The 119921-nt window shown below is 46.2% G+C and overlaps 1 protein-coding gene across 4 annotated transcripts; it reads right to left on the bottom strand.

The window, feature by feature from the left end:
- Positions 1–28311: 28311 nt before the first annotated feature.
- On the bottom strand, positions 28312–119207 carry LOC121275438 (glutathione hydrolase-like YwrD proenzyme). 4 transcript variants are annotated; one of them, XR_005942424.1, is made up of 13 exons: positions 119115–119207; positions 112373–112526; positions 111802–111955; positions 107812–108018; positions 67747–67899; positions 63107–63194; positions 61651–61822; positions 55475–55637; positions 51240–51410; positions 48459–48543; positions 30522–30617; positions 29289–29378; positions 28312–29199 (listed from the first exon to the last, which is right to left on the bottom strand). XR_005942424.1 is itself a non-coding variant. In XM_041183035.1 (10 exons), exons 1-10 carry the CDS (start codon positions 119203–119205, stop codon positions 44663–44665), a joined length of 1512 nt encoding a protein of 503 aa, XP_041038969.1. In that variant the 5' UTR covers positions 119206–119207; the 3' UTR covers positions 43397–44662. The 4 variants fall into 4 exon arrangements, 2 of the variants coding, with proteins under 2 accessions (XP_041038969.1, XP_041038968.1); XR_005942423.1 differs by having other exon boundaries at positions 28312–29378; XM_041183035.1 differs by lacking the exons at positions 28312–29199; positions 29289–29378; positions 30522–30617; positions 51240–51410 and adding an exon at positions 43397–44907.
- Positions 119208–119921: the final 714 nt, after the last annotated feature.

Below are 119921 nucleotides of genomic sequence, written 5' to 3'. Positions count from 1 at the left end.
CGATGCCACCTCCAAGATATCATTTCTCCTTACTGCAGTAACTGACTCCTTAACTAATAATGCAATGCCTCCTCCTCTTTTACCCGCTCCCCTGTCTCGCCTGAAGATTCTATATCCCGGAATGTTGAACTGGCAATCTTGCCCCTCCCTCAACCACGTCTCAGTGATGGCTACTATATCACAATACCACGTGTCAATCCTCACCCTTAACTCATCCGTTTTACCTGTAATACTCCTGGCATTAAAGTAGAGGCCATCCAGCCTTGCCTTACTCCCTTGAAAGCTGTACTCCCTCTGACTTGTTTGTTTTACTGTATTATCATGTGTTCCTATTCTGCTCACATTCTGTGTCCCCTCCCCCTGCCGAATTAGTTTAAACTCCTCCCAACAGCACTAGCAAACCTGCCTGCAAGGATGTTAGTCTTGCTCTGGTTCTGATGTAGAACGTCCCGCTTATATAGGTCCCATCTTCCCCAGAAATGGTCCCAGTGATCCAGGAATCTAAAACCCTCCCTCCTGCACCAACTCTTAAGCTACATGTTCATCTGTGCTACTCTCCTATTTCTGAGCTCGCTAGCACATGTCACTGGGAGTAATCCAGAGATTACAACCTGAGAGGTCTTGCTTTTTAGTCCACTGCCTAACTTCCTGAATTTTTAACACAAGACCTCATCCCTCTTTCTACCTATATCATTGGTACCAACATATACCATGACGTCTGCCTTATCACCCTCCCTCTTCAGGATGCCCTGCAGCTGTTCAGTGATATCCTGGACTCTGGCACCAGGGAGGCAACACACCATCCTGGAGTAACGTTGACCGCCACAGTAGTGCCTATCTGTTCCCCTGACTATAGAATCCCCTACTACTATTGCTATATTGCTATTCCTCCCCTCCTGTACAGACAGGCTGCTTGTGGTGCCAGAATCTTGGCTCTGTCTGCACTCTCTGGAGGAACCAGCACCCTCATCAGCCTCCAAAATGGAATACCGATTTGCGAGCGGGACCCCAGGGGGCTGCTGAACTACCTGCCTCTTTCTCTTGGACTGCCTGGTGGTCACCCATTCCCTTCCTTCCTCAAGTCCCTTCAGCTGCAGTGTGACCACCTCTCTAAACGTGCTATCCACAATTCTCTGACTCACGGATGCTCTACAATGTCCCCAAATGCCATTCCAGCTCTGAAACCTGAGCTTCCAGGAGCTACAGCTGGACACGCTTCTTGCACACATGCTGGTCCCGGGCACTGGAAATGTTCCAGGCCTCCCACATGGAGCACGAGGAGCACACCACGGCTTTGAGCTCTCTTGCCATGACTTATCCCTTTAAATTAAACCTTTTAAATCAATTCTCTAGGGCCCTTCTTTCCTGATCCTTGTTACGACAGAATATATAAACTATAAACCACAAAAAAACCTCAAACTATAAGCGATAAAAGTAGTAAATACTTATCCGACCTTACCCACTACTTGCCAGTCATTCCTTTCCCTTGTAGCCTCTTCTGCTGCAGCAGGGCAAGACCACTCTCTGAAGATTTAAGAAGTTGGATAGCAAAGAAAAAAGGCAAAGAGCACCTCTTCCCCTCTGCACCGAATTCCCACAGTGCACCAAATTGCCAATCCCCACACTCACTCTGGCTGTGTCTCACTCACGATGAGGTCTCTCCGCTGTTCATGTGGAATCCACACCTGAACTTCTTGCCTTTGCTCCATATCCCCTCATACCTAAGAAAAATCTGTCTATCTGGCTCCTGAATGCTTGTATTGGCACAGCATTTACAGCCTCTTGGGAGAGAGCAGTTTCAAATTTCTACTACTCATTGCATGAAAAAGTACTGTTTGACTCCCCTCCTGAACAACTGAGCTCTAATTTTACTATTATGCCCCCTTGTTCTTTATTCCTCCAGCAGAGAATATAGTTTTTTTGTACCTGCCCTAACAAATCCTTTTAACAACTGGAATTATAATATTTTACAATGAAGTAAAAGAAATAAGTAGAGAAGGATGTTGATATAAATGTCTTTATAGAAGTGGGATTTCATACTTGGTCCTCCTTTATACATTTTGCACCTCACAAGCTACTCCGTGAGCAATAAGCCAGTGCAATTGAATCCTTTGCTCCAGGATCATCTTGGAATGCAAAGCTAATTCCTTTGCTTCTTTTTACCTCTACCAATCATCTCCTTAAACCCTCTCCCCTTGCCCCTAAGTGCAAGGAGCTCATGGGCTTCTTTGTTATTATGATTCAGACTATTTGTTCAGCTGCTTCTCCCCTTCTTCTTGCCAGCCAGGCTAAGCCAACATTCAGCTCCTGCCCACACTAAACCTGAACCCACGTCTTTCACCAATTTCACAACCATCTCACGTCATGCTGTCTGTGAACTCACCCTATCTGTTAACTCAACTGTTCCCATGAACCAATCCCATTAAACTGCAAACCAGTCAAATTCACTTTCCTGCCCTTATATGTTACCTGGCTTTGTAAATGGTTGCTCTTCCTCACCTACTGCTCCACTATCTAACCCCCACCCCATTTTAAAACAGCAGTCTTATACCCCCATCACAAAACAAGTACCTTCAACCCCTTTCTCCTTTCAAACTACCACCCTATCTCTGACCTCCAATTTTTCTCTAAAGTACTTTAATATATTGTCACCTCCAAGTCCATGTCCATGTCCATTTTGTGCTCATTCCTAATCAGTTTTCTGTCTGTACCACTGCACTAAATTAGCCCCAATCGAGTCATGAAACGGCAGCTGTGATTGACACTGTGGTGGATTAGCCATCTTCCTCATGTAGCCTTCTACCGCCTTTTCTTGTAGGGTGTTGGATACTATTCAGTAGGTCTCAATGAAGTCTTCGTAGTCTTAAGTAGGTTAACTGTATGTATTTATTAACTACAACAACTACGTACAAATATACAGTAAAGAGTTCAGGCTAGGAGCTGTCACCATGCTCGCTTGTGCAGATGGCTCTGCCCAACATTAGAAGGAACCTAGGGTCATGTGTTCATTGTGTGGTTGGCACTGTACTCAGTCCCGTGTTAACCCTATATGTGCCAGACTATTGTACTATACCTTCCCCAAGTCTTTATCCAATATATTTCAAGTTATTCTAGTTTCTCCCATGTACTTACATGGTTATTACTACCCTATCTCCGTCCTTCAAGTTTCTGAGCTCATAGGTTCAGGCAGTCTGGAGGCCTTATAGCTCTCCCATATCTTGTTTATATTACCGTCCGAAGAGTGGTACATTCTGTCGTTACAGGTAATCTCTGTTGATTTAGAGGTTTGTGCTATCACTCAAGTGCGTATTCTGTAATTGTGCTTCTGCCAACTGTGTTTGAGACTCATCGTGCTCTTTTGTGAGAACTTCTAATTTCTCTTGCTACTCTTGATTTTCATCTGTTCATATGTCTCCTTGGAAATGTAATGTTTTTCCAAGTTTTATTCCAAATCTAACCATTTTCCTCAGCTCTTTAGTCTCTTTCTTGTACTTCTGTGACACGTCAAAAGTCTTTTTGTTCAGATTTTGAACAGTTTGGTACATTGACAACTTTAGTGTCTCATGCTTTTCCAAGGGTATATACTCAGCTTGAATCTTGAGTTTCAAATCTTCCAATTCAGTTCTGATACAAACATTTTCCAACTTTATTTAATTTTCCTTTTGCAGGGTTTGTTTATTTCATAAGATAGCTTTCCTTCCCAGTAGCTCACTTTACACTGTCACCTACTATTGCAGATCAGGTAATGTATCGGGATTTCCAAAAAGATATATTTTTGGAAGTTCCCTGCCTCTCTGGCACCATTCTGTGGTTTAATCAAGTATTGCCTTTTTGTCTTTTAGTACATAACTGTGGGGTTTCTTTGTCTCTTTTTAAGCTCTGTGCACTCCACAACTTGAAGATTAAAATATTTGTCAAAGGCTTTTAATATTTCATCGAAGCTGGTTGAGAATTCGTCAATGTGCTACATTACTTCATCAGCAAGCTCTCTAAACCAATATAAAAAGGTATTAATCTGGACTTTTCTTGACTTTTCACTTAGTAATTTAAAAATTTTCTTCTTCTGGAAGCCCAATTTTCCATTAATTTTGGACATTGGATGAGTCCAAACCATTTTGGTAAGTTGGATTTTTGATCCAAGATTAAAAAATTGGAAGTGTAGGTTCAGCTTTAAGAAGCTGCTGAAATCCAAGTTGGTGCCACTGTTGGTTTGAAGGCAAAGGGTTTTCCCTCGCCTGCCAGTGTATGCGGGCTACCACTGCAATGGCACTTGCATTCTGCTTTGAAGAAAATTTAAACAATGGCTGCTTGGATCAACTAGCTGCAGACTTCTTAATTTAAGTGCTATGCTTTAGGGTCACAAAAGTATCAAATGTTGGCCTTTACTTGTCTTTAAAGCTGATCCATTAGTTGCGATTCCTCCAAATTAATTAATTAAAAAATTTTCCCCCTTTTCGGAGCAAGCATGGACGCCAGGTGCCAACTTGGGACTCTCACTTCTCAGTGGTTTTTAAATGACAATTTCGAACTACTGAACTAGTTCCAAGTTTCTTGAGACCTGCCTTATCCTGGAATTTAAAATCTTTCGCTCACACCTCTAGGTCTGCTGACTCTGCACTCTGCGAATTGAAGCTGGGCTTCCAAGTGATCCTGTGGAGTCTTCTGCTACAGTGAGGAATTTTAAATTTCTGCCTTCAACTTCCAAGACTTTCCTTAGAGCCTTTCCATAGCAATTTTCCTCTGTACATCTGCTTCTTGAGCTTTTCTTCAGATCACAACTCTTTTTCGAATTTTTCTTTAGTCTTGCAGGATTTAAGATTTTCTCTGCATTTTTGCAAGGTTTTATGTTTTTCCAGTGCTGCCACCATGTTGTAGGGTGTCAGATGCTGTTTAGTCGATCTTAATGAAGTCCTCATCGTCTTAAGTAGGTTAACTTTATGTATTTATTAACTACAAGAACTATGTACAAATATAGAGTAAAGAGTTCATGCTAGGAGCTGTCTCCATGAGTGCTGGTGCACACAGCTCTGTCCAACACCAGACTGAACCCTAGGTGTGTGTCATGTGCTCTCTTACATCACTGTGTAAGCGGTACTGTACTCAGTCCCACATTAACTCTGTATGTGCCAGACCCTTATACTATACCTTTGACATGCTTGACTATGTCATCCTCCTCAAATGCACCTTCTCCATTTCCCAATTCAGCAGGATTGACCTCCTATCTGATTGTAGACAGAGCATCTTCATCAATGGCTTCTCATCCCACCTACATGCTGTGATGTCTGAAGTTCCCCATGGGTCTATACATGGACTTCACCACCCCCCCTCCCCACCCCAATCACTGTTGTCCTTTAACAGGTTGATTGGTGGCATTGTCCACAGACATGGGCTTAGCTTCCACATGTATGCTGGCAAACTCAACTTTGCCTCGCCAACATCATTCTTGACCTCTTTACTATTTCTATATTGTCAGATAATGGCAAAAATCCCAAACCAGGGTTGTTTTTCAACATTCAAGGGGGTAATATAAGTGCAAGTTATTTGTGTTGTTTATTATATTAAACAAATTGGGAACATTTCTTTTGGTTACTACATCCAGGAAAATCAGAAAGCCAAGCCTGGAAGTTCTGGGATTTAGGGGATGGACAGTGGAAGTGGAGGGATGGAAATTCAGAATAGAATCCATTTCTCCCTTTTCCACCTTTTTGTGACAATGATTATGTAGAAATTATGGTTTTATTTGGGGTATAAGAATAATACTTGTTAGGGGCGACCACATGATCTGTAGAACCAATAGAAAGTAGCATGGGCTACCACAACAGTGTAGAGATAGGGCTGGAGTTGAAAGCACACATGTAGTTGCTGCTGACTACATTGTAAATAACTTTAATGTTTCCACCCAAGAAGTGTCTGCAGATCCACCCTATCACTAATAGTACAACTCAGCCACCCTACAACAAACTGGTAATGAGGATAAAACAGGATTAAACAGAAGAAATCAAGATAGGAAGAAATTGGCACCGTACCTCACCCAGTGATTGTAAATAGCAAGCTCTGTTAGAATTGAAGAAGTTATTCCCTCTCAAAATGCCACAATTTGGGAGAATTGAACCTTTTGAACCAACCACAGATCATTGGTCTCAATACACAGAACATCTCATGTTCTTTTCTCAAGCAAACGAGATTACAGGGCAAGGGAAGAGGTGAGTATTTGCGGGAGCAAAACCTATGGTTTGATTTGAAGTTTAATGGCACCCAGTGCCCCACTTTCAAAAAATTTCAATGAATTAGTGGACCTCATGAAGGGTCACTTTCAACGCAAGCCCTCAGACATGATGCAGAGATTCGGGTTTAATTCATGAAATAGAGACAATTGCATGCTATACGGCAAATCTGAAGCAGCTAATGGAACATTGTGAGTTCGGTACAACACTGAATGGTATGCTCAGAGATCGTTTAAGGTGTAGTGTAAAAGAGGACACTATTCAAAAAAAAAATTGTCCAAAGTGAATCTGGATTTCAGGAAGACGCTAGAGATAGCGATGGCCATGGGAAGTGCTATAAGAGGTTTACAAGCAATATTCTGGTGCCATCCTCCACATCGGGAGTGAAACTTCTGCTGAAAGTGGCGCGAGAAATTGAGACTTTGCCGAGAAGTGGGAAGTAGCCCCCATTAGCCGAAGAATAAAGAAAAATAACGAAGCAATGAAATTGAAGAATAATTTTAATAGAGGTGGAAACAATCAGTCTATTAGCGATTGGCAGTTTAAAAAAAATGGAATGCTACAGAAATCGACATATGATGAGGCAGTGCAAGGGAAGATTCAAGCAGGCTTGTAAACAAAAGAAGAAGCCCAGTGAAATCTACAATGTAGAGGGGCCTGAAACAACAAATTCTGACATTTACTCATTGTTTAATCTGAAAGTTGGAAAGACAGAGCCAATATTTGTCACAGTGAAAGTAAATGGCAAACTCATTAAAATGGAAATAGACATGGGAGCTTCCACTACAATAAGTGAGGAACATACTTTTAGATATTTGAATAATGGTGAATATCAATTAAGTTTGGAACGAATAGCCAAGTTAAAAACTTACACTGGTGAAGCCATTCACGTAAAAGGCATAAGCAGAGTAACTGTCCATAATGGAAGCCAATTGACACAGCTACCTTGGTAGCAGGTGAATGGCCAAGTCTCCCGGGGCAAGATTGATTAAAGGAATTAAGTTAGAATGGTCCGAAATCTTTCATTTGAGAGCTATTGGGCCACCAGAACTACTTAAAAAGTACACCACCATCTTGCAGGGTGAGCTGGGAAAAATCCAGTGCCTGCAGGCCAAGATTTATGTGGATCCAGAAGCAACCCTCACTTCATGAAGGTGAGACTGGTGCCATATGCCCTGAGAGAAAAAGTCAACACTGAGCTGAACAGGCTAGAGAAACTGGGCATTATACAAGCTGTTCAGTTCTCAGAATGGGCAACACCCATAGTCCCCATCCTTAAACCCGACCAAAGCGTCCAAATTTTTGAACACTGCAAACTGACAGTTAACAAAGTAGCAAAGCTGGACAGGTACCCCATTCCAAACTGGCAGGAGGGACAACGTACTCAAAGCTTGACAGGAATCATGCTTATCAACAACTAGAGCTGGATAATGTCTCCCAGGAATTTGTCATCATTAATACCCACAAAGGGTTGTACCAATATACAAGAATGCCTTTCAGTGTCTCCCCATCTTTCAGAGAACAATGGAACATTTACTGCAGGGACTGCCCCAAGTTGTAGCCTATTTAGATAATGTATTGATGGAAGGATTCACGGAAAAAGAGCATTTGGCAAACTTAGAAGAAGTCTTAAAACATATCTTGCAAGCTGGAGTGCATCTAAAAAAAAGAAAAGTATGCATTCCAAGCGAGGGGGGTAATCTATTTGGGTCACCGGGTAGATTCACAGGGTCTCAACCTGGTTAAGGAGAAAGTGAGAGCCATAAGAGAGGCACCTGAGCCAAAGAACGCCTCAGAGCTCAAATCATTCCTAGGAATGGTCAACTATTACGGGTGGTTCTTACCCAATTTATCTATAGTGCTGGTCCCCCTGCATTCTCTACTCAAAAAGACGTTGGTCTTGGGAAGCACCCCAGAAAGAAGCTTTCATAAAGGTGAAGCAATTGTTGCGCTTTATTGGTGCATTATGACCAGACGAAAGAATTGGTGCTGACATGTGATGCAGTTCCCTACGGAGTGGGAGCAGTGTTCTCTCATTGGATGGACAATGACACGGAACAGCCAGTAGGTATCAAGGACGCTCACCAAAGCGGAAAAGGGATACTCACAGATAGAAAAAGAAAGCCTGTCCATCATCTTTGGTGTCAGGAAATTTCACCAGTACATACACAGCTGCTATTTCACAATTGTTTCAGACCACAGACCACTATTAGGATTGTTTAGTGAGGACAAGGCTATACCACCCATAGCCTCAGCAAGAATACAATGATGGGCCTTAATTTTGGCAGTATACGAATACGCTTTTGTACATGGGCCAGGCAATCAAATCGCAAATACCAATGCCCTTTGTTGTTTGCCTTTACAAGAAAATGATAAGCCCATCCCATTTCCATTGTTTTACTGCTAGATTTATTAGATTCCTCACTGGTATGTGCTCGATAAATCAGAGACTGAACAAGTTAGGACCCAGTCCTATCTCAAGTACGAGAACAATTGCTATGTGGTTGGTTTCAGGAGCCCATATCTGATGAAATGAAACTGTACTTCAACAGAAGACATGAAATAACCAGCCAGGATGGCATCTTATTGTGGGGAGCACGAGTGATAGCTCCTCCAAATGTAAAGGAGTCACTTTTAATTGAACTACACAGTGCACATCCAGGAATTTCCCGAATGAAAACCATAGCATGCAGCTATCTATGGTGGTCTGGGATGGATGGCAAAATGGAGAGTGTGGTAAAGCATTGTGTGCAATGTCAGCAGCTGCAAAAGTTGCCATTAATGGGAGTGGCCAGGTAGACCCTGGGTGTGGGTTACACATTGACTGCATTAGACCTTTCCTGGGAACAATGTTTTTGCTCATTGTCGCTGTCCATTCAAAGTGGTTGGACGTATACGAGGTGAAGTCACCAACGTCGGCCACTACTACAATTGAGAAACTGCGTCAGAGTTTTGCCATTCACGAATTACCAAAAGTAGTCATTTCCGATAATGGCACTGCATTTATGAGCTTTGCGTTTTAATGGTTTATCAGCCTCAACAATATCACTCATGTGAAAACTGCACCATACCACCCTTCCTCAAATGGATTGGCCGAAAGGGTGGTTCTAACATTCAAGACAGGCATGAAAAAGCTAACTGGGGATTCCTTGGTAACTAAGCTAGCACGCTTTCTTTTTAATTACAGGACTGCCTCTCACACAACAACAGGTGTCACACCTGCAGAGTTATTGTTGAAACACTATCTCAGGACGAGATTGAGCTTAATAATGCCGAATTTAGAGGGGAAGGTAGAAAGGAGTGAGGGAAGCCAGAAAACAAGACACAACTGGTATAGTCGCGAGAGGAAATTTACCCTGGGAGAACTGGTATATGTGAAGAACTTCGGGGAAGGGCTAAAGTGGTTACCGGGTGAAATAAGTGCGGTGACTGGACCTCTTACCACGTGTAGGGGGAAGGCTGGATTATCCGTAAACATGTGGACCTTTTAAGGAAGTGAGACACAATTCATCATATATGGTTCCACCATTGACCATGCCCAGGTCAGCGTTTCCTGTTGAGGATACTCAACCCAAGACTGAAATGTCTGATGTTCCTGTAAGAGTTGAGGATACAGAACTGCAAGTGCCCACCAAAGCACCTGATGTTCAAGCAACTCCGGAAAAGGAGGTACCTGACAAAGAATCTGAAGTTGGGGAGCTGTGACATTCCACACGTACCAGGAAACCACCTGAAAGACTGAACTTGTAAATCCTTACCCAGTATAAATATTATGTTGTCTTGAAAAATATGTACTGATAAATATAATATGTATAGCCAAGTTAAAGGGGAAGAATGTAGTAATTATGGTTTTATTTAGTGAGTAATGTATCTTTAAGAATAATGCATGTTAGGGAAGATCACATGATCTAGTAACCAATAGGGAGTACCAGGGGCTACCTCAGTAGTCAGAGTAGAGATAGAGTTGGAGTTGAAAGAACATGTGTTGTTGCAGCTGAGTACGTTGTAAATAAACTTAATGTTTCCACCCAAGAAGTGTCTGCAGGTCAACTCTATCACTATTAGTACAACTCAGCCACCCTACAACAGAGTACATATTCTCATCATTTCTTCTCTATCATGTTGTCATTTTTGTGATGGTGGGTTGAGACTCCTATTCCACAAGTGGCATAAAGCTAGCATACCTGCCTAAGGGCTACACATGGGGGGGAAATGCTGTATTCTAATCGCCATCAATTTGAGGGAAATTCACTGCTGTTCATACTGGGCATTGTAGGAAGACAATGAGGGAGGTGGTACACTAACGTGGTCCAGTTGGGTCAAATGGCCGGTTACTCTGCTGTGCATTCTAGGTAATGCTACGTCTTGTTCTCTCCCAATTCACTCTGCACCCTGTGCCTATATCTGAGCTGTAACAGGGAGCATTTCAGTTTTGTGGCTGCTTTTATGCAGCTGTTTAAACATGTCAATAAATCTTCAACTAGTTCAGGCCACTGGAATCTGCTTCTGGGCAATGTTTGCATTGTTAGCTATGACAAAACATGTACCTCCGAAGCCAATCTTTATTGTGCAACATGAGGGATTACCCCACACCATCAAGGTACACAATCTATTTCAGCAAGTTGCTTTGGTTGCTGTTAAAGTATAACTTTAAATTACCAGCGACACTTGCAGCTCCCACAGAAGAATGGTCATTTTAGTCATTTTAGCGGCATTGGTAAATGCAACTTCAGTGCCACAAGTCGCCGTCAAATTATCTATGAAAGGAATCTTGTCCAGTGGATCAGTATTAAACAGCATGGGGAAGAGAATAAAGTGCTGACATTTGAATTGTTCATAAGACGCAGGGGAAGAAGTAGGCCATTCGGCCCATCGCGTCTGCCCCGCCATCCAGTGAGATCATGGCTGATCTGATAATCCTCAACTCCACTTTCCTGCCTTTTCCCCATAACCCTTGATTCCTTTACTGATTAAAAATCTGTCTATCTCAGCCTTGAATATACCTAATGACCCAGCCTCTGTAGTAAAGAATTCCACAGATTGACTACCCTCTGAGAGAAGAAATTCCTCCTCATCTCTGTTTTAAATGAGCACCCCCCTTACTCTGAGATTATGCCCTCTGGTCCTAGACTCTTCCACAAAGGGAAACAACTTCTCAGCATCTACCCTGTCAAGCCCCCTGAGAATCTTAAATGTTTCAATAGGGTCGCCTCTCATTCTTCTAAACTCCAGTGAGTACAGGTCCGACCGACTCAACCTCTCCTCATAAGAAAATCCCTCCATACCCGTAATCAACCTAGTGAACCTTCTCTGGACTGCTTCCAATGCCAGTACATATTTCCTTAGATAAGGGGACCAAAACTGTTCATAATATTCTAGGAGTGGTCTAACTAGTGCCTTGTATAGTTTTAGCAAAACTTCCCTATTTTTATACTCCATTCCCTTTGAAATAAAGGCCAACATTCCATTTGCCTTCCCTATTATCTGTTGAACTTGGATGCTAGCTTTTTGGGATCCATGCATGAGGACCCCCAAATCCCTCTGTGTTGCAGCTTTCTTCAATCTTTCTCCATTTAAGTAACATTCCTCTAATCTTCCTGCCAAAGTGCATAACCTCACACTTTCCCACATTATATTCCATCTGCCACATTTTTGCCCACTCACTTAACCTGTCTATATCGCTTTATTTGGCCCTCTGTACATTATTTCAGGCATTTCAAGTACATGGGATGGTCAGAGTAATTACATCTCTATCCATGAGTAATCGCGTCCTCTGGATGGATCCTCACTTACAGTTGATACTCATCTATGGACCCCTGTCTGTGTATTGATGACAATCACACTTTGACCAGCTGCCAGGTGAATTGGGTGGTTGTTGATGGTTCCAACATCAATGACTATAAGAGGGACACCTGACCAAAATCTATATGGTGGACCTGACAAAGTAATTGTCATCTTGCAAATTCAATGGTGACGAATGCATACAACCCATCCAGATTTCTGTGCTCTTCCAATTCTGGCCAATCCTTGATTTTAACCGCTCTAGCACTGGTGGCCATGTTTTTAGCTGCCAGGGCCCTTAGGTCTGGAATTGTCTCCCTTAACCTCTTAACTCCCCTGCTTCTCTCTTTTCCTTTAAGGTGCCCCTCAAAACTTGCCTCTTTGGTCACCTGGTCTAACGACTTCTTAAGTGGCTCTATGTCAAATTTGGTTTGTAACACTTCTGCGAAGCACCTTGGGATATTTTACTATATTAAGGGAGCTATATAAATGCAAGTTGCTGTTGTTATTGTATGGTGCCGTGGGGCACCTAAGACATGGGCAGAAAATGCCAATATTGATTACTGCAAATAGCCATGTCTCCAGTGATCCTGACTCTATCTTGCGACGGAATCTGACACATGCAGTGATAATAATGAAGTAGATTGCTGCGTCCATCCTCTTCATCAAAGAATAATCAGGACAAGTTCTGCAGTGATGGTGCAGGTGCAGATAACACCGATGGAAGCAATTGCATGCCTATGCATAAGTGGTGGAAAGAGTTTGGTCTTTCTCCTGTTAGATTGGATTGATTCCAATTGGATGGAAATCCACAGAATTTTACTAACGTGAAAATTACTCCCATTCCCTCCGCCTTTCTCACTGCAGTACACAGAACTTACAGGACAGAAACAGGCCATTCAGCCAAATTGGGCCATGTTTGCCTATATGCATCACAGGAATTCCTCCCACCGTGCTACATCTAACTCTATCAGCACAGCTTTGTATTCTTTTCTCCCTAACGTACTTATCTAGCTTCCCTTTAAATGCATCTATGATATTGGTGTCAATTACTCCATTTGGTAGCAAGTTCCAAATTTTAACTGCTCCCTGAGTAAAGAGGTTTCACCTGAATACTTTACTGGATTTATTATGTTTATGACCCCTTTTTGAATGGTCCACAAGTGGAAACGTCTACCCAGTATCTACACTATCATAGCCCTTCGGACTGTTAAAGACCTTAATTGGAGAGGGGAAAATTGAGCGAAGTGTGTGTGGGCACAAATGGGAGCAACCAGCAAAGAGGGAATGGAAAACTTAGGCAAGGAGAATATTAGGATCAAGGCCAGAACTCTTTTTAAAATAACATAAATTTTAAAAAAACATTGGAAATGACACCAATTCACCACAAATTCAGTGAATAAGCTGTTCATTAAATTGGTCATTTTTAATCAGATATTTGTTAAACTAAGATTACCCAACTGAAAAAAGTTGATCATCAACTTTCACACTGACGCCAGGACATGGACTGACTGCAAACTCAAAGATCCGTTACACGCTAGTGATACTTCAGACATTCCAGTCATCAGCAAGTCACTAGAAATAAAATGAAACTCAGGCTAGTAGTAAGCCTGTGGATTATTCAATTACCACTATTCAAACACTCTCTTCCTGAATGGCAGGCAAATGAAGTGCTTCAGAATAAGTGCTGGCAACTGGTTGCAGTCACCCTGCCGGTAGTCTACGCTGAGAAAAAAAAAATTACCATATGTTTCTCCTCCCAGAACAGATTTTCGTGTGTCGTGAAACAAGATCACCGGACCCGAAAGATTTTGTGTACACCAAAGAACTTGCATTTATAAAACACCTTTGATAATCTCAGAAATACCAAAGAGCTTTAACAAAGAAATTAAGTACTTCAATCGTGTAATCACTGATGTAATTCAGGAAACTGTGGTAGGCAATTTGCGCACAGCAAGATCTCACGAAGAGCAACAAAATAAATGGCCAGATCATCTACTTTTGATAAAAGCAAAATACTGTGGATGCTGGAAATCTGAAATAAGAACAGAAAATGCTGCAAACACTCACAGGTCTGGCAGAATCTGTGGAGAGAGAAACTGGGTTAATATTTCGAGTTCGTATGACTCTTCTATTTTTGATGGTGTTGCGTGAGGGATAAATATTGGCCTGGACACTGCTGCTCTTGTTCCAGTAACGCCCTGAGACTGGAGAACATTGGAATAGCCGAAACAAAAACAGAATTACCTGGAAAAACTCAGCAGGTCTGGCAGCATCGGCGGAGAAGAAAAGAGTTGACGTTTCGAGTCCTCATGACCCTTCGACAGAACTTGAGTTTGAGTCCAAGAAAGAGCTGAAATATAAGCTGGTTTAAGGTGTGTGTGTGGGGGGGCGGAGAGATAGAGAGACAGAGAGGTGGAGGGGGGGGGGTGTGTGGTTGTAGGGACAAACAAGCAGTGATAGAAGCAGATCATCAAAAGATGTCAACGACAATAGTCTCTCTATCTCTCTGCCCCCCACACACACACCTTAAACCAGCTTATATTTCAGCTCTTTCTTGGACTCAAACTCAAGTTCTGTCGAAGGGTCATGAGGACTCGAAACGTCAACTCTTTTCTTCTCCGCCGATGCTGCCAGACCTGCTGAGTTTTTCCAGGTAATTCTGTTTTTGTTTTGGATTTCCAGCATCCGCAGTTTTTTTGTTTTTATTATTGGAATAGCCGAGTCTGGAGGTAACGAGAGCATTGGATAAGGGTTTCAGCAGCTGATGAGCTGAGGAAAAAGTAGAGATGCACACAGGTAGCCTTGGTGATTGGTCAAAATGAAATAGGATGCCAAGATTGCTAAGCCTCAGGCAGTGGCCAGGGTTGGGGATAGAATGGGGAACAGAGTAAATGGCAACAGTCTTATTGGTATTTAATCGGAAGTTTTTTTGCCCATCCAGTACTGGATGTCAGTCAAGCAGCATTACAAATCAGAGGCAATGGAGCGGGTTAGGTAGAGCTGGGTGCCATTGGTGTACATGTGGAATCTGACATTGGGCGGAATCGTCCCAGATTTGCACTATGTGCAGTAGCGGGAGGGAAAAAGGACGTTTTACCTGCTGGCCACGATAGTGGTTTTTCCTGCTGTGTCATCCCAATCCTGCATTCCTGGGAAACACGCCGTTTCAATGGTGGGCGGGCTCCTTAATGCTCACCATGCCATCACCTCGCCACTTCATCATGACAGGCCGCGTATTTAAAGTGCAAATAAGATAAAAGCAAAAGCAAGCTCTGAAGAAGAGTTAGAAGGACTCGAAACGTTAACTCGGTTCTTTTTCTCCACAGATGCTGTTGGACCTGCTGAGTTTTTCCAGCATTTTCTGTTTTTGTTTCATATTTAAAGTTCAACCGTGCGCACACCTCTCAGTGCTCCCAGCCCAGGACATGGGCCTGAAAGGAGTCTGCATCCCCCCAAGCCTTTTGGACACAGTGGAGGCTCATCGTGACGTCCTCTGCCCCTACTCTGGTCACAGGATAGGCAGCAACATGGGAAGCGGTGGCAGTGGTGGTCAGCACCAGTCCCCTGTAAAAGAGGACAGCCACCCAGTGTCGCAACAGGCTGAATGGTCTCCTCTGTTCCACCAGAGTAAGTCACTCTTCTCATCACTCACAACTCACACACTCACAAACCCATCACACATCCACAGGGATCTCACACCTCAAGGGACAACACCACTAACTCTCACACACACCCTCACATCTCCATCAGGCTCTTATCCTCTGGAGCTCGCGTCCTCATCCTGTCCATGGCTTCAGTCACCACACAAACAATCCACGCAGAACCATGTGTGCTGCCCACACTCTCTCCACCGGTTTTCAAGCAGGAGAAGCTGGCTCACAACAGCAGGGAGAGGTCCCAGACCAGGGCTGGAGTGGCCCACACCAGGCCCCTCACTCACATTGAGGAACTTGCATCACGCTGAATGGTGAGGATGTGGACCATGCCCGTGGTGATGATGGGGTTGGTGACAAATACCCTCGTGAGGATCCTGCACGACATCATTCCTCCCTTGACGCATGTATGAGTGCTCTCTCTCCTGCTTTTGACCCTGCTGCCCTGCACTAATTATCTCTACTTTGGTTCACAAGCAGCTCTGCCATTGCGACCGACACCTTCAGCCAGCCAGTCCCTTAGTTCCACTCACGTCCTCACCTCCAGCCAAGAGGGCACCTCCTCCATTGAAGAGCTGGTAATAAACAGCCTGGAAGACCTGTCAAAGTGCTTACCCACACCCTCCACCAGTGCAGAGACGCTTACCTCGGTGGGGCCTAGATCTTGAGCAGGCTCAGGTTCACAATTTGGTGGTGACCACATGGACGTGTGTCCGCAGCAGGAGGAGGCAGGTTCAGCCGAGGTCCCTGGCACTCAGAGGACTGCTGGGGAAGAGGCATCTGTGAGGTATGAGCTACATGACGAGCCCCTGGATTTGGCCTTCCAACTCATTCTGGAGAGTCAGTAGAAGGCGGGGAAACATTCTGCGGAGCTGTTGGAAGCCCTCAACAGAATGGCACACAAGTCGGAGGAGTGCGTGTGCCTGCTCTCTGGCGAAGAGGTGCCCACATGTGCACATATGGAGGTCTCCATGGTGAGATGGCGGACACCATGGACACCTGGTTTAGTAGAACGCAGAGATGCTCGCAAGCCTGCTCTCCATCGAGGGTGCCATAGGTGAGTTCCTGCAGTGGCAATGCGAGAGGGGAATGGGGCACCTCAACATACCCCCAAGTGCTCTCTCCCTCAAGGAGTCAGGCCCTCAGGCACCCGAAGGGTGGAGGAGCAGCAGCTGGACAACTCCGGGTCATCCACTCAAGAATCTCAGAGGCTGTCTTCTCCCTCTGAGTCCCCTTTACCTGCAACCCTCTCAACCTTGTCGGCTTTGACCGCAGAGGGAGCAGCTGGCCCAAGAGTGATTCTGGAGGGAGAACTTTGTGTGTGGCAGGGCCTTTCAGAGCCATGTGCAAGCACTCTCCCACGCACACAGATCCCTCCTGCATCACACTCATCTCGATGTCCTGTGCATTTTGAATGCTGCTTGCTGGGGTTCGCTTTCAGTTGTCCATCTGAGCTGACCTGCATCTCCGCCCACCCACTGATCACACTCCCATGCAGCACCTGATCTCACCCACCACGACTGTCGTTTCACTTTCGATTTACTAAGCATGGTAGCGCTATAGATTTTTTTGCGCTCCCCCATCTTTTCCCCTCTCCCACGATCGCCCATTTCCTTTCCCCCATCACTGTCGACCCCCTGGCATCGCCTTCAACCTCCCAACTGTGACCTACTAGCCATTTTCTTTCAGGGACGTTCAGGTGAACATTCACGGTCCCCTCCCTCCCGAAAATCCCACCCCACCCCCCATCCACATTTACCTCCCCAACATTCTCCTTCCCAAGCCCAGAGTCCGTGTCTGCCTCTGAGTCCCCACCAACCACTCTCGCCCTCCCTTCTACCAATACCATTGTACCCTAACCCTCCCACCAGACCACCTCATTCTCACATTCCCTCTTACTACGCCCACCTTCAGTTTGCTGTCAGGAGGCAGTAAAGGACTCAACAAAGCCCCCCCTTGCACGTTCACCTGGACATCATCCTCTCTGCACTTGCCCCCTTGGAACTCCTTCTCCCACCCCCGTGACTACCCCCCCCCCCACCCCCTTACTCTTTCCCTCTTCCCAATTCATTCCTCCACCCTTACTTCCTCCTCCACCCTTACTCCTTCCCCTATCCGGACTCCTTCCTCTCACCAGACTCCTTCCCCCCTCCAAATTCCTTCTCTTACACCTTCTTCCCCCATTACACCTACCTCCCCAATTTCCATCTTCTCCCCTGATACCCCCCACCTCCCCCCATACTCCGCCCCCCCCCCCCCACCCCCCAACACCATCATAGCCCCCGCCCAAGCTCGACCCTCCGGACACCTTCATTTTCCCCCCCTCCCAACCTCACCCCCGATAAGCCTTCCTCTCCCAGTCGAACCTAGACCTTCCTCTTCCACAACCCCCCCGATACATCTTCCTGTCCCAAACATAGCTGGACCTTCCTCTCAACCCCCTCGACAATCATCCATTGTGAGCAGACCCTCAACGGTGACTTTCCACCTTCCATGAGCTGCTCCCATGGCAGAGCCATGTCCATGAGAATCCACCCAGCACGCGATGGGCGTTCCTCTGTGCGTCGTTGCTGTCAGGCTCAAGCACCTTCTGCTCCTCGGACGTCCGCGTTGTGAGCTGGGCCCTGACGGTAAGTCCCGGCTTCTGCACGTCACACTCGTCAAGACGTGTTCTGCACCGGTGTGTTTTCCCACCAATGTGGGCGGGTGATCCAGCGTCGGGGGCAAGATTCCAGCAGGATGGGTTTGTAGTGATAAGCAGGTGCATTACAATGAGGTTCTCGACATCCAACAGCAGAAAACGCGGCCCAAGACTAACACGCAGAGCAGACACTTGCAAACTGGTTTCACAATGTCGTGAAACCGAGCTTTGGCCTTCTTGCCACAGTGTTTGCTCATGTTGCCCAACATGCCCAACACCAGCAGGCATGGAAAATTCCATCCGCTGTGTTTAGTGTTGCCAAGGGGAAATAGGAGGGGTGTCAAGGATAGATCCTTGGGTAATTCCAGGGGTAATGGTATGGGAGCAGGAAGAGGAGCCATTGTGGGTGATTCTCTGCCTATTGCTGGATATAACAAGAATGGAACCAGATCAAGCCAATCTACCGAGCTAGAGAATGAAGGAAAGATGTTGGAGGAGGATGGTGTGGTCAATCAAACAAGTCAAAGGCTGTAGAAAAGCCGAGAAGGATGAAGATGTAGAGTGCACCATTGTCACAGTTATAAAGGATGTCATGGAAATGAAATCACCCCAATTCTTCACACCTCAACGATATTTGTATCGAGTTACTTGCAACAGTGACCAGGAGATTAATCTTAAAATACTGAAGACTCAAGGATGATCTTGGAGGGTTGACAATCCAAGATGTAACAGGGTTGCCAACTCTCCAGACTGGAGTCTCCAGGAATTACGATCAATCTCCAGGACACTGCTGTGTGCAAACCTAAAGAAAAATAATAATAACATTAAAAAAGATTTTTTTTATTGTGTTATGGCACAGCAGTTGATAAAGGCTGAGTTGTTTAAATCTGAGAAGCAAAATTGAACAACTGTCATAACCTATATTTCCAACTGGAATATTTGAGATGTGGCTCTGAATTCAGGAATAAGACCACTAAGCCACAAGAGGTTTTTTTATATAAAACTAAATTAAAAATCTATTAATCTAATAATAAAATAAACACACTCACATGTTTACAAATTACTACCATAATAACTTTTTCACAAATCCTCAAATTAATCACACCGAGGTAAATCTTCACCAAGACAACAATAACCCATAGACTTGAAACAGACATGCTGGGCTGAGTTTTTCCAATGTCGGGCTGCTTGGCAGGAGCGGGTGGTCGCATTCGTCTCCGCACCACCATTTTACGCAGACCGGCCAATTAAGGCCTGTCCAGCATAATACGAGTGGTAGTACTGAGTGTTACCTGTGCAGGCGGGGGTGGGGGGTGGGGGGGGATGGAGAGTCGGATCCAGCCCTTTTTCGCGAAAGAGTGCTTAAATCTCCCTGAGGCACAGAGCTGCCTCAGGGAGATTGAAGCACTTCTGAAAAAAATAAATGAATGTAATAAAAATTTAATGAAACGTGTCCCCTCATGTGACTGTGTCACATGAGATGGGACATGTTTTTGTATTTCAGGAAAACTTTTTATTTAATTCATAAAAGCTTTAGGAAACCTCATCCTGCTCATGGATGAGGTTTCCTAAAAAACCTTTTCGCCTGCCCGACATCATCACCTGTCACTTTACATGCCAATGTGTTGGGCCTGCTCCCACATGCCAACTGTAAAATCCTGGCCCAGGCAAAACACATTTGACCTTACGAATTCAAAATGAGTTTCCTTGCAATTTGGTTCCTTTGCAGACACAGTTGGAGGCTTACAGGCTGGTTAGATCTTAAATGCCTCTGACTTGCACACACAAACTCCTTCTGTTTATACATAGCTTCCCCTTTGAATGTTAATTTGCCATTGTATCATTCAGCTTCTAACATCACATCTTCTAACAATAACATTTTCATCCCATTACTAATTTTATTAGTAATATAAACACATCGCTTGGCGATCCCCAGCTAGGTGCAAGATTTTATCCTCATTCTTGAATGCTTTATTCAACAAATGCAAGTTTACACTTTACCTTCTATCCTTCTTACTGTATATCTAATTAACATCTCAAAACTACTATACATCAAAGCACCCAGTCGAGCTGGCTTTAAAACAATTAAGACACACACAGTCAAACACATAGACACAGTCCCTACTACAATTCCATTTTAAAAATAATTTCCAATAACATTATAGACATTAATATCTCTTCATGACAATTGTCTTTGAACATTTCTTGTTACCAGATATAAAAATATTGTAAATGGGGGGGGAAAAAATGCTGTTTGGCTGACAGTCAAGCATCATCCAAGTGCGCAATGAGTCCTTTTGCTTTCCAATTGGAAAGTGTTGTGTCAAAAGGATGGATGTGTTGGCCAACTAATGGCTGGAACATGGGAGAAAGACATGTGATGAAACCTCCAGTAATAAATTTAATTGCACTTGTCAACCCCAGATGTAGCCCTGTATCCTGAGGTGTTTCATTGATTATAGTAACATAATAGCTTCATCGTTATTTCTAACCCAGAATCCATGCTATTAGTACTTACCATTATATGTGTAAATTGGACACCAACATAGCACGACCAAACATTTAAATATGCAAATCAGGAAGTTACTATCCAGGTTGCCATTTTCCTCCAGAAGCGCAGAGAGATTCAACTTTTAAACATCTGGAATAGCATGCATTTGCTATACTTGCTAAACTCACCAGAGAAAACAGCTTGTCCATTTCAATGTGAGTAATTTTTAATGTCTTAATTAGTGCCAACCTGTCTCAGACAGAAAATTAATTTTATAAGTGTGGAGCCTCATTCCTCTAGTTTTTAATTACTGTTTAAGATTAAAAAATAATTATTTTCTTTCTGTGTCTTTTATCTCTATCTCACAATCCCATTGTTCTTTCCCTTCCTTTATTTACTTTTTGTATCTGCTTGGATGGTGAATTTACTCTTCTTGCTGACATTTCCTGGTTCAGACTGTGCGTGCCTCATTAAGAACACTTCAATTGGGTTGGTTAAAGAGATACACAGTTACTTCCCCTGTTCACACAGGTCCAGATCCCCTGTGGAAGGTTTGGAGCCAAAATGGATTAAAACCACAGCAAGTTCCAGTGCAAAAGCCTAAAGAAGTTTTGTAGGCAAGTGTAAGTGTAATAAATATTTGGTGCTATTTGTTTGTTACTGTAGGATTGGAATCCCCTCGAACTGGACGTTATTAAATATAAAAACCCCAAAGACCTCGCTTCATAGACATAAACGCTGCAAAGCCAAACAGGCCAAACCTCAGCACAGAGGCAGGCTGTACCACAAGGGGTTAATCTTCAAATATGTCAATACTGAAACCAAATCAATACTGTGTAAAGATACTGGGACATTATCATCTCAAAGACACAAAGCAGGTGCAATCAGACAACCCAGTTAAAGAAACAAGGAGACAATCTCAGCAAATGGCCCTAGACAACAGGCATCACACAAACAAACATCGGCAGCAGCTAAGGAGAAAGGGATCTTATCACATGCACATTAACAAGAGATCCAGAGACATCACACTGGGATGGGGCCCATTGTTCCGGTCGTGGAAACAACATCGCAATGAATGGTGAAGAGTCATTTGGACTCGAAACGTTAACTATGTCCCTCTCCGCATATGCTGTCAGTCCTGCTAAATTTTTCCAGGTATTTTTGTTTTTGTTCTAGATTTCCAGCATCCGCAGTTTTTTGCTTTTATAGCAATGAATGGATTGTCTTAAACAAGGTAGGAACCGGACCAAAGAGATTAAGGGGTGCTAAGCACCGACCATCCAAACAGAATACGCTCCAGGAAATGTACTTTGATGCTATAAACAATGTTCGTAATAAAAAGACCAAGGCCGTGGGATCTGACACTGCAGTCACCAATGAGGATCAGGAACAGTCAACCTGATTCACGGACCTATAGCTCACCTACAGAACGACCAATCCTGTGGGGCGTTGTAAGTATCAGCCAGATCCATGGATTTTGAGGCTGAGCATTAAGGATATCTTTAAGGGTAGTAACTAAATCCTGAAAGGGGGTTTGAGTTGGGCTGAGTAAATTTTGGGACATAAACATTGAGGTTTTGTTTGTGGTTCTACTTTTCAGTGGAGTTTTATAAATGAGTTTGTGGTTTAGAGTGTTGTGCGGTGTCATTATACTAGTTTAGAGCTCTTGTATTAGGGGCAGTGGAGGTGTCCTGTCAATAAATAAGTTTGTGATTGAGCCTAAACCCCTGTGTCCCTCTGAGTTTGTCCTTTATAAAATCTTATAGTCAAGAACCAACAGTAAGGGTAAACGAGCACTGATCAAACCCCTTACACCACTAACTACAAAACATAGGCCAAGGATGAGCTTGGTAATGTTGCAGGGGATGCATGGTATTAGGATACAGGGAGAGATATTGCACTGGATAATCAATGCATCCAAATAATCTGCACCAGGGATAGTACCTCACATTGATACTTGGAGGGGGAAGGGGAGAGAGAGAGCATAGGGAAAGAAAGATACATTTATATTGCATTTTATCATGTTTCAAAAAATGAATTGCTTTGAAGCAATGTCACTATAGTCAAATATAACTGAAGTAAAAATTAATAGAAACTAAAATGGATAAGTTACAAGCATGTGGCCAACTGCAAGTTTTATTATACAATTACCGTCAACACAGCATCTTGAACCAAATAATCGATGCACCATTGATATCAACTTAATAATCTGGGTGGTTCACGTGACTATCGTCCCCTGGAGCTCCCTGTCCTGGGGAATCAACATAGATGACACAGTAGGGCTTTGAAGGATGACTTTTGGTATCCAACCTTCCTGGCCTCACAATAATACCCTGGGCATCCTCTGCCATGGAAATCGCTTCTCCTGGGCATCTCCTCCACCCAGGCCTCCACTATCCCTGGCCATCCCCTCCCCCTGCGCACTCCCTCCCATTGTCAGCCTCTCCACCTGGGAAGTCCCCCAGGGCAGCCTCTCCCACATAATCCCCTCCTCCTGGACAGCCGCCCCCTGGGAAGCCCTTCACGCAGGCACACCCGCCTCGGGTATCCCCACTGTCACCCCTGATTACAGACTTGCTGACTCCCCAACCCCCAAATCCTTTCTGACCTTGCCAGGGGTGGTGGCCCATCTCCCGGTCCCTCTCAACTATCCCAACTTCATCTCCAGTTACTCCTAGTGTCACCCCACCCCTCCACACCCCATCTCTCACCGCCCTATCCCCCAACCGCAATTCATCTCTTTACGCAGAAAGCCTCCCCTGTCAACCTCAATGCTTACCTTTGACCCTTTTAACCTGGTATGCATTGACTTCGATCTCACTGCTTCCCCTGGACTTGTTAAAAGAAAGTAAGAGTTAGGGCTGAGTTTGTCTGTAACGGAGCAGGGAGATGTACGGAAGAATGAGGAGAGTCTAGGAAGGCATGACTTACAGAAAGAGAGAGGGGAAAAAAGTTGGAGACAAACAGGACAGAAGCAAATATGCAGGAAGAATTAGAAAGTGGAGAGGAAACAGAAACAATTGGAGGAGGAAAGGACAAGCTATTTTTTGTCCGTGAAGAAATTCACAGGAAAACAAGATGGGGGATTCGATGGACCTGGTTTCCTTGCAGCCACTGCTGCCAATTGCTTTGGGCATGGAAATGTCAAGCAGAAGTCTGACAGCCCCTCATAGGGATAGTGAATCTGAAAGGATAAGTCATCACTGTACACGTTCTACCAGCCACATGATGAAGGGAGGCATCAAGGGGCAGAGTTTCGCTTTGGGCACAATCACTGTGCCCAAGATTGCGCCCATTTTGAGAAGTGTATTTTCCCAGCAAGTTTCCCCTCAAACTCTTTTGCATATCGCTGAACGCGAAATCTACCATGAGCGAACGCAATCATAGAGTCACAGGGGAGAATTTTCCCCCCGTGGGGAGGCGGGGGGGGGTGGGGGAGATGAGATGTGTGGGGGCGAGCGTGGGCTAGCACACAGCCAATCGGCTCGCCGCCACCATTTTACATGGGCAGGTCAATTAAGGCCCACCCAGCGTGATGCGTGCCCGGAAGTGCTGTGTACGCTCCCTGTGTGGGCGGGGTGGGGGGGGGTGGTTGCCTGAGTCGGGGCCTGCGCTTTTTCGGGCATGCGTGCGAAAGAGTGCAGAAATCTCCTTGAGGAATAGAGGTGCCTCAGGGTCATTACTTTCACTTATAAACATTGAATAAAGGTTAAAAACAAGAATTTTAAGGACATGTCCCCTCATGTGAAACTGTCACATGACCTGCGACGTGTCCATAAATTTAATTTAAAATTTTTCGAACGCTTTCAAAACGTTCATGAAACCTCGTCCCGCCCGTGGATGAGGCTCCATGAAAAATACGAAGGCCGCCTGGGCTCTTGGCCTGCCCCCCCCACCCCACCCCCCCCACCCCCACCGCCAACCTTAAGGTTGTACGGGTGGCTCAGCTACTTGCTTTATTGGCTTTTTAAATGGCCTTAATAGGCCTTCGACAGTTCGGCTGCGCGTCTGCCGAACTGAAAATCTGAACAACGTGCGGTGGCGTTGGGACACACGCCTGATGTCACCGCCACATCATTTTACGCCTCGGCAAGCAGGCCCCGCCCCCGCTCGCCGAGCCGAAGATTCTACCCATACAGCCATGCAGCACAGAAACGGGCCCTTCAGCCCATCGTGTCCATGCTGGCCATCAAGCACCTGTCCATTCTGATCCCATTTTCCAGCACGTGGCCCATAGCCCTGTAGGCTGCGGTGTTTCAAGTGCTCAACTAAATACTTTTTAAGTGTTGTGAGGGTTCCTGCCTCTACCACCCCCTCAGCCAGTGTGATCCAGGTTCCTACCGCCCCCTCAGCCAGTGTGTTCCAGGTTCCTACCGCCCCCTCAGCCAGTGTGTTCCAGGTTCCTACCTCCCCCTCAGCCAGTGTGTTCCAGGTTCCTATCACCCTCTGGGTGAAAAAATGTTTCCTCAAATCCCCTCCAATCAGTCAGCATTTTAGAATGTAATTGTTTTCTTAAAAAGATTCTTTCACTATATTTCAGAGCGGTAACATGGGAAAGTTTGATTGCTACTGCTGAAAACAGGTTTATCAAAAAAAAAATAAGCACTTTTAAACATGGTGTGGCAACCCTGCGAGTAACCTGATTTGAAGTTACTTTTAAAAAATATACAGAACCACTTGCTAATTAGATTGGGATAGAGTAGCCAGATCCTCGGTAGATGTTAAAACAAATTAAATTCAACAGCTTTTAAAACAATATCTATTGGTCTCCTTATGCCCCAAAGCAGTTTAGATTTGAGAGCCTCCTTGAGAACCTGCAAACAAATGCAATTAGCTGGATTTCCCAACTGTGATTAATTAAGCCTGGGAGCCCCGTGGCCAGTTTTGTGGTTGGAGCCTCCTCTCAGCATGACTTTTTTTTAAATTAGTGCAGAAGATCATGGAAACTCGATTTGCACTTAAACCCCATGGGCCCAGGTATCCCAGTCTCCAGATCATGGCAGACCAGACCTACCTCCCCTCCAAGAAGCTGCTTTGGGACCCTGCAGAAGTCCTGACACAATGACTCGGGGGAACTACCCAGGAAGTTTGAACTTCTCTTGGGTAATGTGCCTGCTCCCTAGGACCCTCCAAAAAAGTTAGTTCCGACTTACCGGGATTGTCACCCAGGAAATGTTAGACAGAAAAATCCTAGTCTAACTCCTGGGTAACTATACAACTGAACACCCTGACTCCCCACCCCCACCTCCCCCCCAACAACCCCGGCTCCCACTATGACCCCCCAACCCGACTTGACTAGCTCCACCAGCCCACTCCCCACCTGACCACCCCCCCCGACAATTCCCCTGACTCCCTGCTCCCCCAACCTGACCTGACAATCCTTCACAACCCAACTGCCCCCCCAAACCCCCGACTCCCCCTGACCTGACCTGACTAGCCCTCGACCCACCTACCCGCTCACCCACTCTACCCGCCCTACCCACCTACCACCTTACTCAGGTGCCAACCTATCCACTAACCTCACCCACCCTATCCGGTTACACACCTATACATTCACCCATTCACCCAATCACTAACACACTGAAAAGCTATTTCGATGTCCCAAAGCTTTTCAGTGTTGGTGAACACTTACCAGCTCCAGTGCCACGAGGAAGCAGTTCGATGGAGGGTGGCTGGGCATTTCTGTAGAAACCGGGATCAGAAGCCCCGGCCAGAAATGTGGCGCAGATCATGATGTAGCGGCAGAGTGGCAGCCGATGGTGACGGCCACTCCTCGAACGATTCGGGCCACGATCTTTTGCAATGGTTACACTCAGTGCAGGTGAACTGTACAGCAACCAGCGCTATTCTGCCCCCAAGATATGGGGCAGAATTTTACGTTTGGCGCGTGGGTGCGCGCCCGACATACCTGAGCGTAATATGACGCGCGATGACATCAGGCGTGAGTCCCAACATCCGTCGCACACTCGTGCGATATTTCATTCGTGGGGGTGTGCGCCGGAGTCGGCTGCGCGCCCGCTGGTAATTAAAGGGCCAACTAAGGCCATTAACAAGCTAATTAAAATCAAATTAATGCTACCCAGGCAAAAAGGCAATGCGGCCTTTACATTTTTTAGGAAACCTCATCCACGAGCGGGATGAGGTTTCCTAAAGCAAATAAACATCAACTAAAAACTTTACTTTTGAATTAAAAACACGTCCCTGCTCATGTGACAGAGCCACATGAAGGGGACACGTTTTTAAAAAATTTTTAGTGCCTTCGTTAATTTTTTTTAGAAAGCGCTTCAATCTCTCCTGACGCCGCTCCGTGCCTCAGGGCGACTGAAGCGCTTTTTCACGGGCATGTGTGAACCACACGCCAGGCCCGTTCTCCCTCCTCCCCCTACCTGCGCAGGTAGCGCTCGGCGCTGCCGCTCACGATCCATGCAGGGCGGGCCTTAATTGGCCTGCGTGCGTTAAATCGCGGAGCGGAGCTGATCGCGGGCGGCGGTTGGCTTCCTGACCGCCCCCCACCCGCTCCTGCCAAGCCCGTCCGACGAGGGAAATGTTCTGACCATGAAAAAAAGATCTAAAACGTGTGATCACCTCTTGGTTGCAGCAATAGTTCCTCCAGATAACCCATTTATTAACTGAATGAAACAAGGTTATTCCCGTTAAGTACCAGGAGAAAGGAAAATAGTGTGACGTTCCATGCCACAATGCGGCTTCGTTCACTGCACTAACTCCAGGTAGTGTAGTTAGTGAGATGCCTAGGAAAGGAAACATGTCAAAGGGACAATTACTAGAGCACAATCATGTCCTGTAAGCATCTCACTGAGCCCAACACTAAGGTGAATATTCAAATACATTTTTTTTTTATGTGATGAGGGTTTCTGCCTCTAGTACCTTCTCAGGTGGTGAGTTCCAGATCCCCATTACCCTCTGGGTGAAAAAAAATTTTCCTCACTTCCTTCTAATCCAGCTACATGAAGAGGCTTAGGGAGGGAGTTGCAGTATTGTGTCGTACAAATAGAGGATGTGCAATCCTTGTTAGCGTTCAAACTGCAAGCTGTGCTGTGCTATGACCACAGTTGATGTTATTTGTTGACCAAGTAAGATTCTAGAAGGAAACCTGTCTTACTGATTATAACTTTTTTTTGTATTTTAAAAATAAGGAGGAAAAGCTACTGACTCCAAAAGTATAGAACTCTAGAACACCTTTAGGATTTTAAACATTACAAGGTTTAGTAAAAAGAAAAAAACTTAAGCACATAAGATTAAAGTTACACAGTTGAAACAGCCTTACAAAACATCCCCCCCAAAAATCTCACTCGGTCAGAACATACAAGTAAACTACTTGGTAATAACTCCCTTATAGATTTTTAACCATAAAAGTCCAGTAATATTACCCCTAGGCAAAACTGCTGTTACTTTAGTAAAGATATACCGCACGGCTCCTCAAACACTTCCACTCTGCTGTGGAAATCCAAGAAAGTTCAAAAAACAAGCTGCTTTCTGAAATAAAGGCTTTTCTGGTTTAAAACTGGGTGACTTTATTCAATTCAAATCCTTCACAACTTTTCAGGACTCCAGCACACAGAAGCTGTAAAAAAAACACATCCAGAATCATAGCTCTGTGCCAAGTACATAGGTCACATCGATATCTGACAAAAAATTCTAATGGATTTCTTCTGCACCCTCTCCAAGGCCCTGATACCCTTCTTAGAACTGAACATAATACTCCATCTGAAGCCTAACTAGTGATTTATAAAGGGTCAATATAACTTCCTTGATTTTGTGCCTTGCCTCTATTTACAGAACCTAGGGTCAAAGGCTGCCAATCCTTCAGGATTATCTTACAGTCTTAAGAAACTGAATCAAGAATCATGCAATTGAATCATGAGGAGGTTGCTCACTTTCCAATTGATCTGGGAAGAAAGTATGTCAATAGGATGGACATATTGGACGATTGATGACAGGAGCATAGGGGTGGGGCTGTGGGACATCATGCCATAAAACCTCTAGGAATACTTGCAATGAAAGTTGGATCTGATATCTAACAAGGATCTTGAACTTTTTTTTTAAAACAGTCTTATCAATTTGTCCTGCCACCTTCAAAGATTTGTGTATTTAACCCCCAGGTCTCTTCACTCCTGCTTTTCCTAAAAGATCCACATTTTACAAAATTATACAATATAGTTTATACTGCCTCTCCCCTTTCTTCCTCCGAAAATATTGTCACTTCACAATTCCACTTGAATGGTGGAAATACTAAATTTGATTGTTTATCTGACCCTCTGTAGGTGTTGTTGAAGGGATAGCGCCATCCCAGGTCTGTGATGCGATAAACCCAGAGCCAAAACACTGAAACAGTATCCGCCACCAGCCATCCCGATCAGAGCCACAATAACCAAGGCCTACACCTGGCTGAAAGAGAAGAGGCAACAATTCAGCAATCCTCTCAACCAAACCAATCTGACTTGGTCACCAGGGGAGTAAACCAAGAGAATTCTTACTGCACAGCTCTTGCCACAAGTCCTGTTCCCACAGCAACCCCAGCAATCACCGTCATCGAGGCCAATGAACATCACTATTGGCAAAAGCATCTGCAAATTAAAAAGAAAACAATCCATTAAGTGGTTGTGTTTTAATTGAAATATACCATGATTGTTTCAGCCAATCAATAACAGCAACCTCTGTTGGACCAAAATGGCATTTCCATTCCCTCAGATCAGTCAATCTACCCTCCCTCTGAATGAGATTGCCATTTCCTGCTACATCATGGAGTTATTGTTCTGTGGATCACCAACTCTGGCTACATTGCATTCCTGGAGGTTTCAGCACAATACCTCGCGCTAACCAAACACCCCAGCATTCTTCAAAGCTAGCTACTTCCTCCCACACTCCTTTTACCTGACTGCACACCAACACTTCTAACCCAGCTACCACTGCCCCCTCCGCCACTCCTCCAACCCAGCTATCCCTTCCAATTCTTCTAACCCAGTTACCCCCCATACCACCAACCCAGCTACCCCTTCCAATTCCTCTAACCCAGTTACCCCTGACACCACCAACCCAGCTATGCCTTCCAATTCTTCTAACCCAGTTACCCCCCCATACCACCAACCCAGCTACCCCTTCCAATTCCTCTAACCCAGTTACCCCCATACCACCAACCCAGCTACTTCTTCCAATTCTTCTAACCCAGTTACCCCCCATACCACCAACCCAGCTACCCCTTCCAATTCCTCTAACCCAGTTACCCCCATACCACCAACCCAGCTACTCCTTCCAATTCTTCTAACCCAGTTACCCTCCCACACCACCAACCCAGCTACACCTTCCAATTCTTCTAACCCAGTTACCCCCCCATACCACCAACCCAGCTACCCCTTACAATTCCTCTAACCCAGTTACCCCTGACACCACCAACCCAGCTACGCCTTCCAATTCTTCTAACCCAGTTACCCCCCATACCACCAACCCAGCTACCCCTTCCAATTCCTCTAACCCAGTTACCCCCGACTCTTCCAACCCTTTAAATAAATTCTTCCAAGGGTGGGAAGAAAGGGGGGTGTTCTACCTTTGGGGTCTATCCTTTGCTGATCAGAAGGGGACGGCCGTCCTAAGATAGAACTCGCTCCTTCCTTCCTACCCACCGGAAACTCTGAAACCAACCCCCTCCCAGCACACCCGCCTCCCCCTCCCTAACCTGCCCAATCTCTCCCTGCCCAAGACCCTGGACTTACCTGGCTCTGGAATCCACGGGCCTTCTTCCCCCTCCTCTTGAAGTCTTGATCATGCCAACTAACATGCGCTTGGCGCTCCCTGGACTGATGGAGATGCTACAACAACAACAACTTTCATTTTAATAATATCTTTAAAGTAGTTAAATAGCCCAAGGTGCTACACAAGAGCATAATTGGACAATGTCTGAAACCAAGCTATTAGAGGAAATATTGCACTAGATGACCAAAAGCTTGGTCAAAGAGATAGGTTTTAAAGAGTGTCTCAAAGAAGGGGGGCAGAGAGAGAGACAGAGAAACAGAGAGAGAGGTAGAGATGCAGAGAAATTCAGGAGGGAATTCCAGGGCTCAGCCTCTAGGCAGCTGAACACATGGCTGTCAATGGCGGAGCGATGGAAATATCATGAACGCACAAGTTGGAATTAGCGGAGCACAGAGGTACTGAGGCAATAGAGAGAGTAGTGTGGATTCACTAGAATTCTGTCTGGTTTAAGGAAATACACATATGGAAAGTGAGCTGGAGTTTTTTCATTAGACAAAGGGACATTCAAGGATGTTTTGGTAGAGGTGTTTAAAATTATGTAGGGATGGGACAAAGTAAAGAAACCAACTGTTTTCAGTGATTGAGAGATATAGAATGTGGTGGCATCGATATAAAAGACAGAAAAATGGAGAAACTGCTTTTAATAATATGGGATTCAGATGCTGCTAATGTGAAAAATAATTACCAACATGGTCTGTTTAGACTGAAGAGCCTGTTGCAATTATTGTAATTTCTATACAATGCTATGTTAACCAAGCTAACAATGCCATGAAACGATAGAACTGTAGAAATCGAGACATGACTGTTATGTTACTGTCCATTCTGTGATCTTTGAAAAGCCAAGTTAAATAATTAAATGAACTGCAGTCAGATTGTTCGCAGAATATGTTTTTCCTTTTAATTTGCTTTGTCGAGATTGGTTTAATGTAGGACGATTTGAATGGCACATTCATCACTGCTGTGTACTTGAGTAACTTCTCACTGAGAACGTTTTCCTTGTGCGCAATGTGATAGCCCCATAACAGTGACGATTAGGTCAGAGGGATCTGTAATTCCAAATGAGCAACTCCACCAAGCTAACTCAGGAGCTTATAATTAGACTCATATTGTCTGTCACACGATATAATCAAATTAACTTATTTCCCAAACCATTCATACAGCACTCTGAAGCTTATTTATAGTTATTGAAAGACTGCAGTGTGTAGGATATTTACTGGCTGCTGATAGCTTGTGTGTTGCTAAGTCCCATGGGCCCTTTGCAAAAGCATTAATGTCCCAAGCCAGAGTGAAAGCTGAAGACTATCAATTTGATTGCTCACACCCTTTGTATATTCTTGTTAATCGTCAGTTTTTTTTGTTGGGATCACCTCCCTATGTGAGCTCAGTCGGTAAGCAGCCGTCAAACAACTTGCAACTATTCTTACTACATTGATGTTGCGGGGGGGGGGGGTAATTTAAGATTTATACCTTTTATTCCATGATGGAACTATGGTACTAAAGAATGATTACATTTTGTGTCTGCATCATTTTAACTAATTGAAAGCCTGAGAACAAGCAGAAAACAATAAAACGGTCCATTCCAGTTAATGGAATGCAAAATAGTTGCTTCGGTAGAAATTGTTTTCTATGTGTCAAAGTGCCTGAGTGTACAGAATAAACTTCTTAATAGAATACTACAGGCAATAAGCCCAGCTACTTCTGCTTCATGGGGGAATGAGATGTTAGGAACACTCTGGGTGGATGAATTAAAATGGGCTGCATGGCATTCCACATATGTAACTATCTTGTGAGCATTGTTACAATCCCCATAGAGGCCAATAGCTTTTAAGAGATTTGTATTCCCCAGTGACCGACAGAAAAAAATCACGTGACAAGTTTTCACGCTTTAAGACTTTTACTGTAACAATCTAAAATCAACATAGACTAAACATTACTTAATAGTCCCACCTTCAGGTTGATCCTCCACCACAAGTTACCTCAGGGATTATACCCCATTGTTGGCAATTCCTAACTAGAAGAGCAGCACATTGACCATGGTTGTTAATTGTATATTAATTGTGCTTTTTGTATGCAAGCAGTGTGCATGAACTAGGCATTCATTTGAGCCCCCTATAACTAGACACAGACTGAAACTGTGGCTGCTGGGTTAGGAGGCATATGCTTGTAATGTGTAACTCTGCAAATAAATATAAAAGTGTGTAAAGACTTGTTCCAGTTCTATCCTTCACCAACCGGTTTCTGGTAATGAATAATGGTAATGGAGAATGGTTGCCCAAAGGTGAAGGTTGGAAGCTAAGAAAAAGATTTTCGAACAGAGAACTATAATGCTGCTTCTGAAGAGCCATAAGTTTACAATTACAACACAGAAACCATGAAAATAAAATTTAGCAGAATTGATTTGGCTGAGTTGCAAATTCATGTAAATATTTTAAAAATACTAAAAATGTAGAACTGTCACTCCAAATGATGTGACTACATTACCAGTGTGAGGATTATCTATTACCACCCGTGGGTAGTCTGATGTTACACACAGATCTTACATACCAACTTCCACAAGCACAGGTTCCAGTACAGATAGATAGGAACGTAAAAGCACACTGGATTAAATAAACCACAAAGATGGTGAAAAAAAAATCCAAAATTTGTAGTCCTTCTTTAAAAAAAAACAGCCATCACTGTGGTATTGTTCGTTTAGATGGGTGACTGGCAAATTCAGTACTTCAGACCATCTGACACAGAGGGATTTCGATGTAATGTGTTTAAAGTAGTGCTATTGACCCAGTTGCTGCTGTCAAGGGATTTAATTCATTGGAAAGCAGACAGGCAGGTGTAGATTAGAATTTTAACCAGGTGTCTGGATCAGTGCCCTCAAGACCTTGTGGGGGAAGATGGTCTAGTGATTATTCATAAGTGTTGCTCCTGCCTCAACTCTCTGATTTGAATTGAGCAGTCGTTGCCAAGTTAGGTGGGTTGATTCTGTTCGGGGAGAAGGGCATGGAGGTAGTACGATTTCATTGAAAGCTGACCTCAGAGGTAATGAGGTAGTAAAGTGCTGTAAGAAGCACTGTGGGAACAGATGTTTCTTCAGTGGTCTTTGTGTTAATTGTATTTAATAGTATACAGGTGATGGGCATTAACTGTGGATTCATTTGTGCCCCGGCCAAAGAATGGAAAAGACTGAAACTGTGAGATTTGGTGAGAGTGTACGTTTGTAATTTGTTTCTCTGCAAACAAATGCTCAGAAAAGTGTGTAAAGATTGGCTCCAGTTCTATCCTTGACCATCTGGTTTTCTGGAATAGAGCATTGTTGCCTAAAGGTGAAGGTTGGAAACTAAAAGGCAGAATTTTACCCTCCCAGTGGATGGGTTTGCAGGCTGGTGGGGGAGGCCCATAAAATGCCATGGATGCCTATCTGTTTGCCCCTGCCCCCAATACAATTTTACAAGCAGTGGGGCAGCTCTTTTGCCAATTGAGGGACTTAAGTAGCCCGCACCACTATTTCATGGGTGGCAGGCTGAGGTTGGCAACAGGTAGGAAACAAGTAACACTGCTTGAGCACCAGGCGGCAAAGGCAGGGAGTTTCCTCCTTTATGGGCCAGTTTGGATCGGAGGGCCAACCACACTCAAACTCCAGAAAGCCCCCCCCCGTTCCCCCTCCCACACTTGCCCCTGATTCCCCTCACCCAGCCTGGCAGCCTGGCCCTGGCGTTAACCCCCTCCACCCCACTCCAGCATCCAGCTCCAGTGACATATGTGCAGTCCCAGTATTGGCCAGCGCTCCTGATTGGTTGTCAACACTTGGAGGCAGGCCTTCTTCCCAGGAAGTCTCATCTCAAGGCAATTAATGTCCCAACGGATGTTAAGCCTCAGAATTGGGTTGAGTGGAAGATATGCCTGTTTCTGCATCCTCCCACAACATTCCAGACAGAAAACTAAAATCCTACTGGCCATTGTGGAAAATGACAAAAAGCAAGTGTAAACTGTCAGGGTACGATTAACAACTGATGTTCTTGGAGTTTGAACCATATCACCAGTGGAAGAATGAAGCAGATATTTGGACACAAGTTATGTTCTCATCAATGAGTAAACAAGGTATGCCCATGGCATACTTCCTGCAAGAAGTAACATCAGCAGTATCTTGAGTGCTAGATGTCCAGCTGTTGGATAATTATGGAGGTTTGGACCTTGGCATTCTTGGATGAAGTTTACAAAAAAAAGATGATCAGTTAAATGCAGAGAAGCATGGTCAGACTTTGATAGGTTTTAAGAAACAAATGGTCATTCCATGGAGAAATAGATTATGGACTTCAACAGATTGTGAAGAAGGTTGATGAAGTTCATTTGAGAATCCCTGATTCAGTATAGCATTTAAACTGCTGGATTGTGCTGGACAGGGACAGGATCCTGGTTCTAATTGGTGTTCGGTTCCCAGAGGAGAAACCCCCATTGGATCAGATGTCTGCTGCTTTGAAATAATTCCTGGACAAATAGTCATTTGCTTCAGCCTTTGTGGAACAAATGAGACATTCCACGATGACACAAAGAATAGAGGACTCATGATTTCCAGGTTTCAAAATTGTCCAGATGCTCAATGCGGATGAAGTCCATATAATGGAAAGAGTTAAAGAGAGACAGGATGAAAGCACCTTTAACAGATCTGGTAGTTACAGCAGAAGACAGAATTGTTTTAGTCTTGTGATGAATGTGTTAGTTACCGATTCACTCAAGTGTGCAATACCAAATAGTACTTGCACTTCGACAGTACGTGGGACAGGTTGGTTGAAAAGTTACCTTGATTCACTTAGTCATGAAGCTAGATGCATGATTACAGAATATTAAAGTACTATTTGCTTTAAGTTTGGTGGTGGTAAAATATTGAGGTCACTAAAAAAATGTGTAATTTCATGTAAAATAGCTGAAGTAAGCTATTTTATAAATATTGATGTTGTTTCTTGTGAGATAACTATGCAACTGAATAAACCTATGAAAAATGCACAAATGAAGCACGAGAAGGCATTTATTTGTGGTTAACCTAACGTTATTGTAACCTCTTAACATATCTGATGTTTCTCATCAGTGTTGGACAAGTATTAATGAAATCAGGTGATAAGAATTGGAGGCAAAAAGTGAATTTTCTCATCAGTTAGATAGACAATTTGCTCTTCCCACATGTGAAAGGTTAAAAATCCTGCTTCAAAGATCTATGTGTGGTTGGTGAAGAGTACACAGGCTTATAGAAAAGATTAGTGAGAGATATGAAATCTGTAAAGGTATCTGAGCACTCAGCCATTGTAAGCCTTTCATTGGTACGTGACTTTAACAAGGTATTGGCCAGGTATCCACAGGTATGGGACAAAGACAGAAATATTTTCATTCTACATTTTGTAGACCTGGTGACCAGATTTAGTCTTTCTATAACAATACTTTGTAAGGGCAGATGGGCTCTTATGGACAAAATCATGGAAAAATGGATAGGGACTAGATTTGGGACACCAGCAAAGTTCCTGATGGAGGGTAATTTACCTATGATGAGTTCAGAGGCATGTGTGAAAACATGAACATCATGCCCATGAATACCACAGCTGACAATCCTTTCAGCAACATACTCTGTGAAAGGGACCATGTGGTGATCAACTACATGCTAAAATATAACAAACTGCAAGTTGACAACCATCCCAGCATGGGTCGTTCAAGCAAAGTATTCACTCTGGATGATTGGAGGGTATAATCCCTATCAATTAATCTATGAACGCAATCACAAACTGTCTCCTGTGCTGTATGATAGTCTTCTAACTCTAGAAGTTGCTACAGTTTCTTATTTTCTGCACATTTGAAAGTTTGACTTGCAGTGAGATGGGCCTTCATCAAAGCGGAGGTCATGCAACCAGGTCTTCGAGAACAGAAAACTCCATAAAATGACAAAGGCTTTAGTCTGCAACATTGTTGTTGTCACCACCCTTCTTATATGGCATTGAGACTTGGGTCATCTACCAAAGGCACCTTCGGGCACTGGTGAATTTCCACCAGTGATGTCTCCACAGGATGCTGAAACTGGGAAGACAGGTGCCCAAACTCCGCAACCTCACTGAAGCCAGCAGTCCTCCAGCATCACAACAATGATCACGTGAGAAATGGATTAACACAGTGGTTGCTGGGTTAGTAGGGGTAAGCTTGTAATGTGTAACTCTGTAGATAAATATAAAAATGTGTAAAAATTGGTTCCAGTTCTATCCTTCACCCCCAACTGGGTGTCTTTGTCACATACCTGTGGATGCCTGGCCAATACCTTGTTAAAGTCACGTACCAATGATAACATTTAAATTGGCCGTGTAGAATGAAATTGTAAAACTTAAAAGGAACTGAAAAATGGTTTTTGCATTGCAATCTTGTAACTGAAAATAGATTTGAGTTTTAAACCATGAATTCAAACCAGTCATTTATAGGGAATAAATTGTGAAACAACAGTTTGTTTTGGATACCCTTTCCATACCTGTTTACTTGCCAATAATCCCTAAAAATGTTTGTAAAGACAACAGCAAAGAAAGAAATGTTCATCAAATTACTTAATGAATAAATTCAAGAGTGAATGGCTCTTTGCCAGACACTGAAATCTGCTCCTCCAAAGAGGGAAAAAGACTTAAATTTTGCTGGAAATTTTAAAAGTGTGCCTAAGAAAATGTTGTAATATTGCACTGGATTAGATACAGTCAAAAGATATGAATGCAGGCCAGCAAAATAAACATTGTCCAGGACTTTACGGTCAGTGATGTAGGAAAAGCACTCGCTGTTCATTACACCTACAGTTCTTCAGACTTTTGAATGGCAACTGGCTGTCATTGGGCATCTGACCCAGAGCAGAGCCCTGTATTGTGGAATATGTGAAAACGGCAAGCACCAGCATGGCACTTCAATCAATCAGTTTGAAGTATCCTCGCTGATACATACAGAGGATAATTGAGGTAGCAGGCAGGTACAATGGAGTCCTACCTACCGACGAAAATGACGGGTTTTCACACGATAGCGTCCCGAACCCGATCATTATTTATTCACTTGCGTGAAACACACCATTTCCATGGCGAGTGGGCTCTCAGTTGCCCACCTGCCATCGCCCCGCTGTTGCATCGCCCCGTGGCCGCTATCTTTAAAAGGCAGCCGCCAGCAAAGCACTCATCGCCGCCAGCTCACCACCGCTGCCTGGCCAGCAAAGGCAAAAAGACTGCAGCCCCCCGCGTCAATGATGGGTCCCTCAAGCGACTGCTGGAAGCCACGGAGGCCCACTGGTATGTGCTCTACACCCCACTCTGGCCGCAAGATGGGCAGCAATGTCACCGACCTGTCTTGAAGCAATGGCAGTGGTGGTCAGTGCAAACACCCTGCAGAGGAGGACAGCCACCCAGTGCCGCAAAAGGGTGAATGATCTCCATTCCGCCAGGGTAAGTCACTCTTCTCATCACTCCTAACTCACACACTCACAATCCCATCACACATCCACAGGGCCCTCACTCACTGCCAGTACAAGGGACATCACCATTCACCCTTTCACACACACTGTCATTGTCCTCATCCTGTCCATGGGACCACTCACCACCCACTCAGGCCAGGCATGCTTTTCATCTGGCCCGGCAGGAGTCCTGATACACTCTCCCCACCTTTATCCATGCAGGACAAACTGGCTCACAGTAGGAGGGAAAGGTCGCAGACAGATGGAGGGATGCCAGAGATCAAAGTTCTGACAGAATTCAAAAACAGAGCCATCCAGCTGGCCGGCGATGACTGGGACCAGTCCTGTGTTGACGGTGAGGTTGGCAGAGCTCTACCAAGTGAGGATCCAGCAGTGCGACATCCATCAGACAACCATGCCGTGAATGATGTGTCCTGTTTCACAGGCCACTGCCATGCACTAATTATCTCCCCTTGCTTTCGCAGGCACATCTGGGAAACAGCCGACAGAATCCATGACCCAGGGCCTCCAATCAAGCCCCAAAGAAACCTCTGAGGAGGAATCTGAAGGCACCTTCCGTGAAGTCCCATCACAGTGCACACCCACACCCTCCACCAGCGCAGAGAGACACACATCTCGGTGGGACCTAACTTTAGAGTAGCCTCGGGATCACAGTCTGGTGAGCACATCGCACTTTCTGATCTACAGCATGGGCAGGCAGGGACTTCCCAGGTGCCTAGCACTCGGAGGACTGCTGGAGGCCAGAACGTTGCTGAGTCCGAGTCAGATGAGGAACCTCTGGACTCAGTCATGTCACGGTTGCAGGAGCTGCAAAGACAAGCTCAGGAACATCAGGAAGGGTGTCCGCTGCACTCCTCAGATTCCAATGGAGGAGCCTATCTGTCTTCAGGCTGAGGCGATAGCACCAGCTTTACAACGCACCGAGGTCAACACTGGCAGGATGGCAGCCACCATGGAGACCTTGGTCCAGGACGTCACTCCTGCACTGCTACACGGGCTCAACTCCATCACTGATGCCATAGTTGGCCTCCAACAGTGTGTATGCGAGAGGGGTGCTGGGCAGCTCGATCTCACTCCAGCTACCCCTTCCGCTCTTGGAGTCAGCCAAGGGCCCTCGGGCACCAATAGGGAGGAGGATCAGCAGGTGCAAGCTCCAGGGCCATCCACCCAGGTCACTCCAGGAGTGACCAGCCCATCTGACTCCCCTCTTCCTGTGACCTCCACAGCTCCAGCTTCACAGGCCGAGGAGGGTGCCACTGCCGCACAGCAGGACCCTGAAAGCAAGCTGGGTCCCACCAGGTCTCAGCCCTCCAGAGGACACTCACCAAAGTCATCACATACAGGGCGTCACAGTCAGCAGGCAGCCTCCACCTCTGCTGTGGATGTCCGGGGAGCACTGAGACGTAGCAGCAGGGTTAGGAAAGTTAGGTAAAAGTAGTTGCACAGCCTGGCCACGGGTGTTGATCACTTGTACATACTGTTCACTATTGTCAGTAAACTCCTAAGAATGTCTCCCTGCCTATGGCTTCTTGCTCTGATGAGCAATGTTCCTGTCACTCAGATGTGAAATCTTTCTGCACAAGTTAAAGGCAAGTGTCTTAGTCCAGGGCCTCTTCCCTGTGCGGCCTTCAGACCACAGTGATGGCCCAGCCTCACACTCCCTGGAAACATTACTGATGCCTGCACCTTGGCGGTGCTGGTCATTGCTGCCAGAATGTAGTGGGCAGGTGCCACAGAGTTCTCTCATTCTCTCTGTGTGCTCTCAGCACCTTTAAGGTGGGGCTGGCCCCCATCGCACCAGCATCTGCGATCAGTGAAGCTGTGCATCAGTGCTATAGCACAGCAGTTGGTAAAGGTGGTTATTTAAAATCCCAGTGGGAAACATTAAACAAATGTCATAACATATATTTTCAATTGGTATGTTTCAGATGCAACTCTGAATTCAGAAATGAAACCACCAAGTATCCAGAGGTTTTAATATATAAATTAAATATTTATTAATTTTAATAAGAAATTGAACACATACACATCTACAAATTACTACCATAATAACTAGTAAACAAATGCCCAAATTAATCACTCCCAGGGTAATCTTCCCCAAGGCAACAATAGCCCATAGCCTTAAACAGACACCAGGCAAAGCACATTTTATCTTACAAATTCAAAAAGAGGTTCCTTTTAATTTGTTTCCTTTGCAGACAATTGTAAGCCTACAAGCACTTAGATGTCACATGCTTCTAACTTCCACACACAAAACTCTCCTGTATATACCTAGCCTTCCCTTTGATTGTAAATTCTCATTATATCACCAGGCCCTTTGAACTCGTTATAAAATAAAACCCCTGTCATTGTACCAATTTTATTAGTAATATAAACACATTGCTTGATGTCTCCTAGCTAGGTGCAAGAATTCACCCCGAGTCTTTGAATGGTTTATTCAACAAAATGTAAATATACTTCCTACCTTACTGTTTACATCTCAAAACTACTACACATCAAAGCACCCAAGCTAGCTGGCCTTAATCCAATTAAGACACACAGGCACACCCGCAGACACAGACCCCATTACAAGTCCAATTTAAAACAATTTCCAGTAACATTATATACATTAATAGCTTCATGACAACCAGCTCCTGAAGGGCTGAGGTGCTGAAGCCAGACACAACGTCAGATGCATCTGAAATTCCATGGCTGTGTCTCTGTGATGGCCCTGATCATGGAGCGAAAGTGAGCTGCCCTCGGCCAGACAGGAGTCAGACATTCTCAGATGCTGTGTAAAAATCTACGGAGTGTCCTCACTGCATGTTGTCATCATCCTCCTGCAATTGAGTGATGATTAGGGCCTCCACTGCGTCTCCATGACAGGAGCATTATCACAGAGTGTATTGGCACTGTCATAAGCCAGACTGGAGTCAAACTTTCACAACTGTGACGTGAGGATCTATGGGGACACCTGACTGCATGTCATCATTATCCTCCACAAATCTGACAGGTATGAGGGCCCCCAAGCTTACCTCCCTCATATAGTCTGTGTGAGAGCCTCATCCCATCAAAGTCATCACCAAGAACCCCCTCACCCTCACCCCCATCAGCATCCTTCTCATCGAGTACACCTCCAGCTCCTCCAATGCTCCTCAGCTAGCTCTTCTTCCCATTGCAGTGCCAGATTGTAAAGGGTGCAGCAGACGACGACAATGTGTGACACCCTCTGCAGACTGTATTGCAGGGCTCCTTCAGACCGGTCCAGGCACTGGAACCACATCTTCATGGTCTGCCGCCCCAAGTTGTGAGCTGCTACATGAGCCTCATTATAGCGTCGCTCTGCTGCAGTCTGAGGCTGCACACAGATGTCATCAGCCATGGCCTCTGCAGGTAGCCCTTGTCCCCAAGGAGCCAACCCTAAGCCTCTGTGGACCCTGGAAGATGTCAGGGATCTGCGAGCAACTCAGCATGTGGGCATCATGCACACTCCCTGGAAACCGTGCACATACCTGCAGGATGCATTTCTAGTGGTTGTGTATCAGCTGCACGTTCAGTGAGTGGAAGCCCTTGCGGTTGATGAAATCCACTGAGTGTAGCAAATGACCTGAGCACCACCTGGTGTGTGGTCAATCGCTCCATGCACCTGTGGGAATCCTGAGATCAGGGTGAATCCAAAGGCCCTTGTATCCGGGCTGTCCCGGTCCCTGGCGAAATGCATGGAGAAGATGGCACCCGTGACCTCATGGGTGCATTTGTGGTTGGCAAATTGTGAAATTCCAAAGGGGTCACCTGTGGAGCCCAGAAAAGAGCATCTGGCATAGAAATTAAGTGCCGCGGTCACTTTCACAGCCATTGGCAGAAGATGACCTCCATGTCCCATTGGCGCCAAGTCCTGCAGTAAGTGGCGGATGTGAGCCATCAGGTCCCTGGACATGTGCAGTCGTTGGTGACGCTGGTTCTCAGTCATCTGCAGGAATGGCTGACAATATCTCTAGATCCTGGATGTAGCTAGGTGCTGACCAGCCATGGTTCACTGTCGCTCCTGGGCAGCGTGTGTGGGAGTCCCTGTTGCCCCTCCTTCATGAGGTTGTTGCTCCTGCCTTTGCACAGCCAGGAGACTCAGTCACCCTCTCCTCCGACTTCTATGGTCTCTGTAGGCCATCAGGCATACAGCTAGGATCCATGATCTTGACATGGTCTTCTTGCAGCACGAAAGAGATAGAGACTTGGTTATCATGGCTGTACTTAGCGCCTTTCCTGGCCCTCTTTGTGACCGCCTCTTAACACTTCCCGGAGAGTGCTGTTCACCCTTTGGATGGCGAGAGGTGAGTGCTCTGCATGGCTGCCCTGTCAACCTGCGACATGGGGGGGGTCACTGGTCCAAACCGGGATGCTGGGGTTGCAAGGGGCTGTGAGCACCTCCAGCAGTGACTGCTACATGACCAGCGTTGGCGAGGAGATTGTACAACGTGTGCAGGCCAACTGCTCTGCGGTCCAATAAAGTGATGGCGGACCGTGCTGGGTTGGGGGGGGGGGGCGGTGGTTGTATTTGGGAGGTTGGTAAGGTATGGAACGCTTGGTGGCCCTTTGGTGCCTCCACATTGCTTGCATGGATGGGCAGGCTAGGTATCCGATCCCAATCATATCACTGTGGCTGCGCCTGATCTGTCTCAGTTGCAGAGGCATGGTCGCTTTATACAGGTGCCTCTAATGCGTGGGCCACTCCCCTTGATTACCCCACCCCCTACCTCGATTGCCTGTGCACGGGATGCAGCGCCAGGGCAGCAGTTGACCCCCCCACACCCACCGACAACAGTCGCCTCCGAGGCTGGCCAGCACTTGCCCCCAGACACCCCCCCCCCCCCCCCCCCCCCCCACCCCCCCTCAGCAGTTGCCTCCGGGGCCAGCCATCAGTTTCCACCAACCCCGCCCCACCCCCCAACCCGGTGCCCCTGAGGCCTGTAAACAATGGGTGAGCTGTGGAGAATGCCGCTGCTCACACCTCAGTTCCCCCAAAGTGAAGGCCGCCAAGTGCACGTGGCCTGGGTGGTGCTTTCCCACCGATGGAGACGGACGATACGGCGGGGTTCCAAGAGCCTGGCGGGACTGCCTTTTACAATTAGCTCCCCACCGACTGATGGCAGGAAAGACGGCCCACCCTCGGTGAGCTGAGCGGATGGTCGCGACCTGCCTTCACGCCATTGTGAAGCAAGTTGCGCCATGTCTTCCGCACACGCCACCTATCACACCCACCACCAGCGGGCTCGGGAAATTCCACCAACAGTCTAAACCAGGAAGTATCAATTAGACTTAATTCACTGTAAAATTATCTACGGGAAGCAAAATAAAGAACGGGAACGGTAGGATAGAGAAAGTTAAGAAACAGAAATAAAAAGTATTAAAAAATGTTTAATTTTTATTTTCATAAAATCTCTAACAGCACTTTAATTCTAAAGGACTGAGAATCCACACTTGTACTTTTAATTTTTCACTGCCAGAGAATTTGTATGTCAATAATTATCACTGATCATGCTGATAAAAATTCACAACTTTGTCTGGCATATTTCATGGGTAACCGCTGGAAATGTGCAGCAGCTTCATGTCCTTCCACAGATTCAAATGCCTCTTTTATTGGCGGGGTTCTATTATAGGGCAGCCTATAGAGGAACAGGGTAACTCAGACCGGCAACTTTCGGATTTCCATGTTTAACTGCGCGTGCGCAGACTCCGGAAGTTGCTTTTCAATTTGCTCCACATCCACAGTGAGCACAGCCAGCCTCACCATCATGTTCAACGCAAAAATCTAGCCCATTATCTATCAAGAAAAAATAGGCTGGCACAACATTATTGCTTTTCGATTCTCTTCAGTGCCCATGACTGGGAAGGCACTGAAGTCAAGACTCTATGCACAGTCTCCCACTCCAGCTCACTCTTTCCCAAGTCTTCAGAACTCCTTTCCTCTTTCTCGTCACCATGTTGTGGGCTTTTCGAACCAAAGCTGCCATCACCTAAGCACATCATCTTAATATAGCTTAATTTCTCTTCTGGTCTTCTCAAACTAGCATTCTTCCAGATAGTTCTTGGGCTTTCAACCTTAGCTTCTCACTGTAGAATAATTTGTGTCGAGTGCTTCTTGCTGACTTCGTAACTGGAGCCGCTCTTCACAAGAGTCTTTTAGCTTCTATTTTGGAAATCACCAAACCCATTCTGGACCGTAAGATTTAAAGAATAACGAGAAATTTTATTTAACCAGCACATTGCTACATACCAACATCGTATTTGTATGCTTGTATGTAGAAATACGCTGGTTAAATAAAAATTCGATGTGATTAATCTCAAGTGTTTTCTGCTGTTATGTTGCCACATGTGCACAAAAATGGTGCTGTATTGCCCTGATTTTCAGCGTTTGCAACACTTTAAAGCAATTCATTTGATGTTGATACACTTTGGTACCTTTCTTTGAGACGTGATAACGCGCGATGTCAACGCTACGCTCTCTCTCTTTCTTCTTAAAGCTTAATTTCATATCATGCACGACTCTCAAGGTGATGAGGAGCACATAAAACAATAACATTCAATGAGATAAACCCAGGACTGATCAACTAAACATTACAATACCAATCCTAAATTCATCCTAAATCATATTTGCAAAATAACCTAGAATCCAATTGCGCAACCATCTGCTCGAGGATCAGACCCAGCCCATAATACTTTTTGGCTATCTTCAGCCACAAGGGCACGCTGTGATTCCCACCATGGTCCCTTGGTGATAATCTGACCACGTCCAAACAGAGACCTGTCATGTCCACAAACTGGCCAATGGACATTGTGACCTCTTGCTATCAGGTCCTGTGTGGCAGACTGGGAGATCCCCTCTTCCAATGAGAGCTTCCAGGTACCATCTGCGTAGAAAGAGACATTAGTTGCCCTCTTGTTCTTCATGACTTGTGTGCAACAGCGTATTTGCTTCAATCAATATGGATCATTAGCACAATCTTCACTTTATATGTATATGTTATGCATATATTTAAAGGGAAACTGGTTGTATTCTGAGAAAGCTCATGAAAAAATGGCAAAATTTAACCATTGCTAGCTGGCAACACCAATGGGGAAGATTCCTGGGCTGTACATGTTGAAGGGCATCCGAAAGACGTTACATGATTGAAAGACACTCAACTGCCAGAGAAGAAAGTTTGCAAAACTCTAAAGAGGGGCCCAAAAGTGAAGATTACCTTTTTTTATTTGTTCATGGAATGTGGATATCATTGGCAAGGCCAGCATTTGTGGCCCATCCCTAATTGCCCTGCAGAAGGTGCTGGTGAGCCATTTTCTTGAATCACTGCGGTCCATATGGTTTAGGTACATCCACAGTACTGTTAGGGAGGGGGTTCCAGAATTTTGACTCAGCAACAGGGAAGAAAGAGCAATATTAGTCAGGGTAGTGTGAGGCCTATCTGCTGAATCTATGTATTTTATTAAAGGTTCTTAAAAAGTTGGAGGGAGTGCACTTCTATATTGAAGTACCCTCCCTTCCCTTACATGGCTGCTGCTCTTTTCAAGCTGGAAGGCCTTTGATTGGCCCTTCAGTTTCAATAGCCTGCCTATCATCCTTAATTGGGCAGTGAACCTTCCCTCTGGCCTTTAACTGGGAAAATTACAAGTGAATTATTGTTTTCACCACCCCCACACCCCCAACCCCCCGCCCCCCCTTCCCGAGCCAGTTTCAGGACCAGGGAATAGTCCTCCGACCTCTGTTTCCCACGTCTGGAGGGGAAATCCAGCCCTTAAGTGCAAAACCTAGGCTGATACTTCAGTGCAGTGCTGAGGGAGTGCTGCACTGTCGAAAGTGCCATCTCTCCAATCAGGCGTTAAACCGACGTCCTCTCAGGTCGGTACAATTGATCCCGTGATGCCATTTTGAGGAAAAGTTGGGGAGTTCTTTGTGTGCTGGCCAACATTTATCCCTCAACTAACAAAACTAAAACAGACTATCTAGTCATCAGAATGTTGTGTGTGGGATCTTGCTGTGTGTAAATTAACTGCCGCGTTTCCTACTTTGCAACAGTAGCTTCACTTCAAAAAGTTATTTAATTGGTTGTGAAGCACTTTGAGGCATCGTGAGGAAAGACGTTAAACAACTTTTCTTCAAGTGGGTGTCCGTTCCAGCAGCCAATCAGAGAGAGAGGTGAAAACGGGGAAGGAGGCAGTCGACCTTCTCCATCTATCCAATTCATACCAAAATAAATGTTGGCGGAAGTGGGAGTGAAGACCCCACCCTTTCTGACTCATGTATTTGAGGCAGGAGCCAAGGAATTCAGTTCAAATACTAGCATGCTTGTAGACTTTGTTTGTACACATGCTTGACTGGCAGCTCTTTTCGCATTTCTGAGAGATACAGTTAAATCTTTTGTCGCGGTCAAATTCTGGAAGATATTTCTCAACCTGTCTTGTTCCTATTGTGTCTGTCTGATGCCATTGGTAGTCAATGAGACTGGACAGTCAACTACCATATACTACCATATATACATTCAAGAACACTGCAGTTTAATATAATAGGCACAATTACTAGCACTCTCATGTCTGGGAGGTTGTGGGTTCAATTTCCACTCAAGGACACAAGTATTTAGGCTAACATTCCAAACAATACTTGGGAGTTGCTGTCTTTCAGATGAGATGTTAAATCAAGGCCTTGTCTGCCGGCAGATGGGTATAAAAGATCCCACTGCACTATTTCAAAAGCCAGGGAATTATCCCTGGTATCCTGGCCAATATTGATCCTCAAACACAGATTGTCACATTGCTGTTGGTGGGAGCTTGCTTTGCACAAATTGGCTGCAGTATTTCCCACATTACAACAGTGACTACACTTCAAAAGGACTTCAATGGCTGTCAAGTGATTTGGGATGTCCTGAGATTGTAAACGGTGCTATATAAATGCAAATCTTTATTCTATACAAGTGATTATTATTTTCTATCTTGCAAGAAGGGATAGTTAAGTCTCTAAAGTCTACCGTCTGTCATTGTCACCATTCATTTATCCGTTTATTGTTTAATATATCTGTACAGCAGTTGTTAGTCTAAACTATGGTCTAGCAGGGTGCTTGTTCTGCATATCAGGATTTTCTGTTCAATCCCAGGGCTTAATGTAAACGATTCAGATATTGGCTGGGTACAATGCAGGGAGGGAGAAGTTATCTACGAGCCTGGTCTAAGATGCTGGGCAGAGTTAGCACCCTAAAATGTAGCAACATTCCCTGTTCTCATGACACTCTTTATATACTCATTCCCTGCAATGTGAATGTCACCAGCTATTACAAGTTCGATTGAATATGAAGTCAGTCACAACCTTCAGTCAGCAACCAGAATAAATCAATAAATCCAGGCTGTTGCCCTAGAGGTTTAATCAGGTCTTTTAAAAGTTTCAACACAATGTACATAGAACCTAGATCTACTGAACAACAAATACTATGACTGAAAGTAATATGTTGATATGTTGATAAGTATTTTCGATAAGCTTGTATCCAGCACTTCACAATTTAAAACATTAGCCAAAAGTACGCTAGAGTGTCAGCATTGGCTCAGCACTTTTATCTCTGTGTCAGGAAATTAGGGGTTCAAATCCCACGCAGAAACTTGAGCACATACATTAGGCTGATATTCCAGTGCCATGATGTGGGAGTGCTGCACCGTCAGTCGGAGGTGAGATATTAACTTTCAGGTGAGATATTAAACAAAGGTGCTGTCTGCCTTCTCACATGGATGGAAGAGATCTCATGGCATTAAATGATGAAAAGCAGGGGAATTCTCCCCAGTGTTCAGGCCAACATTTGCTCCCTCAATAAACGATACTAAAGCAGATCATCTGGCCATTACCTTTTTGCTGTTTTGTGGGAGTTTACTGTGCACCAATTGGCTGCCTCATTTCTCTATGTTGGAACAGTGACTGCACATGAAAAATAAAGCTCATTGGCTGAAAAGCGCTTTGGGATGTCTTAAGGTTGTGAAAGGTGCTATATAAATGCAAGTTCCTTCCTCAGACTGATCTGGTCGCATCATGTCCTGTTCCCCATGCCTGTCTCTCTCCTGCAAATGCCCCACCCATCCTAACACATACACACACATTCTTGCTTTGCTACCCTACCCACCTTTCAGGCTTCTGTTTTTCACTCTAAGATTTCTTCTTCTTCGATAATGATCAACATGTGCTCCTCCCTCACCCCACGCCCCCACCTCACCCCCACCGGCAAGAATATCAAGAGGAACTGTTGGTCCATTTCCTGCCCAATGCTGCTCTGTTTCAAACACAAATTGAGTGTGGTCAGGAGTCCAGGATCACTTTGGGCACATGGATGGATAATGGAAGGTCCAAGAAATATTTTGCTTAAATTCCCAATGCAGCTCAATTATAAATGCTCGATCAACAATCCAATTATTTGACAAAGTGAAGAACTACCTGATTTTGCACATTCCACACAAAAGCGAGGAGCATCCAGTGCTTCTTGTGGGTTCATCCCAAACTCCAGCATGTTCAGCAATACCTTGCAGGTAAAGAAAGGAGCTCGGTTAAAACGGGTCAGATCAATCCTCTTGGTTTTAATATCCCAAGTTGAGACTAGGCATGAGTTGGATTATCAATGCAACACTCTGGCTAGTTGCTCGAGGAGCTTAGTTCCTTTTCATTCATATTTGCCATATTTTGTTCAGCCCAATAAAATGAATCCAAGACTTGCAGAGAGCATTTTTCGAGAGGCCTGGGTGATGGGACAAGGGCTTTAGAAAGACTTCACCAAGATAAGAAACAACCCACTGAGATCTCTGCTCCTCCCAATTCTGGTCTCTTGACCACCCCCAATTTCTTTCACCCAACTATTGGCTGCCGTGCCTTCAGGTGTTAAGGCTTGAAGCTCTAGATTTCGCTCCCTCACTGCTCTCTCCTCCCTTAAGACTTTCCTTAAAATCTACCTCTTTGACTAAGCATTTGGTCATCTGCCCTAATCTCTATTTTGCGGCTTGGTGTCACATTTTGTCTGATAATGCTCAGGTGAAAGGCCTTGGAGCATACGGCTACATAAAGGCGCCTTATAAATACACCGTTATTTTTTATTCTTTCATGGGATGTGGGTGTTGCTGGTGAGGCCAGCATTGGTTGCCTGTCCCTAATTGCCCTTGAACTGAGTGGCTTGCTAGGCCATTTCAGAGGGCAGTTAAGAGTCAACAACATTTCTTTGGATCTGGAGTAACATGTAGGCCAGACCAAGTAAGGATGGCAGATTTCCTTCCCTAAAGGGCACTGGTGAATCAGATGGGTTTTTATGCCAATCACTAGCTTTATATTCCAGGTTTTATTTATTGAATTTAAATTCCACCAGCTGCCGCGGTGGCATTTGAACCCACGTCCCCAGAGAAATCACCTGGGCCTCTGGACTACAAGTCCAGTGATATTTCACTACGTAACTGTAGATCGTAAGGGACAGGGAAGACTGAAATCCTTGTGTGTAACAAACCAAAGCTAATCTGATGAATAAAGGAGAGGGAAGGGAAGGTTGGGCAGTTGCAAAAATCATGCAATTCCTGTTGGAACATTGGAACTGTCCTGTACAGAATAGCTCTGCGCTTACCTTTCTCCACACTCACTTTCTGCTTCCCATGCAGTGAGTACTACCTGCAGTGTTCTTGGTACATCAGCAGAATATTGTTCCCAAGCTACCTAATCTGTGCAATAAATGCACTCTGTCACTTAGACAGAACCATAGACTGCTACTGGAATAGTCTCATTTTATGCTCTAAATCCATATCTGTTTTAAATAGCAGAATTCTGTGCATTTAATCTAAATTCATGAACTAAATTAAATTTTACCAGATTAAATAGCTTTAAACTGTTGAACTGGTTTAGTCGTTTTCTGTTTATATACAATTTTTGAAGTGCCATTGGACCTGGCTGATAAGGAAGTTTGATGGCTGTGTCAAGAGAAAGGGTTGATGCTGGTACGCACTACACTAATGCAACAAGGTTCAAATCTGGCAATTCTTTTGAGTCATGGCAACTGCAGTTCTCAAAGTAAACTGAAGTTGCAAATCCCTGATTTAACCAACAGATGGAGCAGCGAACCAGTTGTTTTGAAATGACAGTACGGTTTTTCAGGAGTTTACGCTCCCAATCCTGGCTAATGGCTGACTAAACATCAGTGGAAGTTCCCTCTAGATGTGTGAATGACCTAATCTAGTATGAAAGTACAGTATTCAATCAGAATTCTATATTTTAAAACATTGTGACTGAACAATCTTTGAGACTGTCAACAACATCATCACCTCCAACACCAAGAGGTATATAGAATGGGCAGCTAAATGCAATTGAGGTAAAGATCTGCCATGATATAATGGGTGAAAAAAGACTTAACAGGCCTTTAACAAGCTGAATAGGCTACCTGCCAATTGCAGGTGGGAAGTCCTTCCGGCCTCCAATCCCACCTCTGGGAAAATGGCCCGGGTGGGGGGATGGGACCCGGGAGTTGGCACGCTAGCCAGCAACAGGAAATGTATGCACGGGCCCACCTCCGTGCTCCCATCGGGGCCTAATAACGCAGCCCCACCACCTGGAAGTTCCCCTCCAAGTCACTCACCATCCTGACTTGGAAATATATCAACGTTCCTTCAATGTCGCTGGGTCAAAATCCTGGAACTCCCTTCCTAACAGCACTGTGGGTGTAACCACAACACATGGACTGCAGCAGTTCAAGAAGGCAGCTCACCACCACCTTCTCAAGGGCAATTAGGGATGGACGATAAATGTTGGCCTTGTCAGCAACACCCATCGACAACAACTTATATTTATAAAGCACTTGTAATGTAATGAAATATCTCAAAGGCACTTCACAGGAGCATTATAAAACAAAGTATGACACCGAGCCACATGAGCAGATGACCAAAAGCTAGGTATTCTCAAGAAGTGTCTTAAAGGAGGAACGTGAGGTAGAGGGGCAGAGAGGTGTTTGGGGGGGCATTCCAGAGTTTGGGGTCTAGACAACTGAAGAGATGGCCGCCAAACCGGGAATGCAGATGAGGCCAGAACGAGAGGATCGCAGATATTTGGGAGGGTTACAGAGATAAAGAGGCAAGACCATGAAGGGGGCATGAAATAACGCCATCTAACTTACTGCTAGACAAAGCAAGTAACATAGAAGTAGAGCTATTTACACCTATCACAGCCCAGTGCCCAGTAAATAACAAACTTTACCTGCACATGGCCTTGAGGTTGCATGAACCCACCCATCACCCCAAAGCTACACACAAATTGTCCAGTGGCAGCAGATGTGGCAAGGGCGGGGATGATGGTGTGGTAGGGCCGCTTTCCTGGTGCCAGGCAATTTGGGTGCTCAGGGCTCAGCGAAAAACCAGCGCCTCTGTTCTAAAACAATAAGTCAAAGGAGAATAATATACAATTTTTATGATAAGTCAAAGGAGAATACTAAACCATTTTTACGTTAAGCCAAAGAAGAATAATATACAATTTGTAAAAGAAAAGTCATATATTGCCTTTCACAATCTTAAGATGTGCCAAAGCACTTTACAGCCATGAAGTACTTTTGACTGTGGAGATGTGCAGCAGCCAATTTGTACACAGCAATCTGATTTTAATCTGATCATCTGATTTTTTTTTAAGTGATGTTGGTTGAGGGATGAGTATCAGCCAGGACACCAGGAAGAACGCCCTGACTTTTCTTTGAAATAGTGCCATGAAATCTTTTAAGTCCACTTGAGCAATCATATAGACACTCAGTTTAACACCTCCAACAGTGCTGCACTTCCTCAGTACTGCAGTGGGAGTGTCAGCCTAGATTACGTGCTCAAGTTTCTGGAGTGGGACTTGAACCCACAACCTTCGGGGTTACAGGCAAGAGTGCTACTAATTGAGCCCCAAGTGAATCTTATTGCAGCCAAACACCTCAAGGGTGTTTTAGTTAGAACTGCTCCAAGTGGTAAATGTGACGAGTGTCCAGGAAGGAAATAAACAGCCGGTGACTGACTGTTCTTGGTAAGATCTAATATATATTCCAAGCTTTCCTTACACAGGAAATGAAAAAAAAATGAACCAAATCGATATTAAAGGTGTTTTCTGCAAAGTGACTATGACTCATAAGAATATATTTTACACAGTGGATAAAATCAATAATCTTTCAATATTATTAACCTCAGTTCCAAATATTCAACCAAAATGTTTCAGTATATATTAATGTTCAGTGCTCAACAAAAAATGTCTGATTGGTACACGTAGCCTGAAATTGGACAGGGGCAGGAACACAAAACAGCTGATCTAGCATTGGTTGCCTGTCATACACTCCTCCCCATATTCAGTTCCACTGATACAAATCGACTGAATGTTGGGTATGTTCAATAATGGGCAGCAATCCTGTTTCTGCTTGATTTGGGAGCCAACCTCTGTCCAGTTTCACCCCTAAATTCCTTCCCAGTTATAGTGAAGTTCCTCTATCAAAGCCGCCCCCCCCCCCACCACCCCCGTTTTCTGGTAGTGAGACAGTGATGACATCCAGATAAGGCAGGGGAATTCTTGTTTGGTTTGCGTCGTAAAACTTTTAGAAATAAGAATTGCTCTGGTCCTTGCTCTGTGTGACATTGTTAGGGTGTTTTTGTGTGGTTTTGTTTCCTTTAGTGTTTTATTAGCGAGAAAGTTCAACACGATGGTTCAGTATGGTGGAGGGCCAAAGAATAGCAGAGTAACTGATGCCCTGTACAGTCTAGCACTGATGTCAACTGGACACTGGACCTCGGCTTGGCGCTGAGTTCAGCCAGGCACGTGTCTTGGCCTTTGAGCACTGGTCAATAACTATACAGGGTGGGCTTCCATTGGGATCTCCCACCGGTAAACAGTTGCCAGCCATCACCAAGCAGGAAACTCTGATACAGCATCCAAGGGAAAGGCAATTGCTTACACGGGATGAAAGAGGTTCAAAGATCATGAGAGATTTTTTTTTTTGCTAAGATCTCAGATAGTGCCAAGCCTGAAAAAGGATGCGTGTTTGTGTCTCGAAGTGAGGATCCTCCAAGAGACGCCAGTAGCTTCTCTATCACTGATCCCCAGCCACACGCCTGCCCCCACACCCCCTCCCCCACCTCCACCACCCCCCCCCACCCCCACGCACCCCCAAATCCCAAAACGTCTCCAGAGTGTCTCTGGAATCATCAAAGAAAGGCTGGAAAATGGGCCAGCTCACAAGGCCCAGTCTCAACCCCCACTATTTACACGTGGTTCAGTCTGGAACAGGATAGGTTGCTGCGGGAGTGAGGGAGGAAAATAGGGGTCAGGCAGATTGAAAAGAAAAAAGGACGACGTGCATCTATATAGCGCCTTTTTACAACCACCGGGTGTCTCGGGACGCTTTGAAATGAAGTCATTTTTGAAGGGAAGCCACTGTTGGCATGTAGGGAACTCGGCAGCCAATTTGTGATAATGACCGGATAATCTGATTTTTGTGCTGTTCACTGAGGAATAAATATTGGCCAGGGCACTGGGAATAATTCCCCTGCTCATCTTCAAAATAGTGCCATGGGATCTTCTACATCCATCCAAGCGGGAAGATGGGGCCTCAGTTTAACATCTCATCTAAAAGAGGACATCTCTGACAGTCAATGCTCTCTCGTTCTCGGCCTTGATTTTAGGCCGCTTTGTCAGTTTGCTCCCTGCATATTGATCCCACTTGATGTACAGTAGAATAATGAAAGGAAAATCAAACCTTTAGGATACAAATTAGGAGGCTACACCAAACTGGTGCCACTGTTGGGGGAGACTAAACCTGGGCACCATAAGTATAAAACAAAAACAAAAACAAAAATACCTGGAAAAACTCAGCAGGTCTGGCAGCATCTGCGGAGAGGAACACAGTTAACGTTTTGAGTCCGCATGACTCTTCAGCAGAACTAAGGAAAAATAGAAAAGGGGTGAAATGTAAGCTGGTTTAAGGGGGGGTTGGAACAAGAAGAGCTGGATAGAGAGCCAGTGATAGGTGGAGATAACCAAAAGATGTCACAGACAAAAGGACAAAGAAGTGTTGATGGTGGTGATATTATCTAAAGGAATGTGCTAATTAAGGGTAGAAAGCAGGACGAGCAAGGTACAGATAGCCCTAGTGGGGGTGGGGTGGGGTGAAGGAATCGAAAAAGGCTAAAAGGTAGAGATAAAACAATGGATGGAAATACATTTAAAAATAATGGAAATAGGTGGGAAAAGAAAAATCTATATAAATTATTGGAAAAAGCAAAAAGGAGGGGAAAAATCGGAAAGGGGTGGGGATGGAGGAGAGAGTTCATGATCTAAAGTTGTTGAACTCAATATTCAGTCCGGAAGGCTGTAAAGTGCCTAGTCGGAAGATGAGGTGCTGTTCCTCCAGTTTGCATTGAGCTTCACTGGACCCTACTAGGCATTTTACAGCCTTCCGGACTGAATATTGAGTTCAACAATTTTAGATCATGAACTCTCTCCTCCATCCCCACCCCCTTTCCGATTTTCCCCCTCCTTTTTGTTTTTTCCAATAATTTATATAGATTTTTCTTTTCCCACCTATTTCCATTATTTTTAAATGTATTTCCATCCATTGTTCCATCTCTACCTTTTAGCCTTTTTTGATTCCTTCACCCCACCCCCACAAGAGCTTTCTGTATCTTGCTTGTCCTGCTTTCCACCCTTAATTAGCACATTCCTTTAGATAATATCACCACCATCAACACTTCTTTGTCCTTTTGTCTGTGACATCTTTTGGTTATCTCCACCTATCACTGGCTCTCTATCCAGCTCTTCTTATCCCACCCGCTTAAACCAGCTTATATTTCACCTCTTTTCTATTTTTCCTTAGTTCTGTTGAAGAGTCATGCGGACTCGAAACGTTAACTGTGTTCCTCTCCGCAGATGCTGCCAGACCTGCTGAGTTTTTCCAGGTATTTTTGTTTTTGTTTTGGATTTCCAGCATCCGCAGTTTTTTGCTTTTACCATAAATATAACATAGTCACAAATAAATCCATAAGGAATTCAGGAGAAACTTTGAATGGGAAATGCACTACCAGATACAGTAGTTGAGGTGAATGTTATAGATTCATTTATGAGGAAGCTACATTAACATCCAGATGAGGGGAGATTGAAATAGAGGATATGGTGATCGGATGAGAGTAGGCTTATGTGGAGCTTAAGCACTGGTGTTGGGCCAAAAAGCCTGTTTCTATGCTGTAATTTCTATGCAATACTCAGTCTCCTGCTCAAGCATTATCAGTCACAACCACTGACATGGTTCATGAGTTCTTAGGCTCACTGTTCCCAGATGGGTTATTTATTTCCACGGGCCACCATTCCCTATAACGCTTCAACGTATTCTCTATATATAGTCTACACAGCACTTCCTAGTTGCAGATAGCTTCCCGCTCTGTCGCAAAAGGTGTGTGGGTGCTGTTTGTCATTCTGCTCACTTGTAAGGCAAATCCACAGCCTTCTGGTACAAGTCCGGTGCCAAAGTTCGAGTAGTTGCTATTGGTGAAAGAGCAGGCACTTCCCTCCGCATCCACCGCTGTAAAGTAAACAGTGTCACCACCAGTCCCACAAGGGTTGCCATGGATAGACTGGCTGTTTATCCTAATAATCCACAAGGGGCAAAGGAAAAGAAAAACAAAAAGTCACACACCATGAGTCCTGAAAAATACATTATCTATTTTTTTTTTAATTTATGGCCAGTAAACTGAAAACAAAAACACATCCAGCATTTTGGAAAAAAAAAACGGTAGCTTAACCTAAGAGAAAGCTGATGGAAGTAAAAAGCAACCCGATTAGGACCTCGAGCAGACCCAAAGTATAAAGTCCACCACCATTTACAATTGGTTACTAATGGGTCAATACATCATTTCCACTACATGTCTCTTTGACTTGGTGTTGATACAGCTCCAAATATCAAGACTTGCAATTAATTTAAGTACATATACTTTAATCTAAGGTAAGCAATGGACCCGAGCATTCACCGGTATCTCATAAAAAAATAACTGACTGAAGCACGATTAGTCTGTAAATAACCTCATTAAATGAGGTTTTGACTTAATTTTGACCTAAATATTTGTACTTTGAAGAGGGCAAGTGCAGAGGGATTTGGGGATTCAGGTTTACACAGGAGCAGGAGTAGGTCATTCAGTGCCTTCTGCCATTCAATGGCTGATCTGTATCTCAACTTCATTTGTCCAGCTTTGCTCCACATCCCTTGACACTTTTACCTCACTTCACAAATTATCGATCGATGGCAATCCGGAAAATTTCTTGCAATTTGACCTTCAGCATGCACAGACTTAAAGAGAGTGAGATCCAGATTTTCTTAAACCTTTTTTTTTCCTTTATTCTTTCATGGGATGTGGGCATCACTGGCAAGACCAGCATTTGTTGCCCAACCCTAATTGCCCTTAAACTGAGTGGCCTGCTAGACCATCTCAGAGGGCAGTTAAGAGTCAACCATATTGCTTCAGGTCTGGAGTCACATGTAGGCCAGACCAGGTCAGGACGTCAGATTTCTTTCCCTCAAGGGCATTAGTGAACCAAATGGGTTTTTAACAACAATCGGTGATAGTTTCATGGTCACAATTATGGAGACTAGCTTTATATTCCAGATTAATTAACTGAATTCAAACTTCAACAGCTGCCATGGTGGGATTTGAACCCATGTCCCTAAGGCATTAGCCTGGGCCTCTGGAGTACTAGTTCACTGATGTCACCACAATGCCACCAATTCCCCCTAAACAATTACCATCACCCAATGTAGGGATCAAAACCATGCCCCTCAGATTAAGATCCGCATTAACTATCGACCGAGCCTGCAAGTTTGTGACCCCTTGTTTTCGAATCCTTCAAGCAAAAAGCATTTTCTGCATCGACCCTATTAAATCTCTTCATCATTTCAAAAACATTGATTAGATCTTGCTTCAGCCTTCTAAATTCAAAAGAATACAAGATCAGTTCATGCAACCAGACTGGATAATGTAACCCTTTATTGATTATTGTTTGGAGCTGTGTTTTAGCTTTTAATGATTTTATACGTGGACACCCAAATCCCCTTGTTTCTCCACAGCAGCTAGCGTCCTAGAAAATATTCCAATTTATCTTTCTCGGCTCCAAAGTGGATCACCACATTACCCTTCAGCTATCACAGAAATAACTGCTCCCTTGGTGTATCTATGTCCCTTTCCTACTATTATCTACACAAGTTACTGTGCCTCTTGGCGCACAGTCAGCTGCAAACTTGAGACATGCAAAATTCCTTCATCCAAGGCATCACAATACACAGGTCCTAGGAAACACCACTCATCATATCTCAAAGCCAGAATACATTTCCTTTATGTCTACTTTCTGATTCCTGCCTCTCAATTAATTATCAACCTATGTGGTAAGGTTACCTCCAATACAATGATTTTTGCTAATAATCTCTTCTGCATAATCTTATCAAATGCCTTATAGAAATCCATGTAGACACATTCAGAGACATTCCCCTATCCACCGTATGTTAGTCACCTCCTCAAAAACTTGATGGAGATTAGTCAGATACAACCTACCCTTCACAACTCCAAGTTTAATCTCTTTGGTCAGTTCATGTTTCTCAGTTACTCTGTCCCTGGCAACAGATTTCAGCAACTTGGCCACAAATAATGTTAAACTGATGGGTCTTATAGTTTCCTGTTTCCCCCTCCCTTCCCTGAACATAAAAGTAAGGCACTGGATACTGCAAAGGTTATGGGCCCTGACAATATACCGGCAAAAGTACTGAAGACTTGTGCTCCAGAACTTGCCGCGTGCCCCTAGCCAAGCTGTTCCAGTACAGCTACATCACTGGCATCGAACCTGCTATGTGGAAAATTGCCCAGGAATGTCCTGTACACAAAAAGCAGGACAATTGCAACCCGGCCAACTACCGCCCCATCAGTCTACTGCCAATCGTCAATAAAGTAATGGAAGAGTTGATCGACAGTGCTATCAAGCGGCATTTGCTTAGCAATAACCTGCTCACTAACGCTCGGTTTGGTTTCTGCCAGGGTCACTCAGCTCCTGACCTCATTACAGCCTTGGTTCAAACAGGGACAGCAGAGCTGAACTCCCAAGGTGAGGTGAGAGTGAGAATGACTGCCCTTTACATCACGGCCGCATTTGACAGAGTGTGGCATCAAGGAGCCCTAGCAAAACTGGAGTCAATAGAAACCAGGGGGAAACTCTCCACTGGTTGGAACCATACCTAGCACAAAGGAAGATCGTTGTCATTGTTGGAGATCAATCTCAGTTTGAGGACATCACTGCAGGAGTTCCTCAGGGTAGTGTCCTAGGCCTAACTGTCTTCAGCTGCTTCACCAATGACCATCCTTCATAAGGTCAGAAGTGGGAATGTTCACTGATGATTACATAATGTTCAACGCCATTTGCAACTCCTCAGATACTGAAGCAATCAATGTCCAAGTGCAGCAAGACCTGGGCAATATCCAGGCTTGGGCAAACAAGTGGCAAGTAACATTCGTGCCACACAAGTGCCAGGCACTGACCATCTCCAACAAGAGAAAATCTTACCTTCGCCCCAAGACATTCAATGGCATTGTCATCGCTGAATCCCCCACTATCAACACCCTGGGGGTTACCAATGACCAGGAGCTAAACTGGACTAGCTATATAAATACTGTAGCTACAAGAGCAGGTCAGAGGCTAGGAATCCTGCGATGAGTAACTCACCTCCTGACTCCCCAAAGTCTGTCCACCAACTACAGGGCACAAGTCAGGAGTGTGATGGAATATTCTCCACTTGCCTCAATGAGTACAGCTCCCACAACACTCAAGAAGCTTAGCACCATCCAGGACAAAGCAGCACCCTTGATTGGCACTCCATCTAGAAACATTCACTCCCTCCACCACCGACGCACAGTGGCAGCAGTGTGTGCCATCTACAAGATGCACTGCAGGAACTCACCAAGCCTCCTCAGGCACCACCTTCCAAACCCATGACCACTACCATCTAGAAGGACAAGGGCAGCAGACATTTGGGAACACCACCACCTGGCAGTTTCCCTCCAAGTCACTCACTATCCTGACTTGGAAATATATCACCGTTCCTTCAAAGTCACTGGGTCAAAATCCTCACACTCCATCCCTAGCAGCAGTGTAGGTGTACCTACAGCACACCGACTGCAGCGGTTCAAGAAGGCAGCTCACCATCACCTTCTCAAGGGCAACTACGGGAGGGCAACAAATGCTGACCTAGTCATCGCTGCTCACAGCCCATGAATGAATAAAAAGAAAGGATGCTATGCTTCAGTTACACATGGCATTGGTGAGAGCGAATGTCGAATATTGTGTGCACTTTTGATCTCTTTATTTAAGGAAGGATGTAAATGCATTGGAGGCGGTTCAGAAGAGGTTTACTCGATTGAAACCGGGGCAGGGTTTTATGTCCCGTGGGCGGGCGCGCGCCTGACCCGATTGGGTGTAAAATAGCGTGTGATGACATCGGGCGAGCGTCTCGATGTTATCGCGCATTCGTGCAATATTTCAGTCGGCGGGTGCGCGCGAGAGTTGGCAGCATGCCCGCCAACAATGAAGAGGCCTATTAAGGTCCTTAATCAATTAATTGAAAGCCATCTTTTGTTGCCCGTCCAAACTTACGGTTGGTGGGCAGGCGAATGGGCCAGGCGGCCTTTGGATTTTTTAGGGAACCTCATCCACAGGCAGGATGAGGTTTCCAACGTTAATCTAAAAAAAAACAAAAATTTTTTGACAATTTTTATTCTGTTTATGTTAATGTGTGAGTGAGTCTTCTGTCGGGACATTTTTTTCAGGTTTTAAAAATCTTTTATTCCTCAATTTAAAAGTGTTCAGCTCCCTGCCTTCAGGAAGCTTTCATTGTGCACTCTCCCCACGCCCATGCGCAGACTTTTGCGCTCGCGCTCCTCCCCCCCCCCCCCCAACCCCCAACCCAGCAGCGCTGAGCGGTTTTGGGGGGCCGATCGTGGGCAGCGGACCTCGACGACCTCAAAATCCTGCCCCTGGAATGAGCAGATTGCCTTATGAAGATAGGTTGGACAGGATGGACTTGCTTCCACTGGAGTTTAGCAGAGTGAGGGCTGACTTGATTGAAGTATATAAAATCCTGAATGATTTTAACAAGGTGGAAAGGATGTTTCCTCTTGTGGATGAGTCCAGAACTAGGGGGCACTGCTTTAAAATTAGGGTTCACCCTTGTACAACAGAGATGAGGAGAATTTTTTTTCTCTGGGGGTTGTGCAGCTTTGGAACTCTGCTTCAGAAGGAATGGAAGCGGGATCACTGAATATTTTTAAAGCGGAGGTAGATAGATTCTTGTTGCACAAGGGAATCAAAGGTTATCATGGGTAGATGGGAATGTAGAACTCGAAACACAAACAGATCAGTCATGGTTTAATGAATGATGGAGCAGGCTCACGGGACTGAATGTCTTTCTTATGCTCCTATTTCGCATGTTCATGTGTGCATACATTTCATCTTAAACAACAGGGTAACACTCACAATTTTCTAATCCGAAAGCACCAAAGTCCTAAAGACCTTATAGGCTGGACTGCTCATCCCCCAGCTTGTTGCCAGTTCTATATCAGACCATTTAACCTGAGACATTAAAGGTAGCACCTCAAGTGGATGAGGTTATAAAATTAGCTAACAGAATCCTGGGTTTTATAAGATGAGGCATTGACTATAACATTGAAATGTAATGGTGAATCTATATAAAACTTTAGTAAGACTACACTTGGAGCATTGCATGTAGTTCAGGGAGCACACTATAAGAAGGACAATGAGGCAACAGAGAAAGTACAAAGGAAGACTTAAAAAACTGAGGTTGTTTTTATTAGACCAGCGGACATAAATGAGGTATTATTTGAGGTATTTAAAATTATGAAGTAATGGGACAGACTAGACTGTTGATAAGTGACTGAGAATCTAGAAAAAGCAAACATAGATATAAGAATGGAAATGGTTAAATGCTATACAATGCATAATGTGAGGTTGGGCCTTGTGAGCAGAGTAGAGGTAAAGGCTCGTCACTGGCGTACAACCAGAGAGTTGGAATGGGAGTGTTGTGGAGAGTTCCTGGATTTTCATGTGATGATCTTCAGGGAACATTCACGCAGAATCTTCCCTCAGAAGAATAAATAAGTGAGATATATTCCAAAATAAACATGACTATATACTCTATATTGTGGAGATTGAGAGCTTGCTAGCTCCACACTTCATGTTCTTACCCTAGTAATTTAATCTCCTGAATCTCCTGAAGGCAAGTTCTGAAAAATTGCTCATAAATTCCCGGTGACAAAACTCCAGAATAACTATCCATCTCCTTTTCCCACTCGTAGCATTGGAACATTTGCAATCACTTTATAAACCAGCTCTTCCCCTCACAGGTTATGCAATCAAACAAACTGTTTAACAAACAAATATTCCCTTGTAATCTACAGAAGGACAAAAAGTAATTTAACGCTAATCCTAACATTTGCTAACTAATTAATTCCTAACAGGGCGGCTAATGTGGAGGGAGATTCCCTCTTTGAAGCAATGGGGACCAGGTTCAAAAAGATATGGAAGCCCTCAAATGTCAGGTTGTGAGCCTCACCTTTGCATGTTGATGAGCTCCGAGCGTTGTTTACTGTAATGCTTTGAAAGCAGCTCTTCCAGGGGCACCTTGACCTTGGCTGGATCAGTGCAGAACCAGAAACTGTCGGCAAAGCTGAGCTTCAGTACCTCAGTCAGCAGGTGAATGTAATTTGCACTGTTGTGGCCCATTTCTGGAAAGGAAGAGGAATGAGTGAATTGCAGCTGCTTCTTGGTGCCTGGCGCTTTCTCCGAGAGCTTTATCTCTTAGTATCTCCAGCTCAGCCCCGGGAACTACCTGCTCGAGCTCAGCCAAGTCTTCTGGAACAACGTGGGCAAGGAGCAAACAATAGGGATAGGGACCCAATGACAAGACAAGATTCTACTGGGCTGCCCCACCCAGTTTAATTCTCTGGAAGTGTCAGCCCAAAAATATGCAGCAGCTGCAGTTAGATAAGACAGTAAATTACAAATTCAGAAACGCCATCACGAAATAACTAAGCTGCAGTTATATTGTGCCTTCTGTGACCTCAGGATGTCCCAAAGCACTTTACAGCCAATGAGGGATGCAGGGGGTGTAATGGCATTGACACTGGATTAGTACTTCAGAGACCCAGCGTAATTCTCTAGGGACCCGGGTTCAAAACCCACCACAGCAGCTAGTAAAATTTGAACTCAATAAAATATCTGGAATTAAAAGTCTAATGATGACCAGAAAAGCATTGTTGATTGTCCTAAAAACCCATCTGGTTCACTAATGTCTTTTAGAGAAGAAAATCTGCTGTCCTTACCTGGTCTGGCCTACATGTGACTTCAGACCCACAGCAATGTGGTTGACTTTTAAATGCCCTCTGAAATGGCCTAACAAGCCACTCAGTTCTCAAGGGCAATAAATGCTGGCACAGCCAGCGATGCCCACATCCCATGAACAATGAAAAAAGGCGCTTCTGTAATGTAGCAGCCAATTTGTACATAGTAGGATCTCACAGTCAGCAATGGTTTAATGAGGAGATCAGCTGTTTTAGTGATGCTGGTCAAAGGGTAAATATAGACAAGGGCACCAAGGAGAAATCCCCTTCTCTTCCTTGTAATAGCATGATAGGGTTTTTCACATCTACATGAGAGGGCAGAGGGACCCTCAGTTTATTGTCTTATCTGAAGGGCAGCACCTCTGACAGGAAGAGAACGAACTGGAAATTAGCACCTTGCAGTTTGCACAACATCCTGGGAATCAGACAATGATGAAATTGCTGTAGCTTCGTTCTCAGGTACTAACTCCCTCCAAATCCAAAACCCTCTCTGCATTATAACCTCCTTGAGACCAGTTACATGTCACCGAATAATATTTCATCATGAATATTTTAAGATTGATTGTGCGACTGGGTGCACCCAAAGAGGATTGGCTCTGACGGAGCGATCAAGTCACCGATCTGCAGGCTTCGCGCCTTGGTCACTCTCAAAGTCTTTTAGTATCCTACCTTTGATGTTAAAGTTCTCCAGCATGTTTAATGCCATTAGAGCAGTGATTCCCTGTCCATTTGGAGGAAGCTCCCAGATCCTCAATCTCTAAAGTCAGAGGGAAAATGAAGTAGACAATAAACAACCTTTCCCAACTTCTTGTCTTTTTAATCATTCAAGTAAAATCTCTTGACCCTGCCAAGTAAAGCTATTTTTAAAAAAAAATTACAGAATTATAGAATCTAGCGCAAATGGAGGTCATTCGGCCCATCGTGATTGTGTCTGTTCTTTGGTAGAGCTATTCAATTAATCCCACTCCCCTGCTCTTTTTCCACTTCCCTTATATTTTCTTTCAAGTACCTAACAAATTCCCTTTTGAATGTTATTATTGAATCTGCTTCCACCCCACTTTCAGGCAGCGCATTCCAGATCACAACTCACTGTGTAAAAAAACATTTCATCGTCCTCTGATATAGTACTTTTGCTAAACACCTTAAATCTATGCCCACTGGTTTCCAATCTTCTGCCACCTGAAATGCTTTTGCCTTATTTAGTCTATCAAAACGATTCATGATTCTGAGCACCTCTATCAATTCTCCTCTCAACCTTCTCTGCTCTAAGGAGAACAATCCCAGCTTCTCCACATAACTAATGTCCCTCAACCCGCATACCATTCCAGTAAAGCTTTTCTGCACCCTTTCTAAGGCCCTGACATCCTTTCTAAAGTGTGATACCCAGAACTGAACAATCTAGTTGAGGTCTAGCCAGTTTATAAAGATTTAGCATAACTTGCTTGCCTTTTTACTCTATATCCAGAGCCAAATGGTTCAATAGCAGAACCAACATAGTGATCAGTATGCGTCTCTTATGGGTCTCTTGTGGATAGACACGTGTAGCTATAGGATCTATATTTCAAAAATTATGTCTGCATGTACTTCATGTTAACTTTTTTCTTTGTCCACATTTATAATGTACAGGGCCTATGTAAACATGTTACACTATAATTACCTCCTCCTACCACAAGAGGTGCTGTAGCACTTAACATGCCAGGAAGGTTAAGTTACATCACAACAAGTTTACAAAAGCAGTTTCCATTATAACTGTAAACACAGGAATTTGGAATGGAAATACTAAAATAGGGACAAAACAATTGAACGGCCTCTGCAGAACCTGATCCAGCTGTCTCCCACTTTACCTTCAGATTACACGTGCTCTTGACTCCTACACCAGTGCAGTTCAGCAGGCGTTGTGTTCATTATTATTCGTTGGATTTACACTTCTCACCAATTGTTCATTATCTTGATAATCAGCCTAAGTAAGCTTACTCATGCACACTTAACGATTGATCAGTTTATACATTGTTATGTAAATGTTGTTATATAAATGTATATACAATCGCCACAACAAATACTACCGCAGCAATTTCCTGCAATATGTATCAGTACTTGGTTCTTTGCAAGAGGAAACTGCATAACAAGTTAAAACATTATAGCAGATATTTTCCACGGATTTTAATTTGAAAAAATTCATACTCATATCTCCAAGCATATTTACAAGCTGATACAACTAAAATGTTTAGGGCATTATCGGGGAAATGGACAAGGAACATGCTTGCACCTGTGACAAAAGCAAAATACTGCAGATCCTGTAAATCTTAGAGAAAAGTAGAAAATTCTGGAAATACGCATCAAATCAGGTAGGATCTCTTGTCAGCCAATTACAGTGAGAACTGGTCACTGACCCGAAATGTTGTGGAACCAATTAAGGATAAAGCTATTTTAGATCTAGTATTTTGCCAAGAGTCAGAGTTAATTAGTAATGTCACCAAGGCTCCTTCGACTGCACCTTCCAAACCCACGACCACTACCATCTATAAGGCCAAAGGCAGCAGAGAGATGGGAACACCGCCACCTGGAAGTTCTCCTCCAAGTCACTCACCATCCTGACTTGGAAATACATCGCTGTTCCTTCACCGTCGCCTGGTTAAAATCCTGGAACTCCCTTCCTAACAGCACCCACACCACACGGACTGCAGCGGTTCAAAAAGGCAACTCATTACCACCTTCTCAAAGGTGACTAGGGATGGGCAATAAATGTTGGCCCAGCCAGCGAAGCCCATATCCCATGAATGAATAAAAAACAAAGGTATGGTGGTAAATAAACAGCAGGAAACATTGAAAGAAACAATACGAAATGGTCAACAAAATTACATTCCATTGCAAAATAAAAGTTCAGCTAGAAAGATCCATCCATGGTTTACTAAGGAGGTTAAGGATAGTATTAGATTAAAAGAAAAATTTATAATGTTGTAAAGAATAGTAGCAAGTCTAAGAATTGGGAGTGTTTTCGAAACCATCAAAAGGGCCATCAAAAAGTTGAAAGGGGAAAAAATAGAATGAGGATAAATTATCCAGGAAAATGAAAACGGGTATGTAAAAAGGAAGAGAGTAGCTAAAGTAAACATTGGTCCCTTAGAGACAGTAACAGGAAAAATTATAATGGAGAATGAGTAAATGGCAAAGACATTGAACAAATCTGTCAGTCTTTACAGGAGAAGACACAAGTTACATACCAGAATTAGAGGGTAACCTAGCAATTAATAAGAGTCCGAAAATTAAGATAATTAATATCAGCACAGAAAAATGTACTGGAGAAACTCAAAGAACTAAAACCCAACAAAGTTACAGGACTTAATGGCCTACATTCTAAGGTTCTAAGAGAGCTAGCTGCAGAGATAGTGAATGCGCTGGCTGTAATTTTCCAAAATTCCCGAGATTGGAACAACCCCAGCAGATTGGAAATTAGCAAATTTGACACTGTTGTTCAAGAAAGGAGGGAAGTACAGACCACTTAGCCTGACATCAATCATGGGAAAGTGCTGGAATCTATGATTAAGGAAGTTAGTAAAGCATGGGATAATTAGAACAAGTCAACACTGTTTTACAAAAAGGAAATCCTGTTTGACAAATTAATTAGACTTTTTTTTGATGTAAATAGTTGGGGAGATAAAGGGAATCAGTAGATGTAGAAGACTTGGACTTATTTTTATTCACTCATGGGTGTTGCTGGTCAGGCCAGCAATTGTTGCCCATCCCTAATTGTCCTTGGTCAGAAGGCAGTTAAGAGTCAACCTCGCTACTGTGGGTCTGGAGTTATTTCTTCCCCTAAAGAACATTAGTGAACAAGCTGGGTTTTTACAAGAATCGTTTTGTTGTCCTCATTGGTCTTTTAATTCCAGATTTTTTGATGAATTCAAATTCCACTTTGGGCTGTGGTCGCATTCGAACCCAGGTTTCCAGAGCATTACACTGGGTCTCTAGGATACTAGTCCAATGACAATACCACTATGTCGCCGCCTCCCCCGTAAGGCATTTAATAAGGTGCCACACAAGAGGTTAATGCACAAGATAAGGGCTCATGGAGTTGGGGGTGATACATTAGCATGAATAGAGAATTGGCTAAAGGACAGGAAGCAGACAGTGGAGGTAAACAAGGCATTTTCAAGTTGGCAGACTAGTGGAGGATCAGCGCTGGAGCCTCAGCTATTTGTAATCAATATTAATAATTTAGATAAAGAGATGGAGAGTAATATATCTAAGTTTGCTGATGATACAAAGAGAGATGGGAATGCCAGATGTGAGGAGGACATAGGAGGCTGCAAAGAAATATAGACAGGCTAAGTGAGTGAGCAACAAAGTGGCAGCTGGAGTGAAATGTGGCAAAGTGTGACTATTCGCTTTGGTCATAAGAATACAAAAGCAGATGTATTTTTCAAAAAGGAATGAAACTTCTAAATGTCGGTGTTCAGAGGCACTTGGGTGCATTCGTATAAGGGACACAAAATGTTAGTATGCAGGCGCAGCAAATGACCAGGAAAGTAAATGGCATATTGGCCCTTAATGCAAGGGGAGTACAGGAGTAAAGAAGTCTTGCAACATTTGTATGGGGCTTTGGTGAGACCATACTTGGAATACTGTGCGCAATTTTGGTCTCCATATTGGAAGCGGTACAGCGAAGGTTCACTAAATTGGTATCTTTTGAGGGCTGTCCTACGATGAGAGGCTGAGTAAACTGGGCGGAGTTTAGAAGAATGAGAGGTGATCTCACGGAAATACTCAAGATTATGAAGGGCTTGACAGTGTAGATATTGAGATGTTGTTTCCTGTAGCTGTGGAACCTAGAACAATGGGGCACAGTTTCAGGATAAGGGAGTGGCCATTAAGGACTAAGCTGAGGAGAAATTACTTCACTCAAAGGGTTACGAAACTTTAGAATTCTTTGCCCCAGAGGGTTGAGAAGGCTCTATTGTTGAGTATATTTAAGGCTGAGATAGACAGATTTTTTGGTCTCTCCGGGAATCAAGGGACATGGAGTTGAAACCCAAGAGCAGCCGTGATTGTACTGAATGGCGGAGCAGACTCCACGAGCTGTTTGGTCTTCTGCTCTTATTTCTTATGTTCTTAAAATGTTAATTGAATTTCTCTCTCCCTGAATGCTGCCTGACCTGCTGAGTATTTCCTGCATTTTCTGCTTATGTTTTACCTTTCCATTTGATCTGTGCTATCTCTGACTGAACACAGTTCACCATAAGAACTCAGTTCTTCCTCATCTTGATTATCGCTAAAAGGGCATATCAGGAAACATAAATCAAGGCACTTACTTTATAGTCCGTGAAGGATGGTGTAACTTCTGTGCTGGTGTGCTCCTTTAGATCATCGAGATTCATCACTCCACCATTCCGCTGAATGATTTCGACAATGGCTCTTGCTATTCTGCCCTCGTAGAACCCTCTCTTGTCAAACTGAGCCAGTTCCTTCATGTGAAACACAATACACACCTACTTGAGAAACCTGCCGCTGTAAAAATGTGTCCAGTAAAAAAAGTAGAAAGGCTCCTGATTGAGTAGGAAAGACATCAATATTGTCAACACTATGTCCAAGAGCTGCAATTCTAACTGATGTCTGGCTCGAAAGCCACGTAATGAGTTTCTGATTTCAATCATAAGAAATAGGAGCAAGAGTAGGTCATTTGGTCCCTCGATCCTGCTCTGCCATTCAGTAAGGTCATGGCTGATCTGGCTGAATTTATATATTCTTCATCGGATGGTGGACATTGCTGGCAAAGCTAGCATTTGTTGCCAATCCTTAATTAACCTTGAACTGACTGGCTTGCTCGGCTATTTCAGGGGGCAATTAAAAGTCAATTACATTGCTGTAGGTCTGGAGTCACATGTAGGCCAGACCAGGTAAGGATGGCAGATTTCCTTCTTTGAAGGACAAACCAGATAGGTTTTTGCAACAATTGATGATAGTTTCACAGTCGGCATAATATTCCAGATTTATTAGTTGAATTTAAATACACTACATCCACTTGATCCACCCTGCTTGCTACAACCTCAAAAAACTCTAATGAATATGTCAACTACAATTTCCATTTCAGAAAACCATGTTGACTCTGCCTGATTGTATTATGATTTTCTAAATGTCCAGTTACTACCTCCGTAATAACAGATTCCTGCATTTTCCCAAAGACAGTTGTTATGGAAAACTGGCGTATAGCTTCCTGCTTTCTGCCTTCCTCCTTTCTTGAATAGAAGTGTTATATTTGCAGTTTTCCAATTTGCTGGGTCCTTTGTGGAATCTAGGTAATTTTGAGAGATTAGGACTAGTTGCTGTCAGCAGTCCCTTGGGAATCAAGGATGGCGTCCATCAGGCTTGGTGAGACTTCAGGTGACTGAGGGGCCCAATTCTGGATCCACATGTTCTTCGGCATTGGGGACACGTTGTTGCGCAGGGGAGTGGAAATCGCAGCCCCGGGTTGGCTTTCCTCTCCTTCCTCTGCAGCCACCATTCCACCTCGCTGTGGAGTCGCTGAGCCTCGAAGTGCCTTGCGCCTTGATGGACCAGGTGTTACCATGCCAAGGATCGGCAGCATTCTCCTCCCAGTCACTGGTGTTAATGTCTCCGTGCTTTAGGGCGACCTTGAGCGTATCCCCATGCCTTCTTAGTTGGCCGCCCTTTGAGCATTAGCCAATGGGGAGTTGTGAGAAGAGAACCTGCCGAGGAAGGCGGTGTTTGGGCATCCGGACGCATTGGCCCATCCATCAGAGTTGGTTCCGCAGGAGCAGGGCTTCAATGCTGGTAGACACAGCTTCAGGGAGGATGCTCGCGTTAGTCCAGTGGCCCTCCCATTTCATCTCCAGGATTCGACACAAGCACTGCTGATGGGAGCTTAATGTGGTGTCGGTGGACAGTCCAAGTTTCGCTGCAGTAGAGAGGGTTAGTCAACACAACGGCCTTACAAACCAGAATGTTTATTGACTTCCAAAGATCCCTGTTGTCAAACACACGTTGGCGCAGCTTGAAGAAGGCAGCACTGGCACAGTTGACTCGGTGTTGGACTTCCTCTTTGATGTTAGGGAGAGGTGGCTGCTGAGATAAGGGAAGTGCTGCACACACTCCAGAGCTACCCCATTTGTGTGGGTGGTGCAGGGGATGTTCAACTGGCCAAGGGAAGGTTGGTGAAGTACCTTCGTCTTGGCGATGTTTAAGGGCAGGCCAAGCCTCTTATATAAGGTATTGAAGAGGTCAAATGTCCTTTGCATGTCCTGTACAGGGTGAGCCATTGCGCAGCAGTCATCTGCAAACTGAAAGTCGTTGATGTCCATGGTGACAAGTTTTGTTTTTGCCCGGAAGCGACCAAGGTTGAGGAGCTTCCCATCCAGACAATACTGAATGCTGGCACCAGGCGGTAGCTCATCTCGGGTGAGGTGGGCAATGACGACCAGGTAAATGGCGAACAAGGTGGGGCGATCACACAACCTTGTTTGACCCCGGTCCAATGTGAAAGATGTCAGTTTCAGATTCTCCGCTCAGGACAGTGGCGGCCATGTTGTCATCCAGGAGTCTCAGGGTGGTAACAAATTTCAACAGGAAACCAAAGCGTTGGAGGACAATCCATAGAGCTTCACGATTTAAAGAATCAGGTGCCTTGGTCAGGTCAATGAAGGTGTGGAACAATTTTTGATTTTGCTCCCGACATTTTTCCTGGGTCTAGCCACAAGGACCAGGTCCGCAGTACCCCGGGATGTTCGGAAGCCACGCTGGGTTTCCAGGAGGATCTCCTCAGCGACCAGACGAAGGCGGTTCAGGAGGATTCAGGCCAGGATCTTACCCATGATAGACAGGAGGGAACTCCCCCTGGAGCTTTTGCGCAGGTATCTTGAGTTACTCTCAGTGTGCCTGGATGGAAATGGCATCAGTGATGGGCACTTGCTCCCATCTCAGTCCCGGGTCCTTCAGTGCTGCAATGTTCAGCTTTCTCCAGGCGGCTTTTTGGGCCCTCTGGTATCATGGCGCCAGGCAGATGTTCATCACCGAGTGCACAAGTCAAGGGTACATCCAGCAACATTCAGAGCCCTTCATTGCCCTCGTGACAACCACATCCCTCAGGTCTCTGCCCCGGACCTCAGGTGCCTGCACATGGTCTTGAGCTGGTTCTTCTGGCAGAAGACCATGCTCATCACAATCAGACCGTATTGGCCTCATTTAGTCAAGAGTAGGATGCCATTGCCATTGACCATCCCCTGGCCATTCTTGCCGCTAGTTCCACTCCAGATTTCATAGTCACATCCAATCGGGCATTAAAGTCACCTAGGAGGATGACCTTGTTGCTCCTGGGGATGGAAGCAAGGACGTCATCGAGATCGGAGTAAAACCTCTCCTTGACTTCACGTTCGGAACCTTAAATCGGGGCACGTGCGCTGATGACAGTGGCTCATTGGTTACGGCTGAGATGCAAGCGTAGGGTCATCAGCCTCTCACTGACCCCCTCAAGAGGAGTTCGGAGAGCACAGCAGCTATCTTCTTCCTCATGGCTAAACCGACTCCATGGGTGCAGGGGTCACGGTCTGACTTCCCTCTCCAGAAGGCAGTGTGCCCTCCACTGGCCTCCCTCAGCCTGCCCCTCCCCCAGCGAGCTGGATTTCGCTAAGAGCAGCGATGTCGATGTTGTATCTCGCTAGCTCCCAGGCCAGGATGGCAGTTCATCTTTCCGGGCGATCCCCCTTTGGGTTGTCAGCAAGTGCTCTCGCATTCCAGGTTCTGAAGTTTAGCTTTTTCTTATCCCAACCGTAGAGATGGTGATCCCGCTGGGTGCGGTTTCCCATCCAGGAGAAATTGGGCAGCCTATTTTGGGGGCACCTTTTCTAGCCCCCTCCCCGTTTGGGGGCGAACAGAGGGTATCCTGAAGAGGAATGCTCCGTCGAAAGGCACCCCTGTCCTGACAACCGCCACCTGTGTGCGGAATCTGGCCTGGGGGGCCTCCAGGTATCACAGCCCTGCCCCGTCACCAATCCTCCCCCGCCACAGGGATTTTCACCTGCGAAGCACTTTGAGACATTTGGCTACTTTAAGATTTATAGAAATGCATGTTGCTGTTACTTAACAATATTTAAACTCAATTCACTCAACATCCCACAGACCGGTCAAAGTTACATGAATCAGAAAACCTGTCAAGGGTTATAGGTGAAGGGAGGGTGGGCCGAAAATGGCTCCTGGGCCCTTAAGTGGTTCAATAGCAGCCCACTGGGCAGCCATGCCACTGAGGCTCCCACCACTGGTAAAATGCCATGGCAGTGGGAAGAATTTGGGCTCCCCTCCTGACATCATCTCCCCCCCACCCCCCACCCCCCAAACCCCCACCTCCAACCCCCCCGCCCCAGCTAGATTACCAGCCCTTCCACCTCCCAGCCCATCTTCTTAGGACCGGGAAATTTCAGCAGAAGTGTTTCACTTCATCAGTCAGAGTTTGAACCTATGGTCTCACATGAAGAAAAAGTCAAAATTTAGTATTCATAAATCTGCCAACAGTTTCTACATATCTTATGTAACGAAAAATTTTCCAGCTCCACTTTAACTGCCATCAGAACAGTGTCAACCAAATACTATTCACTCCAGGAATCCTGACAGGACTATTAAAATCTAGAATAGAAAGCAAAAGAACATTCTGGCTGGTAAAATGCGCCTTCTCAATCTCTAAACTGAAGCTCCATCATTCGTTTTTACGCTCGTAATTTTACTTTCATCAAGACTGAATATCACATATAAACATCAAGCCAAGTAATACTTGTGGTTCTTCTTGACTGCTCCCCTCCAAGGCACTTACATTTTTAAATTCATTCATGGCAGGTGGACATTGCTGGCTAGGCCAGCATCTATTGTCCATACCGAATTCTCCTTGAGAAGGTGGTGGTGAGCCACTTTCTTAAATTGCTGGAAGCCATGTGGTGTAGGTGTACCCACAGTGCTGTTGAGGAGGTGGGTTCCAGGATTTTGTCCCAGTGACAGTGAAAGAATGGCGATATAATTCCAAGTGCAACTTGGAAGTGAACTTGTATAGGTGGTGGTGGTTCCCATGCGTCTGCTGCCCTTGTCCTTCTACAGGTTGCAGTTTTGGATGGTATTGTCAAAGAGCATGGGCAAGTTATTGCAGTACATCTTGTATACAGCACACAATGCTGCCACTGTGCACCATTAGTGGGGGGAGAGCATATTTAAGGTGGTGGATGGGTGCCACTCAGGTGGGCTGCTTGTCTTGCATGGTGTCAAGCTCTTTGAGTACTGCTGGAGCTGCACTCATCCAGGCAAATGGAGGGTGGTGTGTCACATTGCTGGACTGCTTTACTATCTTAGGAGCTGTGAATGGTACTGAACACTTGTGCAAATCAGTGAACATCCCCACTTATAAAGATGGAAAGCGGGAGGACACCTCCGTAAAGGATCCCCCAACCGGGACCTCCACCGCTGGACAGCAACAAGGCCAGGGTGTGCCCGGGCAGCGGGCGAGGGGGAAGAAATGAAGGGTGCACAGCAGCAGCCCATACAGGAAACCCCTCCGCACCATGCTAAAGGACGCGACTCAGGTTGCGGGGCACCTGCTCCTGAGGGAGGGTTCGGGGCTTGGGGGCCAATGTGGAATTCCATCCGAACAGGAGTACGCTCGGACGGAAGACCTGTGCCACCTCGAGGCCCAGTATGATGTCGGGGCCGAGCACGACTGCCCTGAGGTGTTGAATGGCATTGGCCGCGAGCTGGATGTCCATGGACGCATGATGCGCCAGCTCCTGAGGAAACATCCAGCCCACTCCTCCGCCAACCAGCACCTCCCCGATCCTGGTCACCCCGGCAGCCACAGCCCTCCTCTCCACCAGCCACTGAAAAGGACGGAGGTGCAGATTCCTGAGCAGCGGCTCTCTGACGATAGCCACTACTCCTGATGGGGGAGAGCTGCGTCGCGAGGCGACCATGTTCCAGACTTTGATCAGTTCCTGGTAAAAGACAGGCAACGCCTGCAAAGAGCCACGAAGGCCCTTCAGGTCTATAAACAGGAGCTGCACATTAAGAAGACATAGTTGCACAGTCTGGGCACGGATGTTAATCACTTATACATAATGTTCACTGTTGTAAATAAACTCCCAAGAATGTCTCCCTGCCTATGGCTCCTTGTTCTGATGAGCAATGTTCTTGTCACTCAGATGTGAAACCTTTCTGCACAAGATAAAGGTGTCTCAGTCCAGGGCCTCTTCCCTGTGCTTTGTGCAGCCTTCAGACCAACATGATGATCCGGCCTCACACTTCCTGGACACATTACTGATGCCTGCACCTCGACGGTGCTTGTCATTGCTGTCAGAATATCATGGGCAGGCATCTTAGAGTTCCATCATTCTCTCTGTGTGCTCTCAGCACCTTTAAGGTGGGGCTGACCCCCATCTCTTCAACATCTGTGACCAATGATGTTGTGCTCCTTAAGGGGTCAGATGCTGAAGGTGGACAAAGGATGAGGTGTTTTTAAAGTTTTTTGGCTGCATCTCCATGATAAGACTCTGATCACAGAGCGCAAGCGAGCTGCCCTCGGCCAGTCAGGAATCAGACATTCTCAGGGGCTATGTGAAGATCAATGGAGTGTCCTCACTGCATGTCATCATCATCCTCTAAAAATCTACCAGCTAGGAGGACCTCCCTGGTGCACCTGTCTCGTCTGCCCAGTGCGAGGGCCTCATCCCCGTCATCGTTGCCTTCAAGGACCTCCTCACCCTCATCCCCATTGGCATCCTCCTCATCTGAGGAGATCTCCAGCTCTCCATCTCCTCCTCAGCCAGCTCCTCTCCCTGTTGCATCGCCAGGTTGTAAAGGGCGAGCAGGCGATGACGATGTGTGACACCCTCTGTGGACTATATTGCAGGGCTCCACCAGACCAGTTCAGGCACCAGAACCTCATCTTCAACATCCAGCTGGTCTGCTCCACCAGGGTGCGAGTTGCAGCATGAGCCTCATTATACCTTTGCTGTGCTGCAGCCTGAGGCTGCCGCACGGGTGTCATCAGTCACGTCCTCTGTGGGTAGCCCTGGTCCCTGAGGAGACATCCCTGCAGCCTCTGTGGACTCTGGAAGACGTCAGGGATCTGTAACTAACTAAAATGTAGGAATTGTGCACACTCCCTGGAAACCGTGTGCAGACCTGCAGGATGCGTTTGTGGTGGTCGCACACCAGCTGCACATTCAGCAAATGCAATCCCTCGCGGTTGACATAGTAGACCATGTACTGCGACAGAGATTTGAGCGCCACATGAGAGCAATCGATGGCACTCTGCACCTGTGAGAAACCCGAGATCTGCGCAAATCCAATCGCTCTTGCATCCTGGCTGTCCTGGTCCCGGGCGAAATGCACAAAGTTGTGTGCCCTCGCGAAGATGGCATCCGTGACCTCATCGATACATTTGTGGGTGGAGGCTTGTGATATCCCTCAGAGGTCACCTGTGGAGCCCTGAAAGGAGCCACTGGCAGAGAAATTGAGCGTCGCTGTCATTGGTAGTTGATGCCCTCCATGTCCCCATGGTACCAAATCCCACAGTAGTTGGCAGATGTGACCAACCAGTTGCCCAGACATGTGCAGTCTTCGGCGATACTGACTCTCAGTCATCTGCAGGAATGAAAGGCTAACTAGGGTCTAACTAGGCGCTGACCAGCGATGGCTCGCTGTGGCTCTTCGGCAGCATGTGTGGGAGCCCCAGCCACCCCTCCTTCCTGAGGTTGCTGCTCCAATGTCCGCGCAGCCAGGAGCCTCAGTCGCTCTCAGTTCAGTCGTCTTCACTCTCTGTAAGCTAAAAGGCATGTAGCTAGACCACCAGGCTCCATGATCCTGATACACCCCTCCTGCAGGATGAAAGAGAGAGACACTTGGCTAGTATGGATGTACTAAGAACCTGTGCCGGTAAAGTCTGAAGGCCCCTTAATGCATTCCGGAGAGTGCTGGCCACCACTTGGATACCCAGAGATCAGTGCACTTCATGGCTGCCCGAAACCCCACCTGCCTCCACCCCACTCCACCTGACCGAGTGGCAGCAGCTTTGCCCACTGGACTGCATGCTGTGCTCTCAGCTCAGGCGCAGGCATTCTCCTAACCCGCGCTACAAGGCTGCACTGTTAGCTTGAACCATCGATGGGCAGAGAGGGCAATCGCAAACTGGTTTCACAAAGTCAACGAAAGCGATTTTTGGCCTTCTCTCCATATCGTCCACTCACGCCACCAAACATGCCCGACGCTAGCTGGTACGGACAATTCCGCCTGTTAAGTTTTTCCAGCAGCTTCTGTTTTTATTTTGGCTTTTCATTGCAATCTGGTAGTTTCATGATCACCATTACTGACACTAGCTTTTTAATCCTAATGCATTTGCTATATGTTGTCATGTTTTGTTTTATGATTCTCCTGTGATGTGGCTTTGGATGTTTTATTACATTTAAAGGTGCTCTATAAATAACATGTTGTTTATTCAATTAACTCATTTGGTTAACTAATTTGAACTAATCTTTCCAGATCATTTGTCCATACTACTCCAGTCACATAATCACTACGCTACCACATCTGTCTTAGCCCAAAAAAATGTGCCGGATCCTAAAAATAAACATCTTTTTTATTCTTCTCAACACTCCCCTTTCGCTATTATTGTCTCTCTCATGCTGAACTTTCTTTTTTCTATCCTGTGGGGCTTGACAATGCTCCAATAATTGAAAAGGCATTCGCAGGCTGAATTGACAATAGCTGGTTCCACTTTGCCCCGACATTAACCTTTGAAAAGAGTGCTCGTACTGCAACTGAGAGGCATTTCCCCATCCCCACACCAACCAGCTTGGAGGCAGCTGTTTTTCCTTTAAGCAGCATGGCCAGTTTGAGTATATCACGTTTTGGATGACTCTGTCCTCTTGAGCTCACACTCATAACCGTAACTGTTTCATTTAGAACTCTTACAATCAGAAGGTATGAGGGGGGAACCATCGGTCTGTGTTGGACTGTCCCCAGCTCCAGAGCAATACGTAACCTCACTGTCATGCCCAGAGCCTGAAACTTATTTCCAAATACATTTCTAATTAGCGGTTACGATGACGCAGCAAGGACAATGAGGTGTAATCCATCACGGGGAATATAAATACACCTTAGAGACAAGTTACAGACTGGTACTGCCATTCTATAAAGGTTAATCATTGTCAAGTGACACAGCTGACAACTAAGTGGACATAGTTTCAGTGGTTTCAATGTAAATGATTTAAAAAATTCAATATCGCAATAAAAAGCACATTCAGATAATAAGCTTTAGCTGCTAAAGGTCCCCTTTAGTAGCTGTAACTAATGACCACTGGAACCTTTTGGAGTGCATATCAATGTTCAAGGAACACATTCCCAGTTTACAGGTTGCCAAAATGACACTAAAAGGTGAAGGAGCTTTAGTGCCATGCCCATTGTGTTACAGCAAGGAACAATCGTTCCATTGATTAACTTCAGAAATAAACTGATCCAAGAGTTGTGTCAATCACCCGTTAGAAGGCCGGAAATTGGAGCAGAACCTGGTTCCTCCAGTCTGCATATTTGTACATTTATCGATCAACCATCATTGCTAAAACAGACCATCTGGCCATTATCACCTTGCTGTTTGTGGGCTCTTTCTGGGCGCAAATTGGCACGTTTCCCACATTACACTAGTGACCACCCTTCAAAGGTGCTTCATTGGTTGTCAAGTGCTTTGGGGTGTCCTGAGGTCATGAAGGTGCTATATAAATACAAGTGCTTTCTGTTTTTCAATTCAGTCCATACAGTGTAAAAACAATTTAAAATAGAATGCTTAAAGACATTTTATAAGGAGACAGGTGGACAGAAAGCAGGACATGAGAGGCTTGACAGAGAGCATAGTCAAGTTGGCACATTCTGGGAAAGTGTTTTGCTGAAGGGAAGAAAGGTAGCAAGCGGCTCAGGGAGAGAGTTCTTGAATGCAGGTATGTACTGGTTGAATGGTCTAACACCAAGAGCGGGACAGAAAAGCAAAGGGAGAGGGGCAGTTGGCCAGAATCAGAAGGTGGTCCAGGCTGGAGTGTAGTATTGGGTGAGATTGCAGAGGTAGGAAGGAGAAGAATCATGAAATAATTTGAATATAAAAGGCAAGAATTTCAGAACCAATACATTAGTCAGCAAGGAGACAATGTAGGCTAGTCAGGGCAAGAGTGGCAAGTGAGGAAATCTTGTGTGGGATAATCTCGGTATCAAAGAGATCTGGATGAGTTGGAGTTTTTGAAGATAGTGCTGGAGGGGCACATGAGAAACTGAGTCACGAGGCTGATGCAGCGCAAAAGATATGAATGAACCAATTCTTTGAGCAGATAAGGTTTACACGTAATTAATTTGTTACATTTCAATATGATTCACGAGGAAATAATGACCAACAGTAAGCTATACTGCATTGCAACAACACCAGTGATGTAAGGAACAACACCCTTTTATGATTGCCTGTGTAAATGCACTTTGATAAGAGTTTTATTATCCATCAACAAATCTGCAGGTAATTGTCCATGGAGTCCCTCTGTGCTCTTGCATTGTTTCCAGTTCCTTTTTTGGAACTTCTTGTGCCAGAACTCCTCCATGGACACCTCCGCACACCCTATCGCACACCCGGTCCTCCACACACCCTATCGCACACCCGGTACTCTACACACGCTATCGCACACCCGGTACTCCACACACGCTATCGCACACCCGGTCCTCCACATACCCCATCTCACACCCAGTCCTCCACATACCCCATCACACACCCGGTCCTCCACATACCCCATCTCACACCCAGTCCTCCACACACCCCGTCTCACACCCGGTCCTCCACACACGCTATCGCACACCCGGTCCTCCACATACCCCGTCTCACACCCGGTCCTCCACAAACCCCGTCTCACACCCGGTCCTCCACAAACCCCATCTCACACCCGGTCCTCCACACACCCTATCGCACACCCGGTCCTCCACACACCCCGTCTCACACCCAGTCCTCCACACACCCTATCGCACACCCGGTCCTCCACACACCCCGTCTCACACCCAGTCCTCCACACACCCTATCGCACACCCGGTCCTCCACACACCCCGTCTCACACCCAGTCCTCCACACACCCTATCGCACACCCGGTCCTCCACATACCCCATCTCACACCCAGTCCTCCACATACCCCATCGCACACCCGGTCCTCCACATACCCCATCGCACACCCGGTCCTCCACATACCCCATCGCACACCCGGTCCTCCACATACCCCATCGCACACCCGGTCCTCCACATACCCCATCGCACACCCGGTCCTCCACATACCCCATCTCACACCCGGTCCTCCACATACCCCATCGCACACCCGGTCCTCCACATACCCCATCTCACACCCGGTCCTCCACACACCCCGTCTCACACCCGGTCCTCCACATACCCCGTCTCACACCCGGTCCTCCACATACCCCATCTCACACCCGGTCCTCCACACACCCTATCGCACACCCGGTCCTCCACACACCCTATCGCACACCCGGTCCTCCACATACCCCATCTCACACCCGGTCCTCCACATACCCCATCGCACACCCGGTCCTCCACATACCCCATCTCACACCCGGTCCTCCACACACCCCGTCTCACACCCAGTCCTCCACATACCCCATCTCACACCCGGTCCTCCACACACCCTATCGCACACCCGGTCCTCCACACACCCTATCGCACACCCGGTCCTCCACACACCCCGTCTCACACCCGGACCTCCAAACACCCCGTCTCACACCCGGTCCTCCACACACCCTATCGCACACCCGGTCCTCCACACACCCCATCTCACACCCAGTCCTCCACACACCCCGTCTCACACCCGGTCCTCCACACACCCCATCTCACACCCGGTCCTCCACACACCCTATCGCACACCCGGTCCTCCACATACCCCATCTCACACCCGGTCCTCCACACACCCTATCGCACACCCGGTCCTCCACACACCCTATCGCACACCCGGTCCTCCACACACCCCGTCTCACACCCGGACCTCCAAACACCCCGTCTCACACCCGGTCCTCCACACACCCTATCGCACACCCGGACCTCCACACACCCCATCTCACACCCAGTCCTCCACACACCCCGTCTCACACCCGGTCCTCCACACACCCCATCTCACACCCGGACCTCTACACACCCCATCTCACACCCGGACCTCCACATACCCCATCTCACACCCGGTTCTCCACACACCCCGTCTCACACCCGGTCCTCCACACACTCCATCTCACACCCGGTCCTCCACACAGCCCGTCCTCCACACACCCTATCGCACACCCGGACCTCCAAACACCCCGTCTCACACCCGGTCCTCCACACACCCTATCGCACACCCGGACCTCCACACACCCCATCTCACACCCAGTCCTCCACACACCCCGTCTCACACCCGGACCTCCACACACCCCATCTCACACCCGGACCTCTACACACCCCATCTCACACCCGGACCTCCACACACCCCATCTCACACCCGGTTCTCCACACACCCCGTCTCACACCCGGTCCTCCACACACTCCATCTCACACCCGGTCCTCCACACACTCCATCTCACACCCGGTCCTCCACACAGCCCGTCCTCCACACACCCCGTCTCACACCCAGTCCTCCACACACCCCGTCTCACACCCGGTCCTCCACACACCCCATTGCACACCCGGTCCTCCACACACCCTGTCTCACACCCGGTCCTCCACACACCCCATTGCACACCCGGTCCTCCATACACCCCGTCTCACACCCGGTCCTCCACACACCCACCACTTACCCAGTTGGGGAGGGGATGGTGTAGTGGTATTGTCACTGGGCTAATAATCCAAAGACCCCGGGTAATGCTCGGGGAGCCTGGGCTTGAATCCCACCACGGCGGGTGAAGAAATTTGAATTCAATAAAAATCTGCAATTAAAGTCTAATGATGACCATGAAACCATTGTCGATTGTCGTAAACACATCTGGTACATTTCCTCCTCTTAGGGAAGGAAATCCGCTGCCCTTACCTGGTCTGGCCTATATGTGACTCCAGACCCACAGCAATGTCCGTGACTCTTGAATGCCCTCTGAAATGGCCCAGCAAGCCATTTCAGCTTTATCAAACCACTAAAAAGCCTAAAAGGACTGAAATCGGATAGACCACCCGGCTCGACCTAGGCACCAGAAACAACAATGACAAACCAGTCCTGTCGACCCTGCAAAGCTCTCCTTACTAAGATCTGGGGGGGGCTAGTGCGAAAATTGGGAGAGCTGTCTCACAGACTAGTCAAGCAACAGCCTGACACGGACATACTGACGGAGTCATACCTTACAGATAAAGTCCCAGACACCACCATCACCATTCCTGGGTATGTCCTGTCCCAGCAGAGGTGGCGACACAGTGGTATACAGTCAGGAGGGAGTTGCCCTGGGAGTCCTCAGCATCGACTCCGGACCCCATGAAGTCTCATGGCATCAGCTCAAACATGAGCATGGAAACCTCCTGCTGATTACCACATACCGCCCTCTCTCAGCTGATAAATCAGTGCTCCGCCATGTTGAACATCACTTGGAGAAAGCACTGAGGATGGTAAGGAAGCGGGTGGGGGGCTTCAATGCCCATCACCAAGAGTGGCTCAGTAGCACCACTACAGACTGAGCTAACCGAGTCCAAAAGGACATAGCTACTAGACTGGGTCTGCGACAAGACAGAGTAACAAATTTGACGTCATCCTCACCAACCTGTCTGCCACCGATGCATCTATCCATGAATATCTTGAATACACCCATGTCACACCCAGTCCTGAATACACCCATCTCACACCCATCTCAAACCCAGTCCTGAATACACTCATCTCAAACCCAGTCCTGAATACACCCATCACAAACCCAGTCCTGAATACACCCATCTCACATCCAGTCTTGAATACACCCATTTCACACCCAGTCCTGAATACACCCGTCTCAAACCCAGTCCTGAATACACCCATCTCACACCCAGTCCTGAATACACCCATCACAAACCCAGTCCTGAATACACCCATCTCAAACCCAATCCTGAATACACCCATCTCACACCCAGTCCTGAATACACCCATCTCACACCCAGTCCTGAATACACCCATCTCACACCCAGTCCTGAATACACCCATCTCAAACCCAGTCCTGAATACACCCATCTCAAACCCAGTCCTGAATACACCCATCTCACAACCAGTCCTGAATACACCCATCTCAAACCCAGTCCTGAATACACCCATCTCAAACGCAGTCCTGAATACACCCATCTCAAACCCAGTGCTAATAACACCCATCTCAAACCCAGTCCTGAATACACCCATTTCAAACCCAGTCCTGAATACACCCATCTCACACCCAGTCCTGAATACACCCATCTCAAACCCAGTGCTAATAACACCCATCTCAAGCCCAGTCCTGAATACACCCATCTCAAACCCAGTCCTGAATACACCCATTTCACACCCAGTCCTGAATACACCCACCTCAAAACCACTCCTGAATACACCCATCTCAAACACAGTCCTGAATACAACCATCTCAAACCCAGTCCTGAATACACCCATCTCACACCCAGTCCTGAATACAACCATCTCAAACCCAGTCCTGAATACACCCATCTCAAACCCAGTCCTGAATACACCCATCTCAAACCCAGTCCTGAATACACCAATCTCAAACCCAGTCCTGAATACACCCAGTTCACAACCACCCCCAAAAAACACCCACCTCAAACCCAGTCCTGAATACACCCATCTCAAACCTACCCCTAAATAACACCAATCTCAAACCCAGTCCCGAATACACCCATCTCAAACCCAGTCCTGAATACACCCATCTCAAACCTAGTCCTGAATACACCCATCTCAAACCCAGTCCTGAATACACCCATCTCAAACCCAGTCCTGAATACACCCATCTCACACCCAGTCCTGAATACACCCATCTCAAACCCAGTCCTGAATACACCCATCTCACACCCAGTCCTGAATACACCCATCTCAAACCCAGTCCTGAATACACCCATCTCAAACCCAGTCCTGAATACACCCATCTCAAACCCAGTCCTGGATACACCCATCTCAAACCCAGTCCTGAATACACCCATCTCACACCCAGTCCTGAATACACCCATCTCAAACCCAGTCCTGAATACATCCATCTCACACCCACCCCTAAAAAACACCCATCTCAAACCCAGTCCTGAATACATCCATCTCAAACCCAGTCCTGAATACACCCATCTCAAACCCAGTCCTGAATAGACCCATCTCACACCCAGTCCTGAACACATCCATCTCAAAATACACCCATCTCAAACCCAGTCCTGAATACACCCATCTCAAATCCAGTCCTGAATACACCCATCTCACACCCAGTCCTGAATACACCCATTTCACACCCAGTCCTGAATACACCCATCTCAAACCCAGTCCTGAATACACCCATCTCACACCCAGTCCTGAATACACCAATCTCAAACCCAGTCCTGAATACACCCATCTCAAACCCAGTCCTGAATACACCCATCTCACACCCAGTCCTGAATACACCAGTCTCAAACCCAGTGCTAATAACACCCATCTCAAATCCAGTCCTGAATACATCCATCTCAAACCCAGTCCTGAATACACCCATCTCACACCCAGTCCTGAATACACGCATCTCAAACCCAGCCCTGAATACACCCATCTCACACCCAGTCCTGAATACACCCATTTCAAACCCAGCCCTGAATACACCCACCTCAAACCAAGTACTGAATACACCCATCTCAAACCCAGTCCTGAATACACCCATCTCAAACCCAGTCCTGAATACTCCCATCTCACACCCATCTCAAACCCAGTCCTGAATACACCCATCTCACACCCAGTCCTGAATACACCCATCTCACACCCAGTCCTGAATACACCCATCTCACACACACCCCTAAATAACACCCATCTCAAACCCAGTCCTGAATACATCCATCTCACACCCACCCCTAAAAAACACCCATCTCAAACCCAGTCCTGAATACACCCATCTCAAACCCAGTCCTGAATACACCCATCTCACACCCAGTCCTGAATATACCCATCTCAAAATACACCCATCTCAAACCCAGTACTGAATACACCCATCTCAAACCCAGTCCTGAATACACGCATCTCACACCCACCCCTAAATAACACCCATCTCAAACCCAGTCCTGAATACACCCATCTCACACCCAGTCCTGAATACACCCATCTCAAAATACACGCATCTCAAACCCAGTCCTGAATACACACATCTCAAACCCAGTCCTGAATACACCCATCTCACACTGACCCCTAAATAACACCCATCTCAAACCCAGTCCTGAATACACCCATCTCACACCCACCCCTAAATAACACCCATCTCACACCCAGTCCTGAATACACCCATCTCACACCCACCCGTAAATAACACCCATCTCAAACCCAGTCCTGAATACACCCATCTCACACCCACCCCCAAATAACACCCATCTCAAACCCAGCGCTGAATACACCCATCTCAAACCCAGTCCTGAATACACCCATCTCAAACCCAGTCCTGAATACACCCATCTCAAACCCAGTTCTGAATACACCCATCTCACACCCACCCCTTAATAACACCCATCTCAAACCCAGTGCTGAATACACCTATCTCAAACCCAGTGCTGAATACACCATTCTCACACCCACCCCTAAATAACACCCATCTCAAACCCAGTCCTGAATACACCCATCTCACACCCACCCCTAAAAAACACCCATCTCAAACCCAGTCCTGAATACACCCAACTCACACCCACCCCTAAATAACACCCATCTCAAACCCAGTGCTAATAACACTCATCTCAAACCCAGTCTTGAATAACACCCATCTCAAACCCAGTGCTAATAACACTCATCTCACACCCAGTCTTGAATAACACCCATCTCAAACCCAGTCCTGAATACACCCATCTCAAATCCAGTGTTGAATACACCCATCTCACACCCACCCCTAAATAACACCCATCTCAAATCCAGTGCTGAATACACCCATCTCACACCCACCCCTAAAAAACACCCATCTCAAACCCAGTGCTGAATACATCCATCTCAATCCCAGTGCTGAATAACACCCGTCTCAACCCCAGAGCAGAATACATCGACCTCAAACCCAGTCCTGAATAACACCCATCTCAAACTGTCCTGAATAACACCCATCTCAAACCCAGTGCTGAATACACCCACTCCAAACCAGTCCTGAATACAACCACCTCAAACCCGGTCCTGAATAACACCCATCTCAAACTGTCCTGCATAACACTCATCTCAAACCTAGTCCTGAATACACCCATCTGAAACCCAGTCCTGAATAACACCCATCTCAAAACTAGTGCTGAATACACCCATCTCAAACCTAGTCCTGAATACACCCATCTGAAACCCAGTCCTGAATACACCCATCTCAAAACTAGTGCTGTATACTTCCATCTCAAAACTAGTGCTGAATACACCCATCTCAAAATACACCCACTTCAAACCCAGTCCTGAATACACCCACCTCAAACCCAGTCCTGAATACACCCATCTCAAACTCAGTCCTGAATACACCAATCTCAAACCCAGTCCTGAATACACCCAGTTCACAACCACCCCCAAAAAACACCCACCTCAAACCCAGTCCTGAATACACCCATCTCAAACCTACCCCTAAATAACACCAATCTCAAACCCAGTCCCGAATACACCCATCTCAAACCCAGTCCTGAATACACCCATCTCAAACCCAGTCCTGAATACACCCATCTCACACCCACCCCTAAATAACACCCATCTCAAACCCAGTGCTAATAACACTCATCTCAAACCCAGTCTTGAATAACACCCATCTCAAACCCAGTGCTAATAACACTCATCTCACACCCAGTCTTGAATAACGCCCATCTCAAACCCAGTCCTGAATACACCCATCTCAAATCCAGTGTTGAATACACCCATCTCACACCCACCCCTAAATAACACCCATCTCAAATCCAGTGCTGAATACACCCATCTCACACCCACCCCTAAAAAACACCCATCTCAAACCCAGTGCTGAATACATCCATCTCAATCCCAGTGCTGAATAACACCCGTCTCAACCCCAGAGCAGAATACATCGACCTCAAACCCAGTCCTGAATAACACCCATCTCAAACTGTCCTGAATAACACCCATCTCAAACCCAGTGCTGAATACACCCACTCCAAACCAGTCCTGAATACAACCACCTCAAACCCGGTCCTGAATAACACCCATCTCAAACTGTCCTGCATAACACTCATCTCAAACCTAGTCCTGAATACACCCATCTGAAACCCAGTCCTGAATAACACCCATCTCAAAACTAGTGCTGAATACACCCATCTCAAACCTAGTCCTGAATACACCCATCTGAAACCCAGTCCTGAATACACCCATCTCAAAACTAGTGCTGTATACTTCCATCTCAAAACTAGTGCTGAATACACCCATCTCAAAATACACCCACTTCAAACCCAGTCCTGAATACACCCACCTCAAACCCAGTCCTGAATACACCCATCTCAAAATACACCCACCTCAAATCCAGTCCTGAAATAACACCCATCTCAAACCCAGTCCTGAATAACACTCATCTCAAACGGTCCTGAATAACACACATCTCAAACCCAGTGCTGAATACACCCATCTCAAACCCAATGCTGAATACACCCACCTCAAACCCAGTGCTGAATACACCCACCTCAAACCCAGTGCTGAATACAACCATCTCAAACCCTGTGCTGAATACACCCACTCCAAACCCAGTGCTGAATACACCCACCTCAAACCCAGTCCTGAATAACATCCATCACAAACTGTCCTGAATAACACCCATCTCAAACCCAGTGCTGAATACACACACCTCATACCCAGTGCTGAATACACCCACCTCACACCCAGTGCTGAATACACCCACCTCACACCCAGTGCTGAATACACCCACCTCACACCCAGTGCTGAATACACCTACCTCAAACCAATTCCTGAATAACACCCATCTCAAACTGTCCTGAATAACACCCATCTCAAACCCTGTGCTGAATACACCCACTCCAAACACAGTGCTGAATACACCCATCTCAAACAAAGTCCTGAATAACACCCATCTCAAACTGTCCTGAATAACACCCATCTCAAAATGTCCTGAATAACACCTATCTCAAACCCAGTATGGAATACACCCACCTTACACCCAGCCTCCTGAATACACCCACCTCACACCCAGTGCTGAATATACTCACCTCACACCCAGCCTCCTGAATACACCCACCTCACACCCAGTGCTGAATACACCCACCTCACACCCAGTGCTGAATACACCCACCTCAAACCCAGTGCTGAATACACCCACCTCAAACCCAGTGCTGAATACACCCACCTCACACCCAGTGCTGAATACACCCACCTCACACCCAGTGCTGAACACACTCACCTCACACCCAGTGCTGAACACACCCACCTCACACCCAGTGCTGAATACACCCATCTCACACACAGTGCTGAATACACCCATCTCACACCCAGTGCTGAATACACTCACCTCACACCCAGTGCTGAATACACCCACCTCACACCCAGTGCAGAATACACCTACCTCACACCCAGTGATGAATACACCCACCTCACACCCAGTGCTGAAAACACCCACCTCACACCCAGTGCTGAATACGCCCACCTCAAACCCAGTGTGGAATAACCTACCTCACACCCAGTGCTGAATACACCCACCTCACACCCAGTGCTGAATACACCCACCTCACACCCAGTGCTGAATACACCCACCTCAACCCCAGTGCGTAATACACCCACCTCACACCCAGTGCTGAATAAACCCACCTCACACCCAGTGCTGAATACACCAACCTCACACCCAGTGCTGAATACACCCACCTCACACCCAGTGCTGAATACACCCATCTCAAACCCAGTCCTGAATACACCCATCTCACACCCACCCCTAAAAAACACCCACCTTAAACCCAGTCCTGAATACACCCATCTCAAACCCAGTCCTGAATACACCCATCTCAAACTCAGTCCTGAATACACCAATCTCAAACCCAGTCCTGAATACACCCAGTTCACAACCACCCCCAAAAAACACCCACCTCAAACCCAGTCCTGAATACACCCATCTCAAACCTACCCCTAAATAACACCAATCTCAAACCCAGTCCCGAATACACCCATCTCAAACCCAGTCCTGAATACACCCATCTCAAACCCAGTCCTGAATACACCCATCTCACACCCACCCCTAAATAACACCCATCTCAAACCCAGTGCTAATAACACTCATCTCAAACCCAGTCTTGAATAACACCCATCTCAAACCCAGTGCTAATAACACTCATCTCACACCCAGTCTTGAATAACGCCCATCTCAAACCCAGTCCTGAATACACCCATCTCAAATCCAGTGTTGAATACACCCATCTCACACCCACCCCTAAATAACACCCATCTCAAATCCAGTGCTGAATACACCCATCTCACACCCACCCCTAAAAAACACCCATCTCAAACCCAGTGCTGAATACACCCATCTCAATCCCAGTGCTAAATACACCTACCTCAAACCCAGTGCTGAATACACCCACCTCAAACCCAGTGATGAATAACACCCATCTCAAACCAAGTGCAGAATATACCCACCTCAAACCCAGTGCTGAATACACTCACCTCAAAACCAGTGCTGAATACACCTACCTCAAACCCAGTGCTGAATACACCCACCTCACACCCAGTGATGTGTACACTCACCTCACACCCAGTGCTGAATACAATTACCTCACACCCAGTGCTGAATACACTCAACTCACACCGAGTGCTGAATACACCCATCTCACACCCAGTGCTGAATACAATTACCTCATACCCAGTGCTGAATACACTCTTCTCACACCCAGTGCTGAATACACCCACCTCACACCCAGTGCTGAATACACCCACCTCATACCCAGTGCTGAATACAATTACCTCACACCCAGTGCTGAATACACCCACCTCACACCCAGTGCTGAATACACCCACCTCACACCCAGTGCTGAATACACCCACCTCACACACAGTGCTGAATACACCCACCTCACACCCAGTGATGAATACACCCACCTCAAAACCAGTCCTGAATACACTCATCCCAAACAAGTGCTGAATACACTCACCTCAAAACCAGTTTTGAATAACACCAATCTCAAACCCAGTGCTGAATACACTCACCTCAAACCCAGTGCTGAATGCACTCACTTCAAACACAGTGCTGAATATACTCACCCAAACCCAGTGCTGAATACACTAACCCCAAACCCAGTGCTGAATACACCCACCTCAAACCCAGTGCTGAATACACTCACCTCAAAACCAGTGCTGAATACACCTACCTCACACCCAGTGCAGAATACACCTACCTCACACCCAGTGATGAATACACCCACCTCACACCCAGTGCTGAATACACCCACCTCACACCCAGTGCTGAATACGCCCACCTCAAACCCAGTGCGGAATAACCTACCTCACACCCAGTGCTGAATACACCCAGCTCACACCCAGTGCTGAATACACCCACCTCACACCCAGTGCTGAATACACCCACCAAAAACCCTGGCGGAATAACCCACCTCACACCCAGTGCTGAATACACCCATCTCACACCCAGTGCTGAATACACCCACCTCAACCCCAGTGCGTAATACACCCACCTCACAACCAGTGCTGAATAAACCCACCTCACTCTCAGTGCTGAATACACCCACCTCACACCCAGTGCTGAATACAACCATCTCACCCAGTGCTGAATACACCCACCTCAACCCCAGTGCGTAATACACCCACCTCACACCCAGTGCTGAATAAACCCACCTCACACCCAGTGCTGAATACACCCACCTCACACCCAGTGCTGAATACACCAACCTCACACCCAGTGCTGAATACACCCACCTCACACCCAGTGCTGAATACACCCACCTCACACCCAGTGCAGAATACACCCATCTCAAAGCCAGTGCTGAATACACCCACCTCAAACCAATTCCTGAATAACACCCATCTCAAACTGTCCTGAATAAAACCTATCTCAAACGCTGTGCTGAATACACCCACTTCAAACCCAGTCCTGAATAACACCCATCTCAATCTGTCCTGAATTACACCCATCTCAAACCCAGTGCTGAATACACCCACTTCAAACCCAGAGCTGAATACACCCATCTCAAACCCAGTGCTGAATACACCCATCTCAACCCCAGTGTAGAATACACCCATCTCAAACCCAGTGCTGAATAACACCCATCTCAAACCCAGTGCTGAACACACCCACCTCAAACCCAGTGCTGAATACACTCATCTCACACCCAGTGCTGAATACACCCATCTCAACCCCAGTGCAGAATACACCCATCTCAAACCCAGTGCTGAATAACAGCCATGTCAAACCCAGTGCTGAATACACCCAGCTCAAACCCAGTGCGGAATACACCCACCTCAAACCTAGTGCTGAATACACCCACCTCAAACCCAGTGCTGAATACACTCACCTCACACCCAGTGCTGAATACACCCACCTCAAACCTAGTGCTGAACACACCCACCTCAAGCCCAGTGCTGAATACACTCACCTCAAACCCAGTGCTGAATACACCCACCTCAAAACCAGTCCTGAATACACTCATACCAAACCAAGTGCTGAATACACTGAACTCAAAACCAGTTTTGAATAACACCAATCTCAAACTGACCTGAATAACACCCATCTCAAACTGACCTGAATAACACCAATCTCAAACCCAGTGCTGAATACACTCACCTCAAACCCAGTGCTGAATGCACTCACCTCAAACACAGTGCTGAATATACTCACCCAAACCCAGTGCTGAATACACTCACCCCAAACCCAGCGCTGAATACACCCACCTCAAACCCAGTGCTGAATACACTCACCTCAAAACCAGTGCTGAATACACCTACCTCAAACCCAGTGCTGAATACACTCACCTCAAAACCAGTGCTGAATACACCCACCTCAAACCCAGTGCTAAATACACCTACCTCAAACCCAGTGCTGAATACAACCACCTCAAACCCAGTGCTGAATAACACCCATCCCAAACCAAGTGCAGAATATACCCACCTCAAACCCAGTGCTGAATACACCCACCTCAACCCCAGTGCTGAATACACTCACCTCAAAACCAGTGCTGAATACAGCTAACTCAAACCCAGTGCTGAATACACCCACCTCACACCCAGTGCTGTGTACACTCACCTCACACCCAGTGCTGAATACAATTACCTCACACCCAGTGCTGAATACACTCAACTCACACCGAGTGCTGAATACACCCACCTCACAACCAGTGCTGACTACAATAACCTCACACCCAGTGCTGAATACACTCACCTCACACCCAGTGCTGAATACACCCACCTCACACCCAGTGCTGAATACACTCAGCTCACAACCAGTGCTGAATACACCCACCTCACACCCAGTGCTGAATACAATTACCTCACACCCAGTGCTGAATACACCCACCTCACACCCAGCGCTGAATGCACCCACCTCACACCCAGTGCTGAATACACCCACCTCACACAAAGTGCTGAATACACCCACCTCACACCCAGTGCTGAATACACCCACCTCACACCAGGCCTCCTGAATACACCCACCTCACACCCAGTGCTGAATACACCCACCTCACACCCAGTGCTGAATACACTCACCTCAACCCCAGTGCTGAATACACCCACCTCAAAACCAGTCCTCAATACACCCAAATCACACCCAGTGTTGAATACAGTCACCTCACACCCAGTGCTGAATTCACCCACCTCAACCCCTGTGCTGAATAGACTCGCCTCAACCCCAGTGCTAAATACATCCACCTCACACCCAGTGCTGAATAGACCCACCTCACACCCAGCCTCCTGAATACACCCACCTCAAACCCAGTGCTGAATACACCCACCTCACACCCAGTGCTGAATATACTCACCTCACACCCAGTGCTGAATACACCCACCTCAAACCCAGTGCTGAATACACTCACCTCAAAACCAGTGCTGAATACACCCACCTCAAACCCAGTGCTAAATACACCTACCTCAAACCCAGTGCTGAATACAACCACCTCAAACCCAGTGCTGAATAACACCCATCCCAAACCAAGTGCAGAATATACCCACCTCAAACCCAGTGCTGAATACACCCACCTCAACCCCAGTGCTGAATACACTCACCTCAAAACCAGTGCTGAATACAGCTAACTCAAACCCAGTGCTGAATACACCCACCTCACACCCAGTGCTGTGTACACTCACCTCACACCCAGTGCTGAATACAATTACCTCACACCCAGTGCTGAATACACTCAACTCACACCGAGTGCTGAATACACCCACCTCACAACCAGTGCTGACTACAATTACCTCACACCCAGTGCTGAATACACTCACCTCACACCCAGTGCTGAATACACCCACCTCACACCCAGTGCTGAATACACTCAGCTCACAACCAGTGCTGAATACACCCACCTCACACCCAGTGCTGAATACAATTACCTCACACCCAGTGCTGAATACACCCACCTCACACCCAGCGCTGAATGCACCCACCTCACACCCAGTGCTGAATACACCCACCTCACACAAAGTGCTGAATACACCCACCTCACACCCAGTGCTGAATACACCCACCTCACACCAGGCCTCCTGAATACACCCACCTCACACCCAGTGCTGAATACACCCACCTCACACCCAGTGCTGAATACACACACCTCAACCCCAGTGCTGAATACACCCACCTCAAAACCAGTCCTCAATACACCCAAATCACACCCAGTGTTGAATACAGTCACCTCACACCCAGTGCTGAATTCACCCACCTCAACCCCTGTGCTGAATATACTCGCCTCAACCCCAGTGCTAAATACATCCACCTCACACCCAGTGCAGAATAGACCCACCTCACACCCAGCCTCCTGAATACACCCACCTCAAACCCAGTGCTGAATACACCCACCTCACACCCAGTGCTGAATATACTCACCTCACACCCAGTGCTGAATACACCCACCTCAAACCCAGTGCTGAATACACTCACCTCAAAACCAGTGCTGAATACACCTACCTCACACCCAGTGCAGAATACACCTACCTCACACCCAGTGATGAATACACCCACCTCACACCCAGTGCTGAATACACCCACCTCACACCCAGTGCTGAATACGCCCACCTCAAACCCAGTGCGGAATAACCTACCTCACACCCAGTGCTGAATACACCCAGCTCACACCCAGTGCTGAATACACCCACCTCACACCCAGTGCTGAATACACCCACCAAAATCCCTGGCGGAATAACCCACCTCACACCCAGTGCTGAATACACCCATCTCACACCCAGTGCTGAATACACCCACCTCAACCCCAGTGCGTAATACACCCACCTCACAACCAGTGCTGAATAAACCCACCTCACTCTCAGTGCTGAATACACCCACCTCACACCCAGTGCTGAATACAACCATCTCACCCAGTGCTGAATACACCCACCTCAACCCCAGTGCGTAATACACCCACCTCACACCCAGTGCTGAATAAACCCACCTCACACCCAGTGCTGAATACACCCACCTCACACCCAGTGCTGAATACACCAACCTCACACCCAGTGCTGAATACACCCACCTCACACCCAGTGCTGAATACACCCACCTCACACCCAGTGCAGAATACACCCATCTCAAAGCCAGTGCTGAATACACCCACCTCAAACCAATTCCTGAATAACACCCATCTCAAACTGTCCTGAATAAAACCTATCTCAAACGCTGTGCTGAATACACCCACTTCAAACCCAGTCCTGAATAACACCCATCTCAATCTGTCCTGAATTACACCCATCTCAAACCCAGTGCTGAATACACCCACTTCAAACCCAGAGCTGAATACACCCATCTCCAACCCAGTGCTGAATACACCCATCTCAACCCCAGTGTAGAATACACCCATCTCAAACCCAGTGCTGAATAACACCCATCTCAAACCCAGTGCTGAACACACCCACCTCAAACCCAGTGCTGAATACACTCATCTCACACCCAGTGCTGAATACACCCATCTCAACCCCAGTGCAGAATACACCCATCTCAAACCCAGTGCTGAATAACAGCCATGTCAAACCCAGTGCTGAATACACCCAGCTCAAACCCAGTGCGGAATACACCCACCTCAAACCTAGTGCTGAATACACCCACCTCAAACCCAGTGCTGAATACACTCACCTCACACCCAGTGCTGAATACACCCACCTCAAACCTAGTGCTGAACACACCCACCTCAAGCCCAGTGCTGAATACACTCACCTCAAACCCAGTGCTGAATACACCCACCTCAAAACCAGTCCTGAATACACTCATACCAAACCAAGTGCTGAATACACTGAACTCAAAACCAGTTTTGAATAACACCAATCTCAAACTGACCTGAATAACACCCATCTCAAACTGACCTGAATAACACCAATCTCAAACCCAGTGCTGAATACACTCACCTCAAACCCAGTGCTGAATGCACTCACCTCAAACACAGTGCTGAATATACTCACCCAAACCCAGTGCTGAATACACTCACCCCAAACCCAGCGCTGAATACACCCACCTCAAACCCAGTGCTGAATACACTCACCTCAAAACCAGTGCTGAATACACCTACCTCAAACCCAGTGCTGAATACACTCACCTCAAAACCAGTGCTGAATACACCCACCTCAAACCCAGTGCTAAATACACCTACCTCAAACCCAGTGCTGAATACAACCACCTCAAACCCAGTGCTGAATAACACCCATCCCAAACCAAGTGCAGAATATACCCACCTCAAACCCAGTGCTGAATACACCCACCTCAACCCCAGTGCTGAATACACTCACCTCAAAACCAGTGCTGAATACAGCTAACTCAAACCCAGTGCTGAATACACCCACCTCACACCCAGTGCTGTGTACACTCACCTCACACCCAGTGCTGAATACAATTACCTCACACCCAGTGCTGAATACACTCAACTCACACCGAGTGCTGAATACACCCACCTCACAACCAGTGCTGACTACAATTACCTAACACCCAGTGCTGAATACACTCACCTCACACCCAGTGCTGAATACACCCACCTCACACCCAGTGCTGAATACACTCAGCTCACAACCAGTGCTGAATACACCCACCTCACACCCAGTGCTGAATACAATTACCTCACACCCAGTGCTGAATACACCCACCTCACACCCAGCGCTGAATGCACCCACCTCACACCCAGTGCTGAATACACCCACCTCACACAAAGTGCTGAATACACCCACCTCACACCCAGTGCTGAATACACCCACCTCACACCAGGCCTCCTGAATACACCCACCTCACACCCAGTGCTGAATACACCCACCTCACACCCAGTGCTGAATACACTCACCTCAACCCCAGTGCTGAATACACCCACCTCAAAACCAGTCCTCAATACACCCAAATCACACCCAGTGTTGAATACAGTCACCTCACACCCAGTGCTGAATTCACCCACCTCAACCCCTGTGCTGAATATACTCGCCTCAACCCCAGTGCTAAATACATCCACCTCACACCCAGTGCAGAATAGACCCACCTCACACCCAGCCTCCTGAATACACCCACCTCAAACCCAGTGCTGAATACACCCACCTCACACCCAGTGCTGAATATACTCACCTCACACCCAGTGCTGAATACACCCACCTCAACCCCAGTGCTGAATATACTCACCTCAACCCCAGTGCTAAATACACCCACCTCACACCCAGTGCAGAATACACCCACCTCACACCCAGCCTGCTGAATACACCCACCTCACACCCAGTGCTGAATATACTCACCTCACACCCAGTGCTGAATACACCCACCTCACACACAGTGCTGAATATAGCCACCTCACACCCAGTGCTGAATACACCCAACTCACACCCAGTGCTGAATACACCCACCTCACAGCCAGTGCTGAATACACCCACCTCACACCCAGTGCTGAGTACACCCACCTCATACCCAGTGCTGAATACACCCACCTCACACCCAGTGCTGAATACACCCTCCTCACACCCAGTGCTGAAAACACCCACCTCACACCCAGTGCTGAATACACCCACCTCACACCCAGTGCTGAAAACACCCACCTCACACCCAGTGCTGAATACACCCACCTCACACCCAGTGCTGAATACACTCACCTCAAAACCAGTGCTGAATACACCTACCTCAAACCCAGTGCTGAATACACTCACCTCAAAACCAGTGCTGAATACACCCACCTCAAATCCAGTGCTAAATACACCTACCTCAAACCCAGTGCTGAATACACCCACCTCAAGCCCAGTGCTGAATAACACCCATCTCAAACCAAGTGCAGAATATACCCACCTCAACCCCAGTGCTGAATACACCCACCTCAACCCCAGTGCTGAATACACTCACCTCAAAACCAGTGCTGAATACAGCTACCTCAAACCCAGTGCTGAATACACCCACCTCACACCCAGTGCTGTGTACACTCACCTCACACCCAGTGCTGAATACAATTACCTCACACCCAGTGCTGAATACACTCAACTCACACCGAGTGCTGAATACACCCATCTCACACCCAGTGCTGAATACAATTACCTCACACCCAGTGATGAATACAATTACCTCACACCCAGTGCTGAATACACACACCTCACACCCAGTCCTGAATACACCCACCTCACACCAAGTGCTGAATACACCCACCTCACACACAGTGCTGAATACACCCACCTCACACCCAGTGCTGAATATACTCACCTCACACCCAGTGCTGAATACACCCACCTCACACCCAGTGCTGAATACACCCACCTCACACCCAGTGCACAATACACCCACCTCACACCCAGTGCTGAATACACCCACCTCACACCCAGTGCTGAATACACCCACCTCACACCCAGTGCTGAATACACCCACCTCACACCCAGTGCTGAATATTCTCACCTCACACCCAGTGCTGAATGCACCCACCTCACACCCAGTGCTGAATACACCCACCTCACACCTAGTACTGAATACACCCACCTCACACCAAGTGCTGAATACACCCACCTCACACCCAGTGCTGAATACACCCACCTCACACCCAGTCTCCTGAATACACCCACCTCACACCCAGTGCTGAATACACCCACCTCACACCCAGCCTCCTGAATACACCCACCTCACACCCAGTGCTGAATACACCCACCTCACACCCAGTGCTGAATACACCCACCTCACACCCCGTGCTGAATATACTCACCTCACACCCAGTGCTGAATACACCCACCTCATACCCAGTGCTGAATATACCCACCTAACACCCAGTGCTGAATACACCCACCTCACACCCAGCCTCCTGAATACACCCACCTCACACCCAGCCTCCTGAATACAACCACCTCACACCCAGCGTCCTGAATACACCCACCTCACACCCAGTGTTGAATACACCCACCTCACACCCAGTGCTGAATACACCCACCTCACACCCAGTGCTGAATACACCCACCTCACACCCAGTGCTGAATACACCCACCTCACACCCAGTGCTGAATACACCCACCTCACTCCCAGTGCTGAATACACTCACCTCACACCCAGTGCTGAATACACACACCTCAAACCCAGTGCGGAATGACCTACCTCACACCCAGTGCTGAATACACCCACCTCATACCCAGTGCTGAATATATCCACCTCACACCCAGTGCTGAATACACCCACCTCACACCCAGTGCTGAAAACACCCACATCACACCCAGTGCTGAATACACCCACCTCACACCCAGTGCTGAATACACCCCCCTCACACCCAGTGCTGAATATACTCACCTCACACCCAGTGCTGAATACACCCACCTCACACCCAGTACTGAATACACCCACCTCACACCCAGTGCTGAATACACCCACCTCACACCCAGTGCTGAATACACCCACCTCACACCCAGCCTCCTGAATACACCCACCTCACACCCAGTGCTGAATACACCCACCTCACACCCAGCCTCCTCAATATACCCACCTCACACCAAGTGCTAAATAAACCCACCTCACACCAAGCCTCCTGAATACAACCACCTCACACCCAGTGCTGAATACACCCACCTCACACCCAGTGCTGAATATACTCAACTCACACCCAGTGCTGAATACACCCACCTCACATCCAGTGCTGAATACACCCACCTCACACCCAGTGCTGAATACACCCACCTCACACCCAGTGCTGAATACACTCACCTCACACCCAGTGCTGAATACACACACCTCAAACCCATTGCGGAATAACCCACCTCACACCCAGTGCTGAATACACCCACCTCATACCCAGTGCTGAATACACACACCTCACACCCAGTGCTGAATACACCCACCTCACACCCAGTGCTGAAAACACCCACCTCACACCCAGTGCTGAATACACCCACCTCACACCCAGTGCTGAATACACCCACCTCACACACAGTGCTGAATATACTCACCTCACACCCAGTGCTGAATACACCCACCTCACACCCAGCCTCCTGAATATACCCACCTCACACCAAGTGCTGAATAAACCCACCTCACACCAAGCCTCCTGAATACACCCACCTCACACCCAGTGCTGAATACACCCACCTCACACCAAGTGCTGAATATACTCACCTCACACCCAGTGCTGAATAACCTCACCTCACACCGAGTGCTGAATATACCCACCTCACACCCAGTGCTGAATACACCCACCTCACACCCAGTGCTGAATACACTCACCTCACACCCAGTGCTGAATATACCCACCTCAAACCCAGTGCGGAATAACCCACCTCACACCCAGTGCTGAATACACCCACCTCATACCCAGTGCTGAATACACCCACCTCACACCCAGTGCTGAATACACCCACCTCACACCCAGTGCTGAAAACACCCACCTCACACCCAGTGCTGAATACACCCACCTCACACCCAGTGTTGAATACACCCACCTCACACCCAGTTCTGAATACACCCACCTCACACCCAGTGCTGAATACACCCACCTCACACCCAGTGCTGAATGCACCCACCTCACACCCAGTGCTGAATACACTCACCTCACACCCAGTGCTGAATAGAACCCACCTCAAACCCAGTGCGGAATAACCTACCTCACACCCAGTGCTGAATACACCCACCTCATACCCAGTGCTGAATACACCCACCTCACACCCAGTGCTGAATACACCCACCTCACACCCAGTGCTGAATACACCCACCTCACACCCAGTGCTGAAAACACCCACCTCACACCCAGTGCTGAGTACACCTACCTCACACCCAGTGCTGAATATTCTCACCTCACACCCAGTGCTGAATGCACCCACCTCACACCCAGTGCTGAATACACCCACCTCACACCCAGTACTGAATACACCCACCTCACACCAAGTGCTGAATACACCCACCTCACACCCAGTGCTGAATACACCCACCTCACACCCAGTCTCCTGAATACACCCACCTCACACCCAGTGCTGAATACACCCACCTCACACCCAGCCTCCTGAATACACCCACCTCACACCCAGTGCTGAATACACCCACATCACACACAGTGCTGAATACACCCACCTCACACCCAGTGCTGAATATACTCACCTCACACCCAGTGCTGAATACACCCACCCCATACCCAGTGCTGAATATACCCACCTCACACCCAGTGCTGAATACACCCACCTCACACCCAGCCTCCTGAATACACCCACCTCACACCCAGCCTCCTGAATACAACCACCTCACACCCAGCGTCCTGAATACACCCACCTCACACCCAGTGTTGAATACACCCACCTCACACCCAGTGCTGAATACACCCACCTCACACCCAGTGCTGAATACACCCACCTCACACCCAGTGCTGAATACACCCACCTCACACCCAGTGCTGAATACACCCACCTCACTCCCAGTGCTGAATACACTCACCTCACACCCAGTGCTGAATACACACACCTCAAACCCAGTGCGGAATGACCTACCTCACACCCAGTGCTGAATACACCCACCTCATACCCAGTGCTGAATATATCCACCTCACACCCAGTGCTGAATACACCCACCTGACACCCAGTGCTCAAAACACCCACATCACACCCAGTGCTGAATACACCCACCTCACACCCAGTGCTGAATACACCCCCCTCACACCCAGTGCTGAATATACTCACCTCACACCCAGTGCTGAATACACCCACCTCACACCCAGTACTGAATACACCCACCTCACACCCAGTGCTGAATACACCCACCTCACACCCAGTGCTGAATACACCCACCTCACACCCAGCCTCCTGAATACACCCACCTCACACCCATTGCTGAATACACCCACCTCACAGCCAGTGCTGAATACACCCACCACACACCCAGTGCTGAATATACTCACCTCACACCCAGTGCTGAATACACTCACCTCACACCCAGTGCTGAATATACCCACCTCACACCCAGTGCTGAATACACCCACCTCACACCCAGTGCTGAATACACCCACCTCACACCCAGTGCTGAATACACTCACCTCACACCCAGTGCTGAATACAGCCACCTCAAACCCAGTGCGGAATAACCCACCTCACAGCCAGTGCTGAATACACCCACCTCATACCCAGTGCTGAATACACCCACCTCACACCCAGTGCTGAATACACCAACCTCACACCCAGTGCTGAAAACACCCACCTCACACCCAGTGTTGAATACACCCACCTCACACCCAGTGCTGAATACACCCACCTCACACCCAGTGTTGAATACACCCACCTCACACCCAGTGCTGAATATACCCACCTCACACCCAGTGCTGAATATACTCACCTCACACCCAGTGCTGAATACACCCACCTCACACCCAGTGCTGAATACACCCACCTCACACACAGTGCTGAATATACTCACCTCACACCCAGTGCTGAATACACCCACCTCACACCCAGCCTCCTCAATATACCCACCTCACACCAAGTGCTAAATAAACCCACCTCACACCAAGCCTCCTGAATACACCCACCTCACACCCAGTGCTGAATACACCCACCTCACACCCAGTGCTGAATATACTCACCTCACACCCAGTGCTGAATACACCCACCTCACATCCAGTGCTGAATACACCCACCTCACACCCAGTGCTGAATACACCCACCTCACACCCAGTGCTGAATACACTCACCTCACACCCAGTGCTGAATACACACACCTCAAACCCATTGCGGAATAACCCACCTCACACCCAGTGCTGAATACACCCACCTCATACCCAGTGCTGAATACACACACCTCACACCCAGTGCTGAATACACCCACCTCACACCCAGTGCTGAAAACACCCACCTCACACCCAGTGCTGAATACACCCACCTCACACCCAGTGCTGAATACACCCACCTCACACACAGTGCTGAATATACTCACCTCACACCCAGTGCTGAATACACCCACCTCACACCAAGCCTCCTGAATACACCCACCTCACACCCAGTGCTGAATACACCCACCTCACACCAAGTGCTGAATATACTCACCTCACACCCAGTGCTGAATAACCTCACCTCACACCGAGTGCTGAATATACCCACCTCACACCCAGTGCTGAATACACCCACCTCACACCCAGTGCTGAATACACTCACCTCACACCCAGTGCTGAATACACCCACCTCAAACCCAGTGCGGAATAACCCACCTCACACCCAGTGCTGAATACACCCACCTCATACCCAGTGCTGAATACACCCACCTCACACCCAGTGCTGAATACACCCACCTCACACCCAGTGCTGAAAACACCCACCTCACACCCAGTGCTGAATACACCCACCTCACACCCAGTGTTGAATACACCCACCTCACACCCAGTTCTGAATACACCCACCTCACACCCAGTGCTGAATACACCCACCTCACACCCAGTGCTGAATGCACCCACCTCACACCCAGTGCTGAATACACTCACCTCACACCCAGTGCTGAATAGAACCCACCTCAAACCTAGTGCGGAATAACCTACCTCACACCCGGTGCTGAATACACCCACCTCATACCCAGTGCTGAATGCACCCACCTCACACCCAGTGCTGAATACACCCACCTCACACCCAGTGCTGAAAACACCCACCTCACACCCAGTGCTGAGTACACCTACCTCACACCCAGTGCTGAATACACCCACCTCACACCCAGTGCTGAATATTCTCACCTCACACCCAGTGCTGAATGCACCCACCTCACACCCAGTGCTGAATACACCCACCTCACACCCAGTGCTGAATACACCCACCTCACACCCAGTACTGAATACACCCACCTCACACCAAGTGCTGAATACACCCACCTCACACCCAGTGCTGAATACACCCACCTCACACCCAGTCTCCTGAATACACCCACCTCACACCCAGTGCTGAATACACCCACCTCACACCCAGCCTCCTGAATACACCCACCTCACACCCAGTGCTGAATACACCCACCTCACACCCAGTGCTGAATACACCCACCTCACACCCAGTGCTGAATATACTCACCTCACACCCAGTGCTGAATACACCCACCTCATACCCAGTGCTGAATATACCCACCTAACACCCAGTGCTGAATACACCCACCTCACACCCAGCCTCCTGAATACACCCACCTCACACCCAGCCTCCTGAATACAACCACCTCACACCCAGCGTCCTGAATACACCCACCTCACACCCAGTGTTGAATACACCCACCTCACACCCAGTGCTGAATACACCCACCTCACACCCAGTGCTGAATACACCCACCTCACACCCAGTGCTGAATACACCCACCTCACACCCAGTGCTGAATACACCCACCTCACTCCCAGTGCTGAATACACTCACCTCACACCCAGTGCTGAATACACACACCTCAAACCCAGTACGGAATGACCTACCTCACACCCAGTGCTGAATACACCCACCTCATACCCAGTGCTGAATATATCCACCTCACACCCAGTGCTGAATACACCCACCAGACACCCAGTGCTCAAAACACCCACATCACACCCAGTGCTGAATACACCCACCTCACACCCAGTGCTGAATACACCCCCCTCACACCCAGTGCTGAATATACTCACCTCACACCCAGAGCTGAATACACCCACCTCACACCCAGTACTGAATACACCCACCTCACACCCAGTGCTGAATACACCCACCTCACACCCAGTGCTGAATACACCCACCTCACACCCAGCCTCCTGAATACACCCACCTCACACCCAGTGCTGAATACACCCACCTCACACCCAGCCTCCTGAATACACCCACCTCACACCCATTGCTGAATACACCCACCTCACAGCCAGTGCTGAATACACCCACCTCAAACCCAGTGCTGAATATACTCACCTCACACCCAGTGCTGAATACACTCACCTCACACCCAGTGCTGAATATACCCACCTCACACCCAGTGCTGAATACACCCACCTCACACCCAGTGCTGAATACACACACCTCAAACCCAGTGCGGAATAACCCACCTCACACCCAGTGCTGAATACACCCACCTCATACCCAGTGCTGAATACACCCACCTCACACCCAGTGCTGAATACACCAACCTCACACCCAGTGCTGAAAACACCCACCTCACACCCAGTGTTGAATACACCCACCTCACACCCAGTGCTGAATACACCCACCTCACACCCAGTGTTGAATACACCCACCTCACACCCAGTGCTGAATATACCCACCTCACACCCAGTGCTGAATATACTCACCTCACACCCAGTGCTGAATACACCCACCTCACACCCAGTGTTGAATACACCCACCTCACACCCAGTGCTCAATACACCCACCACACACCCAGTGCTGAATACACCCACCTCACACCCAGTGCTGAATACACCCACCTCACACCCAGTGCTGAATACACCCACCTCACACCCAGTGCTGAATACACCCACCTCACACCCAGTGCTGAATACACACACCTCAAACCCAGTGCGGAATGACCTACCTCACACCCAGTGCTGAATACACCCACCTCATACCCAGTGCTGAATATACCCACCTCACACCCAGTGCTGAATACACCCACCTCACACCCAGTGCTGAATACACCCACCTCACACCCAGTGCTGAAAACATCCACCTCACACCCAGTGCTGAATACACCCACCTCACACCCAGTGCTGAATATACTCACCTCACACCCAGTGCTGAATACACCCACCTCACACCCAGTACTGAATACACCCACCTCACACCCAGTGCTGAATACACCCACCTCACACCCAGCCTCCTGAATACACCCACCTCACACCCAGTGCTGAATACACCCACCTCACACCCAGCCTCCTGAATACACCCACCTCACACCCAGTGCTGAATACACCCACCTCACAGCCAGTGCTGAATACACCCACCTCACACCCAGCCTCCTGAATACACCCACCTCACACCCAGTGCTGAATACACCCACCTCACACCCAGCCTCCTGAATACACCCACCTCACACCCAGTGCTGAATACACCCACCTCACAGCCAGTGCTGAATACACCCACCTCACACCCAGTGCTGAATATACTCACCTCACACCCAGTGCTGAATACACTCACCTCACACCCAGTGCTGAATATACCCACCTCACACCCAGTGCTGAATACACCCACCTCACACCCAGTGCTGAATACACCCACCTCACACCCAGTGCTGAATACACTCACCTCACACCCAGTGCTGAATACACCCACCTCAAACCCAGTGCGGAATAACCCACCTCACACCCAGTGCTGAATACACCCACCTCATACCCAGTGCTGAATACACCCACCTCACACCCAGTGCTGAATACAGCCACCTCACACCCAGTGCTGAAAACACCCACCTCACACCCAGTGTTGAATACACCCACCTCACACCCAGTGCTGAATACACCCACCTCACACCCAGTGTTGAATACACCCACCTCACACCCAGTGCTGAATATACCCACCTCACACCCAGTGCTGAAAACACCCACCTCACACCCAGTGCTGAAAACACCCACCTCACACCCAGTGTTGAATACACCCACCTCACACCCATTGCTGAATATACTCACCTCACACCCAGTGCTGAATACACCCATCTCACACTCAGTGCTGAATACACCCACCTCACACCCAATGCTCAATACACCCACCTCACACCCAGTGCTGAATACACCCACCTCACACCCATTGCTGAATACACCCACCTCACACCCAGCCTCCTGAATACACCCACCTCACACCCAGTGCTGAATACACCCACCTCACACCCAGCCTCCTGAATACACCCACCTCACACCCAGTGCTGAATACACCCACGTCACACCCAGTGCTGAATACACCCACCTCACACCCAGCCTCCTGAATACACCCACCTCACACCCAGTGCTGTATACACCCACCTCACACCCAGTGCTGAATACACCCACCTTACACCCAGTCTCCTGAATACACCCACCTCACACCCAGCCTCCTGAATACACCCACCTCACACCCAGCCTCCTGAATACACCCACCTCACACCCAGCCTCCTGAATACACCCACCTCACACCCAGCCTCCTGAATACACCCACCTCACACCCAGCCTCCTGAATACACCCACCTCACACCCAGCCTCCTGAATACACCCACCTCACACCCAGTGCTGAATACACCCACCTCACATCCAGTGCTGAATACACCCACCTCACACCCAGTGCTGAATACACCCACCTCAAACCCAGTGCTGAATACACTCACCTCACACCCAGTGCTGAATACACCCACCTCACACCCAGTGCTGAATACACCCACCTCACACCCAGCCTCCTGAATACACCCACCTCACACCCAGCCTGGAGAAAATATATATTGTGGGTAACTGATACATGAGATTTTCCTCCTTTAAAAGTTCGGGGGCAGGTCAATTTTCCTTTATGTGATACTGCTGGACACTCTAACTTCAAAACCTCATACATTGTAACAATTGGTGATGGAAAACAAAAAAGAATCCAGGAAAGATTTTCAGGGTTCCTGTGCTTGGGGCTGCTGCATAACCTGGGCACATGCCAATATAGGAAAATCGCGCGGTGGAGATTGCTCAGCCCTATAAGGAAGAAATAGCCCTCCATTTGAATTAATGGAATGGTATTCTTTAGCGGCCTAGCAGCTGGGCAGAGGGGGAAATAAGACCAGAAGACCATAAGACATAGGAGCAGAAATTAGGCCATTCGGCCCATCGAATCTGCTCCGCCATTCAATCACGGCTGATAAGTTTCTCAACCCCATTCTCCTGCCTTCTCCCCGTAACCTTTGATCCCCTTACCAATCAAGAACCTATCTATCTCGCTCTTAAATACACTCAATGACCTGGCCTCCACAGCCTTCTGTGGCAATGAATTCCATAGATTCACCACTCTCTGGCTAAAGAAGTTTCTCCTCATCTCTGTTCTAAAAGTTCTTCCCGTTACTCTGAGGCTATGCCCTCGGATCCTAGTCTCTCCTACTAATGGAAACACCTTCCCCATGTCCACCCTATTCAGGCCTTTCAGTATTCTGTAAGTTTCAATCAGATCCCCCCTCATCCTTCTAAACCCCATCGAGTATAGACCCAGAGTCCTCAAATGTTCCTCATATGTTAAACCTTTCATTCCTGGGATCGTTCTCGTGAACCTCCTCTGGACCATCTCCAGGGCCAGCACATCCCTACTAAGGCAGGGAGGACTAGAATTAGATGACGGAACCAACATGTCTTCTTCTCCCATTTAAATTAACAGAAGGGGAACTGAGTGGACTCCATCATGGGCAGACAATTCCCCTTAACCAATTTTCCTCTCTATACCTTGACCAGGTGATGCTTAATGTCCAAAGCAGTCAGACCACAAATTTACCCCAAACAACATTAAACAGATTTTCCAGGTGTTTGCTGATAACGGACACTCAACTGCATTGGAATACTCTAGACAGATGAACACTGGGAGAATAATTTATCATAAATCATTGACAAAGGGCACTGTGATTCAGTGCTACCATATTTGCCTCTAAAACAGAAGGTTCTAGATTCTAGTCCCACTGCACAGATTTCAAGAAATATTTCAGCAGAATTCATAAATATTGCAAGTTGTCTATTTTCTTTATGTATTAGAAATTATGTGAAGTTGAGGGGAATAAGTGAGTTCTGATTGTAATTGTTCCATATGTGAAATGGAGCAGCTTATTGACTTATATTAGACATCAACTCACCAAGTTGTTTCCTTGAGCTGCCTTTGGAGAGATTAAAGAAATATGTGTGCAAAAGACAAAATATCCAACAAAGTGTTCAATTCAGGCTATCTTTCACGAGGAATAATGGTGATTCCTGTTAATTGTACCTTAAGTGTTTTTAATTGTGTGCAGATGATGGACATTAACTGGGGTTTCATTTAAGCACATATAAAGAGGCACTTATTGAAACTGTGGTTGTTTGAGTTAGGAGCTGTATGCGTGTAATGTTTAACTCTGTGAATAAATATAAGACTGAGTAATAACTGGCTCCAGTACTAATCTTCACCAACTGACTTTTCAGAGTGTAACAACATATCTGATTTATGGTATTGCGCATGTGGATATAGGGCAGTGTCAATCAGCAGGAGTTACTAATGCCACTGAACCTAAGAACCCATCAGCCATGGCTCAGTCAGTAATAATGTTGCCTCTGAGCCAGAAGATTGTGGGTTTACATCCAACTCAAGAGACTTGAACATAAAATCTAGGCTGACCTTTCCGCGCAGTACTGAGGGGCTACTGCAATTTTGGAGCTGCTGTTCTTTAGAGGAGATGCTCAACAGAGTCCTCGTCTGCTCCTCTCAGGAAGCTGTAAAAGATTCCGTGGCACTTTTTGAAGGAGAGCAGAGAAGTCCTCCTCACTGTGCTGGATAACTTCTACCCGTCAACAAAAACCACTCAAATTATCTGGGCATTATCATATTGCTCTTTGTGGGGGCTTGTGTGCAAACTGGTTTCCTATATTACACAGTGACGACACTTCAAAAGTAATTAATTGGCTGTAAAGCACTTTGGGGCAAGTTGATTCTGTGCACGTCTAATTCTTCCTGGAATAAATCACTTTGGGATGGCTCATTCAGAACACAAGTTTAGGAGGGAACTGAATAACCCACCTTGAAGGTCTGAGCTAATAGAGGGTTCTTGAATATCTGCCCACATTTAGGGCTTCTACCCTGCAGCAGGAGATCTTTTCCGTGTTGGTTTCCTGGGCTCTGCAGGATGCTCGCTCCTCTGTTCCAGTGAAACGCTGCGATTTCAGCGATAGGAAAGCCTCTTTCTGCCAGCTCGATAGCTGGCTGCAGAATTTCACCCAAAGAGAGCTGGTGCACAGAAACACAGTGTTAGAAAATCCACATTTACAATCATCAAACTCAATCGAGTTTCACCTTCAAGGTGTATAAACAAATTCATCTGGAACTACCCAGGGTTATAAAATCTAATCTCTAGCCCAACACCACGAAAATACTGAGTAACAGGTAAAGGCCATTTCTTCCTCCTTTCTTCAATCATTAACCATTGTTATGTCAATAAGACATGAAAGAAATCAAAACTATGTACATCAGGCTTTTGTTTTTGCTACTTTTATAATTGGCTTTCTGCTGAACCCGGCAAGATGGCTGCTACAAGTCACATGACCACAGGGTTGGCCCTTTGTTCTGGAAGCTGCCAACAGGAGTTACAAGAACAGAAGAATCCTCCTCTCATCATCCTGGAATCTCACATCCAATTGTAAGGACACTATAATCACAAAACCAGGGGACTCGCAAATCAAAATTCATTAAGCCTGCACAGCTGTTAACAGGCCATCTCACATTTGGGACTGTCCGGGTCCATTTCCAAAGGAGACCATTGAAGGGACAATGGACATCATTTTCATCTTGGTAAGCTTACCCCTCTAGCAGAGTCAGAGGGTCTACCTAGATAATGGCTTCCCGACACAAGATCCTCAATGTGGATGGCAACTCTTTCAAAAACTAATAGCTGGGGCATTGTCAGTCCAGAAACCAAAGTCCCAGACATTGGATAAACATCCGTTTTGAAATCATTGTGGAGAAAGAAGGTCACATGACTCAAGCGACCATTTTGAAATCTCTATATTGACTGAGAAACCCTCAGTCTGCTGAATTAACACCAACTGAAAAGACAGCAGGACTCCCAGCTGACCAAGCAGCTGGTCATCGTGTCGCAACTCCTCGAAGCCTGTTTGATTTTAAAATTCTCTGACCATTGCCTATTTGTGTGGTGTGTGAGATTGTGAACGAACCCCTCCCAACTATCCCCACACCAACCCCCGCCGGATTTAAACATGAAATAAACTAACCTTCTGAGTTAATCATAAATAGAATTTGCTGCATCTTACCTATAACATTGGACCACACAAACTTAAGGTTTGAGGAAACACGCCACAGCCTGCTTTAAAAGTAGTTCAGAAATACTTCTGCTTACGGACAGACGGGGAGACGATAGAAAAGTTCAGTTTGCCTCTGTCCTGTCCGTAACACAATACTGCGTAAAGAGAGGACCTGCTCTTCCATTGTTCTTAACATAACCAATTTGATCACTCCTTTTATGAAAACAGCAACAATAGGAAATAAAAACTGTGATACAAAAGGTCATTTTAACCTAATCTAGCAAGCAGGAAACCCACAGGATTAGGTGGAAAGTTGGTTTTACAGTCCACATAATATTGCTCCCCGTTGGCTTCAGTTGGGAAGGAAGTGAAGCCAGCAATCCACCCTGATCTATCAGTTTCCCAATGGGAAAGATAGGTTAAAATTACCCCATAATCTTTGATAAACATTACTTATTCCCCATGCACGTTATGAGAAAGTCACTTAAATGCCTATGGAACCTTTACTGGGTTTCCAATAAATCCTGTAAATCCAATTCCTATAGGATTCAACAGATTGAAATTACTGCAAACGATATGATTTTACATAAGTTTAACATGCGCATATTAAATCTCTCTTGCAACTTTCTTAGTAGAAAGGGCCCACTTATTTTACACAGGCTAACACTCTCTTAAATAGCTAGGTGACGTTATTGTACAAATACCTTTGTGCAAGAACGCTGCTGACACAATTACTTCTTTCCTCCCATAATAAACTTTAAAACTGCTGCAGGAATTCCTGCTATGACGATGACAATAACTTGCATTTATATAGCGGCTTTAACGTGTAAAACATCCCAAGGCACTTCACAGGAGCAGTGACGAACAAAATTTGTCACAAGGAGCTATTCGGGCATGTGACCAAAAATTTTGTCAAAGGGGTAGGCTTATTTTAATGATTATTTTAAAGGAGGATAGAGGTAAAGAGGTATGGAGATGTTTAAGGGGCAGATTCCAGCGCTTAGAGCCTCCATAGCCGGCAGCAGAGCTGCCAATAGTGAAGCAACTAATATAGGAACACTCAAGAGGCCAGAACAGGAACACTGCAGAGAACTTGGGAGGTGGTAGGGCTGGTGCGGGTTACAGAGAAAGGGAGAGGCAAGAAAGACTTACATGTATATAGACTTTTCACAACCTACAGAAGTCTCAAAGTACTTTACAGCCAATGAAGTGCTTTTTGAAGTGTAGTTCCTTTCACAAAACGCTATGTGATAGTGACGAGATAATCTATTTTTGCGATGTTGATTCAGGGATAATGTTACAATTATAAGATTTATAAGATTGTTATGTTTTGGAAACGTGTCTTTAATTTAAGGTAAAACGGAGGGGGTCATGTGACCTGTTAAGAAGTCTACTTGATAACAGGCCTAGGGAGGTTAAAGGTCAAAGGAAGGCCCAGGTTGTGTTACTGGGGTGATGATGTATGGTGCTCATGATTGAAGATAATGGCAGCAGTCTCTGAGTTCACAATGAAAGTATCAGATTGTAAACAGTTGTGCTGTAAAATGTCCATTTACTTCTAAGATGAAAGTCAGTTAATCAGCATTTCTAACTGGGTGCAAGGCTCATGTGTTTCACATTGCCATGGGAAAGAGGGCAGAGCAAGCCATTTTTAAGATCAGGTTACAGGCTTCCCTACAAATCAATGAATATCAGAGGCATACAACAGTTTTGTGTGGGCAGCAGACAGAAGAGGCTGCTTGACTTTGTAAACTATCAGAGCCAGATGTAGGAGGGAGAGGGTCTCCAGTCCAAGAGATGCGTCCCACAGCCACCTACGAATCCTGGGAGATTTGTCCTGGCATGACCAGAGGACCAAGTATCATCGGAACAGGCTGTACTGCTGGAGGTGGACTTAGGAAACTCTCCGACAATGAAGGGAAGCGCCTGAAGATGGTAACTCAAAGTTACTACTCAGCAAAATAGGGTAACATTAACCCACTGGAAGCAACTATGGACTGTTTGTGAGAAGGGTTGTAATTCCATGAACAGTGTGATGTGTGATAAATATGAAAGAGAAATGTTCCTTTCTATAGTTTAGAGTATAAATCGCCTACAAAAAGAAAGTAGGCTTTAGTCAATTTTTTAGCTATTTGTTCTAGTAAAAGTTTTAAAACAGGAAATCTTATGTCATGCTTTCACCTATTATGTGGAAGTTCAAATCTGTTTTGAAAAAGTGACTGGTTTCTATGGAGTTCGTTACAATAAACATCAGCCAGGACACGGAGGATAATCCCTGCCTTTCTTCAAAATAGTGCCATGAACATCCACCCAAACAGGCAAATGAGGCCTCAGTTTAAAGTGTCAAGTGAAAGATTTCACTTCTGATAGTGCAATATTCCCTCAGTGCTGCACCACTGGAGTGACAACCTGAAATTTACACTCAAGCCCTGGAGTGGGACTTGAAACCAGAACCTTGTGATTCAAGAGGCAAGTATGTTATCAACTGGGCCACAGCCAACACAAAAGGACAAGAAGGGATTTGTAAACGAGGATGAAAATCTTAAAATCAAGGCATTGCCAGAGAGGAGCCAATATAAGTCAGCAAACACAGCCATGTTTATGCTGCTACCTTCAGTGTTGTCTGTTGGATTGAAAGCAGTTTGGAACACAACAGATGGCCTCCTCCCCTCTTTGCTAACGTTTAGTGAAAGAAGGAGACATAACATGAAGAGAGAATATTGTGGAAAGATTACTGAAGCCATTACTTCACCTTCTTACTTCCAAAGAGACGGATTGTATCGCACCAGCCAGCAGCAGCTCCAGGCACAGTGACAAGGTTGGCATGGCACAATGGTAAAGGGTTCGTCTCAACAAAGCCTTCCTTTTTTAACAAATCAAGGGTCAGTGCTTGTGGAGACCTGCCACTGCAGAAGGAGAAAAAGATTGTACATCAACAATCCACTTGGGATGCCAAATTTTATGACTTTTTTTTTTAAATCAAATATGAACTATTGCACTGTCCTCTAATACATTTTTGAAGCCTTTGCATACATGACTTGGCCAAGTGTCTCACAAAGACGCACTGCTTGGACATTCATGTTCCAAATGGTCTTTGCATCTTATAAAGGTAACTCGCAATTTTTTAAACCACGAACAGACTGGAGATGGTAATTATTACAGCTATCATGTTGCAGGGTGTGGTGGGCCACACATCGTTTAAAAACAAAAGCTGTTAACCCCTCAAGCTAATGTCTGGAAGAAGCCAACGTTGGTCATTTGAGGGCTGGGGGTAAAGGGAGCAGTAACGTGGATGAATATGAATTTGAGCTACTGTTTCTTACCTTCCATTTAGTCCATATACTTTCTTAGTTATACCATCGTAAAATAGTACATTGCAGTCTCCACCAAGGCCAGTACTGAATGGTTCAGTAAGACTCAAGACTGCTGCCATAGCAACAGCAGCATCCGCAGCATTCCCACCTTTTTTCAGTATATCTGCAAAAATCAATATTACCTATTAAATCTTACACAGAGGTTGGCTGACCTGACATGTGAAAAATCGCACTCATTTTCTGCACTCTGTAAATTATGCGATCTTTCTACACCCAATTACTCTGCTTTTTGGTGTGAATATATATTTTCTTCAAAAGACTCCATTCTTATGAATTGAAATTTTCCAGTTGCAAAAAGATCTGGACAACTTCTAGGCTTGGATTAATAAGTGACAAGTAATATGCATTAAACAGAAGGCCAGACGATGACCATCTCCAATGAGGGAGAGTCTACCCATCTCTTCATGTCATCCAATGACATTATACATTAATCAATCCCCCACCATTAACCAGGAACTTATCCAACAACATAAATGCGAAGGCTACTAGAGCAAGTCAGAAGCAATGTGGCGAGTGACATACCTACTGGCTCTCTAAAGACTCTTCAGTACCTACAAGTCAGGAGAGTGATGGAATATTGCCCACATACCTAGATGGGTGCATCTGCAGCAAAACTCAAAAAGCTCCACACCATCCAGGACATAGCAGGCTGCTTGGTCAGCACCCATTACACTAGCTGAAACATTCATGCCCTCAACAGCCAGCACACTGAATCTGCAATGTTTGCTATGTAAATGTACATGGTAGCAAAGCTTCTTCTGCAACATCTCACAAATCCACAGCCTCCACTACCTAAAAGGACAGCAGTAGCAGATGCATAGGCACGCTATCCCTCCAAGTCATGCACCATCCCAACCTAGGCGTATATTACTATTCCTTCATTGTCACTGGATCAAAACCCTGGAAGACCCTACATAGCAGCATTGCAGGAGTACTTTCACCACATAGGCTGCAGCAGTTCAAGAAGGTCCATCCCACAACATCGCAAATATAACCATAACTCAGGTGGGATGGTGGCACAGTGGTAATGTCACTGGACTAGTAGTATAGAGGCCCAGGTTATGCCTGGGGACTTGGGTTCAAATCCAAGCATGGCAGATGATAGAATTCAAATTCAGTTAACTAATCTTGAATATAAAACTATAATTGATTGTTGTAAAAATCTATCTTGCTCACTAATGCTCTTTTACTATTTCCATCCTTACCAGGTCTGGCATACATGTGACTGCAGACCTGCAGCAAGTGGTCGACTCTTAAATATGTACAATTCTGTAAAGATTGACGGTAGGCCAGAAGATTGGACAGAATTTAGCAACCAGCACAGAATGACTAAAAAATTAATAAGGAGGGAGAAATTACAATCTGAAAGTTAGCTGGAAATATAAGAACAGATAGCAAGAGTTTCTACAGGTATTTAATAAGAAAAAGAATAACTAGGGTGAGTATGGGTCCTCTAGAGATAATAATGGGAAAAAAGAAAACAGCAGAAGCATTGAACAGATATTTGTGTTTGTCTTCACAGTAGAAGACAAAAAAATCATTCCAGAAATATTTGTAAATCAAGAGATGAAAGGAAGGGCGGAACTTAAAACAATTACAATCACCAGGGAAAGTGTTTTGAAAAATCTATTAGAACTAAAAGCTGGTGAGTCTCCAGGACCTGATGGACTTCATCTTAGCGTCCTAACAGAAGTGGCTGCAGAGTTAGTAGATGCATTGGTTTTAATTTTCCTTGATCTGGAAAGGTCTCATCAGATTGGAAAATAGCAAATCTAACTTCTCTATTCAAGAAAAGAAGGAGACAGAAAGTAGGTAACTATGGGACAGTTAGCCTAACATCTGTCATGGAGCAAATGCTGGAATCTATTATTAAGGAGGGCACTTAACAAATTTTAATGCAATCAGGCACAGTCAACATGGTTTTGTGAAAGAGAAATTGTACTTGACTAATTTATTAGAGTTCTTTGAGGAAGTAACAAGTAACATGAATAAAAGGAACCTGTAGATGTAATGTACTTGGGTTTTCAAAAGGCATTTAATATGATACCACATCAAAGGTTACTATGCAAAATAAGAGCTCATGGTGTAGGGGGTAACATAGCATGGATAGAGGACTGGTTGGCTAACAGGAAGCAGAGAGTAGGGATAAACGGGTCATTTTTAAGTTGGCAAGCTGTAACTAGTGAAGTGCCCACAATCTACAATAATGACTTGGATGAAGGAACTGGATGTATGGTCGCGACCCTTCAAGAATCTAAGGAATTTTGGAAGATTATAACCATGAGAAGGATATAAAGAGTTTACAAAGGGACTTAGATGGGGTAAATGAGTGGGCAAAAAATTGGCAGATGTTATATAATGTGAGAAAATGTGAATTTGCCCTCTTTGGTGGGAAGAAAAGAAAAGCAACAAGTTATTTAAAAGGAGAAAGAATGCAAACTTGGTGTTGCAGAGGGATCTGGGTGTCCTGGTACATGAATCACAAAAAGTTAGTATGCAAGTACAGCAAGTGATTAAGAAAGCAAATGAATGTTGTCGCTTATTGCAAAGGGAATGGAACATAGAAGTAGGCAATCTTGCTAAAACTGTACGGTGATACTATATCTGGTGTACAGTTTTGGTCTCCTTACTTGAGAAAGCATATAATAGCTTTGGAAGCAGTTCAGAGAAGGATCACTCAACTGATTCCTGGGATGAATGGGTTATCTTCTGAGGCAAGATTGGACAGGTTGGGCCTGTATCCATTAGAGTTTAGAAAAATGAGAGGTGATTTTATTGAAACAAATAAATTCCTGAGGGGAATTGATGGGGGGTGTTGCTGAGAGGATGTTTCCCCTTGTGGGAGAGACTAGAACTAGGGGTCACAGTTTAAAAATAAGGGGTCTCGCATTTAAATTGAGATAAGGAGAAATATTTTCTCTCATAGGGTTGTTGGTCGTGGAATTCTCTTCTCCACAGAGCAGTGGAGGCAGGGTCATTGAATATTTTTAAGGCTGAGTTAGATAAGATTCTTGATTGACAAAGGAGTCAAAGGGTACAGCAGGTGAACAGGATAGTAGAGATGAGTACACAATCATATCAGCCATGGTATTTTCAAAAGAGGCCTACTCCTGCTCCTAACTTGTATGTTCAGATGTTTGTAAAGCCGTCCACTGAAATGGCCTAGCAAGCCACTCAGTTCAAGGGCAAATAGAGATGGGCAACAATGCTGGCCTTGCCAGTGACATCCACATCCCATGAAAGAATAAAAATGATGGACACTAAAATCCCAGCCTTGCCAGCAACATCCATACCCCAAGAATGAATAATAAAAAATAAATTCTCCCATAGGCTGCTGGTTTGTGCTGAGTCAGTTTCTCTCTCCCAGTAACAATCGGAGTGTGACAATAGATTCCAGGGCCTCCTGAGATAAGGGGCCCAAGAGTGGGAATTATTCAACAGCTTCTGCTGGGGTTGGACTCAGATATGATTTTCTCTCTGGTCACATATCAATTTGTAGGGTGACAGTTGGCGCCGTCGGGAAAGCAAGTAAGGGCTGAAAATTAACAAAGGAAAATGCAAGCAATGCTCCAGCAAAAAGATTACTTCAAAATTTGGGGGTTTTGACAGACAATTTAGCTCACCCAATTAATAAAGAAACTTCTTTCCGGGACAGCTGAACCTATTTCATTGGGAGATCCTAATTTTACACACTAAACAGGACTCTCAGTTGATTGTTCAATCTCCCCATCGTCCAGTATTTCAGTCAGTCAACATTTCCATCAACTACACGACCAAAAGGTGACTAGACTCCCTCGGCTGACTGAAATGTCATGGGCTGGAGAGATTGGCAAACAGAACGATCTTCCATGATGCACATCTGGCCTCTGTCTGCGTCTCCCTCAGCCCAGTGTCTCACCCAGTCTTCTACCATTTTCTTTGCTAGCGGAAATGGAAAAAATAAAAAGCCTGCCACCTTTCATAGCCTTATAGTGTCCTAAAACATTTTGCAGCCAATCAAATGCTTTTGAAAGGGAGTAAATGTGGTAAAGCAGGGAGCATGGCAGCCAGTTGTACATAACAGGTCCAACAAAGAGAAATAACACAATTGTCAAATAACGTGTTTTAATGATTTTGGCTGAGGCTAACATATTGACCAGGGCACTGGGGAGAACTTCCCCCCCCCCCCCCCCACCACCCCCACCACCCCCACCACCCCCACCACCCCTGCTCCAATTCAAAATATTGCTCTGCCCATCTAAGACGGCAGACAAGGCCTTGGTTTAACATCTCATCTGAAAGACGGCACCACTGACAGTGCGGCACTCCCCCAATGCTGCACTGAGAGTGTCAGCCGAGATATTGTGCTCAAGTCTCAAGGTCAAGTCTCAACCTTCTGAGAGGCAAGACTGCTTGCTCCTCACTGGGCCACAGCTGCTTAGTGAAGCTCAACTGTTTTACTGACGCACAAACAGAAGTGACTCTCACAGCTGACTGCAATGACCACCAACTGAACAGCAGTCATCCTGCTTAGCCAGCCCTGCTGGATCCAAGAAGGATCACTGGAGTCCAAGAAGGATCACTGGATCTCAGAAGGTCAAACTTATAAAGCTCGTTTAACAACAGTAACTAAACTTCAAAATAACTTATTGGTTGTGAAACACTTTAGTGCATCCTGAGAAATGGGAAGTGCTGTATAAATGTAAGTTCCTTCCATGATACCTGGCATCTGTACTATAAACACTATACAGTCAGCTTCACTTCGCAATACATGAATGCTTGAGTGAATGCTTTCTAATTGAATAAATTTCACTGTTTATAACCCCCCGGGAAAAGCTATCATCTTTGCCACCACTAATCTGCTGCAGTGGGTCACCTGTCCATTTTAAAACCATCCAATTATCTTTCCATTGAAATCAAGTTATGATCAGGAATCCACTGCCTGCTAGGGTGGTGGTAGTAGATTCATTGTAATTTTCAAAAGGGAATTACATAAAACTTGAAGGACAGAATATGCAGGGCTTTGGGGAAAAAAATAGGGATCAAGTCTAATTGGGGCGTTTTTTTTTCAAAGAACTGGCACATCCATGATGGACTGAATGGCCTCCTCCTGTGCTATATGATTCTATGATAATAGATTAAACGCCTGTCAGGTTCCGTAATAGGTAGATGATCTACTCCATCAGGTTTACCCTGTTTTATCCGACAGCCATTAAATCGTTGCGGAATGACCTGGCCAAGCAGAGGCAGGCTCGCATTTGGCTTTTCAGCAGGGGGGGTTGGGGATGGGGGGGGGACCACTTCCATGTAAAGTTCCAGTCACAGAATCATAGAATGGTTACAGCAGCAAAGTGCATTTCTAATCCTAACCACTCGCTGTGTAAGACGGTTTTTCCGCATGCCGTCATTGCCAATCACCTTACATCGTTTCCTCTGGTTCTCAACCTTTCCGCCAATGGGAACAGTTTCTCTCTAACTACTCAGTCAAAATCATGAGGGGTTTGGACAAATTCTACCAAATCTTATCTTCTCCAAAGAGAACACTGGGGATAAATCCACAGCTCTTCTTTAAAGCAGTGTCACTGGATCTTTCGCGTCCACCTGAGAAAGCAGATGGGATTTCAACGTAGCATCTCATCCAAAAGACTGCGTCTCTGACAGTGCAGCACTCCCTCAGTGCTGCAATGGGGTGTTAGCCTAGACTTATCTGCTCAAGCCTCTTGCGTTTATCAATACAGAGCAAGAAATATATTTTCCACTATCTACTTAACATGATACCCTACATATCCTTTACCCTGGCATAATGGCCAACCTTACACAAACAGACAGCAAATCTGAAAACCATCATATTAATCTGTTCTTTCATTAATTATTGTTCCACACATGGTAGTGTAAAATGATGCAGGGGAGCAATAGCAGAGGAGGGAGCTGAGGCACAGCTGGTACTAGCACCTACTCTTGGCAGTACCCAGTGGGTCTTGAGAATGTCAAAGCCTTTTTGGGTGGATATTCCTTGGATTCCCAGCCAATTCATCCAAATATATGGAGTGATTTTCTTCAGCGCAAATTGAAAGCAGACCAGGTTCCAATTGTCTCATTAAACTGAAATGTGTGCATCGGTGAGGAGATCCATTCTCACAACTCAACAGGTACGACCAACTTGTTTGCTTCCTGCGCACAAATTAATTTCTTAAGAATTTCCGCCACCCAAAGCCGAATTCCAATATGGACAAAAATTGACATTCCTGCTGCTCTGTGGACAGTGTTACTCTTTTTACACTCACCATGGTGAGTTACGTACTGGGGCAGCTCTTTTACCACATACTAAGCTATCCTGTGGACTGGTATATTACCCGTAAAGCTCACCAGGCTGCCCTGTGTACTCCAATAATCTTCACCGTCTGCTTAAAGAATGCCAGCCCAGAACATGAACAGAAATTATTGAAAGAAAATGTATACTTAGGGGGTGAATTTCCTAGGAAATTCTCTCATTCCGCTGCTTTAGCTTCAGTGCAAGTTCTGCAGAAACCCTGCTTACGCACGAGAATGGGGTTTCTGCCAAAGTTGCATCAGCACAGCGAGAGGAGATCAGAGGGACTTGACCCTCTCCTCTGTGGTTGCCGACTGAGGTGTCAAAATGGCAATGTCTCAAGGTTTCAGCAGGGTGCGTGCTGGTTATTTGCCAGACCAATAAACATAAGCAAAACCTTACCAAGTCCTGCATCCGTAGCTAACGGCTGGCTGGTTGCAGCACAACCCCTTGTGCACACAACTGGTGATCGGCGAGAGGCAAACTGAAGCATTTCTGGCCGCGGCATCCAGCGGTACTGGACAATCTGTTGATAAAATAAGCTCCAGCGGTTACTTTGCAAAGTGAGGAGGGTGCCACTGATTTTTAACATCATGAGAAAGCTTAAATCCCACCGTGCAGCTCTGCACTAAGATCGCACAGGCAGGATAACCCGGAAACCACAAGTTCCCTGTCCATGAATTACTGACCATTAAAAGTAATGGTTTGAAAGTTGTGACTTTTTTTTCATTCATAGGATGTGGTCATCAAAGGCAAGGCCAGCATTGATTGCCGATCCTTAATTGCCTTCAAAATTTTCTAACATGCATTCCTGATACATAAATTAAAAATTAGTCATATTTAACCAGCATATTCAGTTACACTTCACACATTTGTCATATTACTTGTAAGGAAGTAATTTTAATGTTAAACTTTACATACTTCCTGGCCATTCCTTTAAAAGCTCACTTCCTAAAAAGGTGAAAAGTAAACTCTCCTGTATCACATCTCGGGATGTGGGCTTCGCTGGCTGGGCCAGTATTTATTGCACATCCCTAGTTGCCCTTGAGAAGGTGGTGGTGAGCTGCCTTCTTGAACCGCTGCAGTCCATGTGGTGTAGGTACACCCACAGTGCTGTTAGGAAGGGAATTCCAGGATTTTGACCCAGTGACAGTGAAGGAACGACGATATATTTCCAAGTCAGATGGTGAGCAAGCTGGAGGGGAACTT

This window comes from Carcharodon carcharias, chromosome 2, assembly GCF_017639515.1.
Source record: "Carcharodon carcharias isolate sCarCar2 chromosome 2, sCarCar2.pri, whole genome shotgun sequence".
Lineage (NCBI taxonomy): Eukaryota > Metazoa > Chordata > Chondrichthyes > Lamniformes > Lamnidae > Carcharodon > Carcharodon carcharias.
Note: the sequence above shows the minus strand (reverse complement) of the source record. Positions and strands in the feature narration are given on the sequence as shown.

Coding starts and splice junctions, on each gene's coding strand:
- LOC121275438 (XM_041183034.1), bottom strand. CDS start 119,205: ATGCTTCAGTTTGCCTCTCGCCGATCACCAGTTGTGTGCACAAGGGGT. Junction 63,195..107,811: donor TATTAGCTCAGACCTTCAAG/GTGGGTTATTCA, acceptor CTCTGACTTTAG/AGATTGAGGATCTGGGAGCT. Junction 55,638..61,650: donor GAGCTCATCAACATGCAAAG/GTGAGGCTCACA, acceptor GTGGATTATTAG/GATAAACAGCCAGTCTATCC.